Source organism: Hylobates moloch, unplaced genomic scaffold (genome assembly GCF_009828535.3).
Source record: "Hylobates moloch isolate HMO894 unplaced genomic scaffold, HMol_V3 SCAFFOLD_14, whole genome shotgun sequence".
Classification (NCBI taxonomy): domain Eukaryota; kingdom Metazoa; phylum Chordata; class Mammalia; order Primates; family Hylobatidae; genus Hylobates; species Hylobates moloch.
In genome coordinates this window covers 39,992,935-40,114,830 of record NW_026652289.1, presented here as the reverse complement: position 1 = coordinate 40,114,830, position 121,896 = coordinate 39,992,935, and the positions used below count along the sequence as shown (strand labels likewise).

Below are 121,896 nucleotides of genomic sequence, written 5' to 3'. Positions count from 1 at the left end.
CTGTTTCCAGTTGGAAATAGAATTACTTAGCAAGCAGAATTCAATGGTGTGGAGTATTGGATCAGTCTCCCTAAACACACATTCAGGTAACCGACCTTCATTCTTGGTCCCCTTCTTCTTTCCAAATACCATATTCCATTGATCCTAGAGGCACATCTCACATCTCTGAAATCAGCCTGTTCACTGTTGGCCAGCGAGAGGAAGTATAAAAAAGTTTCAAAAAAAATCACATGGAGAGACAATCACAGACAACTTCCGGTATACAATATTATATTAACAGTTTAAAAATATGCATATAAATGCATTTCTATCTATATATAACTTCTGTCTATGATTATCTATCTATATATAATTCCTTTTTTTTTGTATTTTTTTTTAGTAGAGACAGGGTTTCACCATGTTAGCCAGGGTGGTCTCGATCTCCTGACCTGGTGATTCGCCCGCCTCAGCCTCCCAAAGTGCTGGGATTACAGGCATGAGCCACCGTGCCCAGCCTATCTATATATAATTCTATGTATTCTATCTATATAGCGATATATAATTTCTATCTGTAATGCAAATCTACATGTGATTTCTATCTATATATACATGTAGATAGGAAATTTAGGGAATTCACTGCAAGTGCTGCTTGCAGTCCACTTTTTAAACCCAACATTACATAATAAAACACTATTTTAAGAAGCTGCACTAGGCCGGGCATGGTGGCTCACGCCTGTAATCCCAGCACTTTGGGAGGCCAAGTCGGGTGGATCACCAGGTCAGGAGTTTGAGACCAGCCTGGCCAACATGGTGAAACTCCGTCTTTACTAACAATACAAAAATTAGTCTGGGGTGGTGACGTGCGCCTGTAGTCCTAGCTATTCAGGAGGCTGAGGCAGGAGGATCGCTTGAACCCAGGAGGTGGAGGTTGCAGTGAGCCAAGATCGCGTCACTGCACTCCAGCCTGGGCGACAGAGCGAGACTCCGTCTCAAAAAAAAAAAAAAAAAAAAAAAAAGCTGCACGATGCTCCCCTTGGGCGTGTACCATACTTTATTTAACCATTCCCAAACTGTTTCCATTTTTTCTGATGTTAAATAAACTCTAAGATGTACAGACGTCTTTTATCTGGCTCTCCAATTACCTTCTGCAGATAAACTCCTAGAAGTTACTGGGGCAAAGGGAGTGAACCTTTAATTTTTAATAAAATTTTTTAAATTACAGAAAATTAAAGCCGTAGTCGTCAGATTCTACCTCATAGACGGTCCACAGGGATTTCAACAAGTTCGATTCAAACCATCCCAAATTCCCTCCCAGCACTAAGTTTTCCTCGGTCTTGGGAAACGTGGCCCCGCAGTCAGCGCTCACGACTGCGCACAAACGCGGACCTCCTTCCAATGGCGAAACTTCTTGACACGCCCCCGAGGCACCACCTCTTTAAAATTTAAAACGAAGGCCCAGGCCAATGAATGCTAAGCTTGTTTCGGAACACAGAGACCCGCCCACCGTCACTCCCTCCACCAACAGACTGAAGTTTTCTCCACTGCCCCTCCAATCACCGCCAAAAATAGAAGTTGCTCTCGTAACTTACGTAAGGCAAGCAGCCAATAGGAGCTAACCTTGGAAACTACCTCCCCCAATAGCAGCAGCTTCTGGAGAGCGCGGGAGCCTTTCGACCAGGGTCCCAAAGGAAAGCAGTGAATAGCGCTGGTTCCCTGAAGGAAGGGACTAAGGGACGGTGGCGCGGGCCCGGACTGGGGCCCCGGGGCGGCAGCACGGCCGATATGGCATGCTGTCACAAAGTAATGCTGCTACTGGACACCGCGGGCGGCGCCGCTCGCCACAGCCGGGTCCGGCGGGCCGCCCTGCGCCTCCTCACCTACCTGAGTTGCCGATTCGGCCTGGCCAGGGTCCACTGGGCCTTCAAGTTCTTTGACTCGCAGGGGGCGCGGAGCCGGCCGTCCCGCGTGTCTGACTTCCGCGAGCTGGGGTCCCGCTCGTGGGAGGACTTTGAGGAGGAGCTGGAGGCCAGGCTCGAGGATCGCGCCCACCTGCCCGGCCCGGCGCCCAGGGCCACCCACACGCACGGCGCCCTGATGGAGACGCTGCTAGACTACCAGTGGGACCGGCCCGAGATCACGTCGCCCGCGAAGCCGATCCTGCGGAGCAGCGGGAGGAGACTGCTGGACGTGGAGAGCGAGGCCAAGGAGGCCGAGGCCGCCCTCGGGGGCTTGGTGAACGCCGTCTTCCTCCTGGCCCCCTGTCCGCACTCGCAGAGAGAGCTGCTGCAGTTCGTGTCTGGGTGCGAGGCCCAGGCCCAGCGCCTGCCGCCCACCCCTAAGCAGGTGATGGAGAAGTTGTTGCCCAAGAGAGTCCAGGAAGTCATGGTCGCCCGAAAAATCACCTTCTACTGGGTGGATACCACCGAATGGTCTAAGGTAAGGAAGGTTTACAGTCGTCTCAGATAGCGTGCACGGTGCTTTCCTTGCTAACCAGAACTTGGCAGCGTCCTTAGAACAGCCACAGACCCCGAATGAGACTAACATGACTATGCGTCCCTTCGGAAGGAAACAAATAGGGACAGTTTTTACAACGAAATGGGTAGTTCCTCACTACCTACTGTTTAAGACCCCTCACAATTTGGGCCCTACCTGCCTTCCCAGACTTGGTTTTCCTACACACTACATCTACTCTAGCATATTGAAGTCCAGTCTAGAAAATCAACAGGTCTGGACTATTTGTTTTGTGTTATGTGTGTTGTTCAATCTGCCTGGAATGCCAGTTCTCACTCTTCCAGGCCAGTCTTAACTTCACTTACCCTTTAAGGCTTCCCCCAGTGACAACTGCTCAGTCCAGCGTCTAAATTGCCATACACATTTTGTGTGGCACTTAACCCTTTCTCCATATGCTTTGATTGTGCACATCTCTCACCCTCCATCTAGTCTAAAAATACCTCTGAGGCCGGCAGCAGGTTTTAACACAATAACCAGGGGTGTATGTGTGTGTATATGTGTGTGTGTATATATATGTGTGTATATATATATATAATTTTTTTTGAGACAGTGTATGTCGCCCAGGCTGAGTGGCACAATCTCTGCTCACTGCAACCTCCACCTCCGGGGTTCAAGCGATTCTCATGCCTCAGCCTCCCAAGTAGCTGAGACTACAGGCCCACGCCACTACGCCTGGCTAATTTTTTTGTATTTTTAGTAGAGGCCAGGTTCCATGCTGCCCAGGCTGGTCTTGAACTCCTGGCCTCAGGCAATCCACCTGCCTTGGCCTCCCGAAGTGCCAGGATTATAGGTGTGAGCCACCACGCCCAGCCACCCAGATGTGTATTAAACATTGTAGGTGTTCAGTCAGTATTTGCTGACTAAATGAGTAAATTCTTGCAAACTTAAAGTCTTAAATGGCTAATTTGGATTTTTATTGAGGAGGTGAGGCCCCCTGCTCCTGTTAAGTGCTAGGATAAGTATATATTTTTGCCTTCATCCTTCTCATTGCACTTCATTTAGTCAACAAATGTTCATTGAGAAGCCAGTTACATTGAGTGCCTACCACACTGTTTGAGCTGCTGGGGACATGGTAGCCAAAGCAGGGAACAGATTAAACAGATAAGCAAGTGACAATTTCAAATCATGCTCTGGAGAAGATAAAACGGGGTCATAGGATGGGAGTAGAAGGAGGTGGTTATTGTATATAGAGTGTTAGTCAGGGAAGGCCATTTTTTTTTTTTGAAACAGTCTCGTTTTGTCACCCAGGCTGGAGTGCAGTGGCGCGATCTCGGCTCACTGCAACCTCCACCTCCTGGGTTCAAGCAATTCTCCTGCCTCAGCCTCCCAAGTAGCTGGGATTACAAGCGGGCGCCACCAGGCCTGGCTAATTTTTTTGTATTTTTAGTAGAGATGGGGTTTCACCATGCTGCCCACCCTGGTCTCAAACTCCTGAGCTCAGGCAATCCGCCAACCTCAGCCTCCCAAAGAGCTAGGATTACAGGCGTGAGCCACCGCGCCCGGCAGGGAAGGCCTTTTTGAGCAGAGAATTGAATGGTGAAGGAGGAGGAACTCAAAGGTAGGTACAGAACATTCCAGGTGAAGAGACAAGCAGGTGTAAGGATTTCAGCTGGAAATGAACTTAGTTTGTTTCAGAAACAAAAAGGCAAGGAGTACTGAGACCTAGTAGGCAAGGGGAGCCTTGCCTAAGTTCATTTCCAGCTGAAATCCTTACACCTGCTTGTCTCTTCACCTGGAATGTTCTTTACCTACCTTTGAGTTCCTCCTCCTTCACCATTCAATTCTCTGCTCAAAAAGGCCTTCCCTGCCGGGCGCGGTGGCTCACGCCTGTAATCCTAGCTCTTTGGGAGGCTGAGGTTGGCGGATTGCCTGAGCTCAGGCAAGGGGAGCAGTGTGAGAGAAAGTCGGGGAGCAGTGTGAGAGAAAGTCAGAAAGCAGGAGAGGCCGACCTGTAGGGCCAAGGTCGAAAATGTGGATTTTGTTCTAATTAATTAATGGGAAGGCTTTGGAATGTGGTTTAACCAGGTGAAAGATGCGATTCCACTTAATGGAAATACACGTCACTAACCCAGGAGTGAGTTAAATTGCAAGATTACAGATGGAAAATGAGCAAGCATTTAAATAATGATATGGTGTGTTAAAATTTTCAAAGTGCCTTCACATACAAAGCCCAAAAAAGGCGTGGCAAATGCAAAATAAGGCAGCAGTGGTTTGCCAAGAAAAGGAAAGGACAAAAAGCGTTTAAGGGGATGGTAAACATTTGATGGGGAAAATGGAATCCTAGAAATATTAAAATTTAAGGCAGCCAGTCAAGCCTTAGACACAGTATACAACACATTTCTCAGCTTGAAACAATTGATATCACATCAAAGACTTTCTTCTGGAATTATATTATGTTAAATACTGGCTAGAAATAAGTTAGATGGGGCCTGATGGGTCTTGGAGATTCTTTGTCTCTCTTCTCTTTAATCTCTCTCTTTTTTTTTTTTTTTTTTGAGTAGCATCAAAATAAGTGGGTTGACTGAATCTTTTTAAAGAACGATTTCAGGTCTGACGTACCGTCGACTGAGGGGATGGGTCTTCTCTGAGGCTTCCCTTCTTACATCTGCTGTTTCAGATGTAAGATACTCAAGCTTTTCTGGAATTTTCTTCTGCTGAAGATCTATCATCTCCTATTCAAAAACCTGCCCAGCCATGCTGGGCAAAAGGAAGGTTTAGGCTGTGTCCTTGGGGAGTGCTCTGTCCAGGAGTGGGGAGAAGGGAAGAAGAGAAAATCCAGGTCCTGCCTTGGGGAGCGCGCAGTCTGGGAAGTAGAACTGGGAGAAACAGAACCTGCACTTACATTGGAGGCAGAGGGATCCAAGCGCGTAAAACAGGATATCATATTTGCAAAGATATAGGATAGAATGGAGGATAAGAGACCTCTGACACATTTTCAACTTTATGCCTTAGATTTATTCAATACATATTTGTTCCATACCTGCCAGGTATGCTAAGGAATCAAATAGATGTGGTCCCTGCTCTCTTGGAGCTTATAGTCTAGTGGACATTTACAGATCCCCAAATTTGAAACTACTACTAGGACATGTCTGTCACTTATCCTATAATATGCATACGAATGAAAAATGTGACCATACTCTATAGTATACTGTTTGTATTTTTGTTTTTGTTTTGTTTGAGACAGAGTCTTGCTCTGCCGCCCAGGCTGGAGTGCAATGGTGCAATCTCGGCTTACTGCAACCTCTGCCTCCCGGGTTCAAGTGATTCTCCTGCCTCAGCCTCCCGAATAGCTGGGATTACAGGCGTGTGCCACCACGTCCGGCTAATTTTTGTATTTTTAGTAGAGACGGTTTCACCATGTTTGCTAGGCTGGTCTCAAACTCCTGACCTCAGGTGATCCACCCGCCTCGGCCTCCCAAAGTGCTGGGATTACAGGCTGTTATTTTTTTTTTAATCACATGTTTTGCTATGGTTTGAATATTTGTCCCCTCTAAAACTCATGGAGTAATGGATGTCATGGGAGTGGGATTGGTGGCTTTATAAAAAGAGGAAGAAAGCGTTGAGCTCACTTGCTCAGCCCCCTCACCATGATTTGCCCTGTGCTGCCTTGGGATTCTGCAGAGTCCCCATCAGCAAGAAGGCCTTCTGGAAGTGCAGCCCCCTGGCCTTGGACTTCTCAGCATCCATAACTGTAAGAAATAAATTCCTTTTCTTTACAAATTGCCCAGTTTCAGCTATTCTGTTGTAAGCAACATTAAACAGACTAAGCCATGCACACATTACCTTTAATAGAAACTTAATGTCCTTTTCAACACTTATTAAAGTTACATCTTCCCCCCATCTCCCGAGACAGAGTTTCACTCTTGTAACTTACGCTGGAGTGCAGTGGTGCAATCTGGGCTCAAGGCAACCTCCGCCTCCCAGGTTCAAGTGATTCTCCTGCATCAGCCTCCCCGGTAGCTGAGATTACAGGCACCCACCACCACACCCAGCTAATTTTTGTATTTTTAGTAGAGATGGGTTTTCACCATGTTGGCCAAGCTGGTCTTGAACTCCTGACCTCAGGCGATCCACCTGCCTTGTGGATCAAAGTGAGGGGTGTTGGGATTATAGGCGTGGGCCACCACAACCGGCCATAAAGTTACATCTTAACCTTTCATTTTATTAACAGGGTTTTTTGTTTGTTTTCCTGGCTGGTCTTCTGGCTGAAACAATTTCAATAAAATTTTTGTGTCCATTTGGCAGAAAATCCTAATCAAGATCTATGGCCTCTGAACTAGGTTACCATTCTCTCCATAGCAGTGAACACAGATATAGATACATGGGTGGTAACAGCACATACTAATTAATTGGTTAATCTAATACAGCATTTTCCAGATCGATATGCATAACTGAAAAGTTTAGATAGATTAGAAGATAATGTGCTCCAATACATTGTTTATCTTCATTACATGGGATCTTTTGTTTTTTTGTTTTTAATGCTGATCATAAACCACTCAATTAATCCATCAGATAATCTATCAAAGTCCATCAGATGGTTATGATCCGAATTTTAAAAGCAGTCTAGGCCAGACCTAGTGGCTCATACCTGTAACCCCAGCTTTGGAAGGCTGAGACAGGAGGATCTCTTGCACCCAGGAGTTTGAGACCAACCTGGGCAACATGGTGAGACCCCATCTCTACAAAAAATACAAAAGTTAGCCAGGTGTGGTGGCACATGCCTGTACTCCCAGCTACTTACTCAGGAGGCTGGGGCGAGAGGATTGCTTGAGTCCAGAAAGTTAAGGCTGCAGTGAGCCATGTTCATACCACTACACTCCAGCCTGGGCAACAGAGCAAGACCCTGTCTCAAAAAATAAAAATAAATGAAAGCAGTCTATTCAGAACAGTCCTGGGTTCTGTTCACAGCCTTGCTGTGACCATGGATGATTCCCTGCTTGTCTTTGAACATGACTATAATTGGAAGTTTGGGAATGACCTAGTTGACTTTTAAGACCCTTCTAGTTCTAATTCCTCACATTCACATAGCAATTTATAATTGTTAACCAGCATGATGAGCATATTCTAAGGGGTGTGCTCCTCCTTCATATTCCCATAGTAGCTGAATATTGTTGTTATACTGTGATGCCATGTTAAACATTTTATGTTGGTACTGTTTTATTCACACCAGCCCCCCGCCCCCACTTCAGGATCCTAGACATGGCACGTAGAAGTTGCTCAATAAAAGTTTGTTGAAAGAAGGTTGACTGAAGAGTCAGCTGCGTGTGAAGGAGTGAAGCAGGGCTTTTACAAAGAAAGCAGGATTTGAGCCAGATACATAAGTGTAATAACCATTCAGTTGGTGAAAAAGGAAGGGGAGGCACAGGAAATAGAAATCAGCAAAAACAGGGAAGCCTTAAAATATGGCATGTTCAGGAAATAGCAAATGGTTCAATATGCCTAGAAGGAGTGGGAATGGATGAGGGGTAGAAGACAATGTGTTCCAAAAGGTGGTTTAGGGTTGGGTTGTGAAGGGCTTTGTGATTATGCTGAAGAGTTACTTTATTCTGGAGGCAGTGGCAAGCCTTTCAGAATTTCAGAGAAGTAGCATGATCAGAGAAGTGATTTGGAAGAATACTTAGAGCACCATGGAGGAACTATTAGAGGCAGAGCACAGACTTCACAGGCTATGGCAAGCGTTAGGGCAAAAGATGCGACGAGGCCTCGGTTTGTCTGGTCTCTGCACAGGCCTGTGGGTGGGCAAGTCAGAGTGATGGTCACCATCTGGGGGAGGTGCTCCTGCCTCACTCCCATGACACCTGGCCATTATTGTGTTGTGCTGTATAGGACATAATTATTTTTATTAATAGGCCGGGCACAGTGGCTCACGCCTGTAGTCCTAGGACTTTGGGAGGCTGAGGCAGGCAGATCACTTGAGGTCAGCAGTTCGAGACCAGCCTGGCCAACATGGTGAAACCCCGTCTCTACTAAAAATACAACAATTAGGTGGGCACGGTGGCGCATTTCTGTAATCCCAGCTACTTGGGAGGCTGAGGCAAGAGAATCGCTTGAACCTGAGAGGTGGAGGTTCCAGTGAGCCGAGATCATGCACTCCAGCCTGGGTGACAGATCAAGACTCTGACTCAAAAAAAAAAAAAAAGGTTATTTTTATTAATGTATAATGATTCTATGTTCCTTCTAACATTTTATGATCTATACCCAGTGATTTGTGTCACTTCTTTCTGTTCCTTGACAAAAATATAAATAAGGTACTATTTTTACTAAAGGAATGCTTTCTCAAAGACATATTAGGTAGCAATTTGTTCTGGGGCTGCACAATAGCTTGATGCTGACCATTATTTCTATTTAGTTCAGCAAATACATTGGTTGTGTAATTCGATCCTTTAATATTGGTATCAACTTTACTTTCTCCTGATTTCCTTTACTTTTATTTATGAATGCCTAATTTATAGTAACCTAAGGTTGTTTGTCATTTTATTTTAGTTGTGGGAATCCCCAGACCACCTTGGATACTGGACTGTTTGTGAACTGCTCCACCATGGAGGTGGCACTGTCTTGCCATCTTTCAGCTGGGATTTTGCTCAAGCTGGGGAAATGCTGCTCAGGAGTGAACCTCATCTCTCTCCGTGGATTTCAGTGCTGCCAACTGATGCCACTTTAAACCGTTTGCTCTATAATTCTCCTGAGTATGAGGCCTCGTTTCCACGAATGGAAGGAATGTTATTTCTCCCTGTTGAAGGTAAGCAAATAATATTTTAAGGTTTTTTTTTGTAAATCTCAGTTACATTAATTCCTTCAAAGAAGGTTTTAACTTCTTTGGCATTTCTCAGAGCCCAGGCACTCAATGAATGCTTGTTAAGAAAGAATTAAAAGACATCAAGGCAAAATCAGAGATATTGTAGGAGAGATTTGAACTCTAATTCAGTACAACTGCCAGCCTGTGTACAAAAAAAACAAGTGAATGATTGATTTTAAAGTTTACCAGCTATTCCCAAAGAAGGGTAATATTATTCAGGTGCCCAAGCACATGGGTATATGATTTCATTGCCTCATAGAGGAGATTGATAAATTGAAGACCATAGAGAAACAATGGTCGACTGAAAGAAGAAGTAAATTAGTCTACAGAAACCCAGAATGATGCTTGTTACCAGGAAAAGCAAACATGTTGGAATCTTCATTACATTAGTTTCACCATATGATTTGCTATATGGTAAATCTCATTTCTGAGTACATTGTATATTCACAGAAATAATACCGTATAGAGATACATACATAAAACTGTGTTGTACATTATGTGCAGTTTAAGGAATTTTCAAGAGTAGTTTTGTTTATTTAATTTCATTACACAGTTTTTAGAATTTAACCTCCTCGTAAGATATGATGCACTGTACTTTATGGATTTAAGAAGTGGTGTCTTCTTTCTTATAAGTAGTAAACATTGCTTGAATACTTATTTCTTTTTTTCTTTTTTTTTTTTTTTTTTTTTTTTTTTTTGAGACAAGGTCTTGCTTTGTCACCCAGGCTGGAGTGCAGTGGTACGATCATAGCTCAGATCGCAGCTCACTGCAGCCTCGACCTCCTGGGCTCAAGGGATCCTCCCACCTCAGTCTCCCAAGTAGCTGGGACTACAGGCATGGGCCACCACACCTGGCTCATTTTTGTATTTTTTGTAGAGATGGGGTTTTGCCATGATGCCCAGGCTGGTCTTCAACTCATGGACCTCAAGTGATCCTCTGGCCTTAGCCTCCCAAAGTGCTGAGATTGCAGGCATGAGCCACCATGCCTGGCCTTCAATACTTATACTTATTTCTAAGTCATAATTTCTGAGAAGTTCTGCCATCACACATTGCCTTTGTAATTCCGTTTGTTTATAGCTTTTTCTATAGAGCTAAATGAACTTGCTATGATGGCTTGGCAGTAGAATAAGAGTTGAAGTGTTCAACTAAGTGACAGTATCTCAATTGACAACTTGATTTTTTTCTTATTGTTATTAAATCTCTTTTTAGTATCTATTCCTTATATTGGAATTTTAATTTTTTTATTTTAATTTGGCATTCTGGTCTAATTAATCTTTATTTCTAGCAGGCAAAGAGATTCAAGAAACATGGACAGTCACCCTAGAGCCCTTGGCCATGCATCAGAGACATTTTCAGAAACCAGTCAGAATTTTTCTAAAAGGCTCAGTGACCCAGTGGTCTCTCCCAACGAGCAGCACTTTGGGCACTGACAGCTGGATGCTACAAAGTCCAGAGGAGAGCACAGCAACTCAAAGGCTGTTATTTCAGCAGTTGGTAAGCAGGCTGACTGCTGAAGAGTTACACCTGGTAGGTATCCTCCACACGGGAAGTTATTCTTGTCTAACAACACACTGGTAAAGTGAAATAAGTGTGTTTATAAATGCCCTACACAATATAGTCTTAGTAAAACTGATTATGCTTTTGCAAATAATATTGTCGACATTATAGTATCATGACAGCAATGCTCATTAGAGAAGAAATCACTCATTAAATTGCATGTACCAAGAATCCAATTAAGTTAAATTATATTCACATAGGGAAGAAGGCAGTTGGCCAGATGGAGTGCTTATGTTAGGACAGTAATGTGATGAGTGATTTCTCATTATTTTTTAAATATTCTGTTATATATTTACTACTTTTATATAAGTATTTAAGAAAAAGCTGCTACACAGTAAAATTAGATATAATAGTATAATAGTTGTGTAACTATATACAATGTAATATAATTGTCTGTGTAACTCAGCAGTTGGACAGTAGTTACACAAATGTAGAAATGTCTTCTGAAAAAGAACATATACATACCCAGATTTGATTTAACGGTGATAATTATTTTTAAACTACGAGCAAATTCCTTACCTTACTTTGTCTTTTGCCTTCATACTCTTAGAAGGGGTCTCTATTCTGGTTCCCATTGTAAAATATTATAGAGAAAAATAGGGTAGTCATTGGACAGATGCTGTTCTGAGAGTTGTGTGCTCTGAGGAAAAGAGCACTGGGTTTGGGAGTCAGTGATCTGGATTAGGTCTCAGCTCTGCTACCTACTGTATGTTCTGGATAAATCTCTCAAATGGTATTTCTGCCTCATGGTTAAGTACATGGGTTTCAAAGTCACATATGCTTGGCATCTTCTCTTACTAAGTAGGTGGCTTTAACAGGTTACTTCTGCCTCAGCCTCAATCCCTCATTTATAAAATGGGGATAATAATTATTTTTACCTCAGGGTGATTGTGAGGATTCAGTGAGCACATAGTAAATACCTAGTAAATATTCCTGGTAATGTCAGGTTTTACTTATTTCTAAGTAGAAATATTAGGACTCTGATTAATAAATTCCCTTCTACCTCTAATAATTATCAAATCTATCTTTTTCATAGTTTTCACGTTAATAATAATTGGGAAAATGGTTATTCTGTCTTTTAGTACACTACATTCTTCTTTAGGCATATTGACAATAATATTCTCAACTAATTAGAACTTCTCATGTAGGTTGCTGATGTGGACCCTGGTGAAGGCTGGCCCCCCGTCACTGGAGTTATTTCCCCACTCTCTGCCAATGCTACGATCCTCACTGTGTTCCGCACCAAGGAGGCTGAATTTCAACGACATGTTCTCCAAACAGTTGCGGGTGACAGCCCCCAGGACACAGCTTTCCTTTTCTCAGATGTTGTGGATAGTATATTGAATCAGACTCATGATTCACTTGCAGATACTGCTTCTGCTGGTAAGCTCCTAAACCAGTAACTAACAGAATCTAGGGTGGTTTGCAGTCTTTTCCAGCATCGGGACTTTTTCACTGTGCAGTTAGTAGAACTCCAATATGTTATAACACAGATAAAAGAAAGCTACAATACTTCAGGCAGTTTAAATCATTATTATTTATAGAATTCCTTAAGTACTTCTGAGGAGGCTGCAGGTTCCATGAAACCAGTCTGAAATCGAAGTCATGGTTTTTAATATATTTAATAAATACTGCATATAAAACTGTAGTGATTCTATCTACCCTGCATTGCATTGTTACTATTAGCATTTGCAACTAAATGCATTGTTACTACTAAATCTACCTAGCATAAATAAGGTTTGTATCACATTAGTATTACAAACCTTATTTATGCTAGGTAGATTTAAATATACATATATATATGTGTGTGTGTGTATATATATATATATATAAAATCAACTTGATATCTCTTTAATTCACTCATTTATTCAACAGATTTGAGTACCTGCTCTATGTCAGGCACTGTTCGAGGTACTGGGACTATATTAGAGAACAAAATGGACAAAGATGTCTTCCCATGGAGCTGACTATCTAGTCAGGGGAGACAAAACAATAAGTCAGGAAAATTACGGTTTAGTCTAAAGAGACAAAAGTTATAGTAGTAAAGCAGGAACAAAGATATGGGGTGTGTTAGGGTAGGGAGGGTTGCAATTTTAAGTAGGGTGGTCAGGGAAGGCCTTGCTGAAAAAATGATATTTGAGCAAAGCTATGAAGGAAGTGATGGCAGGGAGTTGCTGGTAGAGGCAACAGCGAGTGCCAAGGCTCAGAAGGGTGTTAGAGGAATGGCAGGGAAGCCTGTGGCTGCGGTGAAAGGAGCAAGGAGAGAGTAGGAGGGGATGAGGTCAGAGAGCGAGCAGCAGACCAAACTGGGCAGGGCTTTATAGGCACTGAAAAGACTTTGGCTTTTACTATGAGTGAGAGAGGAAGCCTTTGGGGGATTTTCTGCAGTGACACGATCTGACTTAGTTTTAACAGCATTACTCTGGCTTCCATATTGAGAATAGACTATAGACAGGCAAGGATAGAACCAGTCAGAAATATTGCAATAATCAGGCAAGAGATGGTGGGAAATGCAGGGAGTTGGAAGTAGTTGGAGCTCTTGGATATATTTTAAAGGTAAAGCCAACAAAATTTGCTGTTAGATTAAATGTGTAGAGTGAGCTATAGGGAAATTGAAAATGACTGCAGAGACTTTTGGCCTAAGCTACTGGTAGAAAGCAGTTTCCTTCTAAGATAGGGAAGGCTGTGGGAGAACCAGGGACTGGGGTGGTGAGGACCGGAGGGTTTGTTTTGGGCATGGTAAGTCTGAGTTGTTCATTAGACACCCACACATGGTATTGAGTAGGTATCAACTATGCATGTTTGGGTTTTGGAGATTTGTCTGGACTAGAGATGATGGGAGTCATCAGTGATGTTTAAAGCCATGAGATGGGTTAAGATCACCATGAGGGTGGGCGTAGATGGGAAAGAGAAGGGGACTAAGGACTAACCCCTGCACCCCAATGTTAAGCGGTCTGGGGGATGAGGAGAGAGAAACCAGCAAAGGAGACAAAAGGGGGACAGTCACTGAGTTAAAGAAAACCCAGATTGTGGTACCCTGGAAGCCAAGTGAAGACAGGAAGTGCTTGGCTGGGTTATTTACTACTGACAGGCCAAGGAAGATGAAGGCTGGGAGCTGACATTCAACTGAGCAATGTGGATGCTCGTGATACCATCATAACATGATGGTTGTGATACCAGTTTTGGTGGAATTGTGAGGGTAGAAATGTGAGTGGGAATAGGTTCAGGAGAGACTGTGAAAAGAGGAAAACAGCAAGTGCAGACAATTTTTTGGAGTAGTTTTGATCTAAAAGATATTAGAGTAATGAAAACAATGGCTAAAGAGGGAAGAAGGGTCAAGGTTTTTGGTTTTGATTTTTAGAAATAATAATAACCTGCTTGCATGCTGATGTGATAATATGGTAAAAATTAATGCAGGGGATGGAGAGAATTGTTGGTTAGAGAGCTTTGAGGAAGTGCAAGTGGAGGGGTTGGTCTTGGGAACAAGCACAGTTCATCTGTGACAACTGGGGGAAGGCAAAAATATAAAAGCTGGGATGCCAAGGTGAGTGATGTTGGTGTGAGTGTATGGGGTTCTCTTCCGATTGCTTCAGTTTTTTTAGTGACTTAGTAAGTGACATCATCAGCTGAAAATGAAGACTTAAGGAGATGCTGGAGGCTGAGGACAGAGGGAAGGAGGAAGTGGCTCTTGAGAGGGTAAAGATAGCATGAAGGTAGAGGAAGGTTGCCGGGATAGTCGTGAAGGTAAAGTGAGATCCCTCTGTGGGCTTGCCTGCCTCCAGCCACATTCACCAGCTGGCACAGCTGCAGAGTAGGCAGGGAGCTGGATTAACCAGGGTTGGGATTTTCCCAAATGAGGGTGGTAAAGCTAGAGAGAGGGGTCAGGGATTCAAAAGTGTGAACAGGAAGAGATTACAGGATTTGTCCATGGAATGAGGCAGAGTAAGGAGGGAAGTGAGGACAATGGAAGGACAGGCAATCAGATCAATGGGTTATAGGGGTCTCAGGATTTCTGGAGCCAATGTGCTCAAAGGAGAGAGCTAAAAAATAGGTGGAGGTGGTCAGAGTGGGGTGCTTGAGATCATAGAGGGTGGTGACCGGGGGAGAGAGTGACTGAAGGAGGGCAACGCACCAGGGCACCAGAGGTGAGGAATTCAAGGGAACAAAGGCCAGAGTGTTGGTGCATCAAATGTGTGTATGGAAATTATCCAGAGTTAAGACTGAGTAGTACTGGAGAGACTGATGGTGGTGAGTCGGGAGCTAACAGTCTTTGAGGAGTAAGGTGGAATGATCCAGGCTTGTTAGATGACTATGAGAGTGTAGGCTTTGATGTGAGACTCAAAGCTGGATTTTTGTCGTCATTTTCAGCAGGTAGAGGGAAAATGATCTGGAAGAGGCAAGGAGGATACCAGCCCACCTCAGGGCCAAGTGGAAAAAGAGCATGGCGGGGGAGCAGCCAGCTCTCTCCAGCACTGCAGGGGAAGCAGTGTGTTCAGGGCAGGAGGAGATGGAATTGAGGACATAGGGGATTTTGCTGATGAGGGTCAGTGAGTTCCAGAGGGCAGAATGGGAGGATTTTACGTGTGGAAGGGCTGGGCCGTGGTGACAGGATGGAAGATGGAAGGAGCAGTGAGGAGATTCGAGTGGGCAGACTGGAGTGACCTGGGGGTCTAGGGCTTCGCCTGACGGGAAAAAGCAGCTATCAAGGGGAGCATGAGTTGATTCCTGGTGGTTTCAGTGCAGCTAGTGGTGCTAAACCTGTGAGTCTGGGGGGTAAGAAGCGTGGGTGTTTGGCCCACCCCCACTCCTGCTCATGTAGGCGTGGAGACTAGAAGGAGGGCATCTAACTCCAAGGGTCTAGGGCTCCCTCCAAAGCCCTGCCCAGGAGGCCAGTGGAGGGTGGCCTTGTTTTTAGCATGGGGCTCCTGCTTGACATTTGCTGGAAGAGGTGCAGGTAAGTCTGTGAGGGGCACTCTCTTTCCATGCAGAGGGAGGCTTGAGGCTTGGAGGCCTGAGGCAGGTATTTCTGGCCTTTCTCCCCTAATCCAGCATACAACGACTTAAGAAGAAATCATGTCATGTTTATTCTCATAGACCTTTACTGCCCTTGTCTGAATTTTGTAATATAACAGCAAATGCAATTATAGGCATTTATGCTGTCATATGATGTGAAGTTTCTTTTGCTTGTTTAAAAAATTCTGCAAAATCTTACACTAAGAATAATAGCTTTGGGAAAACTACAGTTGGGGCAGACTTCTCAAAATCTTTGGTAGTGATAAAAACTAAGGCAATCCTGGGCGTGGGGACACATGCCTGTAATCCCAGCTCCTCAGGACTCTGAGGCAGGAAGATCGCTTGAGCCCAGGAGTCCAAGACCAACATAGCAAGACCCTGTCTCAATTAAAAACAACAAAAAAAGTGCAATCCTAATAAAAATTCTAGTTTGATTAAAAGACACATTAAACTCATAGTAAGTAAACTCCATAATAAATATACCTTATCCTTTAAAAGAAAGGTGAAGATGGCATGATGACGAAGATGGTTGAGGCTGTGGTATTATGGAGACAGGGGCCAATGACAAAGATAGGGAACTACATCATAAGCACTTTCAAGAGAGTGCACGTGGCCAAACAGCCAAGGAGAAGAAAAGGAGAAAAATACGGGTTGAAAGGGCGTAGTATACAGCACTGTGCTCCTCTGGCTTGTTGTATTTAGTTATGTTTGTGCTGCACTTTGAATTCAGCTGCTGCTACTTGGTGGTATAAAATATTAGCACATTAGGAATGATCACATAACCAAAGCAACGTAATATTTTGTACTACTGTCACTACCTTACTTACCAATTGTGGGTAGGCTATTTGTAGAAAATTTTGTATTGTAGAACAGACTGTATCTTAACTATTTATATAGTCGTGGAAGCAGCTCAGAAAACTGTATTTTGGAATCTGGTAAAGGAAGAACTGCAGTATTTTACCAGTACTCTCTGCTGTAGCATGGCCCACAGTTTCTTCCAGGTTATAAATCAGTGTGCCGGCTTATTGTCCAGTCTCCCCACCGTGCTCCATCTAGGTGAGGTCCTATTCATGCATTAGTACCTAGCCCAAATACTGCATTCTCCGTGAGACCTTCCTTACCCATCTAGACAGAGTTAGCATGTGCTAACATTTATACGTATCTCCATGACTTCGCAAGAGTGGATCTACTCTTCCTATACTGGGAGCTCGTTTAGAAGTAGGCATTGTATTTATCTCTGAATTCTCTCACTGATAGAAGGCCTAGAACTTGGTTGTCTCAGTAAGTTTGAATACATTTTAAGTATTTGGGTTTTTTTCCCCAAGACTTCATTAATTTCTAACGTTTCATTTGTCTGGGGTCTTAGATGGATCTTTCAGAATTACAGAGTTCACCGAAATTTCTGTTACTGTTCCCCCAACTGCCTCCTCCATCAGGCTTATTTTAAGAGATCCTTCTACCCTTACACTCCCCAACACAGAGCCACATCTATTTCCAATTTACCTACTCAGTGCAGCAGAATTGTGATGTTCTGTAGTTTTGTTACTGTTTATTTATTCTTGTACAAAGCTTTTTTTTTTTTTTTTTTTTGGAGACGGAATCTCACTCTTGTTGCCCAGGTTGGAGTGCAGTGGTGTGATCTCGGCTCACTGCAACCTCCACCTCCCGGGTTCAAGCTTCTCCTGTCTCAGCCTCCCAAATAGCTGGGAACACAGGCACCTGCCACCACGCCTGGCTAACTTTTGTACTTTTAGTAGAGATGGGGTTTTGCCATGTTGGCCAGGCTGGTCTCAAACTCCTGACCTCAGGTGATCCACCCACCTTGGCCTCCCAAAATGCTGGGATTACAGGCGTGAGCCACCATGCCCAACCATACAAAGCCATTTTTAAGAACAGGACCAGGCGCAGTGGCTCACGCCTGTAATTCCAGCACTTCGGGAGGCCAAGGCAGGCGGATCACCTGAAGTCAGGAGTTCGAGACAGCCTGACCAACGTGGAGAAACCCCGTCTTTACTAAAAATACAAAATTAGCTGGGCGTGGTGGCACGTGTTTGTAATCCCAGCTACTCAGGAGACTGAAGCCGGAGAATTGCTTGAACCCGGGAGGCGGAGGTTGTGGCTCATGAGCTGAGATCATGCCATTGCACCCCAGCCTGGGCAAGAAGAGCGAAACTCTGTTTCAAAAAAATAAATAAATAAAAAGAAGAACAATATATATTTTTAACCTGTTCAGGAACATTTCAGAAATGAGAGGATTTATAGCCAGTAATAAGAACAAAAGACTTTAAATTGTGCCTGTACGGTTTTCAGTAGCATTTTTTATTTACCACATAGGCCTGTAGCAGTTTGTGGTGCCGGAGAGCAAATGTTAACTATGCACTTTGTATGTCCTTTGGAGGGATGCAGTCAGTCCAGGGGAGGAGCAAGTGCTTAGAATTCTCTGCTTTGGTTCTCATGCCGTTTCCTCTCCTGCCTCTGTTCCTTTGCTCCAATAGCTTCTCCTGTTCCAGAGTGGGCCCAGCAGGAGCTTGGCCACACCACTCCCTGGAGTCCAGCTGTTGTGGAAAAGTGGTTTCCTTTCTGTAACATCAGTGGTGCCAGTTCCGATTTGATGGAGTCATTTGGGTAAAACTTTTTTATATTTCTGAGTATTGATTATTAAAATCAATGTTCAGTTATCTGCATTTTTTTCTTAATAGACCACATTCTCTGAGTATAGTCTAATAATATTAAAAATTAGTTACAAAAATAAAATACTCTCATCTTAGTATATATTGTGAGAGTATGTTAGCTAGATAATATGTTAACAATATATAAATATATACCTGCCAAAAATTCTTTAAAATTTAACAAAGTAATTCGTCAAGTTAAATACAAATAAATACTTCCTTAAAGTGAGAAAATATTTATAACTAAGTATCAATGCAAATAGAAAACAGCAAACTTGATTAATGTGGCTGAATTTATACTTAAAGAAGTATTTGCAGACTATTTTTGTAAAGAAAAAAGTTAACAACCAATTATTAAGAATCCAACATGAGAAGTAAATAAGAGTAACCTCCACCCTACAAAAGAAGGAAAGCAATAAGGATAAGAACAGAAATAAATTAAATAGAAAACAAATAAATGTAAGTGATCAAGAGAAACAAAAGATGGTTCTTTGAAAAGCCAAGTAAAATAATCTATAGCAAGATCAAGCAATTAAAAGACAATATTAGAAATGTAAACGATATGGCAGAAATTCAAACTATTATTAAGAGGTATGGTTGACGTTTATTTTCTCCACACATATATCCATTCAATTATTCCAACACCATTTGCTAAAAGACTATCTTTTCCCACTAATTACTGCGGCACCTTGTCAAAAATCAACTGGCCACCTTTGTGCAGATGATTTCTAGACAGAATACAGTCCAAAAACTATGTTAATACCACATTATCTTCAATATTGCATTATGGCAATACCATATACTGTAGCTTTATAGCACCAGTCATTAAATCAGATAGTGTAAGGGTAAGTCCTCTAAACTTTGGTTTTGTTTTTTTAGAATTTTTTTGGTTATTTTAGATACTTCATATTTTCATATAAACTTCAGAACCAGCTTGTCAGTTTCCACACACACAAACGTCTGTTGAAACTCTAGGAGTGCATTGAATCATAGATAAATTTGGGAAGAACTGACATCTTAACAATGTTGAGTCATCTGATCCATGAACATGGTGCAGCCATCCATTTATTTAGGTCTCTCTTTAATCTCTCTCAGTGTTTTGTAGTTTTGAATGTACAAATGTGGCCCATGTTATTTTTTTAAATTATCTCTAAGTATTTTTATGAGGTGTAAATATTGAAGTGTTTGAAGACAGTATGATTGTCTTTATAGAAAATCCAGGCCCGGCATGGTGGCTCACACCTGTAACCCCAGTACTTTGGGGAGCAAAGGCCAGTGGATCACTTGAGGCCTGGGGTTCAAGACCAGCCTGACCAACATGGTGAAACCCCGTCTCTACTAAAAATACAAAAAAATTAGCCCGGCGTGGTGGCACATGTCTGCGATCCCAGCTACTTGGGAGGCTGAGGCACAAGATTCACTTGAATCCAGGACACGGAGATTGCAGCGAGCCAAGATCGCACCACTGCACTTCAGGATGGGCGACAGAGCACCAGCACACTTAGGGAGGATTAATCTGCTTCATATTGGCTATATGGATGAAGCCGATAGACCCAACACATATTCCACCCTGTGATATCTGTTCAACTAATGTCACCGTAACTTTCTTCCACTTTTTAATCAGTTATATCAGATAATGGAAAATATTAAAATACAAATAACACATTTTGAATGTTGTGCCATTTTCATAATTCCCTTAATGACAGATATTTAGCTCTAGGTGGAAAAGCATTTAATAACTAATCACCCCTCTTGCCTGCCCTACTTCCTCCTCTTCTCATCAATCCCAAATTAGTTTATTACAATGTGAAAGAATTATTCAAAGTCATTGCAATACTTACTACGATGTATTAACATCATTTTGTACTTTGATATATGGAAACTGAGTAAAAAATAACTATGGAAGCCTGAAGTGAAATATCTGCCATAATTAGACTTGTACCCTAATTCATGAAGAATCCTATTAATAAAAGTCAATATTATATATAATGGTTAATGGTTTTGTGAACAAGACAGCTTTGGTTCCTGAATTCGTTCAAATCAAAAATGAGAGGAGGGACATTTTCTCTCCTAAGAAAATATATTTTTGAAGGCATCTGTGGGGACATCTTTTGGTTAGCTTTTTAGAGGATAGTGGGTATTTCGGTGTTGTTTATTTCTAAAGCATTTTGCAAAATTAGAATTTTGGTTTTATTCTAGACATCTTGACTTCACAGGTTACTACAGGCTGCCTCAGCTAATAAGGAAGAGTCTTCCAAAACTGAAGGCGAATTAATACATTGCCTTGCCGAGCTCTACCAGAGAAAATCTCGTGAAGAATCCACTATAGCTCATCAAGAAGACAGCAAAAAGAAACGTATGTACCTAGAAAGGCTGTTTCTTAAGGCATTCTTTTTTGAGACTGTACGTTTTAAAAGATGGGCATTTCCTGAAATGAGGTTGAAATGGTAACTAAATAAAGAAGGGCAAATTTTTATATTTAAATTTTAAAATAATTACATTAGTTCAATAGTGATTTTTAAAAAATCACCTAGTCTTATCTGTCTAATGAATAAGCCATTTTCATTTTTAATTATGATAGAAATTCAAATACAACTTTGTGTTCTGCTTATAAGTATTTTTTCTTTTGCTACCTTGCCTTTTTAGATATTATTCCACCTCACTGCTTAACTAAATTTACAAAATTCTCATGTTGTTGAACATTTAGATTGCTTTCAATTTTCATCATTATAAATAATACTGTAGTATACATTATGCATATAATTTGTTTTTTAAGTAATTACCTTAGCAGAAGTTTCCAGGAACCAGTTACTGTGTCAGGGTATGAAAATTGACTCTTTATGTAGATTGCTAAACTGTCATTCAGAAAAATTTCATCACCATTTTTGGTGGCCATTGGGTAACACCAAAATAAGTCTGTTTGGCATTTGCCTGATGGGAAAACCATCCATTGAGATGTTTAGTTCCAATCCAATCACATTGAGATGTTTAGTTCCTAAACTTCGGTTAAAAGAAAGGTTCTCTTTCTACCCTGTGTGTGGGCAGCAAGAGATGCAAGAACTTCCTAATTCAAATCATTCTGGAGGGATATGCTTCGTTTTGATATTCTTTCACAGTAATCTGAATTAAAGTATTTCTTGATTCCACAGAAGTGGAAGGCAATTTACTTTCCCTCCTCTGATGTTGTTTTGGTAGGAGGTGTCCCTCGTACTCCAGTGAGACAGAAGATGAATACCATGTGCCGTTCCTTAAAGATGTTGAATGTTGCAAGGCTGAATGTGAAGGCCCAGAAGTTACATCCAGATGGCAGTCCGGATGTGGCTGGGGAGAAGGGAATCCAAAAGATACCCTGTGGGAGAACAGTAGATAAATTGGAAGACAGAGGAAGAACACTAAGAAGTTCTAAACCTAAAGGTATTCCTCTTAGTCTGTAATTTACTCTTTTATACCCCTCTTTTTTAAAAATAAAATTTAATCATACCCTTACTTTATTGACTATCTGCTACATGCCCAAAAAGGTGTTATGGTGAATAAGTAAATAACAAGATAATGTCCTATTCTTAGATTTATGATCTAGCTGCAAAGATAAAACAAATGAACTAATAAATACATATATATATATATATACGTATATATATATATATATATATACATATATAAAATGAAATACTAGAACTAGTAAGAGAGCCAAAAGTCTAAAACAGAAAATGCAAGCCCATTCAGGAAGTAAAGACTAGACTAGGAGTTCAGAAAGGGAAGATAAGGGCTGGATAAGCTGTGGAAGCTTCTAGGAACCACTGGAGTCCAAGCTAGACTTCCAAGAATGGGCACAGTTAGAAGACAGAAAGATAAAAGAGCATTCCAGGTGGAGAATTAGCATAAGCAAAGTCACAAGGCCCATGGCTTGGGCGTAGAACAAATGGTTAAAGAAGTTTTACATTTGTGAATAAAGGGAGAAGAAAATGGGTTTATGAGTAATCTAGGGCTAGGTTATTGACATCTTTCAAAGGTGGGAATAATTTAATCTAGCAGCTTCTATTTTCCTATTTTTTTCTTTCCTTTTTTTAAAAAAAAAATGAATTGTGCTGTGTTTTGATGTCATCTCTGAGTTCTTCTGAAAATTCTGGAGTGGGCCGGGTGTGGTGGCTCACGCCTGTAATCCCAGCAATTTGGGAGGCCAAGGTGGGCGGATCATGAGGTCAGGAGTTTGAGACCAGCCTGGCCAATATGGTGAAACCCCGTCTCTACTGAAAATACAAAAATTAGCTTGGTATGGTGGTGTGCACCTATAGTCCCAGCTACTCGGAAGGCTGAGGCAAGCAAATCGCTTGAACCTGGGAGGCGGAGGTTGTGGTGAGCTGAGATTGTACCACTGCACTCCAGCCTGGGAGACAGAGCGAGACTCTCTCAAAAGAAAAAAAAAGAAAGAAAATTCTGAAGTGTGAATTTTATGCTCCTTTACAATTTTTTTTTTTCCTGTGGAATGTGAGAGCCATATATGATAATCAGTTTGAATGGGACAGAACACCTTTAGTGGGCTAGTAAAGGTGTGTGAAATGTGCTTGATACATGCAAGGGAAGGCCGAAACAACAGTACTGAAGACAGTGTGGCAGGAACATAATTTCTGGACTAGATTCTGTCCAGAAATAGACCTGCACAATAGTGGGCAATTGATTTTTGACAAAGATGCCCCAATAATTCCGTGAGAAAGAGATAATCTTTTCAATAAATGATGCTGGAACAACTAGATACCTTTATGGACAAACAAAATTAGACCTTACTTTTAATAGTATTTTGAATTCCTGCTATTTTTAATATTTATGCCTTCTCTCTCTCTCTTTAACTGCTCAATCTTGCTATAGAGTTTTCTGTTTTATTTCTCTTTTCTTTTGTTGTTGTTTTTTGTTTGTTTTTTGAGACTGAGTTTTGCTCTTTTTGCCCAGGCTGGAGTACAATGGCATGATCTTGGCTCACTGCAACCTCTGCCTCCCGGGTTCAAGTGATTCTTCTGTCTCAACCTCCCAAGTAGCTGGGATTACAGGCGCATGCCACCACACCTGGCTAATTTTTGTATTTTTTAGTAGAGACGGGGTTTTATCATATTGGTCAGGCTGGTTTCGAACTCCTAACCTCAGGTGATCAGCCTGCCTCGGCCTCCTAAAGTGCTGGGATTACAAGTGTGAGCCACCGCGCCCGGCCTTATTTGGCTTTTCAAAGAACTGTCTTTTGTTTCTGTTGATTGCTGTTGTTGCTTTGTTTTCTGTTCATTTCTGTTCTTTATGATTACCTTCCTACTTTTATTTTTGGGGTTTACTCTCTCATATTACTTCACATATTGGACCCTTAGCTAGTTAATTGTTTTTAATTTATCTGCTTTACAAAAATAATCACTTAAGTCTAAAGTCTGTACATTTTCTCTTTAAGTATAACTAACTGCATTATATATTTACTGTTTTCTATTTTCATTGATAGTTATTTATAAATATTTTCTGACATCCATAATATAAGGGAGTGTTTTATAATTAGCTTTTAATATTTTTGGACTGTGCTCAATGTGGTCTGTAAGATTGATTCTTTAATATTTGCTGAAACTGACCTAATGTGTGGTCAAGTTTTGTTAATATTCTATGTGCACTTGAAAATAATGTGTATTCTCTAATTGTTGAATATCTGGTTTTATACACGTCTGTACATCAAGTTTATTAATGTTTGAATATTCAACATTTTTAGTAATTTTGTTCTGCTGCTTTTATCTATTACTAAGATGATTGTATTAGTCTTCCACTATTATATCATCTTTGCTCCTTTGTCAAAGATCAGTTGAGGCCAAGTGCAGTGACTCACGCCTGTAATCCTAGCACTTTGGGAGGGTGAGGCGGGCAGATCACCTGAGGTCAGAAGTTTGAGATCAGCCTGGCCAACATGGTGAAACCCCGTCTCTACTAAAAATACAAAAATTAGCCAGGCGTGGTGGCAGGCGCCTATAGTCCCAGCTACTTGGGGTTACCGAGGCATGAGAATTGCTTGATCCCAGGAGACAGAGGTTGCAGTGAGCCGAGATCGCGCCCCTGCACTCCAGCCTGGGTGACGGAGCAAGACTCCGTCTCAAAAAAAAAAAAAAAAAAAAAATCTGTTTACTGTATTTATGTAGGTCTATTTCCAGGCTCTCCTGTTACATTGATCTCTCTATTGCTAATACCACACAAACTGTCTTGATTACTGTAGCTTTATAGTAAGTCCTAAAGTTTGGTACTATCAGTCCTCAAACTTTGTTTTTCTCCTTCAATATTCAGTTAGTTGTTCTGGGTCTTTTGCCTCTTCATATAAACTTTAGAATCAGTTTGTCAATATGCAGAAAATAGGGATCGCCTAGAATCTATAGATCAAATTGGGAATCTGAAGTCTTGACTGTATTGAGTCTTTCTTGCTGTGAACATGGAATATCTCTCCACTTACTTAGTTCTTTGATTTCGTTCACAGAATTTTGTAGCTTTCCCCATATAGATCTTATACAAATTGTGTTAGATTTAATACCTGGGTATTTCATATTTAGGGGGGTGCTAATTTAAATGATAATGTGTTTTTAATTTTAAATTTTGCTTGTACATTGCTGGTATACGGGAAAGCAGTGGACTTTTATGTATTAATCTTGTATCCTGCAAATTTGCTATAATCACTTGTTAGTTCCAGGAGTTTTTTTGTTTGTTTGTTTGTTTAGCCAAATGGTCTCGATCTCCTGACCTCATGATCCGCCCACCTCGGCCTCCCAAAGTGCTGGGATTACAGGCGTGAGCCACCACGCCCGGCCCAGTTCCAGGAGTTTTGTTGTTTGTTCTTTCAGATTTTCTAATCATGTCATATCACCAAAGACGGTTTTATTTCTTCCTACCTTTAAATTTTTTGTTTGTTTGTTTGTTTTGAGACAGAGTTTCACTCTTGTTGCCCAGACTGGAGTGCAATGGTGCGATCTCAGCTCACTGCAACCTCTGCCTCCCGGGTTCAAGCGATTCTCCTGTCTCAGCCTCCTGAGTAGCTGGGATTACAGGCGCCTACCACCACGCCCGGGTAATTTTTGTATTTTTAGTAGAGAAGGGGTTTCACCATGTTGGCCAGGCTGGTCTTGAACTCCTGACCTCAGCCACCCACCTTGGCCTCCCAAACTGCTGGGATTATAGGCATGAGCCACCACGCCTGGCCTCCTACCTTTAAATTTTTAACACTTACACTTGGTATATAGAGCCTTAAAATTAATCACTTGGCTGGGCGTGGTGGCTCATGCCAGTAATCCCAGCACTTTGGGAGGCCAAGGCAGATAGATGGCTTGAGTTCAGGAGTTCAAGACCAGCCTGGCCAACATGGTGAAACCCTGTTTCTACCAAAAATACAGAAAATTAGCTAGGTGTGGTGGCACATGCTTGTGGTCCCAGCTACTCCAGAGGCTGAGGTGGGAAGATCACTTGAGCCTGCCTGGGAGGTGGAGGCTGTGATGAGCCGAGATTGTGCCACTGCACTCCAGCCTGAATGTCAGAGTGAGACCTTGTCTCAAATAAAATAAAATTAAATTAATCACTTATCTCTGTACTTTCTCAATCTCTGGACTATTGACATTTTAGACCAGATAATTCTTTGTTGTAGGGCTGTCCTATGCATTGTAGGATGTTTAACAGCATCCCTGGCTTCTATATACTAGATGCCAGCAGCCACCCCCGCCCCCACCACCATCAGTCATGACAATCCAGACAGAGCCAAATGTTCCCTGCAAGGAAATATTTTCCGCAGTGGACAACAACTGGCCTAAATAATACAAGGACTTGAGCAAGATATGATGAATCCATTTTACTTTTTTTTCACAGATTTTAAAACTGAGGAAGAGCTGCTATCATATATACGTGAAAATTACCAAAAGACTGTGGCCACAGGAGAAATCATGTTGTATGCATGTGCTCGAAACATGATCTCAACCGTTAAAACGTTCCTAAAATCAAAAGGCACCAAGGAATTAGAAGTAAGAGGGTCCGGATATTGTTGTTTGTCATGGATGTAGTGGTTGGTTGGTTGGTGGTGGATTTGGTTAATGTCTTGGAAAATGTCTGTTATGCCATACGTGATTCAAAAATGGTAAGATGAGTAAGAGAGTAAGTACAATTCCAGATCTCAGAAGGTGGATATGGTGAACTGGTAAGGCAGAAATCAAAGAGATAGGGTGAGTGGGGATAATTATGTATAATTCTCTCCTAATGAAAAGCCTTTCCTCATGTGAGCTATATGTTAGCTGCGTGATTAAGCCAGTGGTTTTTAACCTTGGCTATACTTTAGAATCACCTACAACATTTAAAAAATATATATATGCCGACTGGCCGCGGTGGCTCACGCCTGTAATCCCAGCACTTTGGGAGGTCAGGGCAGGTGGATCACGAGGTCGAGAGTTTGAGACCAGCCTGGCCAACATGGTGAAACCCGGTCTCTACTAAAAATACAAAAATTAGCTGGATATGGTGGTAGGCGCCTGTAATCCCAGCTACTCGGGAGTCTGAGGCAGGAGAATCGTTTTAACCTGGGAGGTGGAAGTTGCAGTGAGGCAAGATGATGCCATTGCACTCCAGCCTGGGCAACAGGGCGAGACTCCATCTCAAAAGAATATATATAGATGCCTTGCTCTCTCCAGATGAACTGAAACAGATCTCTCAGGTTGGTGCTTTTAAAAAGCCCCCTGGATAATTCTTATGCCCTGGGAGTGTTGCAAACCACTGTTTTAGACCATGTTGTTGTTTTATTCATGTTCAATGGCCATCACGGAGCTCCTTCTCTAAAGCAAACAGGAGGATTTGTTTATAATACTTAGGTTTCTTAATCACTGCTTTGTGGAACATTTCTTTTAAGACACTTTATTTTGGGCAGGCTTGCTCTCAAAGTAACTTTTTTACCATGTTCTTTTTGAAGATATAAAAGAAGAATATTCACGTCACTTTTTCATTCAAATGAAAGAATAGAGAAGTTTGTAAGGGAATATATTTCCCTTCTTAGGGCTTTAGTCAACTATGAAAGAAATTAGAAATAATGGGCCGGGCGCGGTGGCTCACGCTTGTAATCCCAGCACTTTGGGAGGCCGAGGCGGGCGGATCACGAGGTCAGGAGATCGAGACCACGGTGAAACCCCGTCTCTACTAAAAACACAAAAAATTAGCCGGGCGTGGTGGCGGGCGCCTGTAGTCCCAGCTACTCGGAGAGGCTGAGGCAGGAGAATGGCGTGAACCTGGGAGGCGGAGCTTGCAGTGAGCCGAGACTGCGCCATTGCACTCCAGCCTGGGCGACAGAGCGAGACTCCGTTTCAAAAAAAAAAAAAAAAAAAAAAAAAGAAAGAATGACAACTAACACTATTCTCCTATGTAATAATTTTGTATTTTTAGGTGAACTGCCTGAATCAAGTAAAAAGTAATCTCTTAAAAACGAGTAAAAGTCTTCGACAGAATCTAGGAGAAAAACTGGATAAGGAAGACAAAGTTAGAGAGTAAGTAACTACCATTTTTTAAAAATCATCACTCCAAACCAAAGCTGTGAGATTAGCTTGTATCAGTTTAAAATAGATTGTTTGTGACATGGTGGTTCATGCCTGTAATCCTAGTACCTTGGGAAGCCAAAGCAGGAGGATTGCTTGAAGCCAGGAATTTCAGGCCGTCCTGGGCAATATAGTGAGACTGTGTCTCTACCAAAAAAATTTTTTTTAATTAGGTGAGCATGGTGGTGTACACCTGTAGCCCTAGCTACTTGGGATGCTGAAGCTGGAGGATTGTTTGAGCCCAGGAGCTCAAGACTACAGTGAGCTATGATCCCAGTACTGCACTCTAGCCTGGGCAACAGAGCAAGACCCTGTCTCAGCAAAAAAAAAAAAAAAAAAAAGATTACCAACTGCATGAAGATGCTTTTGTAGCCAATTCTTTTGAAATTGGCTTGAATCACCTATTTATCTAATAACTATATCAGTTTGTAGAAAAGGCACTGGCTCTTCTCCATTTTGGTTGTTGTTTCTTATATAAATAGATCTATGCTTATAGAAGGAGCTTTTTGTTTAGTGACATCCAAAGTAGATATGACCAAGTATTTTTTTTCTCTCAAGGTGCCAGCTTCAGGTATTTCTTCGTTTGGAGATGTGTCTGCAATGTCCTTCAATAAATGAAAGTACAGATGATATGGAACAAGTAGTGGAGGAGGCAAGTATATAGTTTTGTGCCATTGAAATAAGCCCTAGATGCTTTCAGCTTCCCTGCAGAGGGCATCTCTCTAATAATGTTCTAAAATCTCCTTCAGGTGACAGATTTGCTGCGCATGGTGTGTTTAACTGAGGATTCAGCGTACCTAGCAGAGTTTCTGGAGGAAATTTTGAGATTGTAAGTTTCATGGTTACTAACTTAACTTTAAAATTGTTTTGTCAAAACCTACATATGGGGTTGTCTCTGACTTTTGGAGTTGTAAGGACTACTTCTTAGGCTGGGTGAGGGAGGGAATAGAGAGGGTAAGATGGTAACTCTGTTCCATATTTGATCAATCTATTCCACAGGTATATTGACTCTATCCCAAAGACACTTGGAAATCTTTACAACAGCCTAGGGTTTGTGATTCCTCAGAAGCTGGCTGGTGTCCTTCCTACGGATTTTTTCAGTGATGACTCCATGACACAAGAGAACAAATCACCACTTCTTTCTGTGCCTTTTTTGTCAAGCGCTCGTAGGTCAGTGTCAGGCAGCCCTGAATCTGATGAACTGCAAGAACTTCGTACCAGATCAGCCAAGAAGAGAAGGTAAGAGCTCAAAGAATGAAAGGAATTATTTGCACTGTTATAGTTCTGATAAAAGATGTGTTTAAACCACAGTCCGGTCATCTTTGTCCATATAATTTGTTGAACTTATAGCTGCCCTTATGTCTGAATCAGAGAAGCCAACTATTAGAGCTCCTAATAGGAGCATCTGACAATCTTTATGTTATCTAGGAAATATATAGTCATGTTTTGCTTAATTAACAACAGGGATACATCCTGAGAAATGCATTGTTAGACAATTTTTGTTGTACTAACATTAGAGTGTGCCTACCAGAACCTAGATAGTATGTATTTTTTCATTTATGTATATTTTTTCATATGGAAAAGCTAATGTTCCAGCATTGTTACTGAATAGCAGTCATTTCCCCTACTTGATCTGTAATGCCAATATCAAGTGTCATTTATTAGGTTTCTATATAGGCTCCATTATAACCTATGGGACCATTGTCATATATGCAGTTTGTCATTGAAGGAAACATTGCGTGACTGTATAGTGTTTATTTCCTATTTCACAAAGCCTTCTTTACTGTCCACATGAGGTTTCCAGGAACTAGGCCTTCTATGAAATAAGCTTAGAGTTTCAGCTTTTTAAATTTCCCTTGATACTTTTCATTGTTCATAACTGGTTGAATTTGTTACTTTTGAAAATTCTGGGGTGACTTGTTTTATTATAAACCCAGAACAACCTTAAGGTAACTGGCTTTTATTTAAATCATATTTTATTTTACTTAGACTCTAGTTCCATTTGAATTTAACTATATATAACCTCTATCTAGTATGTATTAACTATTTCTATTTTTAAAAGGAAAAATGCATTAATAAGACATAAAAGCATTGCTGAAGTTTCACAGAATCTTCGACAAATTGAAATTCCTAAAGTGTCAAAGAGAGCTACGAAAAAAGTAAGTAAACCTTCCCGCTTGAGATGACACAGTAAATAAGAACAAAAAGGCAGTGTCCCTACTTTTAGGAAAATGAACTTTGGAGGATACAGAAATAATATTAAATATTTTTATGAATGTGTATAAAACTATAATCCAAGGAATAAAGAAATATAAACTTGTTAGATTAACAATTTTACTCAAGAGTGTGATAGAGGTAATGTGAAGAAAAACAGCGAGTAAAAGTTAGGAATGAATTAATTCAAAATCTTTAATGTAGATAAGAAAACTCATAAAACAATAACTAAAATAAGCAAAGCAGTCACTGGAAGAGAATATACAATTGTAATAGGACTTTGGTTGCATACCAGAAGGTGCTTTTCAATATTTTATATTTTACTTCAATAACAAATTTAGGCCAGGCACAGGGGCTCACACCTATAATCCCAGCACTTTGGGAGTCAGAGGAGGGAGGATAGTTTGACACCAACAGTTTGAGACCAGCCTGGACAACATAGTGAGACCATGTCTCTACAAAAAATAAAATTAAAAAAAAATTAGCCAGGCATAGTGGCACATGCCTGTAGGCCCAGCTATTCAGGAGTCTAAGGCAAGGAGATTGCCTGAGCCCAGTAGGTCAAAGCTGCAATGAGCTATGATCGTGCCACTGCACTCCAGCCTAGGTGACAAAGCAAGACTTCATCTCTTAAGTGAATTAATGAATGAATAAATGAATGAATAACAAGTTTTTTTGAAAAAGAAGATGATGACCATCATGGAGCCAGGAGGTAGAGTAGGCCCCCCTTATCTGCAGAAGACATGTTCCAAGAACCCCAGTGGATGCCTGAAACCACGGATAGTACTGAACCCTATATATAGTACTGTTTTTTCCTATGCATGCATAAGTTCAATTTGTAAATTAGGCACAGTAAGAGATTAACAACAACAATAGTAAAATAGAACAATTACAGCAATATAATATAATAAAAGTTATGTGAATGTGGTCTCCCTCTCAAAATATCTTATTGTACTATATTCACCCATTTTGGGGCCATGGTTGACCATGGGAAACTGAAACCGTGGAAAGTGAAATCACAGATAATGGGGTACTATTGTTTTTTCATGGCAGTTGATATAAGGACTTGGGGTTTTTATTGGTTGAAAAAAAATAAACCTAACTGGAATCTGTTTACTAAATAGAATTAATGTCTCGCTAAGGAAAAAAGGGAGACTAAAAACACAATGAAACTTTTCAACTGCATGAACTATCTGAGAAGAGTTAAAATTCAATGAGAACTATCTTTAGAAGCATTAATTATTATAATAGTAGTTTCTTCTGTTTCTAGATATTTGTAGCAATCCTTTGGAATTGGAGGTGGGATTTCTTTTAAAGGGTTAATGGTGTTCACTTTCTTATACTTTGTGAATAAAATGCAAATCTTACATATCTCACAATCCTGATTGAATATTGGAAAATCCAAAAGTGAATGGCCAAAAGTTGCCAGGCCTTTATTCTCACTAGATTTTACAATGATTTGCAGATCTTTCTAGCACACTTTGAAACTTCTGTTTTAGATTGGACAAGACAGTTTTCTTCTCTAAGATCAGAATTACGACTGGGTGCAGTGGTTCATGCCTATAATGCCAGAACTTTGGGAGGCCAAGGCAGGAGGAATCACTTGAGCCCAGGAGTTGGAGACCAGCCTAAGCAACATAGTGAGACCTTGTCTCTACAAAAAATTTAAAAATTAGGTATGGTAGTGCACTCCTGTAGTCCCAGCTACTCGGGAGGCTGAGGTAGGAGGATTGCTTGAGCCTGGGAGTTTGAGGCTGCAGTGAACTGTGATGAAGCCACTGTACTTCAGCCTGGGTTACAGAGAGAGACTCTGTCAAAAAAAAAAAAAAAAAAATTTGAGGTAAGGATTCGATTGTGGTTAGTAATGTTTTTTCATGTCAAAGTTGGTACCATAGATAAGTGACAGTTGTTTAACTGAAAGGACCAGATGTTACATTTTTAAAAGAATAAATCTCAGTTCTCTGAAGGATCAATATAGTATCAATATAGTTAACTCGGGAAGCAGTGAACTTGTAACTTAAGTGTAGACATATAGTATTAATTACATTAATGTATATTAATTTCTTTTACGTGTCTTAACTCCAGAAGAGCACAATGATTAAAAAAAAAAAAAAGGTTTGATCCTGCCTTAATACCTCCAGGACATACTCTCCTAGTTTTTCATTCAATTACATGGATTAACAAGGGTTGACAAACTTTTTCTGTAAAAGGCCAGATAGTAGATGTTTTTAGCCTTTGCAGGCCATATGTCTCTGCAACATCTATTCAGTTCTACTGCTATAGTGGGAAAGCAGCTACAGGCATTATGGAAAGAAACGAGCATGACTGTGTTTCAGTAAAAACTTTATTTTCAAAAACAAGAGGTGGCCCAGATTTGGTCTGTACGCTGTAGTTTGCTGACCCCTGGATAGGAAATTGGATGTATGACTTTTATTTTTATTTTTATTTTTTGAGATGGAGTCTCCCTCTGTCGCCCAGGCTGGAGTGCAGTGGCACGATCTCGACTCACTTCAAGCTTCACCTCCCAGGTTCACGCCATTCTCCTGCCTCAGCCTCCCGAGTAGCTGGCGTGTGCCACCACGCCTGGCTACTTTTTGTATTTTTTAGTAGAGATGGAGTTTCACCATGTTAGCCAGAACGGTCTCGATCTCCTGACCTCGTGATCCGCCCACTCGACCTTCCAAAGTGCTAGGATCACAGGCGTGAGCCACTGCGCCCGGCCAGATGTATGACATATTTTTACAATTATAGTTTATCTCTTTAAAAGTTATTAATCAATATAAATAAGAATGATCACATCTCATGTCTTATCAGCAAGACCTTGGTTATATCACTGAGACCATTTGTTAAGTTTCTGCCCATATGTGGTGGCTTCTTCAATTATTACGATGAATTGAAAAAACAAAAAATCTTTAAAAAACAATTTCCTTGTTTTGATGCATCTGGGGTTTAGACTCTTGAATCTTCTATTGTAATAGCAAGTAAATAGCAGTGTGATAAAGAAATGTTTCTGAGAGTATAGCCTCCCTCTAATTAATGTATATGGCTTTTCCCTAATTAGGTATAAAAGGTATGCATGATTATCATTAAAAAGTTAAAACATATAAAGTTAAAAGTTAGGGTGTTCCTTCTCCATCCATTCATCAGAAGTAATCACTGATGATAGTTTGTTGTGTGTATTTCCAGGCCCTTTTCTATATGCACCAATAACACCAAAGATTTGTGCAGATCCATTATATACATATATATAAATGATATAACTTAGAATACTTAATATTTTCCTTTTTCCTCCCTATCACAGATCTCTATGTTAGTACAGGTTGAGTATCTCTTACCCAAAATGCTTAGGAGCAGAAGTGTTTCCAATCTCAGATGTTTTTGGATTTTGGAACATTTGCATTACATGTACTTAATGGTTAGCATCCCACATCCAGAAGTCCAAAATGCTCCAATGAGTGTTTCCTTTGAGTGTCGTGTTGGCACTCATGAAGTTTTGGATTTTGGAGCATATTGGATTTTCAGATTACGGATGCTCAACCATCTATAGAGAGGTCTTCCTTCCTTATTCTTGTAATGTCTGCATTGGATGGGTATGTAATTTGTTTAACTGTTTCACTCTTTATGGGCATTTATAGTGTTTTTTATTTTGTATTATTACTATAGTGCAGCATTGAGTGTTTTTGGAACATTTCTGTTGTACATTTTATTATTTCTATTATGGATCCCTGTAAATGAATTGCAAGAGTCAAAGAGTTCATGTGAAATCTTTATTCTTTTGTTTCAATGAATGCCTATTTAAATTTTCTTTCTGGATTTTCTCATGTTTCAGGAGAACTCTCACCCTGCTCCTCAGCAGCCTTCCCAGCCAGTGAAAGATACAGTGCAAGGTATACTGTTTTCTCAGTGTATATATTTATTCACTAGAATGACAACTTTATTTTTATTGTATGTATTTGAGCAGCTGCTTACAGGTGTAAATTAAGGCTTTGTATGATTGTTGGCTAATAAAATAGGTCCAAATACCATGGACATAGTCCCCTAGGAATAGTCTCAAAATATTGTATTTTACAAAATAACTGGTCTGAAATCTTTAAAAACAAAAAACAAACAAACAAAAAAACATTATCATGAAAGCCGGAAGAAAGGAAAAAGAAAAGAGGCAGTGGGACTGTTTCAGATGAATGGAGTTTAAGCATGACCGCTAAATGTATTCCATGATCCCTGCTTGGATCTTAAATTTAGGGAAAAAAAATACTAGAAAGGATATTATTGAGACAACTAGAGAAATTTGAAGAAGCGGTGTATGCTAGATAATATTGTATCAATGCTAAAGATATTTTGAGTGTAATAATGGCATTGGGGTTATGGAGGAGAATGTCCTTGTTTTCAGGAGATACATGCTGGCCTTTAGGAAGTGAACAGTTGTTTGCAATTTACTCTCCAGTGTTTAGGGGAATAATGTACATACACAGAGAAGGAAGGAGAAAACAAATATCGTCAGTTGGTGAACTTTAGTGATGGGCATATGTTTAATTTTATAATTATTTGAAACTTTCTATAGATATTAAACTTTTCAAAACATTGGGAAAATAGAGAATAACAAACCAAATTTGGCTTTCAGGTCATAAATCAATTTCACCAACAGCCTAAGTTAGGTAACAGGAACTCTTATAATGGAGATAGGGAAAAAAATTTTTAAAACTTTGTTGTGTGTTATTGATGTCCTTAATAACCTTAATATGAACGTTTATGTCATTGATGGGTAAACACAAGGGTTGCTCCCAGTTTGTGGATCCTAGATTATTTGGTTTGGGTTTAAATGATTAATCTTTGAAGAATTCACCCTTGGTGAATTTTTGAATCACTTCCACCAGGCTATCTTAAGATTAAGGTATTGTCTTGCTGGCTTTGCCAAGTACTTCTTGACTTTTCAGCTATTTTTTTCTAACTTTGAGTCTAGATGATGAGAACTTTCATGCTTTGGTGTCAAGAATAAAATTTAAAATGTCCCAGCAGCTTAGTAAAGTAGTCAGAAGAAGAAGAAAGAAATCTGTAGAATTGAAAAGAACAATTCTCTGCTCAATGCTGAGCTGAATAGACAGCAGCAAAAAGGTCCAAAATGAGAAAAATAATCATAACATGGGCTATATTAAAAGGACCATGACCTATGTTAGCCATCTTCTTACTTAAGAATTACGTCCATCTTACAATGAGTAGCATCTAACTCAGTAAGTGGTGGGGGCCTTCCTCGTGTTCCTGAAAAGTTAGATTTAAATTGAATTCGTAATGGAATACTACAAACCACTGTATACCAACAAATTGGATAACCTAGATGAAATGGACAAACTCCTAGAAAGATACAAACTACTAAAAACAGACTCAAGAAGAAATAGAAAATCAGAATAGATCTATAACAAGTAAAAAGTTTAAATTAGTTATCAAAAAACTACTCACAAAGAAATGCCCAGAACTAGAAGTTTTCACTGCTGAATTCTATCTAGCCTTTAAAAAAGAAATTAACACTAGCATTTATTATGGTCAACTGATATTCAGGGCACCAAGCCAATTTGATGGAGAATGAATAGTCTTTTGCACAAATGATGCTGAGACAACTGGATGTCCACATGCAAAAGAATGGCATTGGACCCCTACCTCATGCAAAATAACATATAAAATTTTTTTTAATTTGCAAAAGTAAATATTTTTAATGCATTATGGGAATATACTATTTAAGGAGACCTTATTAGCATATGTGACAATAGCAATCTGTAGAGTAGTTTCCTCAAGGAGCTTCTCTGTTTTGGTTATCTTTTCTCAGATACGGCATTTATTGATGATAATCTTTGGCTTTTTCTTTTTCTTTCTTTTATTTTTTGATGCTTTCAGAAGTGACCAAAGTTCGAAGAAATCTTTTCAACCAGGAATTGCTTTCCCCTTCAAAGAGATCACTAAAGCGGGGGTTGCCTAGAAGCCATTCTGTGTCAGCTGTGGAAGGTCTAGAGGATAAACTTGACAACTTCAAGAAGAACAAAGGTACCACATTTCAGAATAGCTAGGAAAAAGGAAAGGGAGATTCTGTAAGATTAGTAGTAATGTACCGTCTTTCTTTCCTGATTTAGTAATTTGAGTCTTCTTCCCTCTTTTTTCTTTCAGTCTAGCTAAAGTTTTGTCAATTTTGTTAATCTTTTTTTTTTTTTGAGACAGGTTCTTGCTCTATCACCCAGGTTGGAGTGCAGTGGCGCAATCTCAGCTCACTGCAGCCTCCACCTCCCAGGCTCAAGTGATTCTCCCACCTCAGCCTCCTGAGTAGCTGGGACTAAAGGTATACACCACCACACCCAGCTAATTTTTTGTATTTTTTTGTAGACACAGGGTCTTATCATGTTGCCCAGGCTAGTCTCAAACTCCTGAGCTCAAGCGACCTGCCTTCCTCGGCCTCCCACAGTTGCTGGGATTATAGGCATGAGCCACCACACCCAGTCAACTTTGTTAATCTTTTCAAAGAACTTACTTTGGTTTATTGATTTTTCTCTATTGGTTTTCTTTGTCTTTTTTTTTTGAGACAGAGTCTTACTTACTCTGTCTCCTGCGCTGGAGTGCAGTGGCGTGATCTTGGCTCACTGCAACCTCTGCCTCCCAGGTTCAAGCGCTTCTCCTGCCTCAGCCTCCCTAGTAGCTGGGATTATAGGTGTGCACCACCACACCTGGCTAATTTTTGTGTTTTTTAGTAAAGACAGGGTTTCACCATGTTGGCCAGGCTGGTCTCCAACTCCTGGCCTCAAGTGATCTGCCCGCCTCGGCCTGCCAAAGTGCTGAGATAGGTGTGAGCTACTGCATCTGGCCTCTATTGGTTTTCTAATCTCAGTTTCATTTTTTTTTTCCCTCTATTGGCTTTGGTTTTTGTTTGCTCTTTTTCTACTTTTTTAAGGTGAAGTTTAAGCTATTGATTTGAGATCTTTTTTAATAAAGCACTGCTTTAGGCATATCCTATAAATTTTGATATGGTTTGTTTTTGTTTTCATCATCTCAAAATATTTTCTAATTTCCCTCGTGATTTCTTCTTCGATCCACTGCTTATTTCGGAGCGCATTAATTTCCACATATGTGTATTTCCTAAATTCTCTTCTCTATTTATTCTAGTTTCATTCTATTGTTGTAAAACATACGTTGTATGATTTCAGTCTTTTGAAACTTGAGACTTATTTTATGGCTTAACATTTGGTCTACCCTGGAGAATGTTTAATGTGTGCTTGAGAAGAATGTGAAGGATTCTATAGATGTGTGTTGGGTCTAGTTGATTTATGGTATTATTCAAGTCTTCTGTTTCCTTGTTGAGCTTCTGTTTTATTGTTTATTCATTATTCAAAGGGGCATATTAAAGTCTCCAGCTATTATTGTTGAATTATTTATTTCTCCCTTCAGTTCTGTCAATTTCTGCTTCATGTATTTTGAGACTCTGTACTTAAGTATATATGTCAATAATTATTATGTCTTCTTGATCAATTAAACTTCTTACCAATAGGTAATGTACTTTGTCTTTTGTAACCTTTCTTGGCTTACAGTCTGTTTTGTCTGACAATAATACAGCTCCCCACCCACCAGCTCTTTTGCATAGGATATCTTTCATTGTCCTTTTACTTTTAACCTTAGTGTCTTTGTGTCTAAATTAAATATCTTATAGACCTCATAGATTTGGATCACTTTTTTTAATTCATTCTGCTTATCTCTGCTTTTCAATTGCAGTGCTTAATCCGCTTCTATGAATGTAATTACTAATAAGGAACAGCTGTCATTTTCTATGTTTTATGCTTTTTTGTTTCTCAATTCCTCAATTCCTGTTTTTTGTATTTAGCTGATTTTTTGTAGTGTACTAGTTTAATTCCATTCTTTCTTTTTCTGTGTATTTTTAAGTTGTTTTCTCAGTGGTTACCTTGGTTAACCCAGCTACTGGTTACCTCAGTTAGCATCTTAAGCTTAAAAGAACCTGGCTTTATGAATAAAGCCAACCTGTTTTCAATAATATACACTCTGCTACTATATATTTCTGTCTCCTCTTCTCTATATTGTTGTAGACTGCATCTTTATACATTGTGTACCTGTTAATACAGACTTAAATTATATAGGATTAAAAAAACAAAATTACCATAATGCTGGCTTTTATATTTATCTATATAGTTACCTTTACCATTGTTTTTTATTTCTTCTCATGGCTTTGAGTTATTGTCTAGTACCTTTCATTTTAGCTTTTCTTATAGGGTAAGTCTACTGATTATGAACTCCCTCAGCTTTTATCTATTTGGAAATGTCTTACTTTCTACTTTATGAAGGACATAGAATTTTTTGGTTGACAGTTTTTTTTTTTTCCCCTTCAGGACTTCAAATGTGACATCCACTGCCTTCTGGTCTCCCAAATTTCTGATGAGAAATCAACTATTAATCTTATTAAGCTGCTTCTCTATTGCTGCTTTCCAGATTCTCTCTTTGTCCTTGGGTTTCAACACTTTGACTACAACGTGTCTCAGTGTGAATCTCTGAGTTTATTCAGCTTGGAGTTCGTGGAACTTCTTGGATGTATATGTTCATGTCTTTCATTAGATTTTTGGAAGGTTTTCACCATTATTTCTTCAAAAAATTTTCTGCCGCTTTTGGTCTCATTTCCTCCTTAGACTCCCATGATATTTGTGTTGGTACACTTGATGGTGTCCTACAGGTCCCTCAGACTTTGTTCATTTTTTTTTAAATTATTTTTTCTTTCTGCTCAGGCTGGATAATTTCAATTACCTTATCTTCAAGTTCACTGATTCTTCTGCCAGCTCAAATCTGTGGTTGACCCTTCTAGTTAATTTTTTCATTTCAGCTCCAGAATTTCTACTGGATTCTCTTTTATCATTTCTATTGCTTTATTGATATTCTCATTTTGTTCATACGTTATTTTCCTGATTTCCATTAGTTTCTTATATATGGTTTAAGTGAGCTCATTGTGTATATTTAGAGAAGTTGATTTAACATCTTTGACTAGTAATTCCAATGTCTTGGCTTCCTTAGTGATGGTTTTTGCCAAATTCTCTTTTCTGATAAATAGGCCATACTTTCCTGTTTCTTTGTATTTTTACAAAGAAAATTTTTTTGTTGAGTACTAGTTATTAGGGATATTATAATGTGGTAACTGCGTGGAGATCAGATTCTGTCACCCCTCAGGGATTCCTGTTCTTTGCTTATTAAGGACTTCAGCTATTCATTTGTGCCTTTTCTGAACTATTTGTGTAAAGTATGTATACCTTGTTATGTGTGGTCACTGAAGTTTCTATCTATTATCTCTATGGTCAGCCAATGACCTAAGAAGGATTTCGTTAAATGTCTGATTCAAGAAACAAGGAGGGGGAAGGTGAGTTTGTCCCTTAATCTTCTGATAACTGGGAGAAACCCACTATAGCCTAAGAGAGCTGAAACCAAGGCAGTGTCTGCACTGCTCGTACAGGAATCTGCCTGATTGACCAAAGCATGCAACCCCCAATTTTTGGAGGACAAGGTCTTCACTGTCTGCCCTAGCACCAGCCAGCTGCTCCTGGAATGTGGGCTGCTATCCCAGTAGTTACAACAGGGATGAGAAAAGGGAAATGGTAGCTAGTTCATGCACATCATTCCCTTCCTAAAGATCAGCAGCCTCTCCCATCATCAAACACCTCCCAGGTTATTACAGGTGTTCAGTCAAGTTCCCAGGTTCCAAAATAGTGAATTCTGATCTTTTTTTCTAGTTTACTAGTTATTTGGGTTGAGGGACTGACCCCTAAAGCTTTCTTCTCCATCATGTTGCATAACCTCACTCCCCCTGGAGATTATAATTAAGATATTAACTTATAACAGCCTAGTTCTCATTGATACCAATTTAACTTTGATAGTTTATAAAAACTTTGCTATTGTATAGTCCTACTGACTATCCCTTCTTAGTTCTATATTGTCGTGCAAATTACATCTATACATTGTATGCCCATCAATACGGATTTATAATCATTACTTTGTATTTTAAATAACAGGGGGGAACAGTTACAAATAAAAAACTCTTTTATAATGTTTTTCTTATACAGTTACCTTTACCAATGCTGTTTAACTCTTTATGTGGATTTGAGTTACCCTAGTGCCCTTTCCTTTCAGCCCACAGGACTCCTTTTAGTATTATTTATAGTGTAGGTCTGCTAATGACAAATTCTGTTTTATTTTGTTTCAATCTGAGAATGTGCTGATTTCTCCTCATTTTTGAAGAATACTTTTACTGGGTATAGAATTCCTGGTTGACAGTCTTTTTTCTCTCAGCACTTCGAATATGTCATCACACTGCCTTTTGTCCTTTGTTTCTGACGAGAAAGCAGCTGCTAATCTCATCAACGATCTACACACGATGAATAGCTGCTCTCTGGCTTCTTTCAAGATCTTCTTTTTTTCACTTTTGATAGTTTGAGTATGATTTGTCTGGGTTTGGATCTCTTTCACTTTATTCTACTTGTATTGAGTTTCTTAGATGTGTAGTGTCTTTCATCAAATATGGGTCATTTTTAGCCAATAGTTATTCAAATATTCTTTCTGCCTCTTCCTCTCTATCCTTTCCTTCTGGACTTCCGGTATGTGTGTGTTGTTGTGCTTGATGGTGTCACAAGTATCTGAAGCTCTGTTCATTTTTCTTCATTCTTTTGTCTTTATCTTCCTTAGAGTGGGTCGTCTCAATTAACCTGTCTTCAAATTTGTTGACTCTTCTGCCACCTCAAATTTACTTTTCCTTTTTGTTATACTTTTTAACTCTAGAATTTCTATTCGCTTTTTTTTTTTTTAATTTCCGTCTGTTGATATTCTCTGGCAAGTCATTGGACTCATGTTTTAGATCTTTAGGTGTGATTTTCTTTAGTTCTTTGAACATATTTAAAACAGCTGATTTAAAGTCTTGTTCTAGTAAGTCCAATGTCTGGACTTTCTCAGGGACAGATTCTATTGGCTGATTTTTTTTCCCCTGTGTATGGGCCATACTTTTTTGTTTTGTTTCTTTGCATGACTCATAATTTTGTTGACAACTGGATTTTTGTTTTTTTTTTTTTTTTGAGATGGAGTCTTGCTCTGTCACTCAGGCTGGAGTGCAGTGGTATGATCTTGGCTCACTGTAGCCTCAAACTCCCTGACTTCCTGGCTTAAGCAATCCTCCCACCCACCTCGGCCTCCCAAGTAGCTAGCTGGACTACAGGCATGTACCACCACTCCTGGCTAATTTTTGTATTTTTTTGTAAAGATGTGGTTTTACTACATTGGCCAGGCTTGTCTTGAACTTCTGGACTCAAGCAATCTGCCTGCGTCAGCCTCCCAAAGTGCTGGGATTACAGGCATGAGCCACTGCACCCAGCATGGATATTTTAAACAATATAATGAGGCAGCTGTAACAATCAGACCCACCCCACCCCTGCCAGGATTTGTTATTGTTTTGTTTAGTGACTTTTCTGAACTATTTGTTTAAATTTTGTATTCTTTGTCATGTGTGGCCACTAAAGCCTCTGCTCAGTGGTCTTAGTGGTCAGCTAATGATTGGACAGAGATTTCCTTAAATGCCTGGAACCCATAAGTTTCACAGCCCCTACTGAGGGGCTCTGTGTGTGTTGGGTCATACCTTCAACACTCAGCCAGGCAGTTTAGAATTCCACTTCACTTTCTGTTTTGCCAGAGCCTCAAGGTTAGCTATAGGTGGCAGCAGCTTACAGGCTTCTCAAGTCTATCCTTGGCACATGCACAGTGCTACACGTGTGTGGACTTTTGGATGCCTAAGAATGTTGTCAGAGATTTGCAAAGTCCCCTGTGATGTCTCATTCCCCAATTTTCCCAGTTAAACTTTTGGCCAGCTTGTTATTGCACCAAATGTTACCACCACCTCAGGTAGCTGTGTGACATTTAACAATTGCTGCTGATTGTTTTCAGTAAATGCTGTCAGGGAAAAAGGTGGTTTACACTGTATGAGTTCTGAGTCAGGTCAAATCAAGACAAGCCTTGATTTGAGTAGGATTCTGCAGGGAACTGCCAGACAGGTTAATGGATGACAGTTATCTGAGAATGGAGTTTTGGAGGAGCTCCAGCCCCATTCTGCCCTGTCCAGAGGCTGCTGGGCTGTTGGTTTTCACTGTGATTGTGGGAAATTGATTTTTAAAGCTACCGTAGGGCTAGGGGGAAGGGGCGGGGACTAAGGCAAGTTAAAGCTTCCTGAGATTCAACCATTTTTCTTGAACAAATACTCCCTAGATTTTTGCAAACCTTTAGTTAATGTTCAGAGTTCTGGAAAAGTTGATTTTTGACCATTTTTCCCAGTGATCTCTGTTCCTTTATGGAGGAGAGTGTTCAGAGGTCCTTACCTCACCATTCTTACTGGCATCACTCCTCTTTACTAGTCATTTTAAGCTCACTTTAAATCAGTCCTCTCATAAGTAGCTTGGCTGCCTACTCTACTGAGAAATTTTATGCCACCTAGGTTTATCTTAATAATTAACATTTATGTGGCATATCAGCATTTTCACATATTTCATTTAATCATAAATACTAGAACCACCAACTAGGTGTTAGTCTTAACAAGTGAGCAGTTTTCATTTTTTCAGGATTGCTTATTAGATAAAATTTTATATTTATATTGTCTTTCTTTTCTTTTCTTTTTTTTTTTTTTTTTTTTGAGACGGAGTCTCCCTCTGTTGCCCAGGCTGGAGTGCAGCAGCATGATCTTGGCACACTGCAACCTCTGCCTCCTGGGTTCAAGTGATTCTCCTGCCTCAGCCTCCCAAGTAGCTGGGCTTACAGGCACGCACCACCTCGCCAAGTTAATTTTTGTATGTTTAGTAGAGATAGGCTTTCACCATGTTGGCCATGCTGGTCTTGAACTCCTGACCTCAAGTGTTCCGCCCTCATTAGCCTCCCAAAGTTCTGGGATTACAGGCATGAGCCATTGTGCCCAGCCTATATTTACATTGTCTTATGTCATTTTTTAATCTCTAATAGTGCTGACAAACTTCTATCATGTTGAGTCCTGTAACCACAGAACTTAGCCCAAAGACCATTAAAATCCTCTCCAGCTAGGTAATAAGCCATACAGAAGTTCAAACTGCTCCCTTGGCCTTACTGCTGCTTCTTGATGAGGTTAAATGAAATTTATTATTTAAGCTGTGTTTACATTTTAGGTTATCACAAACTGCTGACTAAGAGTGTGGCCGAGACTCCAGTGCATAAGCAGATCTCCAAAAGGCTGCTGCACAGACAAATCAAGGGCAGGTGAGTGACATCCCCATCCAGGCTTCTTCATCCACCCACACCATCTCAAAGCGGCCTTGTGGGCCACTACTTGGCTTCTCTTGACCTTCATGACTTAAATCTTAACTATGTTGCTTAAAACCAAAGAGCATTCTATAAGCTCTCCATGGGAGGAGGAGAACCATATAAAATGTACACTTGTCTGGCCTCAATTATTTTGAGATTTATCCATGTTGTTGCATGCAATAGTTCATCCTGTTTTATTGCTGAGAAGTATTCCGTGGAAGAGATACTCCACGGTTTTTAAATCCATTCATGTGGAAGTCTGGGATCCCAACTCGGCCTTTGCTGACAGAGGTGTGGGTGGGGCTGCAGTTTTTTCTGCAGCGATTGGTTGGAGTAGAGCTGTTATTGTCTGAAAGTTTTCTGTCTTGCTTGGCTGACCCTTTCCTAGTTCTTTGGCTTGAGAGCTCTCCTTCCTTGGGGCATCTGTAGTTTGCTCCTGGTATATACCTGTGTTGTCAGCTTTTCTGGCACCCAGTCTCGGGGTGTAGTCAGCAAACAGAAAACCCAGGGAGCTAGCTCACTGCCCTCCTCAGGTCCCAAAGTCCCCAGCCAGGCTGCCTTCTCTCTGCCTTTCAGAATTGTCTCCTGCTCATTGTATAGATAATGTCGTGGGTTTTTAGCTTGATTTCAAGGGTAATAGAAGCACACCTACTTCATTTTGTCAGGAACCCATCTTGACATTATTTGTATATGGATTTTACACACTTGTGAAGTTTATAGGTTAAATTGCAAAAGGTGAAATTGGTGGGTCAGAGGCATATATATTTTTAATTAAATTTTTTATAAAGTCCTTGACACATTGGCAGAAATTAAGGCTCTTAAACAGAAACTTGAATGTCGCTGCTCATTACTGTGATAGTCTGATAGTTTGGTATAATTTTTTAATACATTAATGGGGTTTATAATTCTGATGTTGTAAAATTGCTTTCCAAAAAAAAAAAGCAAAACAAAACCACATTCTAACCATCTCACTCTTTTTTTGAGTCAGAATCTCACTCTGTCACTCAGGCTGGAGTGCAGTGGCACAATCCCAGCTCACTGCAACCTCTGCCTCCTGGGTTCAATTGATTGTCCTACCTCAGCCTCCAGAGTAGCTGGGACTACATGTGTGTGCCACTGCACCCAGCTATCTTTTTTTTTTTTTTTTTGAGACAGAGTCTAGCTCTGCCGCCAGGCTGGAGTGCAGTGGCGCGATCCTAGCTCACTGCAACCTCTGCCTCCCAGATTCAAGCGATTCTCCTGCCTCAGCCTCCCAAGTAGCTGGGACTACAGGTGCATGCCACCACGCCCAGCTAATTTTTGTATTTTTAGTAGAGACAGGGTTTCACCATGTTGGCCAGGCTGGTCTCGAACTCCTGACCTCAAGTGATCCGCCCGCCTCAGCCGCCTAAGGTGCTGGGATTACAGGCGTGAGACACTGTGGCCAGCCTAACCTCTCGACAATAATCACGTATGAGAGCCCTTTACCAGCACTGGTGTTATTAGACCCTGTGATCTTTGTGATCTTGTTAAGTGAGAAGCTGCCTGTCTCCTTAATAAGTGTTAATTACAAGTGGTATGGAATAATCCTTGTGCTGTGGTTCCTCGAGGTCCTCTGATCCTGGTCCTGATATTGGTGTTGTTGAAGAGTCCCCTGAAAAAGGAGATGGTGAGTGTTATCTCTTTTTGTTTTTAATGCAATCTACCCAGCTTCTATGAAAACCTTTCTGCATGTATTGTTACTTGGCATATCCTAAGATATTTTACAGAAATTGTGATGGCTCTGAGTCCACAATGCAGCTCAGTAAATATTTATAAGTGAATGTTCTTTTACATAGAAGGTAATGAGAGAATTCTGGAAAAGAAATATTTTTGCACAACAGATATGAAATTCAGGATGACGGCTAAACTGTGTTATACAAAGTGCTATGACTTATTTTTAAAGTATAACTTTGTTGGAGCTTTTCACTACATATTTTGCAAGAAGGTAGGGAAATTTTTTACTGGGGAGTGTCTTTTCTGAGATGTTATCTTTGCTGCTGCACCTTATGTATCTGTCTATTCCATGCCCCCAACACACAGTGCCTGGCACATAGCAGGTGATCAGTAAGCACATGTTGAATGAGGGTGAGCAGCAGGTGTGGTGGTTCACGCCTGTAATCCCAGCACTTTGGGAAGCCAAGTGGGGAGGATCACTGGCCAGGAGTTTGAGACCATCTTAGGCAACAAAGTGAGATGCTGTGTCTATAAAAAATTTTTAAAAATCAGCCGGTCATGCTGGCATACTCCTGTGATCCCAGCTACTCGGGAGGCTGAGATGAGAGGATCTCTTGAGCCCCGGAGTTCAAGGCTGCAGTGAGCTATGATCGTGCCTCTGCACTCCAGCCTAGCGACAGAGCAAGACCATGTCTCTAAAAAATAAAATAATAAAAGTATACATGATGAAGGAGGGGTTTTAAAAAACTAACTTCTAAGTTGCTCAAGTAATTCACATTTATTGTGGAAAAAACAGGAAATATAAAGAAGCCAAAAATTTTAAAGCACTCAGTAATTCCACAACTCAGAAATACTCTAACATTTTAGCATATACTCTTACTGCTATTATTTCTGTATAAATGCATGTAACATATACATACGAAACCTAACATGAATACTTGTTTTTGCCCTACACCTTTTTTTTTTTTTTTTTTTTTTTTTGGTGAGACAGACTCTTGCTCTGTCACCCAGGCTGGAGTGCAGTGGCATGATCTCCGCTCACTGCAACCTCCACCTCCCAGGTTCAAGCAATTCTCCTGCTACGGCCTCCCAAGTAGCTGGGGTTATAGGCACCCACCACCATACCTGGCTAATTTTTGTATTTTTAATAGAGACAGGGTTTCACCATGTTGGTCAGGCTGCCTACACCATTCTTAAGGTGGCAGTAAATAAGACTTCTGAAGGTAATAGTCCAGTGGGTCAGTGTTTTTTTAATACCTTGTTGGGACCATGTATCAAACCCCTCTTAATTTTTTAAGGAACACTTCAGAAGTCTCTTAAAGCTAATAGCTTGTTGAATTTCCATCTTACATGTGGTACTATGTAAATTTTGCCCATTTTTGGACAACATGAGAAAATGTCAAGCTTGTAGTTGTCTTTGGTTACTTACTGTGGTTCTGATTTTACAGAAATAAGTTTGAGACGAAGTCCTCGAATCAAGCAGTTGTCATTTAGCAGGACACATTCTGCCTCCTTCTATTCTGTGTCTCAGCCGAAGTCTCGAAGTGTGCAAAGAGTCCACTCTTTCCAGCAAGATAAGTCAGGTAACATATGGGCGCCTCTGCCTTCACAAGTCCGTGCTGACTTGGTGAGAAGTGTTTTTGGGAAAAGAAGCAAGAAATTTGACATTTTCTTTCTTGACATTGGAGAAGTAGAATAGGTATGTCTAGTTGAGGTTCAGGGTGATGGCTAGATGAACAGTCCATGACTTTGTAATCAGTCATCCCTAGGACTCCTACAGCTGGTCATCCATGCTATCATTATAGGTAGCTCATTCATTCAAGAGGAAGCTACCCATAATTTCCCATATGGACAGATCCTACACATCAGTATCTTAGGTGGAAGGTGATATCTGTGTTTACGTTCTTCATTCTTCTGTCCATGGTTAGCTTGCTAATAGATTTGTGTTTCTTATTTTATCTTTTTTTGAGACAAGGTCTCACTCTGTCACCCAGGCTGGAGTGCAGTGGCACGAACATAGCTCACTGTAGCCTCAACCTCCCAGGCTCAGGTGATCCTCCCACCTTAGCCTCCCGGGGAGCTGGGACTACAGGCATGCACCACCACGCCCAGCTAATTTTTTGTGTTTTTAGTAAAGACTGGGTTTCACCATGTTGCCCAGGCTGGTCTTGAACTGCTGGGCTCAAGTGATCCATCTGCCTCGGCCTCCCAAAGTGCTGGGATTACAGGCGTGAGCCACCGCGCCTGGCTGGCTGTTTTGATAGTATTGGAAGAACAGGAATTGAGAAAGAATTAAATGTTGTTGCTGTTTTTGACTTGCAGACCAAAGAAAAAGTTCTCCAGCCCAAAGTATTCGGTCTCCCAAGAGTCTTCTTTTTGGGGCAGTGTCTGAGATGATCAGCCCCTCAGAAAAGGGTTCAGCTCGAATGAAAAAGCGTTCAAGAAACACTTTGGATTCGGAGGTACCTGCAGCTTACCAGGTATAATGTTTTTGTAACGTTTGAAATAATATAATCTCCTGGAACACAGAGACATGGCCAAGGAACTCAGAGTCCATTAGGGAAGAGAAAGCGGGTGATCTCTAGATAATACTAGAGATTGGAGGTGATTGGGTGGAGCCACATGAATGATTATTAGACATGTGGGAACTTCAAGCAGCAGGTTTGACTGAAGCCACGGTGGGGGCGGTGGAGGAGGAGATAGAGAGGATCTCATCTGTTCTCTTGGCTTTGTCTACCGTTTATATTATATACTGCACAGATATCTTTCTGGAGTGTGTGACACTCATCTTTTCTGTTTGATTACCCACGCCATCCAGTCACCAACATTAGAAACCTGGGAGTCATCTTTTTCCCTCTCCCCAGGCATAGCCAATCAGTCGAGTCCTGCCCATTTTATTTACAAACTGACTCTTTTTTTATTTGTTTGTTTTTTTGTTTTTGTTTTTTTGAGACAGAGTCTCACTCTTTTGCACAGGCTGGAGTGCAGTGGCACGATCTCAGCTCACTGCAACCTCTGCCTCCCAGTTCAAGCGATTATCCTGCCTCAGCCTCCTAAGTAGCTGGGATTACAGGCACCCACCACAAGGCCCAACTACTTTTTGTGCTTTTAGTAGAGGTGGGGTTTCACCATGTTGGCCAGGCTGGTCTCAAACTCCTGACCTCAAGTGATCCACCTGCCTCGGCCTCCCAAAGTGCTGGGATTACAGGCATGAGCCACTGCACCCGGCCTACAAACTGACTCTTGTACCCACCCCCTCTTCTCCCCTACTGCAATTCCTACCCTAGTTGGGTTCTACCTGGAACACTTCAACAGGCTTTTCCCTCTCAAAGGGAAATCCTCCACCCAGAGGTCAGAGTGATTTCTGAAACATTCCTCTCAGTTTGCTTAAAATGTTCACTTTGCTTAAAGCTTGATAGACTCCCTGTCCGCTAAAGCAAGGTTTTAAGTTTTCCTAAGTGGAACTCTTGGGTTGAAAAATAATCACCTTTGTTTGGAAACTCAATAAATTGCTTGGAGGTTGGGAAAGACATAGAGCTCTGGAGAAGGGTTTGAAAACCATAGATCTACACAACCAAGATCAGTCTCCTCCCGCAGGCAGGCAGGGTCTTCCGTGGTCTGTTCCCTCTGGCCTCACCCCTCCCTGCTCCACCTTCCCAGCAACATCAGACTGGGTGCCATCCCGCACAGCTGCTGCTTTTCACTTCCAGGCCTTTGCTGGTATTGTTTTCTATGCCTACAGGTCTCCACCACCCCACCCACTTTTCCTGCATTTGCCTTCCCCTGCCGACACCCATGCTTGAAGACCTGATCCAGGCCGGGTTAGGCAGCCCTTCTTTGTGTTCTGTGATGCCCCTTGCATGTCCCTGTCACTGCGCCAGTCACATTGTATTTTCACCTGCGTATGCCCCACTGAACAGGAAATGCCAACTAGACTGAAAGTCCCCTGACAGGATGAAGGAAGGTTGTAGGAAAGATAAGCATTGATTTCCTGACCCGTTGGAGCTTTTCACTACATATTTTTGCAAGAAGGCACGGAAATTTTTTACTGGGGAGTGTCTTTTCTGAGACATTATCTTTGCAGCTGCACCTTATATATCTGTGTATTCCATGCCCCCAACACACAGTGCCTGGCACATAGCAGGTGATCAGTAAGCACATGTTGAATGAGGGTGAGCGGCAGATGAGGTGGCTCCTGGAGGCTGCTTTAGGCAAAGATCAGAAATAGCTGCCTCATCTGAAAAGAAGGAAGAGCTAGAGAGTAGCTGCAGTGGTAGAATGATTCCATTAGAGGCAAAAAGCATGGTTTAGCAATATGTAGATTATTAAAATTATTTGTTCTTAGGACAGACTAAACTTGGATAGTGTTTGGTCCTAGAAAAAGTGGACAAGTAAAATCTGAGTCATGTTTTGGAGAGGGAAACGGGTCACTATTTGAGATTTCCATCTTTAGATCATTCCTTTGGCTGACTATAAATCTCCCATTTGGTCTTAGAGATTATTAAAACACTTCAGAGATTATGAGTTATAATATTCAAGGACTGAAATAAGCATTTCTCTTTTCAGACTCCCAAGAAGAGTCACCAGAAATCTCTGAGCTTTTCTAAAACTACACCAAGAAGGATCTCTCATACACCACAAACTCCATTGTATACTCCAGAAAGGCTGCAGAAATCCCCTGCAAAAATGACCCCTACAAAGCAGGCAACTTTTAAGGAGTCCTTAAAAGACTCCTCCTCACCCGGCCATGACTCACCATTGGATTCAAAAATCACTCCTCAAAAACGATGTACCCAGGCAGGAGAAGGTACCTCTCTTGAAACGAAGACACCAAGAACTCCTAAGAGGCAGGGTACTCAGCCGCCTGGGTTTTTGCCAAGTTGTACTTGGCCACATTCAGTGAATTCCAGTCCAGAAAGCCCCTCCTGTCCAGCCCCTCCAACTTCATCGACTGCCCAACCCAGGAGAGAGTGTCTCACTCCCATCAGAGACCCTCTCAGAACACCTCCGAGAGCAGCAGCCTTCATGGGCACGCCTCAGAATCAAACACACCAACAGCCCCATGTCCTCAGAGCTGCTCGGGCAGAGGAACCAGCCCTGAAACTAAAGGATAAAGCTATCAAAACCCCAAAAAGACCAGGGAATTCAACTGTGACTTCTTCCCCACCTGTTACGCCAAAGAAACTATTTACCTCTCCTTTATGTGATGTCTCCAAGAAGAGTCCATTTAGGAAATCTAAAATAGAGTCTCCTTCCCCAGGAGAACTGGATTGGAAAGAGCCCCAGATGTCACCCAGTGTAGCTGCATCTCTCTCCTGCCCTGTTCCCTTAACTCCCCCTAAACTCTCACAGAGAGCTACGTTGGACACTGTCCCTCCTCTGCCCCCTTCTAAAGTTGGGAAACGGTGTAGAAAGACCTCTGATCCCAGAAGGAGCATCCTGGAGTGTCAGCCTGATGCCTCCGCTACTCCTGGGGTTGGCACAGCTGACAGCCCAGCTGCCCCCACAGACTCTAGAGATGACCAGAAGGGACTGAGCCTCTCTCCTCAGTCCCCTCCTGAAAGACGGGGCTACCCAGGCCCTGGTCTCAGGAGTGATTGGCATGCATCCTCTCCTTTGCTCATTACAAGTGACACAGAGCATCTCACTCTCCTTAGTGAAGCCGAACACCATGGCATTGGTAACTTGAAAAGTAATGTCTTCTTAGTGGAAGAGGGTGAGGGGCTAAGGACAGCAGATGCTGAGGAGAAGTCTTCTCTGTCTCACCCTGGGATTCCCCCATCTCCTTCCTGTGGGCCTGGCTCTCCTCTGATGCCTTCCTGTGACGTGCACTGTACCACAGACGGGAGACAGTGCCAGGCTTTGGCACAACTAGACAACCTGCCAGCATCAGCTTGGCATTCCACAGACTCTGCCAGCCCACAGACCTATGAGGTTGAGCTGGAGATGCAAGCTTCTGGCCTTCCCAAACTTCGAATTAAAAAGATAGACCCCAGCTCTTCGTTAGAGGCTGAGCCGCTCAGCAAGGAGGAGAGCTGTCTGGGAGAGGAGAGCTTCCTCCCTGCTGTCAGCATGCCCAGGGCCAGCAGGTCCTTAAGCAAACCTGAACCCACCTATGTGTCACCCCCCTGCCCCTGCCTCTCCCACAGCACGCCTGGCAAGAGCGGGGGGCAAACCTACATCTGCCAGGCCTGTACCCCCACCCACGGCCCTTCTAGTACCCCCTCTCCATTTCAAACAGATGGGGTTCCTTGGACACCATCCCCCAAGCACAGTGGGAAGACAACTCCAGACATAATTAAAGACTGGCCCAGGAGGAAGAGGGCGGTGGGCTGCGGCGCCGGCTCCTCTTCTGGGAGGGGCGAGGTCGGTGCAGACTTTCCTGGGAGCCTGTCACTGCTTGAGTCAGAGGGCAAGGACCATGGCCTTGAACTCAGCATCCACAAGACACCCATCTTGGAGGATTTTGAGCTCGAGGGAGTGTGCCAGCTCCCAGACCAGTCGCCTCCCAGGAATGGCATTCCTAAGGCCGAGGAAGCCTCCTCCTGGGGACAGTTTGGGTTGAGTTCCTGGAAGAGGGTCCTGTTGGCCAAGGAAGAAGCTGACTGTGGAGCCAAAAGGATCTGTGACCTGAGAGAAGATTCAGAAGTTAGTAAGAGTAAAGAGGGGTCTCCAAGTTGGAGTGCATGGCAGCTCCCCTCCACAGGAGACGATGAGGTGTTTGTTTCTGGTGAGTTTGTTTTTGAAACCCACTTGCCTCATGGTTTCTTTTGGTCAGAGTGCTTAACAAGGAGGCACTTGGGAGTTGCTTCTTGGGAGGCCTGGGCTTCCCGGTTGGGGGTCTGGGGACGCTGCTCTTACCCTGTGGGATCTCTTTAGGCTCCACCCCACCTCCCAGCTGTGCCGTGCGGAGCTGCCTCTCTGCCAGTGCCCTCCAGGCTCTGACCCAGTCTCCGCTGCTGTTCCAGGGGAAAACACCTTCCTCTCAGAGCAAAGACCCCAGAGGTAATGTTTGTTGAAGGTCGAGGACCCTTTCCTGTGGGAGACTCTCTGAATTCACCAGGGTTGCCAGGCAGCTCGATTCTAGAGGAGCCCTGGGGAGTGCCAAGTGTGGGATAGGTGACTTGGTGCCTACAGCGTCGTGTGTGCCCTTCCCAGAGAAACTCCACATTAGAACTTGTGTGCATGTGAACAGAAGCCCCCTCAAAATCCTACTAAAATTCCTCGGTCCTCCTGAAAATGTTGACAGTCGTGGGCTTGCCACAACATGCTGCTTATCTGCAGTCTAAGAATCTGAACAGGAAGGTGTTCTGAGCAGCACGAGTGATAGGCCTGTTTAGAGCTAGTTCCCCACAGCGGGTTTATCCCCATGTTCTGTACATTCAGTGGGACACAGTACTGACTCTAGTTATAATCAGCCTTCAGGCTCTAGGATTCCCCTTCCCCTTCCAAATCCTATCCCAAAAGACAAGGATTTGGCCTGTTAACTGCCCTGGTTAGCAATGTTGCTTTCTGCTGCTAGAATCAAAGGGGGAGTGTGGGAGGCAGGGGACTTTGGTGGTTCAGTTCCCTCAAGACCATGATATAAATCATGCAAAACAGCATAACCCCAGAGATCTGAGACCTAGAAAGAATACAGGATATTAACCTGAGGGAATTCAAACCACAGGTACTTTGCATTTTCAGAGCTGCTTCTTGCTGCCAGCACAATGCATAGCTGTTAAGGGCAGGGTCCTTCTAAAAAGTATAAGTACCATTTCTGCAGGATGAGCGAACCTCCAAGCAGTGCTGATTTTCTTAAAGTCTGTATAAGAAAATCGACAGTCGTGGGCTTGCCACAACATACTGCTTATCTGCAGTCTAAGTGTAACCCTCTGCAATTTAAGCCCACTTTTTTCAGTTCGGTCCTCTGTGACTCCTGCATGCTAAGCCTTTCTACCTTCTTCTAGATGAGGATGTGGATGTACTTCCCTCCACTGTAGAAGACTCTCCTTTCAGTCGCGCATTCTCCAGGAGGCGCCCCATCAGCAGAACTTATACACGGAAGAAGCTCATGGGAACCTGGCTGGAGGACTTATAGCCACAAACACTACTGAGCCCAAAAGATGATGGAGTCAGCCAGGACCCTATGGGCATAAAGAAGTCGGAGGCCTGGTCCCAAGCCTCTTTTGCCACGGTGAGCGTTCAGATTGCCATTAGAATGCCTTAGGGTTTTCTAATTCCCCTCACGGATCCAATCCATCTCCTGGCCCTGCCCCTTGTTGGGGAAGTTGCAGGAGGAGAGGTGGATGGCAATGTAGTTGGTGCTATAACTCAGGCAGCCTGGGAGTCAGGAAGCCAGACAAGCAATCCCATTCCAGCCTCACCCCAACCATGGCCTTGGCAAGTCAGGGGGCCACTCTGCCTCATTTATGCAAATGGAGAAAGGACCTCCCTGGGATCCCTTGAGCTGCTGTAAGGCCGGGCTGCTGTGACACAGGCAGCGCTTTGTAAACTGTGAAGCCATATATGTGAAACTGAAGAGTGCATTGGGCAGCGGAAGCTATTTTTTGCCTTCCCTGTGTGACAATAAAATCATCTCTAGTGACTGAGCACTCAGTACGTTTTTGTTTAACGTTGGGCCTGAGGTTAACTGTGACCATGGTCCAGCTCGAGTGGCTTCTGGAGCAGCCACATTTCAAGGACTGTCCAAGAGTCAGCCAGCTCATGGCACAGGCCTCGCCCATTGCCCACTCATGGGGAGACCATCACCTGGCTCATCGTTTCCACCAAGAGTGCCCCACAGACCCGCTGGACCAGCCTGCTGCGGGTCCTGGCCAGGGGTCTGGCTAACGGTGAGGGCTGACTCTGAACTGTCTCTCATTCTCCAGAAAGTGTTCAAGCCTGTTGTGTTCCCAAATCTGATTCTTCCTATTGTCTTGTAAATCAAACTCTAAGTGAAAACTTCCCATTTCTCCCTTCAAAGATTTTTTTTATTAAATGTTTTTTAAGATCCTAAAAATGTGCTAAGTCTCCCGTTTCCCCTATATACATAAGACCATTTAAACCACAACCTGGTTGCCACCGACCCTTTCGTGATGATTCTTGGCCAAACCCCAGAACTACAAGTACATCCATTTATGCCTGAAACCAGAATTGTCCTGAGACTCGAGCAAGACACAAGGCGGCAATTTGGGTACCACAGCTTCAAGGAAGTAAGTGGTGGGAATTTGCATATTATTTTGTTAAATGAGGGTCCAGTTCTTTTGGGCCGTGGCCCAAATTTGTTGATCCCAATGAGTGTAGAGATGAGGGCCTGGATTTAGGGTGTGCGGTAAGGACTGCCCTTCACAGAAGCAAAACAGGCAGCTGCCCCTTTCAGCAGAGTCTCCCTCCAAGGCAGAGTCTGCCCTGAGGGCTTACAGGGGGTTTTTCCGGACATCAATCATCCCGGGGCTGGCTCGTCGCAGTTCCCGCCGGGGCTTGGACAAAGGCCCACAGTTCCAGGGCAGGCTTGCCTCACCCACAGGAAGCACCCGCCCCACCAGGGGCTCAGCCGCCTCCCGCTGCCTCAGTTCCCCGGGGGACCCCTGCTCCTCGCCACACAGGCTCGAACGTTTCCAGGTCAAGGGTAAGGGAGCGTGGACCAAGTCCCGCGTCTCCTCCCGGGTGCGGGGGGCCCCCTCAGTGAGGGGGGACAGCCAGAGAAGCTCGGGCGCTGGCTGGAGCTCATCTTCATTTCCAGGAGCCTGTCTGCCCTCCGAGCACAGGCTCCTCTTCTCCCCGCCTGTCATGGAGAATAACGTGTCCTCATCAGAAACAGAGGTGGCAACACCTTCCCGAAGCCCTAGCTCCCCAGTGCCCCAGCACAATAAGCAACCTGTGAATTGAGCCAATAAAGGCTCGAGGGAGAGTGGTCTCTAAGCTGTCCCCAAAGAAAGGGAACAGGCCTGACTTTAGAGCGTGGCAGGGCTCAGTGATGGCGACGAGGAGTTACCCCTGCTGTGGCCTACAGCATTCACACCGCCGAGCTTCTGTTTCAGTTCCTGGTTTATCCACATGTAGCGGCCCAGTTCCTTCTCCAGAGCTTGAATCCGGGCCTCATACTGCCTCCTGCTGTCTGCTAACCCTTCACCGAGGTGGTCTAGAGTGGAAGGGCCGAGGAGAGGGTGATGAGGGCCTGCAGGCGGGGCAGGTAGCCAGGGCTGTGGGCTGGGTGGGGGCCGGGGTTGTGAGCGGTGGACCGGGCTGCCAGGGCTGTAGGGGCAGGGGCTGTGAGTGGCAGGGGTGGTGGGGGGAGCAGGGGGGGAAAGACGGAGGTGGGGGGGATGAAGGGGGGCGGGGGGGATGGAGGGGGGCGGGGGGGATAGAGGGGCCAGGGTTGTGAGCCATGAGCCGGGGCTGCTCACCTCGACTCTGCTGCAGGAGCAGCTGCATGTTCTGCTCGTGCTCCTTCTGCTGCAGGGTCAGCTGGCGGTCCATCTCCAGGCGCTGCCGCTCCAGGGCCACCTCCAGCCAGTACACCAGCCTCTGCTGCTCCTCCAGCTGCATCTCCAGTTCCGAGAAGGCAATCTGCTGCTGGTGCTGCTCCTCTCGGAGCGTCACCACCTGTCCCAAGACCCAGCCAGGCTCAGCCCTCATCATGACCCCTCTTCATCAGGCTAATCCTCAACCACAGACACAGTATTGGCACACTTGCCACCAAGGCACTAAGAAATCACCAGGGTCTTCCCTGCTGAGCCAAGACTTAGCCTCAGACACCTCAGCAGCGCTCTAGTTATCTTCCAACGATCAGAGCTGGCTCTCACCTTATCTGCTGTCTCTGCCACAAACCCTTTCCTAGCCACACACTATGGAGCTGGGCAGAGCCTCAAGTTGTGGGATTTCATCTAGACCAACCTCAGCACTATGGACATCTGGGACCAGATAATTCTTGGTTGTGGGGGCCTGTCCTGTGTGTTATAGGATGTTTAGTAACATCCCTGGCCTCCACCCCCACCGCTGTGACAACCAAAAGTATCTCCAGCCATGGCCAAATGTCACAAAAGGGCAAAAACTTCCCCTACTGAGAGCTACTATTGTGGCCATGGACCACCCTGAGGTTAGCCAATCAGAGCAGAAGTGGGGGGCTAGGAAACTGGGTCTTAGTTTCACAAGTAAAATAGGCTTTAAGGTCAGGCGGCCCTGGAGTTGAGTTGGTCCTGATTCTGTCCCCCAGTCTGGGAGGAAATGGGATATCCGCTGGAGCAGCTGCCATGAGACACCTCCCCACACATGCCACAGAGGAGGAGGTGGGGGGCCATGGGCTGGTGGCCCACCTTGTCAAAATACTTGCAGAGGAGGGCTCTGGTCTCTGAGGATGAGAGGTAGCTGAGCTTGGCCATGAGGTTCATCTCACACTGGGACAGCAACGAGGCTGAGGCCCGAAGCACCCGCTGTCGGCATGTGATGGCCTCATTCTTATACTCAATGGCGGCATCCAGGGCCTCAATGGCCTCATCCAACTGGAACAGCGTCCGTTCCTCCTGCAGGGACAGGGGCATATGTGGAGGAACAGCACCCACTGCTTGAACACTGAAGTCCTGGGCAGACACGCAACAGCCAACACGTGGCCACAACTGGGCATTAAGGGTCCCCTCGTCCCAAGGGCAGAGTCAGCGCATCGAGAGAGGTGCCCCCTGCTCACTGTCACAGCCCCAACCCCGGGGTGAGCTGGGGACACTGCTCAGAGGTGGCCTGCTCAACTGCAAGCCCCTGTGAATGATGTACATTCAGGAAGCTCAGAGCACCCTAACCAAACAAAAGGCATGTTTGGGGCAGCCACGGAGGCACCACCGTGTCTGCGGGGTAAGCTACAGATGGGGATACGTTCTGAGAAATGCATCATTAGGCGTTTTCGACATCGTGCAAACATCAGAATGTATTCACACAAACCTAGATGGTATAGCCCACCACACACCTAGGCCACAAGCCTGGACAGCATGTGACTACTGAATACTGTAGGCAGTTAACCATGGTGAGTGTGTATCTAAACATAGAAAATGCACAGTAAAAATGCAGTATTATAATTTTCTGGGAGCACCATTGTATGAGCTGTCATTCACTGAAATGTCACACAGCACATGACTGTAGTCACATAGGCTTTCTCTCTGCTCAGGGAACACAGATGTGTGGGCATGAGGTGCACTGAGTATGCGCCTGACACTCCATCCACACACGGAGCTGAGACGTGCGGGCAGGTACTCAAATGCAGCACAGAACAGGAGTCCAGGCTCCAGCCAGAAGGGAGCTGAGAGGTCAGCACGGCCTGGCCCCTGTGTCCCAGCCAATGAGGCCAAAGCAGGGGCAGAAGGGCCAGGCCAGCCCTCCCTAGCCTTCCCCAGCCCCCACCTCCACCTAACAGTACAAACTTGGGTCTGCTGACAGCAACGCCCAGCACCCGCAGAGAGCTGGAGCAAGGGCTGAGGAAAGCAGACAGGCAGACGATGGCAGCCAGGGGCGGACGCTGAGGGGCTGAGCCAGGGGGCCGCAGGGTACCTCGGGGGACAGCAGGCTCCCCTGCCGCAGCTTGCTGTCGATCTCCAGGCGCTGCTTGAGCAGCGAGTCCTTCTCCTGGCGCAGACTGTCGATCTCCCTGCGGATCTGCTGCTGGCTCTGGGCGCTGCCCTGCCGCAGCTGCCCGCTCTTCTCGGACAGCTCCTTCTCCAGGTGCTCCAGCCGGCTGGACACTCGCACGATGTCCTCGTTGAGGGCCTGGGGGCAGAATCGCCAGGGATTAGAGAAGGAACAGGCACTGTCCTCACAGGGGTGACAGAAAGGGCCGGATGCTAAGGAGGACTTGGGTCCTTCCCTCAAGAAACCAACACTCCAAATGTCCTGCTCAGCAGGGAGACCAGACTTAGTTCACAGAAACTCCAGGAGGCGGGGCTAACGGGACCAGAGCATTTGCAGAGGGGCACTCAGAGATGGCGAGAGAAGGATAAGGACCAGAGGGATGTGGCCCTCCTGGCAAGAACAGGCAATGGGTAGGGGTGGGAGGAATGATCTGTCACTGAGATGACCGGACTGGACAGTGATAGGAATTGGCCAAGCCCCAAAGGCCTTTCTGGGAGCCAGATGCGGGAGTAAGTGAGGGCTCTCCTGGCCGAGGGAAGTTACGGATCATCCAGTAGCACCCTGGATCCTCCTGGACATCAGAGTGATGCGTGCTGGCAGGAGCAAGGCTCCTGGCCTCTGCGGGCCTGGGACACTGGGTGTCTGGCCCAAGACCCTGTACTGGAACAGGCCCTGCATCAATGACTGCCATCCCCTTCCAGCCATCATGGTAACATTATGATCCCATCTGACAGAAGACGACGCTGTGGCTCAGAAGCTGACCTTGCTATACTAGATGGAGTAATGATGCCAGGAGAAGTCTCTTTCTATTTGTCTATACCTCCTTCCTATACCTGCGCCTCCTCATTCTTCCTGCACAGGCCCTGAGTAGGGGGTTAATGAGTGAAATGAATTGGAGGATGGACACTTAAGAGAGGCTCTTCTATGCATACATCTGTAACCGTGTCATAAATATCCTGAAGCCCTACAGCTCATGGGGATGCACAGGATAGAACCCAGAAGGACAGAGCTTCCTCTGTCTGGAACTTACCTGGCAGAGATACCACCTAGAAGACACTCTCCTGTCTAGACCTCGCCTGGCAGGGACATCACCTGGCAGGACTTCACCTGGCAGGTTTATCACTTGGAGGGACCTCACTTTGCTAGACCTCACCTGGCAGAAACTTACTTGGCAGGACCTTACCTGGCAAGATCTCTCCTGGCTGGGTCTCACCTGGCAGGGCCTCACCTGGCTGGACCTCAGGCGCTTGCTCTCCAGCCCCGTCTTCTCCTGCATCAGGGCCTCCTTCTTGGCCAGGATGGCCTCCCGCTTGTGGAGCTCCTCCCCCAGCTCCTCCAGCGCCCGCCGCTGCTGCAGCACCTTCTCCATCTCCTGGTCCAGCCACTTCTTCTGCTCCTCAATCTTCTAAGGAAAAGCAGGGGGGGAGGGAGGGAACTCAGGGCCCACCTCTGGCTGTGTCAGCCGCCACTCAAGGTTCACTGGGGAGAAAGGTGCACCCACCAGCCAGCCCCCAGGGGAGCCCTGGGTGCGGACACAGCCTGGCCCCACCTGCTGCTGTTCCAGGCTGACCACAGAGCCGTTGCTGCCACTGCGCCTCTTCCTCTGGAAGGCCGCGATCTCTTCCGTCTTAATCTTCAGGATCTTCTGCTGCTGCTCGTGCTTCAGCTCCAGCTCCTGGGTGAGGAGCTCAGTGGGCAGGGCTGTTTATGGTGCCAGCATCTTACCAGAGCCCGCCACCGATCCCAAAGCCCCCAGGAGTGCCTGCCCACTCCCAAGAGGGCCCTGCGAAGTGTCCCCCAGACCCATCCCACACAAATCTCCCTGGAGACCGGCAAATAGACGCAAACACTTAGAAATAAGCCCCACGAGATGCCAGTCACCTCATATACCTCATCTCACTGAAATCTCACCCTGGCCTTGAGTTTCCTGTAACATTCTACATTTTCAGATGAAAAAACAGACTCAGGCTAAGTGACCTGCTTTCTAAGGTCACGTGGCTGTGGGTGGCAAACCCTGCCTGGGCTCCCCTGGCTGGGCCGCCAGCTCAGCCTACTGGGCCTGGACAGAGGGTCCCTGCCCTGCCGTGAGCCTGACCTTGACACGGTGCTGCCGCTTGCTCATCTCTGCCTCCAGGCGCCGCTTCTGCTCCGTCTCCTCGCGAAGCCGCCTCTGCAGCTGTCCCTGCTGCTGCCGCATGAGCTGCACGTTCCGCTCAAGCTCCTGCAGTCGCTTCTCACTCTGGGCTGACAGTGATACCAGCCGCTCCGTGGCCTGCTTCTTCTCCTTCAGCACCTGAGACCCACACAGTCTTCACTGGGCCATGCACGGGGCTACTGCGAGCCTGCCATAGTGCTGGGCACTCAACAAGGGCAGGCAGGACCAAAGGACTCATAAATGGACAGTGACAGATAGAGGGCAAACAGGTAGATGGGTGATAGACCAATAATAATAACACAGGCCGGGTGCGGTGGCTCGTGTCTGTCATCCCAGCACTTTGGGAGGCCGAGGCGGGCGGATCACTTGTGGTCAGGAGTTTGAGACCAACCTGGCCAACATAGTGAAACCCTGTCTCTACTAAAAATACAAAAATTAGCTGGGTGTGGTGGCACGTGCCTCTAATCCCAGCTACTCAGGAGGCTGAGGCAGGAGAATCACTTGAACCTGGGAGGCAGAGGTTGCAGTGAGCTGAGATCGTGCCACTGCACTCCGGCCTGGGCAACAGAGTAAGACTCCATCTCAAAAAATAAAAAATAAAAACAATAGGATGGCGACCATTATGGGCTGAATTGTGTTTCCTCAAAATTCCTATACGAAAGCCCTAACCCCCAGCACCTCAGAATATGACTGCGTTTGGTAAGAAGGTCTTTAGAGAGGCGATTCGTTTAAATGAGGACATTAGGGTGGGCCCTAATCCAATATGACCAAGGTCCTCATGGCAAGAAGAAGAGATACCAGGGCTGCAAGCAGACAGGGGAAAGGCCGTGTAAAGACACAGCCAGGAGGTGGCCGTCTGCACGCCAAGGAGTGAGGCCTCAGGGGAAACCAGACCTGTGGACACCTTGACCTGGGACTGACAGCCTCCAGAGCTGGGAGAAACTAAACTTCTGTCGTTTAAATCCCCCTAGTCTATGGAAGTTTGCTATGGCAGCTGTAGCAAACTAAAACAGACAGAGAATGTTTGAATTAACAAAAGAGGATGGAAGGGGTGGATGCACCTGTGGATAAATGGACAGGTGGTCAATCCACTGATGAAAGGCTAAACCAGCTAGGCCTGGTGGTTCACACCTATAATCCCAGCACTTTGGGAGGCCCAGGTGGGCGGATCACCTGAGGTCAGGAGTTCAAGACCAGCATGGCTACCATGGTGAAACCCTGTCTCTACTAAAAATACAAAATCAGCTGGGCGTGGTGGCATGCCTGTAATCCCAGCTACTCAGGAGGCTGAGACAGGAGAATCACTTGAACCCAGGAGGCAGAGGTTGCAGTGAGCCAGGATGGTGGCACTGTACTCCAGCCTGGGCAACAGAGTGAGACTGTCTCAAAGACTAAACTGATGCATGGGTTTGACGGACACATGGACCAACGGGTGACAGACAAGGGAAGATGGGATGGAGGGGTAAGCGAATGGAGAGCTGAAAGGGGGACCGGGGTACAGAGGACTGCACACTGCAGGGTAGGTTTCTTTAGACACCCACCCTTCACCCTCTCGTTGCTCTCCCAGGTGGTCTTCAGGCAGGACCTGCCCCCTGCCTCTACTGTGTGTAAAGCTGGGTGGAGCCCCGGCTTCTATACAATACCAGCCTCACCCTGGGGGGCCAGGGCTGGAGCACAAGGTTCCACAGTGAACTTGGGCCTCAGAGCCCACATGTCCTGGTCCCAAAGATGGCAGCCTAGGAGGCAGGAGTCACCCCAGCACCCTACCCTGAGGCCCCGAGACTAACCTGCACCTGGCTCTGGGCCGCAGCGACCCTCCTGCGGAACTCCTGGATCCGAGACCGCTCGCCAGCATCCTGGGGCTCCTTGCCCTCGAGCTCCCGCAGCTGCCTCTGGCCTTCACTCAGCTCGGCCCGCACCCGCTCTGCCTCCTGCTCCAGCTCCCGGATACGCTGGCTGTGCTGGCGGTTTAGGGCCTGAGCTGCCTTTCCTGGAAGAAAGTGGGAATGTGTCAGCACAGGCAGCCCTGCTCCACCGAGAGGGCCGGCTGTTTGTCCCCCTGGGAGGTTTCCCAGCCCTTGGACACCTGTGTGGGTTTCACCAAGGCTTTGCACCACCAGTACCACAGTTTACTTAATATTTTTCTTCAAATCAACTCTTTATTTATTTATTGAGACGGAGTTTTGCTCTTTTTGCCCAGGCTGGAGTGCAATGGCGCAATCTTGGCTTACTGCAACCTCCGCCTCCCAGATTCAAGTGATTCTGCTGCCTCAGCCTCCCAAGTAGCTGGGATTATAGGCACCCGCTACCACACCTGGGATTACAGGCGTGCGCCACCGCACCCAGCCTAAACTCATCTTTTAAATGAGCCTCATCCACTGCGGCGACCCAAGGAAATTACAAATTAGTTTTATTGTTACCAAATGCATTCTAAAATAAATATATAACCTGAACCTGTATATAATTAAGCCTTTAGCACTAACTTTCATTTCCAGGAAATCTGGAGGACAAAAGAATGAGCTAAATGGCACCATAAAAAAGCAAACAGACAAACCCCAAACATGTGGGGTTTGGGACATTCTGCAGGATGACTGAGAGAAGGGAGACGTCAGAGACCTCAGAAACAAATACAGTCGGCCCTCTGCATCTGTGGGTTCCACACCCACGGGTTCAACCAACCATGGATGGAAATTATATTTTTCTAAATAAATGGCTGCATCTGTACTGACCATGTACAGATTTTTCTTGTCATCATTCCCTAAACAATACAGTATAACAACTATTTACCCAGCTTTTACATTGTATTAGGTATTATAAGAAATCTAGAGATGATTTAAAGTGATTTAAAGGAAGATGTGGGTCAGTTACTGCAAATACTATACCACATTATTTACTAAACCTTTTTTGAGCATCCACAGATTTTGGCATTCATGGGGTCCTGGAACCAATCCCACATAGATATCAAGTGACGACTGTATGATGTGTGTGTGGGACAAGTTTGGAGCCTGATTCAAGCAATCTAGCTATAAACAGACACTGCTGATAATGGAGAGAATGTGCTTATGCTCTGGTCATTAAGAGGACATTAAGAGGTCATTAAGAGAACTGTGCCGGGCGCGGTGGCTCACGCCTGTAATCCCAGTACTTTGGGAGGCTGAGGTGGGCGGATCACGAGGTCAAGAGATCGAGACCATCCTGGCCAACATGGTGAAACCCCGTCTCTACTAAAAATACAAAAATTAGCTGGTTGTGTTGGCATGCGCCTGTAGTCCCAGCTACTCGGGAGGCTGAAGCAGGAGAATCACTTGAACTCGGGAGGCAGAGGTTGCAGTGAGCCAAGATCGTGCCACTGCACTGCAGCTTGGTGACAGAGTGAGACTCCGTCTCAGAAAAAAAAAAAAAAAGAGGACATTAGTTTCATTAGGTGTTCTGATGATATTACAGTTAGGTTAAAAAAAAAAGTTCATATTTTTAAAGCAGCACACTGGGAGGTATAGGGAAGAAAGGACATGAAGTCTGGCATGTCCTTCAAAATATTCAGCAAAGAAAAAAGGGAGAGGTAAAACAATTGTGGAAAAATCTTGGTAACTACTAAGTCTGGAGGATGGGTATACGGGAGCCATGGTACTCGTCTCATGTCTGGTTGAAAATATTTATGATGAATTTGGTAACAAATTCATTAACTATTAAAATAAAAACGCTCCACTGGCCACCACCTAAAATTACCCCCTGTCCCCTCCTTCACTCATATCACCAGTCATAGACATAACACAATTTGGAGACACTCAGTCCTCCATGACACTCACTGTGTGCTCCCCAGGACTGAGAGATACTTTGCCCAGCACAATGGCTGAAACATTGCAGGCACTTGATAAATAAGAAGTGCTGGGGGTAGTGGCTCATGCCTGTAATCCCAGCACTTTTGGAGGCCGAGGCGGGTGGATCACCTGAGGTCAGGAGTTCAACACCAGCCTGGCCAACATGGTGAAACCCCATCTCAACTAAAAATACCAAAAAAAAAAAAAAAAAAAAATTAGCTGGGTGTGGTGGTGGGCGCCTATAATCCCAGCTACTCGGGAGGCTGAGGCAGGAGAATCGCTTGAACCCGGGAGGCAGAGGTTGCAGTGAGCCAAGATCGCACCATTGCACTCCAGCCTGGGCGACAAGAGTGAAACTCTGTCTCAAAAATAGAAAAAAAAAAGAAAAAGAAGAAAAAAGAAGTACTGCTTACTAAGAGCTATTCCAAGCACTTCACCTGAATTAACTCACTTCACCCTCACAATACCCCTATTCAGTAGGTACAATGACTATCCCCATTTTAGAGATGAGAAAACAGGCACGGAGGGGTTATGCTACTTGCTCAGGGTCACACAGCTGGAAGAGGCTGGGCTGAGTATCAAACCTAGGCCATCCGGCCCCTGCTCCTAATCACCTCATTGTTGAAATCCCTCTAGAACAGTGCAGAAGTAACGATGAGAAGTCCCCCTCGGGTGAGAGGCCCACCTGATGCCCACCCCTCACCTGTGCGGACCAGCTCGCCAATGAGCTCCTCCTTCATGCGGATGTTAATAGCCAGCTCCCGGATCTTCTGCTGGGCCTGGGCCAGCCGCCGCTCTGAGGCCGTGGCAGAGGGGACCTGGCGGGCCTGAACCCGGGCCTTGCTCCCATCAACTGCTGCAATAGGCAGCCTGTCAAGGTTGCTGCCCCAACTGACAGTGGGGGAGACAGAGGAGTGGAGGGCAGGGGCTGCCAGGGATGGTGGGTGGGACTGTCCCAAGGTGGCTGGCCCAGGACCGTGGAGGGGCAATGGGGAGGAGGCCCTCTCTGCACCCCACCCAGCTTACCTCTGGACCCTGGAACGGCTGCATCCAACTCTTCAAGGCAAAGCTCTGGGCCCTTCCTCTCTGGCAGACTCCCTGGGCAGGCCCCCACCCTCTGACTGCAGTTGCTGATCCCATTTCTGGAGGACAGAAGCAAGAGGCCGTGCTCCTCCCCAGCCCCTGCCCCAGCCTAGCCACCCCCAGGCCTGGAGGGAGGAAGAGAGGCCACCGGGTCTTCCACCTCCCAGGGTCAATATAAACCCAGGATGTGAGTCTGGCAGAATCAGGAGTCCAGGGGCAGAGTTTTAGGAGGTACAGGGCAGCTGGGGGCATAGAGGGCCACCCTGGAGGCTGAAGTCAGGAGGCCTGGGCCCATCCTGTATCACACTCGCTCCAGTGAGACCTTTCGGCTCAGAGCCCCACAGCTCTCCCCCAAGGGCTGGCCAGGGCAACATGAGGGCATTCTAGGACCCAGAGGCTTCCCCACTGCTGTCAGGAGAGGAGACGGTGGGATCCCCAGCCTGCCTAGCCCTGGGCCCTGAGCAGGCCCTTGTCAGGTGGGGGCAATGGGTCCCGCTCACCTGCGCAGGTGTAAGGTCCGCCTGGGCGGCTCCTCCTCCTCTTCCTCCTCTGAAGCAGCTGAAGAGCCACTTCCCAGCCTGTTCACCTCAGTCAGCAACTCAGCTCCAGCCTCCCTGCCATTTGTCACCTGCTAGGGGAGTGAACCATTTCCCATCCCAAGTCATCCTCCCTGCGGTATACCCCATCTTGCCTGCCCTCCTCATATCTCTGCCTCCTCAAGCCCGGCCTTACCTTCACGATCCAGCTCAAATGACCCCTCTGGCAGCCTTTTGAATCTCAAGCTGGGGTGACAGCTTCCTCCCTCCCCTCCCCTCCTGCCTGCTTTGGCTCCCATGATACCTGGTACTCCTCAGGTGACAATCTGCCCTTTCTACCTTGTGTACAGGTCATCTGCACCCAAGTCCTATCTCACCAACAATTCCCTGCCAGAGTGATGGGTGAACACGAGACTTCTGCCAACCCCTAGCTTTGAGAGCTGAGATGACCCAGGCCTAAAAGCCCCAGAGGACCCAGAACTTTCAGGCAGAGCAGGAGTAACCTTTGTCCACACAAGGTTCCCCACGTGGAAAAGTGAACTTGCAAAGAAAGCCATCCAAAGACAGAGGGGGTGGTCTGAAAGGTGATGAGCTCTCCATCTGCAGAAGTCTGCAAGGTTTCCACCTGGTGCCAGAAGCCAGAACCCCCTCTGTAACCTCCTCATTCCAAGCGATCTTTAGCTACCCCAGGGATGCCCGATGGCACTGGATGCTTCTGAGAGGCCCAGAGTCATTCAAATCTTGGCTCTTCCTCTGGGGACAGCTGAAAGCAGCCTCTCGCATCTCACAGCCAGTCCCATGAAAGGATGAGTGGGGGACACGTGCCCCAGTGCCCCCTTCCCCTGCCCCGAGCTTGACCAGTCCAGCAGGGCCCACAGACACCCAGCCTTGCCCTCTTCTCACCTCTCCCCTCTGCTCAGAGCCAACTTCATCTCCAGGGAGGCAGGCAGGGGGCACCATGCTCAGCATATGGGCGTGGGCACCCCCCAGGGGGGCTGTATGAGGTCGAGGCACAAAGGACCCGGGAGGCAGGCCATTCAGGAGCCCCGGGCCCCCCCAGCCAGGCCGCACCAGCTCTAACCGCAGCCGCAGTTCCACCATCTCCTCCTGCTGCTCACGCAGCCGGTCGCTCTGCAAGACATGGTCCAGGTGCCGAGGGGGCATGAATGCCCCAACAGGCAGGAGTGTAGGAAACTGAGGAACAGGTCTGAGGCCACTCCACCGTCTCTGGGCTGAAACTGAGGAATGCCAAATACTCCTCTCCTCCTCTCCCGACCCCAACAACTCTGCAGGAGTTCAGACTCAAACTCACCCCACAGCTCCCATCACACTCCTATCCTGCCAGACCGCCACCTCCAACCGCCGCCACCAGAGGGCGCCAGGAGCAATGCTGACCTGGTTACGCCCGGCTCCAAGGTCCCCCGCTGCTGCCCCTCCAGTCCCCTCTCCCGTCCAAGCTCACACCACCCAGCAAAGCTGCCCTGCCTGGCGGTCCTGCACACCCACCTGCGCTGTTGTGATGCTCACCTCCACACTTTCGCTCATGTGCACCTCCTGACTCTACACCCCTACCCCGCAGTACCCTACCCTAACTCCCTCCCATCCTGAGAAACTCAACTCTGGCTTCCCTCCATCCTCCTCTGGGAAGCCTTCCCCGCACTGTCAAGCGGGCGCTGCACCTGCAGTTTGTACTGCTCCATGGCGTCCTCCAGCGCAGCCAGAAAGTCTCGGTTCTCCTCCTCCAGCCGCGCCACCTGGTTCTGCAGGGTCAGCAGCTGCTGCGCCCCCTCATCCTCCTATAGGGCAGGGAGAGGGGCTTCAGGGGCGGGGGTTGACAGGGCGAGCTGGACACCCGGCCTCTTCTTGTCTAGCCCTGCTTTCTACCTACTCTTCCAAGCCCTGCCTGCAGTGGGAACTCCAGACCCACTGGTGGGAGGGCACCCCAGACCCCAGCTGGCCTGGGTGCCCTCTGCAAGCCATTTGGGTCATCTCTTGTAATTATCCATCGTATTTGTATTAATAATGTCACCACTATTATTAGGAACAATTTACTGCGTCTTCACCGGCATGCTAGGCACATGTGACACCCTCAGCCCTTACAACACCCCCACTAAGAGATGGGGTAAGTCCTACGGTTATCCCTATTTTACAGCTGGAGACCTGAGGCTCGGTGAAGTTAAGGAAGTGACCACGGTAATCAGCAGAAGTGACCGAATCCCGAATATGCCCTGCTAATGGGCAGGAGGCAGGGGCGCAGCTGCTGTCTGAAGACCCTCTTCCTTCCTCTCCACCACTCCCCACTGCCCACAACCACAACCTGTCCCTTGGCTACCTTTCGCCCGCCGGCCCCCTGCGCCGCCTGGTCCTCGACGGAGGCGCTCTCGATGCCGCTGTCGGGCCCGGAGGCGGAGCTCAGGGCGCTGCGCTCGCCCTCGACTGCGCACAGCCAGTCGCGCACCTTGCGGGCGGCGGCGCCGGGCAGCCCGGGCTCGGCCTGCAGCTCGCGCAGGAGGCTGTAGGCGGCGTCGGTGCAGGCCCGGTAGCGCGCGCACTCGGCGCCCAGGCGCATGGCGGCCGCCGCGGAGGCGGTGGCTGGGCCCGGGGCGCGCCGGCCGCGGTGGATGATGCGGGTCTCGGAGCGGTGCCGTGGCGGACCCCGCGCGCCGCTCGCCGCCTCTTCGGGTGGCCGCTCGGCCTCGGGCCGCCAGTTGACCGTGGCGCGGTTGCGGATGTTCTGGGCGCGGCTGGCGTAGTTGAGGGTGTTGAGGGTCTCGTCGAAGTCGGAGGAGGAAGGGCTGACGCAGGCGATCATCACCGTCTTGGCGTTCCCACCCAGCGAGTCTTTGAGGATCCTGAGGGCGCGAGGGGGAGGCTCTCAGGGGCCCCGAAGCTCCAGGCCCAGGGCCAGCGGGCCAGACCCGGGACCGGCTCCTGGCGCGGTTCCCCGTGGGCTGGAGACCTCGGAGTGCCCGGGCTTCCACCCCCACTGGCGTGCTGGACACTCCCCGCCTCCCCGGCCCCCAGGCCACACAGGAGCCAGTGGGCAGCTCACCGGGTGATCTTGGAGTCGCGGTAGGGGATGTGGCTGCCCCGGCGCTGAGGGTCCCCCAGGGCGCTGATGACGTTGCCCAGCGCCAGGAGGCTGCTGTTGATCTGGATGCTCTCCTTGAGCCGCTCGCCGGTGCTGCCCGTCTTGAGCACCCTCTCTGAGCCCGCCAGGTCCACGAAGTGGAACTTGGAGACGAGCAGCTGGCCCGGGGCGGGGCGGGGCAGGCGGCTGGGGGCGCGCCCCCGCTGCTCCAGGGTCACGGTGAAGACCGTGTGTGACCGGCTAGACAGGTGGTTGAGGTGCGTGGCTCCCGTGTGCCGCGCCGCGTTGCCCATCTCCAGGAGGCTCAGCACCTCATCCAGGCCCTCCACGTCCACCTCCTTCACCCCGCACAGCACTGCGGGCACAGAAGGCCGTGAGCCCCAGGGCAGGGGCCGCCAGACTGACCAGCCAGGAAGGCAGGTAGAGCAGAACTAGCCCCAAACCTGCCCTTCCTGACCCACTGCTCCCTCCCCATGCCCACGGGGTACTGCCCTTCCTAGTTCGGGCTTGAGGGGCTCCAGCTTCCCACTGGCCCACCTCAGTGCCTCTCATTCTGGGTATAGAAGCATGTACTGAACTCAGTGGAGGCAGGAAGCTAAAGCAAAACCTCCCAGGGCTTGGGTTTTCCATGAGGAGTTGCCATTCCCAGACAGGTAAGCACCCCACTCCAAGCAGGTGAAGCCTCCCTAAGCCCCTCTCCGTCAGTGGAGGACCCCAGAGTTCCTCACCAACATTCCCGCGCTCATCTTCCCGGAGCTGGATGTCACGGCTGGCAGTGCCCACCTCGAGCAGGTCTCGGAACTCCTCCTTGTACACTTCCAGGTAGGACACATGTACCAGACAGTCAAGCAGGTCGTTCTCATCGATGAGCTTGAAGGCCTCGGCCATGGCCCTCGGGACAATGCCCTGCTCATCCTCAAGGAGGGAGGCTGGGGAGACACCGCAGGGCCTCCTGCCACTTCAGCCGGACATGGCCCATGGCCCCCAGGCCCGCAAGCTCATAGGCCCCTGCCAGAGGTGGAGGATGGTGCTCTAGGATGGAGAAAGCAGTGGCCGAGGCCAGGATGGGACAGGTGGCCTGAGCTAGGCCATGATCCAGCGTGGTCAGGCAGAATTATAAAATTTAAGAGCTGGAAGCAACCTCTCCTGATTCAATAAACCCCTTTCATGATGTAAGCATCCCCTTCACTGCATCCTCAACAGATTATCAAATAACCTTGCCTTGATTACTCCTAATCCATGCTCAGTTATCTAAAGGGCCTCCTAAATTTATCCCAAGGAAATAATCAGAGGAAGTTCAGAACAGCACTCTTCCTCATGACTTCAAAAAATGCAAACATCCTAAGTGTCCATCCGAAGATCCAATAGGAGATCTGGCCAAATCAACTTTTTTTTTTTTTTGAGACAGAGTTTTGCTCTTGTTGCCCAAGCTGGAGTGCAGTGGCTTGATCTCGGCTCACTGCAACCTCCACCTTCCGGTTTCAAGTGATTCTCCTGCCTCAGCCTCCTGAGTAGCTGGGATTACAGGCATCTGCCACCATGCCCAGCTAATTTTTGTATTTTTAGTAGAGATGGTGTTTCACCATGGTGGCCAGGCTGGTCTCGAACTCCTGACCTCGTGATCTGCCAGCCTTGGCCACCCAAAGTGCTGGGATTACAGGCATGAGCCACCGCACCTGACCAACTATTTTATATTCACAATGGAATGCCAGGTAGCCATTAAAAAGTTAGATTTTTTTTTGGTAGAGACAGGGTCTTGCTGTGTTGCCCAGGCTGGTCTCCCAACTCCTGTGCCCAAGCAGTCCTCCCAGCTCAGTCTCCCGAAGTGATGGGATTACATGTGTGAGCCCCTGTGCCTGGCCTAAAAAGTTAGATTGAAGAATATTTAATGATACAGAGAAATGTTCATGATACATTGTTTTTTTCTTGTTGTGTTTTTGAAATGGAGTCTTGCTCTGTTGCCCAGGCTGGAATGCAGTGAAGCAATCTCGGCTCACTGCAACTTCTGCCTCCTGGGTTCAAGGAATCCTCCTTCCTCAGCCTCCTGAGTAGCTGGGATTACAGAACCCCACCACCATGCCTGGTCATTTTTTTTGGTTTGTTTTTTGTTTTTGAGATGGAATCTTGCTCTGTCACCAGGCTGGAGTGCCGTGGCGAGATCTCAGCTCACTGCAACCTCCGCCTCCCAGGTTCAAGCAATTCCCCTGCCTCAGCCTCCCAAGTAGCTGGGACTACAGGCATGCACCACCATGCCCAGCTAATTTTTTGTATTTTAGTAGAGACGGGGTTTCACCATATTGGCCAGGATGGTCTCGATCTCCTGACCTCATGATCCGCCCACCTTGGCCTCCCAAAGTGCTGAGATTACAGGCATGAGCCACCGTGCCCGGCTCAGTTTTTGTATTTTTAGTAGAGATGGGGTTTTGCCATGTTGGCTAGGCTGGTCTCGAACTCCTGACCTCAGGTGATCCACCCGCCTCCGCCTCCCAAAGTGCTGGGATGACAGGCGTGAGCCACTGTGCCTGGCCAATGATACATTGTTAAGAAAATCAAACAGGACACAAAAGAATGTGTATAATATAATCCCATTTTTGAAAAGTAAAATAATTTTCCCAGAGAAAGAAACTGGAAGGCTAACAGGGCAGGGGATTTCTGAAAGGCAATTATCAAGTACATTTTATTTCGTGCATGTGTTTTGCTGTATTTTCCTAATTTTTTTTTTACAACAAAGTATGTTTCTGTAGCTGCTATGGTCTGAATTTGTTTATGCTCCCCAAAATTCACATGTAGAAATCCTCACCCCCAATATGATGGAAGTGAGGGCTTTGGGAAGTGGATGGGGGGAGCCTGCATAAATGGGATTAGTTCCCTTATAAAAGAGAGCTGAGAGAGACCCCTTCTGTGTTCTACCATGTGAGTTTAGAGAGAGAAAGCGGCTGTCTGTGAGGAAGAAGACCCTTCAATCTGCTGGTGCCTTCATCTTAAACTTCCCAGCCTCCAGAACCGTGAGGAATAAATATCTGTTGAAGAGCCACCCAGTCTATGGTAGTCTGCTATAGTGAAGGGAGCAGAGCAAGGCAGTAACCCGAGAGAAAGCAGCTTGTGTTACTTAAAAGGGGACACTTCCTTCAGTTGGCCCAAAGGATCTTTCTCGAAACTGCTCCAGAGTCTGGCTGAAGCACCTTGCAGCCCTGCTGTACAGCATCCAAAGCAGCCTCTTCCAGGACACACAGTCCCCGTTCCCAACTGCTCCAGCTAGAACACAGATTCCTGACCTTCCCTAGCCAGTCTGACAACCTCTAGAGACACGCCACCTTCCCGTGCCCATCCTCTGCTGAGGTCCCCAGAGCCAGGCAGCATGGCACCATCTCTATGGAGGTGAGAAGGCCACTCACCTCCAACGACCCTTCCTTCCTGCCCTGCCTAGCCCACAGACATGGCTGGTCCCAGCCTGGGCCACAGATCTCTGTCTAGGAAATCGACTCTTCCTCCCCCAGCATCCCCACATTCCACAGGGACAAGCAGCAAGAGGACAGGGCAGAAATCCAGGAAGGAACTAAGGCTCCTTGAAGTGGGCACAGGGCCACGAGCAGGGTCACTCACCCACACTGGCCTCCCCCATGGTGTACGTCTTCCCTGAGCCCGTCTGACCATAGGCAAAGACAGTGGCATTGAAGCCCTCGAAGAAGGCCTCAAGGAGGGGCTGAACACAGGCCTGGTACACGGCCTCCTGCCCGGCATCCTCGGCCAGCACCACGTGGAAGCCAAAATGTCGGTCACGGCCCAGGGTGACGCGGCCAAGCCCTGGCTCCACCTGCAGGCAGCTCTGATGCCCGTGCAGCAGCTCCTTGGGCAGCAGTGGTCGAACTCGCAGGGCAACCCGCACTGGGGCCTCCTCAGCCCCTGGCAGCCTCTGAGCCTCCAGCCCCATGCTGAGGGAGGACTGCTCTGGGCCCTGTGGAGAGAGAAGCCCTGGCCATCAGCACTTGTACTCCAGGAGCTGTACTCACCCTGCAGGGGACTCGAGCCAGATCCTGCAGCTCCTGACCTTAGAGGGATTGGGGGAGGGTGGTCAAAGTTCAGAATATCCCCGTGTCCAACCTCGTGCTCAAAAATTGCAAGGGCCGTGACATATACAGTCCCCCACAGGAACATGTCATGGCTTTCAGCACTGGCGAAATAAGGCCCTAACTCCTGAACTCCAGTGTTTCAGCTGCACTCTTCCCTATGGCCCCTATGGCCCCATCTCCTAGAAGAACGCACACACACAGCACCACACCACACCAGGGAACTCCTGTCCCTAACACCCACTGGGTTTACCACAGTCTCTGTGTCAAGTCACTCACATCCCCTGCCCCACCTTCTTCAAAAAAGTCAACAGATCCTTCAAGACCAAGCTCTCACCACCAAATTCTGCCAATTCCTTCTCCCAAATATCTCTCAAATTCACCTGCTGCTTCCCATTCTGTTGCTAAAGCCCTGGTCCTGGCCACTGACATCGTGCCAGGATGACTTTAAGCAGCTTTCCCCCTGGTCTCAGTCTCCCTGTCCCCTCCTGCAGGGTAGCCAGGAACATCTTTCTTTTTCTTCTTGAGACAGGGTCTCTTTCACCCAGACTGGAGTACAGTGGCATGATCACTGCTTACTGTAGCCAAGACTTCCCAGGTTCAAGTGATCCTCCCACCTCAGCTTTCAGAGTAGCTGGGACCACAGACATGTACCTGGCTAATTTTATTATTATTATTATTATTTTGTAGAGACAGTCTAGCTATGTTGCCCAGGCTGGTCTTGAACTCCTGGGCTCAAGGGATCCTCCCAAAGCGCGGAGACTACAGGCATCAGCCACTGCGCCTCAGGGGCAGCTCTCAAAATGCAAATGTAATTATTTCACTCCCTGCCTTACCCCAACTCCGCCAAAAAAAGGCTCTCCACTGCCCTTGGGATTCAAAATATTTTTGCTTTTGTTTTTGTTTTGTTTTATTTTTATTTGAGACGGAGTCTTGCTCTGTCGCCCAGGCTGGAGTGCAGTGGCGCGATCTCAGCTCACTGCAAGCTCCGCCTCCCGGGTTCACGCCATTCTCCTGCCTCAACCTCCCAGGTAGCAGGGACTACAGGCGCCCGCCACGACGCCAGGCTAATTTTTGTTTTTTTTTTGTACTTTTAGTAGAGACGGGGTTTCACTGTGTTAGCCAGGATGGTCTCGATCTCCTGACCTCGTGATCTGCCCGCCTCGGCCTCCCAAAGTGCTGGGATTACAGGCGTGAGCCACCGCGACCGGCCTGGGATTCAAAATATTAAGGAAAAAAAAAAAAAGACAAGCCTTAATTCAGGCCCTGCCTCCCTGGACTACTCACTCCCCACACCCCAGGCCTTTCCTCGCCTTCTCCCTCTGCCTGCAACGGCTAGGTGTTACCCAAGCCTCCTCATCCCTCCCGGCTCAGGCTGCACCCACCTTCTTCAGGGAGCCACGGAAGCTCCCCTCCTCTGTGACCCCACCACGACACGCACACAACCCCCAGTGCTGTTCCACTCGCCCGTGACCACTCTAGTGCAACTGCAGGTTACTACCCGCTTCTCTCCCCGACCTCCCAGACCAAGAGCTGGAAGGCAGGGACCCTCTGGGTCCACTTCGCACTTTATCACCAGCGCCCATCACAAGGTCCCACGCTGCCCAACAAATAGTGATGGATAATCTTCATCCAGGGAACTTTCCCTGCCCTCCCTCCTCCTACCGCGTTCCTCACCCCCACCGCCACCCCGGCACTTCATTCTTTACCCTTTAACCTCTCTCTCAGCACAGTAACCTTTCGTTAATTCAATCACCCAGCCCCTATTGGGCTCCCGACCCTGGGCACACAGCGGTAAACTCTGCCTCGCAATACCGTGTGGGCCTTCGCGCACCCCTCCTCCGCGTGAGCGTTCCGAGCCTGGTGCAGTCCCGGCTTCCGCGCGCCCCTGCTCTCCGCACAGCGCTCCCGCTCCGAAGGCGCTCTGACAACCCCGCAGGCGCTATCCGGAGCCGGGGTAGGGCAGCCGGGGCTGGAGGCGGCGGGGACGGGACGGAGCTCCCGGAAAGTTGGAAGAAGTGATTACAAATCAGGACCCGACTCTCTCAGCCTTGGCGCTCGCCCCTCCATGCAGGCCCGGGATGCCGGCCTCATCCCCCAGATGTCGGGAAGAGGGCACCGGCCAGTCCAAGGAAGAGCTTCCAGGAGGCTGGGGAGCAAGGGTGCCGGGCTCCTCATGCCAGGTCAGGTCTCCCAGGAGTGCCCAGGGCCACCAGGCCCAGGCCTGCGCGAGGAGGGAGCGCGCCTCCCTCCACCCACCCGGTCCTCACCCCTAACCCGCTCTCGGGCCCACACTCACCTGCCTGGGTGCGAGCGCCGTCCCGGGCCAGGCAGTCAGGCTTCGATCCCCAGTGCGGCGCGCTCCGATGCCGTCATCGGGACCCCCGCCCCGCAAACCAGCCCTCCCCTCACCCGCAACTCCGCCCGCCGGGGCTCTCGGGGGCGGAGGCGCTAGCCGGTCGGCGTCGCGGAGTGGGCCCGCAGACAGGGCGGGCGGGGCCTGTGCGGAAGGGCCGGGCCTGGAGAGTGTGCAGCATCCTCATGATGGCATCGCCTTATTTTCTAGAATTTGTCGCCAAACTGGACTCCAGACCATCCTATCCTCAGCCCCGAGTCACCTTCGTCCCCGGTCTCTGTTTTCCACTCCCAGTCCCAAACCACGCCCCCTGCACGCCACTCACAAAGCCAGCAGAAACTTTCATCTCCCCACGTTTAAAAAAGTTTTCTGAGTTATAAGACTCTCATTTTCTCACATTTTAGCATTTCTAAAATTGAGTTCTATCTTACAGTCATTGTCAAGAGAAACTTGGCACCAGGAGGGGCAGGAGAGGTGATCTGGGGGTGTCCACGGCAGCCTCAAAGAGATGGTTGGTGTCTTCACCTCTGAGACCTCTGATCCATTGTTTGCACTGGAAGCACCATGAATGGGTGAATTTTAAAATCTGAAAACATATTTGTCACTTAAAACGCCATTAGAAAAAGTAAACTCCGGTGTAGTTTCTAGTGAAATTTTATTATGTATATAGAAGATTACCTGTCATAGACAGGCAACATAATTAAAGGCCATAGAAATTGCCAGGCTCATCAGATAGATCTATATTAGGAAACCCTCAGCCTCCAGTAACAGAAACCACAATTTGAAGTGGCTTGAACCATAAGGTCATGTGTTATCTCGAGGAACAGTGAAACCCAGAGGGTTCCTGGGAAGGTTGAGTCAGTGGCAACATTACCAAGGAGCTGGCCTTTTTAACTCTTTTTTTTTTTTTTTTGCCATCAACTTCAGACACAAAACGTCCAGAGGAAGAAGACAGCAGTGTGTGGTGAGGCATGCCCCTTGGATCAAGAGCCCTCCAAGCTGATTTCTTTCCCATTCCATGTACTGCACAGCTTAGGCCTGTCCACCCCCAAACTAATCACTGTCAAGGGGATGGAACTACCATGACTGGCTTGCAATACCAGTGTGAGACAGCATGGATGTAGGGAAGTCATCCACAATCTCCACAACCACATCCTCGAAGCTTCATAGAGGAGAAGCTGGCCAACTGATTCGTGTATCACAAAGGACCATGATTCAGGTACCAAGCATCTACCTGCCAGATGCCAGGAGCTGCGCCATTTCCTCCAATAGATAATTCAATTAAGGAGAAATTAAAAACTCAAGCAGTTGGAAAGAGCACGAAAGAGCACATGAAACCCCGGTGTTCTTTGACATGCTGTGGAATGACACTGTTGGTCCCAAATATTCTAAATCAGTTGGGGTCCTGAACAAGTACAACACAGAGCAGCCTGCCGCCGTGATGCCCAAAGAGAATCATTCTAGACCCTGAAAATGTGAAGAAGCTGAAAACTGAACTTGGACTTTCATGTGTGTAAAATGTAATAAAATGTGATGATGATTAATGAAATATCATGCTTTAAAAGGTACAATTCTGGGCCAGCCAAGGTGGCTCATGCCTGTAAACCCATCACTCTAGGAGGCTGAGGCAGGCAGATCCCTTCAGCCCAGGAGTTTGAGACCAACCTGGGCAATAGGGCAAAGCTGTTTCCACAAAAAATGCGAAAAATAGGCAGGCGTGGTGGCATGGGCCTATAGTCCCAGCTACTTGGGAGGTGGAGGTAGGAAGATACACTGGCTTGAGCCTGGGAGGTGGAGGTTGCAGTGAGCCGAGATGGTGCCACTGCACTCCAACCTGTGTGAGACAGCGAGACCCTGTCTCAAAAAAAAAAAAAAAAAAAAAAAAAGAGAGAGAGAGGTACAATTCTAATTACAATTACAGTAATTAAATTGTAGAGAAAATAAAAACTTTCATGTTACAATAACTTTTTAAAGAATTTCATGATGGTGGTACTATCAATGTGCATTCATGATTTTAGAAAGATATATCTTTTTTCCTGCTCTTTCTGGTGGGTGTGGAGTGTTTTTCTGTGTATCAGTAGCACTCATATGCAACAATCTGGTGTGTACCAGAGTGTCCAAATTGTGGCCTTTATCACTATTTTCCATTAAAAGTAGCTGATTCCATGGATTAGGGTAAGAACTGGAATAATTATTTTGTGGTCAAAATATTCAGATGCTTTTAAAATGTATGTTGTAGGCCTGAAATGACAAAAGCCCCAACTTAAAGGGGTTCTTACCAGCCAACTTGTGACATCATGAGCTTCAGAAGAGCAAAGAATAATTATAGTTACTTGAAACAAACTGAGTCTGTAAAAATTCCTTTTGTGGAATTTGACAAGCTGATTTTACTACTTACATGGAAAAGCAAAGTGCCGAAAGTTGCAAAAGACACTTGCAGAAGGGCAGTATGGGTGGATTTGCCCAAGAAGATGTGAAAACATATTTGAAACTATTGTAATTCAGACAATGTGTTAATGCTACAGGAATAACAAATAGAACAAATCTGGAAACCAGATCTATGACAGAGTAGAGAGTGCAGATCAGTGGGGGAAAGCTATTCAATCCATCAGGCCGAACCTGGTCCATTGTTCATCAGACATCAGTAAATCAGAAGTTTCCAGCTGACATTCCAGAGAACTCTTAAACTTCCTGCAGTATACAGTTTACTTAGAGAGAAACTCAAGGCTGAGTATGGTGGCTCACGCCTGTCATCCCAGCACTTTGGGAGGCTGAAGTGGGAGGATAGCTTGAGCCCAGGAGTTCAAGACCAGCCTGGGCAACATAGCGAGACCTCATGTCTACAAATAAAAAAAATTAGCCGGGCATGGTGGTGTGCACCTGTGGTCCCAACTACTCTGGAGGCTGAGGTGGGAGGACTGCTTAAGCCTGGGAGGTCAAAGCTACAGTAAGCTGTGATTACACCACGGCACTCCAGCCTAGATGATAGAGACCCCATCTCCAAAGAGAGAGAGAGAGAGAGAAAGCACAACTAAAAATTCAATTAGGAAATGTATAAGACGGTTATCCACGTGGAAGAAAAAAATTGGATTCCTACTTAAACCATACTTATAAAAATTAATTAAATGTAGGGCTGGGCCAGGTGCAGGGGCACATGCCTATAATCCCAGCACTTTGGGAGGCTGAGGCAGGCAGACAACTTAAGCTGAAGGGCTGGAGACCAGCCTGGGCAACACAGCGAAACCCCGTCTCTTCCAAAAAATGCAAAAATTAGGTAGGCATGGTGGTGTGCACCTGTAGTCCCAGCTACCCTGGAGGCTGAGGTGATAGGATAGCTTGAGCCCGAGAGGTCAAGGATGCAGTGAGCCATGATGGTGCCACTACACTCCAGCCTGGGTGACAGAGTGAGACCCTGTCTCAAAAAAAAAATAATTAATGAAATGTAAAATGGCTAAAGCATTAGAAGAAAATCATCATGGCAAATATTACTAGGGGAGCATCATCATAACTTCATGGTAGGGGAGAGCTTTTAAAACATAACTCTCAGCACCATAGGAAAGGTTAAAAACAAACAAAAATCACAACTCAAAACTGCAAACCACGAAAGGAAAGAGTGGTAATTGTGACTAAATCAAAATTAAGAACTTTTGTTCATTGAAAGGATGAACAAAGAAACCAGAAAGAGAATGAAAACACAAGCAACAAGCTGGAAGAAGATATTTGTGATATTTATCCTTGATAAAGAGTTAGTATTCAGGAAATATAAAGAAGTTCTGAAAATCATTGAGAAAAACTAGGCCTGGCAGGATGACTCACACCTGTAATATCAGCACTTTTGGAGGCTGAGGCAGGAGGATCGCTTGAGCCCAAGAGTTCAAGGCTGCAGTGAGCTATGATTGATTAAACCATTCATTCTAGCATGGGTGACAGAGCAAGACCCTGTCTCAAAAAGAAAAAAAAAAAAAAAAAAAAAAAAAAAAAAAAAAAAAAAAAAAAAAAAAAAAGGAAGGAAAAAGGAGGGAGAGAAAGAAGGAAGGAAGGAGAGAGAGAGAGAAAGAAAGAAAAAAAAGAAAGAAGGAAAGAAAGAAGGGAGGGAGGCGAGGGAGGGAAGAAAGAAAAGAGAAGAGAAAGGGCAAATACTTCACAAAAGAGGAAATGCAGATATTAAATAAACGCCATAAACAATGTTCAATATCATTGCTAATCAGGGAATTAAGTCCATGGCAAGATTCCGTTTTACTCTCCTCAGATTTACGAAAAGTGATTAAATTAGACAATATCAAGTGCTGATGAGGATGCTGAGTAAGAGGACCCATATACTTCTGGTGAGAATGTAAATCAGAGCAACCACTTTGAGTGGCAATTTGTCAATATCTAGTTAATGATACACACACTTTATCATTTAGGAATCCCATTCTTAGTCATATTCCCTAAGAAACTCTTATAAGAATGTTCATTATCACAAAGTATATAACAGTAAAAATACGGAAACAGGCCGGGCATGGTAGCTCATGCTTGTAATCCTAGCGCTTCGGGCGACCGAGATGGGTGGATCACTTGAGGTCAGGAGTTCGAGACCAGCCTGGCCAACATGCTGAAACCCAATCTCTACTGAAAATACAAAAATTTAGCCTGGCATGGTGGCAGGCGCCTGTAGTCCCAGCTACTTGGGAGGCTGAGGCAGGAAAATCGCTTGAACCTGGGAGGTGGGGATTGAAGTGAGCCAAGATCGTACCACTGCACTCCAGCCTGTGGGACTAGAATGAAACTTGGTCTCAAAAAAAAAAAAAAAAAAAAAAAAATATATATATATATATATATGGAAACAATACAAATGTCTATTGACAGGAGAGTGATGAGGCAGAGAATACAAGTTACCCCCATCCCTGGGATCTACTTCCCCTCCATTGAGGACTTCTGATTTTTAATTAGATGCATAGCCACTCCAAATGAAAACTCTATTTCCCATCCCCCTTTCAAACCAGGAGTGGTCATGTGACTAAGTTCTGTCCAGTGGGTTACAAGCAGAAGTAGTTGTAATTTCTGGTGTGGAGACATGCCATTCTCCTTTCTCCTTGTTCTTTTCTGCGGCTAGAATTTGGAGTTGATCGCTGGAACTGGAGCAGCTGTCTTGGCTCATGAGGTGACTTTAGGAAAAGAAATCATTCACAACAGAACAGTAAAATAGAAGGAACCTCAACCCCTGGCGCTGCTGAGTGTCATCCCAGTCTGGACTACTCATCTCTGGGCATTTACAGGAGAGAGAAATAAACTCCTATCTTGTTTAAATCACTGTGTGCTAGACTGTACTATTGTTCAGCAAATATTTGCTCCCTTTCCCCCTCCACTGGGGGAGAAGTCTACTTCCTTGTCCCACTGATGTGGACTTGGCTGTATGACTTGCTTTGGCCAATGGAATGTAAGTAGATATAATACAAGGAGAGGACTTGTGGTGATACTTGGTTCTGTGCTCCAAGTGATCTGTTGTGAGAAGAGTATGCCCCAGATAGCCACTGACCCCTTATCCTGGAGCCCTGAAATAGCACCCCTGGTGCAGAACTGAACCCATGCACAGCCTGGAGCCAAGTTCAGCTGATCTGCAGGCTGAAGCAGAGCCATTGGGAGTACCACTGTGATGAGCCAAACCATAGTTGACTTATGAACATAAAAACAAATGCATGTTGTTAGCCAGGTGCGGTGGCTCACGCTTGTAATCCCAGCACTTTGGGAGGCCGAGGCGGATGGATCACGAGGTCAGGAGATCGAGACCATGGTGAAACCCCGTCTCTACTAAAAATACAAAAAATTAGCTGGGTGCGGTGGCGGGCGCCTGTAGTCCCAGCTACTCGGGAGGCTGAGGCAGGAGAATGGCGTGAACCCGGGAGGCTTGCAATGAGCTGAGATCGCGCCACTGCACTCCAGCCTGGGCGACAGAGCGAGACTCCGTCTCAAAAAAATAAAAAATAAATAAATAAATAAATGCACGTTGTTGTAAGCCACAGTTTTAGGATAGTTTGTTATGCAACAGAATCATGGCAAAAGCTGACTAGTATACATTGTTATTGGGAGTCTTCTGTCTTTTAAAACCGAATCCATTCTAATTCAAATGACTGAGTAAATTATGGCATATTTATATATACTCATTAAATATAGAGTTTTAGAATAAAAATCTCTAATGAAAACGAATGAAGCTCAAGAACATAATTTTGAGTGAAAAGAAGCAAATCTCAAGAATACATATCATCACACTTAAATAAAGCTCAAGGCATGCAAAACTCAATCATATTGTATTGGGGTGTACATACAGGAAGTAAATCTATAAAGAAAAGCAAGGGAATGAGAAACAACAAAATTCAGGACTGTGGTTTTGGCAGGTTGGGGCTGGGGATGGGAAGGGATTGTGGAGGTCATACAGGATGTTCTAAAGGTACTGCTTGTGTTCTGGATGTAGAGCAGTGAGTAGAAGGGTCCAATAGTACATCCTAGATGGGAAGCTGACCACACAGGCTTGCTCCCCTCTCTGCGCACAGAGGAACCTCTAGATGACCACGCTAGCTCTAATGACATACTAACAAGGTATGCAGAAGTTTCCATTGACTCAGTTTACAGAAAAGCTTAGAAGAATTTGACTTTTTAGTTTGTAAACAACTTTTTTTTTTTTTTTTGAGATGGAGTTTCGCTCGTTACCCAGGCTGGAGTGCAATGGCGTGATCTTGGCTCACTGCAACCTCCACCTTCCGGTTTCAAGTGATTCTCCTGCCTCAGCCTCCTGAGTAGCTGGCAATTATTACACTTCTTACAGGTGCATGCCGCCACACCCGGCTAATTTTTCTATTTTTAATAGATTCGGGGTTTCACCATGTTGGCCAGGCTGAGCTCAAACTCCTGACCTCGTGATCCGCCGGCCTCGGCCTCCCAAAGTGTTGGGAATTACAGGTGTGAGCCACCTAATCAACATTTAAATATTTAAAATCATTTGATGTATGCATTTTATAAATTTTGATTAAGTATGAAGTATTTAAATGGTTAGGAAATTTATGCTTAAGACAATGAGCATCGGAGAACGAGTCATAGTGGTATCTCTCTCTCCATGCCCAGAAATCCCTTGGATATTAAGATCCTAGATAATTATGGGAGGAAGTCCAGGCATGGTGGTTCACACCTGTAATCCCAGCACTTTGGGAGGCCGAGGCGGGCAGATCACTTGAGGTCAGGAGTTTGAGACCAGCCTGGACAACATGGTGAAACCCCGCCTCTACTTAAAATATGAGAATTAGCTGGGCATGGTGGCGCATGCCTGTAATCTCAGCTATTCAGGAGGCTGAGGCAAGACAATTGTTTGAGCCTTGGGGCACGGAGGTTGCAGTGAGCTGAGATCCTGCCACTGCACTCCAGCCTGGGTGACAGAGCGATACAGTCTCAAAATAAAATTATGGGACGAAAAAGGGGTAAATAATTGCCTGGATAAATGTATGTTATTGTCTGTAATTGTTTGCATCTCCAAAAGCTGTGGCTGAGTTAGAAGTGGGTTTTGTAAGCTGGAATGGAAGGCATTGGGTATTTCTCTGAAGGACCCTCGGCAACCCGATGTGAAGTGGAGGTCTTTGCTAGGTCCTGAGCTACACTGAAGATACTGAGTGTGGGTGGGCCTTGAGAAGGTGATGCCCCGCAGAACACAGGAAAGTCCCCCAGTGAGCCTAGAGCCAAGGAAGCAAATGTCTGCCATTTAGAGGAGCTATTTTGCCCTTGTTACTGGCCAAAATGTGTTCAAAATACTAAGAAGCAGGTTTAGTGTACCTTGCTGCCTAATCAAGAGGTTTCTAAGAGTAAAAAGAAACTTACGACTTACACTGTTTGCTTCCTGGGCTGTCCTATTCCATATGCAGCCTCCAGCACCCGTGCTCAGTCCCAAGGCTGAGTGAAGGAACTGGGCCTGACCAGCAGGCATGTTGGCGGCCGCAGCCCTCATGGGCTGAGGAGGCAGCTTTCCTGCCTTCTGGAGTATAGCCTAGCAGGAGGAGCCACAGGACGGGGGAGGAGTAGAGAGCTAGGAATGTGGTTTCCGGAGCACCAGGAAGAAAGCAGCATGGGTGGGTGAGGCCCAGGACAGGCAGGCGTTTCTTTCTGCACATCTAGGCCTGAGGTCACTTCTCCAGCATCTGTCCATGGGAGCCCTGCCAAGGCTGTGCTGGGTTCTGTCTGCTCAGCGCTGCTCTATCAGCTTCTAAGAACCCCTCTTGCCAACTCCACCCCTCATCTTCCCTCCCCACCCCCCAGGGAACTGCTGGGTGTAGTTTATATCATGGAAGTGGGGTGGAGAGGGTCCATGGCTGGCTCAGGGGCCTGGCCACGTCTTCATGTGTATATCTACCAGCCTCTCTCATGTCACCATTCTTGGCGTCCTCAGACTCCAAAACCACAGATCAAGGCCCATGACTCATTACACCAAAGATCTGCCAGGGCCCCAGAGTCAGTTCCAGGGCCCTAGAGTCAGTTTCAGGGAGCGGGGCTTCCAGGTGTGCAATAGAGTGGGAGCTAATAGAGTGGGTGCTTACGTGTCTGAGGGGGACCTGTGGAAGATGAGTATAAATATATGGATGTCTAAAAGGACTGACTGAAGACTCATAATTTTCTGTGCATATTTCTGAAGCTGCAGGTGAAAATAACTAGAAAAATAGGTTTTGGTTTGGCAGGCTACTTGGTATTATCTAGTAATACTTAAAATGCACATATTCTTTCACCTAGTATGTCATGGTTACAAGTTATGCATCTATCATATATATATATATATATATAGCCACACATGTACACTAGACATTTTTGATAAGGACATTTATTATAGCACTGTTTGCAGTAGCAAAAAAGAAAAAAAAAGGAAACAACTTAAAAGCCCATCATTAGAGAACTAGTTAAATCAAATAAGGCGTATCCATATTATGCAGTAGTTATTATGTGGCCATTAAAAAGAGCGAGTGGGATTTATAATGTGATACAAAAATCTCTCCAAGCTGTATTATTAAGTGAAAACAGCAGGCATGTATAACACCCCACAGCTTGTGTAAACACAAGCGGGGAGTGCATACACACGTGCCTGCAGGTGCATAGCCCTGCATACACAAGAGATGGCACCATGGTGGTTTTTAATGAAGGGGAACAGGGAGCTCAGGGAGAAAGACACACACCCTTTTGCAATGTTTGAATTTTGTAATCGTATGAATGCATTTTCTAGATTTATCAAATATTAACATTTCGAAGAATAGGGTTGGGGATGAACTGTGGCTATACATAAAGTCTATATATGATCACCATTTTGGTTCCCTAGGATCAAAAGAGTGACTATGCAGGTGAAGGCAGTAATGATCCAAATGGAAATGTGGCTGTGGGCAAGAAGCTGGCTCTACAAAGCACAGGCCTGGGACTCAGCCTGTGAAGGGGCGGGTACTCACAAAGTGACACTAGTATTTTAAATAAACACCCAAGAGCTTTTGCATCTGATTGTTCTCTTCAAAGTAGTCTGCTGGGAGCCTAGATCATCAGAGGATGTCCATCAGAGGATGAACAGATCATCCTAGATCACAGAGGAGTTCAGTGCTAAGAATGCGTCAAAACCTTCTGTCTGGACCTTCAGAGTGGTGACAGGAGTTACTCATTTGTGGCAAATATTTATCCACAGAGGCAGAATCTGAATTTTGGAAACGGTCAAATGTCTTTTGGCCACAAGTTTGGTTAAAGAGATGAAAAATCAAATAAGGCAATTACTCTTTTAGTAAAAACCAAGCCATAGAATCAGAGCAGGCTGCGGCTCTGGTGTCCCTTAAAAACTGGCTCTGAGAGTGAAGCCCCAAAAGGATGCTAAAAAAAACAAAAAAAAATGTGTGCCTTGGCAGCATCATCGGGATGAGGCTGAGGTCCCCAGGGGACCACTTTGAAAGTGGCAACGCTCGCCTGGGCAGTGCGGGTTCTGTTTATTTGTTAGAGAAACCCGCCGGCCCGGGGCGCGGCGGCTGGTGCGGCAACTCAGCTCTTCTTGCGCAGCTGGCTGTACTGCGTGCGGCCCAGGATGGGCTCCATGACGCTGGGCCGAAAGAAGCTGTCGCTGACCCTGCGCTTTGGCTTCTCGCGGGGCACGGCCGGGAAGCCCGAGCGCGGCGCTGCAGGCGTGGCGACTTTGTCCTCCAGGCCCGGGCCGGGGGGCGCGCCGGGGCTCTGCGCGCTGCGCAGGCTGCGGCGGGGCTGTGCGAGACGCGGGGCGGGCTCTGGGCCGGCGGACGGCGCCCCAGACGCCCTGCGCTCCGCCTCCCGGCGCTCGACCTCGGCTGGTGGGTTGTCGATGTCCCGGAATTCGCTCTCGGGCTCCATCAGCGACAGCCTGGGGAGCTAAGGTCCCGGCAGCCGCCTTAGAGTCCTGGCTTGGCCCTGGTCCCTGCGCCTCTGACCCACCGCCCCTTCCCGGGCCCCTCGATTGTTCCCCCGGGAGCGGCCGTCAGGAGGACACAGGCTGGGGATCGGTTCGGTAGTTTGGGGGACACCGGGGAAAGCCCTGAGGTCCTGCCCACTCTGAGCTTCTCCATGGACCAGGCTGCTCAGGCAAGCCAAGCCTCTCAAAGTTTCAGGATCCCCTAGGCCTTCCTGAGGGGAACCCTCAGTGGGAGGTCATCAGCTTTCCTAACTCTTCCTTGCAGCCCACACAGTGACCTGGCCAGGGACGGGTACACCTTCCTGGGGCTGGCCCGAGCGCAGGATGAACAGGCGGTATGCTAAGATCCCTGGCATGCTGCTTGGTAGAGTGACTGAGTAACCCACCCCCTTACCAGCTCTAACGGTGCTTTCTGCCCTGACCAGCGCCCTGCCCAGCTCCCCGCCCAGCTCCCCGCCCCCCAACCCAAGGCTTGCATAACCTGTAACTTGCTTTGGATAGGGGCTCCCAAAGGGATGGCATTGGTATCCCCTGGGTTTTTCCTATTGGTGACAGGTGATAGAATTGGGTGGAGCCTGCTGTTGTCCCCTGGAACTCATGGCCCACCCCTCAGGGTGCGCTGGAAGCCTCTCCAACCCCTTCCCAGGCAGCAGCATGCAAACCTGCCGGGCACCTGCCCGGCCCTTCAGTTGAGAGCAAAGGGGTGAAGGTGAGCCACTGGGATCCCGGGACTGACGGCTGGAGACTCCTCTACCAGCAGGTGGGAGGGGCCGTGGGGAGAGGCCTCAGGCCAGAGCCATGGGCCTCTATACTCCTGGGGCTGGGAGAGGCCCAGTATGTTAAAATGTTGCCAGGGCACTGAGGACTGGAGGGGGGCGGTCTCCAGAGGAGTAGGGGAAAGGAGGGGGACTGCAGCCCCTTCAGTCAAACCTACTTTATCTGCCCTGTCCAGACCCCCTTGGGACACTAACAGTTTGCCAGGGGTGGTACTCACCGGCACATAATGCACCACTGTGTCCACCACATTGTCAGTAACACCCTTCAGGGCATCCGATAGGGACATGGCCCTCCCCTTGGTCGAGGAGACAGCAGGGGCTGGTGTGAGGTGCAGCACCCTCCCTGCCATGCCTAGCACAGCTGCGGGTGCCCATGTCACAGCCGAGATGGTGGTCTGGAGGGTCTTCTGCAGGGTATGTGCCACACCACCCAGGAGGCCTTGAGGGCCTGGCAGGGCTGCTACCTGGGGGCCAGAGCAGGGTCAGTGCCTCCTGCAGTAACTCCCCTGACCCTTCCCTCCCCACCAGCCCCACAGCTAGAGGGTAAAGCATGAGAATACCAAATTTACAAAACTTCAGGCCTATTCTGCCACTAGCAGTGTGGCCCTGGACAGGTCACATTCCCTCTCTGAACCTCTGTTTCTTCTCCTGCAAAATGGGACAACAATCTCTGCCCTGCCTATTTACAGAGTGTTGCAAGGGTCAGCTGAGAGAATGACATGGAAGTCCCTTGTCAGCTGGGCATCTAGGGGTGGGGTGAAGGGTGTTGCACACACATGCCATGCCGCTGCAACTGGGGCAGAGGCCCTGAGTTCACCCTATGCCTCTGCTTCTTACCCCTTCTGTGGGCTGGGGGACCTTGAGGCTCCCACTCTCCCCCTCACCTCACTGAACTTGTTCTCCTCGGCCTCCAATTCTTCCTTCTCCTCCATGTCCTCTCCCTCTGTGTCTGTCTGGTCCTCATGATCCTCGTCCTGGGCGGCTGCGAGGCTGTGCAGCCAGGGCACCTGCACTTCGCTCCTCCGCCGGGACACCGCCTGCATGGCCACTGAGGCACCCCACTGGGCCAGGCTGCTCTGAGGGAGGATGGCAGTAGATTGTTGGCTCAACTGCCCCTGCTGAAGGCCAGGGAGCCCCAGCAGCCCAAGCCCCTCGCCCCCAGGGTCCAGGCCAGGTGGTGAGCAGGGCTCAGCCCCAGCAGACTTTTCTTGAAACTTTTTATTGAGTGGTAATCTACATACACTAAAGTGCACACATCTTTAGTGTAAGCTCTATGAATTTTTATAAGAACACACCTGTGTAACCACCACAGATCAAGACATAGACCATTTCAACACCCAAAGACTCCCTGTGTCCCCACTCAGTCCATATTCCCCCAAGAGTGACCACAATCCTGGTCTCTGTCACCATGCCTTAGTTTTGCCTATTTTTGAACTGCATATAAGTGGAGTCACACCACGTGTATTCATTCATTAATGGCTCCTTTAGTTAAATATTATGGTGTTAAGTTTCACCCGTGTTGCTGCCAATGGAAGTAGTTCCTTCTTTTTCATTTCTGTGTAATATTCCATCATACGAATTTCCCGTAGTTTACCCATTCTACTGTTGATGGACATTATCATTGCTTCCAGTTATTAGCTAAGGATATTGCTGATCTGAACATTTTTTTACTTGTCTTGGGAGACTTAAGTGCTCATTTCTATTGGGTATACACTTAAGAGTGGAACTGCTGGGCCATAGGATATATGTGTGTTAGCTTTGGTAGATAATCCTCCCAGATCTTTTAAGAGTGAAAAATTCAATGAACCAGAGTGTCCCATGGGAAGAAACTGACTGAGCAAGTGGGCTGGTGTCTCCTGAGGCACATTCTAAACCTCTAGGGAGCCCCACAAACAGACCCTCCTTATTACACAGCTTTTGGGGATGCCACTCTATTCCATGTGAATGGTGGCATGTGAGGTTCTGCCCACTGCAGGCGGGGTCCAGGCATGTGACTCAGTCTCAGCCGTTATTGATGCAGGGGACAGAGGGGAACTACTACTCCTGTATCCCTGCAGGGGCAACACCTGCTTGAATGAATGATCCATACCTGATGATGCTTTTAAAAGTACTGCTCAAAAGATGGCTGAAAAGTAGTCATCTTGTTTGCTGGCCTTTATGCTTTAATATTGTTTTATTTTCTTTTCTGGCCTTAGTTTCTTACTAAAATTCCTATGAAAAACATCCAGCCTATTTCTGCTAAAATACAGAGAGGTAGAGGTGGGGAGTGGTGGGGAGTTAACTCTCCCTGGGCCTGGAAAGGGCAACTTTACCTTGGGTGCAGTGGTGCTGGGTATACTCTCCCTGACAAAATGGGTTGTATACTTTGTTTATTTAAGGATGACAGTCTCTTGCATAGCAGATGGAGGTCCTGCTGTCTTTTAGGTGGGAAGATCCATAGAAAGAGGCCCACTTTGGGGGATGAAGGCTGGGGCTTGTGGGAGACTCAGAGGGAAATGGGGGAGATAGAAGTGAATGGTAGGGCAGGAGCACTCTAGCAAGGCAGGCCTGCCCTTGTTTAACATCCTGTCCCTTCTCTTTCCCTGCGGTCTGGAAGGCCATCCCTCTACCCCTCTCAAGTCCTCTTAGAACTAAAGCCCCAGCCCAGGTTGGAAGAGAGAATGTTCTCAGGACAGGAAGGGGTGATGGGTGGGGGATGGGAGGGACTAGGAGGCCCACAGGGCTCCCAGGCATGGGGTCATTCAGAGCTCAGGGCAGATACTTACCAAGGGCACCACGCCTGGGATCCACATGGCCACGGTGTGGCCCTGCTCCAGGGCCCGGGCCATGGTCTGCATGGTGTATCGAGAGAGGGTGTTGGTCAGAGCCCCAACCCTGCTCATGAGGCTCGGCTTGGCCTTGGGAGACTTCTGGGCTTGATGGTGTCCAGGAGCAGGAGCTGGGTAGGGATTTGAGGGGAAAGAAGAGAAAACAGGTCAGAGAGGGGCTGGAGAGATCTGGGTCATGTCTAGGACTGGAAAGCAGGTGTTCTAGGTCCACCACAAACTCGCTGGTGAGTTCCACAACTCACTTTCCCTCTTTACAGATGGGGTGGGGGCGGGGGGGGTAAATGATTATGAATCCATCTGAAAATCCCACTGGCCTTCCTTATTCCAGAGCAGTGGCTGGATGAGCCACCTCCTGCTGATTCCCAGGCAGTGTGTGTGACAACTCACTCCCAGGCTGAGCCTCCAAATGGCAGGTACCTGACTCTTCCTTGTCTGGAGGGAGGAGGTACTCCACCACCTTCTCAATGCTGCCCAAGGCCAAGTCGGCCCCTCCAGAAGCCAGTCGGCCAGCTCGAGTGTTGGCAGCAAATTCCGCAGTGTCTCTGGCCACCCCCCAGGCGAGCTCGCACCCGGCCAAAGCAGCCCCCAGGACCTTGTCTGAAGTGCTCGCGATGGGAACGCTGATGCTGTTTCTGGCACTGCGGAGGCGGGTGGAGATGGTGTCCTTCAGCTCAGAAGCAATCTGGGGGAAGTTGGTGGGGGTGTTAGGCATGTGGTCTTGCAGGCCCTACAAGGGCTGCCCTTTCGGGGTCTGGTGGCCTGGGCCCAGCTCCCAGGAAGGCGTCATCTAAAGGCCCAGGGAACTGGTACTGATATTTAGGTACCTGGAATTAAGCTGGGCTTTAAAGGGAGAGGGCTCCAACCTTCCCTGTGCCAACTGTTTGGATCTCCTGGCTTCTTCACCCCCCATCACTGCCTGTCAAGATCCCTCCCATCCTGTGAGGATGACCCCAAAGGCTCCTCCTTGGTGCCACCTGTCCTGATACCCTCGGGCTCACAAGGAATCTCCTCCATCCTTTCCTCAGAACACAGCGATTCTATTGATTTATAGGTGTGCTTGATCTTCCTACAAGTTCTGCATTGAAATAATTTGTCTTTTTCTACATTATCCTGGGAGCACCTTTGTGACAAAAATGTTGTCTTTATCTGGAAAAATGGGGAGCAAAGAGCACAGGCCTCACAGCTGAACAGACCTGCTCTCATTATCTCCACTTAAGGCTGTGTGGCCATGGGGGAGACACTGGTTTCCTCTCTGTAAAATGGAGATAACAACCCCATCCCAGAGGGTTGACAAGTGGATTAAATGAGAGCGCTTGATAAAGCATAGGTGATGGCCCCGGGCATAATAGGGTAGGGCTCAGTACATGTTTGTAGAGAAGGGTAGATAGTTGGTCAGTGAGATAGATGAGGTCAGAGACTGAAACTTATTCCCCAGAAGCACCAAAAATGAGTCCTTATCATAGCAACTACCCAATAAATATGTAGCCAGGTAAAGTGACTTTCAATCTCATGGTCCATAAAATGTTGGATATTGAGGATACGGGATGACACTCCTGGGATCTGAATGAGTGTGACTCATGATCTTAGGCAGCTGTAGTTGCCAAGTGGTCCAGGGCTCTGGGACTCAGATCCCAGGCTGTGCTATCGGGAGGCAGTGGGACCCGCCTCGAGCTCCTGTTTGGGTTTGCCTCTGGGCCCGTGCCTGCTGGTCCCAGAAACCCCACCTCCATTCAGCTTCACAGGGAGAAGAGGAGCCTATCGTGTGGCCTTGGGAGCAGGCAGCCTCCGCCAGCCTTGGAGGATGCTCACCATGGGACACAGACTTCCAGTCACGGCATCAGCAGCCCCTGCCCTCTCCTCCCTGAGAGGTGGTGACGACAGAGTGCAGGGAGGCTTCCAGAGGTGGGAAGGGGCTCACCTTTTCAGGGGAGTACTGGAGGGCGGGGATCTTTTCCTCCAGGTGGTCCAAGCCTCGGCAGGCCAGCTCATTGGCAGCTGTGACTGGAAGGGAAGGGCCAAGTTTGCCTGAGCCCTGCCCCTCCCCATGAGAATCTAGCAGTGGCCTCTGTGCCAAGGAAGTGACTTGGAGCCCTCAAATCCCAAGGCCTGCTGCCTCCCCAGCATCTCTGGGCCCCAGGCCCTTTGCCCTCTTTAGCCCTTGTCCGCAGGGACTCCTTGAGACCCGGGCCAGTTTCTTCCGTCTGTGTGGGAACTCTGGGGTCACTCAGACCTGCACTCAAAAGGCCAAGTGACCACATCTAAGCAGCCTGTGGCCTCAGCAAGTCACAGCCCGTCTGAGCCTCTGCTTCCTACCTTGTAAAAGGTGAATTAATGGTGCCTGCCTGGCAGGATTTTTGTGAAGAAGAATGATGGGAGCTATATGAATCACCAACAGTACCGTTCTTTCCCTCCTTCTCTTCCTTCCCGACCTGCATGGGGGCTCTGAGTGAGCATGAGGAGGGAGAAGAGAGGTGTGAGAGGGAAGCAGATGGCAGTGAGGCCTTGCGGCTGGGCCTGCTTAGCTCTCAACATGACAAACTCCCAGCACAGCCAGTGCAGGCCCCAGGCTGTCCATGCTCTTCTTTTTAACCACTAGGTGTTGAGAGGGTCAACTGTCTGAAGAGGGTCACAGGGAAGGGAAAAGAGTTGCCCCCGGAGAGTGGGCATGCATCAGAGATGCACCTGCTTCAAGGGGATCCCGCCTGGGTCGGCCGGGACATCGGCTCTGCAGCCATGGCCAATGGGGGCCACAGCTTTCAAGGAGAGTTCTTTATACTCTTTCATATATTCTTTCTGCAGATACCTTATTTTTCTTCACAAAATTCTCAAGCAGCAGAGAGCCCAGATGACTTGGCTGTCTTCCAGTTGGGCAGAATGAGATTCAAGGAAACTATTTAAGGAGCTTGCAGCCAGGGACAGGGCCTGGGCCTACTTTACATCTGTCCTCTCCTGTTTGCTGTGTGGAGTCCTCAGCTACCCATAATTCTGTAATTAGGATGGTGGAAGGTGCTAGACTTTTTGGCATTACTGCAATTTCCCTCAGCCCTGTGTATGCCTTGGAGACCACAGTTTCAGATGGGGCAGAACAATTTGAGTGGTGCACACCTGGTAAGGCCCGTGGGAGAGCCGTCTTCTGCCTCCAGGGCCCTGGCTGGCGGCTCTCTGCCGCCCCCACCCGTCATGAGCCGCCACCATCAGCTGCTGGGCTCAGCCAGCTTTCTCCTCCCTCCGTGCCCTCCAGCCCTGCCAGGCCCCCTAGTGCCGGCTGCCTCTGCCTCTGCCAGACTCTGCTGGTTCTTGCTGCTGCTGCCTGTGCTGCTACAGTGAGTGTCTGGTCTGCCATGGGCCCCACCCTCACCACTGCCTGCATAGCTCTGCCTTCCCTTCCCCTGCAGATTCTCTGGCCATCATTGTTATCCTAGGAAAATGCCAGCTGGGCCATAGATAGGCATCTATAGATGAAAAGAGATCTGTGTGTATACCTTTACAGCCATAGATAAGAAGACCATGCAATGGGATGTGGTCAGTTAAGTAGACAGACAAGCAAGTTATCAGACAGTCAGACAGACTGAGAGGCAGACAGACAGACTGGAAGGTAGGCAGTGAACAAGCAGGCAGCTGCTGAGCGCCGCGAGGACTCACACTGGGTGGACAGCCTGCGGACCACCGGCTCCATGCTCCAGGCAGCCAAGCTACTGGCGCTCTGCACGCCCTTCTCATAGGCATTGCACACAGAGGCCACCAGGGGGTGGGCTTCCTTAGTGCTGGTGTATGTCTTCTGGAAGCATTCGCAGGTGCCACTCACCACCGGCAGCTGCAGGACCCGCTGCAGCACATTCTCCTGCTCCTGGTGCGGAAGGAACACATTCAAGTTGTCCCACCTCCCTCTCCAGCCTCCTGGGAAGGTGACCCCAGGGTCATGGGGACCAATGGTGCAACTAGCCTGAGTCCAAGTGAGCTGGGAGGAACCAAGGCCAAAGAGGTCTCTAGATGCCCCAATCATGGGAGCATGGGAGAGCCCATGGGGAAAACAAGAGTCAGCCGGCCATGTCCTCCTGGTCACCATCCGGGTTCTGGAGAGCTGCCAAGGCAATCTCTGTTCTCCAGAGACCAAGTCAGTTCCCACCACCCCCACCCCCACCTCAACTCACTCCCCTGATACCTACTGGTAGAGAGCAAGTGTTGTTGTCTAGAGTTTTAGTCCACCTTTGACTGGTGGCTTCTCCAAACATTTTTCTGGTCTTTCTGAGGTACTGCCTCCCCACCCATGTATCCCAGCCCCACTGCCTAGAACGCTCACCTTCCCTCCCACAGCCCTTGCTGCCTGGCAGAGTGCCATTCCCTCAAGACTCCGCTTGACCAGCACTTCCCCTCTGAAGCTTCCAGAATCTCCTCCATCACGTCGGAAACTACTCCCTCCCTGGCTGTCTCCACATTCATCACACTGTGCTGTGGTTATGTGTATTCATCTCACTCCCCGTAGACTGTCGTCTCTGCATCCCCAGAGTATAGGCTAAACATGGCACAGTAATGTTAGCTGCATACATGAACAACAGTCGGGGCTGTGCCTAGTAGAATGTGTAGGTTTAGATCTGCCCAACTGCACGGAATCACAGAATCTTAGGGGACTTTGTAGTAAGAATCCTTTCCATCGTTTCTCTGGCAGACTTGTATTTGTTTTTATTTATTTATTATTTTTTATATAGACAGGGTTTCACTCTGTTGCTCAAACTGAAGTGCATTAGTGCCATCATAGTTCACTGTACCCTCCAACTCGTGAGCTCAAACAGTCCCCACACTTGTGCCTCCTGGGTAGCTGGGACTACAGGCATGTGACACGATGCCTTGCTACTATTTTTATTTTGTAGAGGGGGGTCCTTGCCGGTCTTGAACTCCTGGCCTCAGGTGATCCTTCTGCCTCAGCCTCCCAAATCACTGAGATTATAAGCATGAGCCATTGTGCCCAGCCAAGACTTATATTTGAATGTCTCCCTGAATGAGAACTCTCCCCCTCACAAAGTGGCCTGTGCCCCTTGTTGGACAGCTTTGCTGAGCCGAAATTTGCCTCCACCCTCCTGTTCCACACTCTGCCCTCTGGAACAAAACTGAGAAAACCTATTTCGTCGTTCATGGGTTGGCCCTTCACATATTTGAAGTCAAATATGTCTCCCTTTAGAAGTGCCTCCATCATGTTAAATGGCTCCGGTTCCCAACTTCGTTTACAAATGGTTCACACTGTGGTCTGGTGACCCCCTCTCCTGGACATGCTACAGTTTTATATTATCTTTCTTAAAAATATACTACCCTCGCTTGAGCCCAGGAGTTTAAGGCCAGCCTGGGCAACATAGGGAGACCCCGTCTCTACAAAAAAAAAAAAAAATAATAATAATAATGAGCAGGGAATGGTGCTGTGTGCCTGTGGTCCCAGCTACTCGGGAACCTGAGGTGGGCAGATCGCGTGAGCCTGGGAGTTGGAGGCTGTAGTGAGCCATAATCATGCCACTGTACTACAGCCTCGATGACAGAATGACACCCTGTCTCAAAAAACAAAAAACAAACAAAAAACACTCAAAAACAGCACTCTGGGTGTGATCTGCGCGTGCTCGGTGTGGTGGAACAATCGTTTATCATTTCTGAGGCGCTGTGCTGTTAGTAATGCACCTTTGGCAGCAGTCACATAATTAAGCTTTAGGTCACCTAGGAACCTTAGTGAAAAAACACTGGTCTTTGAGTAAAAGAATGAATTCTAGGGCTAAATGTAGAAGCTCCTGCCTGTAATCTCAACACTTTGGGAGGCTGAGGCGGGAGGATCATTTGAAGCCAGGAGTTTGAGACCACTCTGAGCCACAAAAAAAAAAAAAAGAAAAAAAAAAAGCCATGCTAATATTTGATGGCATGTGGACTACAGAGTCCCAACTACTGGGGAGGCTGAGGTGAGAGGACTGTCTGAGACCAGGAGACCGAGGCTGCAGTGAACTATGACGGTACCACTGCACTCCAGCCGAGGTGACAGAGCAAGACTCCGTATCTAAAAAATAAATAAATAAAATTAAAAGAACAAATTCTAGGCATGCAGAGGGAAGGAACATTTGCCAGGTGCCATTATGCTGCAAGCACTGGTCTGGGTGCCTTGGTGACATGAGCTCACTTAATTCTAACAGCCATCCTCTGGGGTCAGCACTGTCACCAACACTGAGTCGATGAGGAGATTGACAATCAGAAACAGGAAGTGATTTACCCAAGATCCCACAGCTGATAAGTGGCAGAGCCAGGATTCCAACTCAAGTTGGAAATGGCCTACCTGGGATTATCTTCAAAATAACTCAAAGTGGGGGAATTAATGGAAGTGAGGATGAGGCAGGATTGGCCATGAATTCATGGTCTTCGGGGCTAATAAAGGGTACATGGGGCTTACTATGTTCTTTTCTGTCTATTCTTATGAATGTTGAGAATTCTCCATATCAAAAGTAAAAAGAAAAAAACTCCCCAGGTCAGATTCAGATGCTCAGGCTCTCTGTAGTTTTGAATATGACACTGTGGCATGGTTTTGCTCGCAAAGTGAACACCTGACCTGTTCTGTTTGTAGGAGGCAGAGCTCAAAGACCCCCATCAATGAGACCTACAAGTACACTAAGACAGAGCAGCCCACAATATCTTAGTTTTTTTTTTTTTTTTGAGATGGAGTCTCGCTGTCTCCCAGGCTGGAGTGCAGTGGCGCCATCTCAGCTCACTGCAAGCTCTGCCTCCTGGGTTCACGCCATTCTCCTGCCTCAGCCTCCCGAGTAGCTGGGACTACAGGTGCCCACCACCACGCCTGGCTGATTTTTTGTATTTTTAGTAGAGATGGTGTTTCACTGTGTTAGCCAGGATGGTCTCGATCTCCTGATCTTGTGAACCGCCTGCCTTGGCCTCCCAAAGTGCTGGGATTACAGGCGTGAGCCACCGCACCCGGCCAATATCTTAGTTTTTTATCCTGCAGGTGAATTTGAAATTTGAACTAGAAATAGACTATGACTATAAACAAGAAAACATTCTTTTTAACATTTTGGATGAGACTTCAGAGTTTGTTTTAGACAAAACCAAAGGAGGAAATAGATCCTGGGAAGGGAATAAACCACCATCTGTTAGAATGGCTTAACCATGTACTTGACCATTTTACGCCTCTCTCTGTTCTATGATTCAATACAAAACAAAGTGATTCCTAGTGCAAGAGTTAGTAAAAGCCTAACTTGGGCAAGAAGGATATTGTACAGGTTCATAATTTTTAAGTTACACTATCTGAACTGTGCCCAAATCTGAGATGCCTTGCCAGGAGCCATCAAGCATTCCTGGGAAGGCATCTTGCCACCATTTCAAGTCACAGTGAAAACCAGGTCAGAGATAGAACACCAGACACATGGAATATCCCACCCTTCCCCCCACACAGCAGCACAGGCTGTGCACTGTCTAACTCTGAGAGGTGACATTTGCCATATGAATGATGCTGGAGACACAGAATGCAGTGGCTCTGCACTGAATGCACATCCAGCTGGGTGGTGGGCACAGCATGGGCTTCTGCGTCAGGGTTTAAACAATAGTTCCCTTCCTCTCCACTCCCCCCTGTCCCTAAGCCAGGATTTCTGTCCCTTTTTTTCAAGGTGCTTAGTTTTCAATAGGCATCTTTTTTTCCCCTCCCAGATCCTCCAACTGCCCCCTACAAAAGGTGGTGAGGGCAAGAATAACTAAGCCACGGTAGTCAATGAACTAGGATTATAATCTGGGAATATCTTGCTCTAAGTCCCCTGCATCTCCCCTCCCTGCTTCTTCCTCCTCCCTCAGTTGTCCATCCCCTGTCACAGATGAGCCCAAGTTACTTACAGGCAGGTCTCCATCCAGCAATGTGGGGCCTTTGTTGACTGCCATCCTAGCTCCTCCAGCTGCAAAACAGAGTCCCAGGTCCCATCAGAAGCCCTCAGGCTTGAGCTCCACTGGGTCACTTCCCTACCTCTCATGGCCACCAACTAGGCCCAGGCTGCCTGGGGGCCCATTTGCCCTGAACAGAAGGCATTAGGTTGGAGGGTGAATGTCACACACAATAGCCCCACTCCTTAGGGTCCCATAGCAATGAGTTGCTCCATAGCTTGTCAAGACTGATGTTTCTTTCTTTCTTTTTTTTTTTTTGAGATGGAGTCTCACTCTGTTGCCCAGGCTGGAGTGTAGTTACACAACCTCGGCTCACTACAACCTCCGCCTCCTGGGTTCAAGGGATTCTCCTGCCTCAGCCTCCCAAGTAGGTGGGATTACAGGCACCCACCACCACGCCCGGCTAATTTTATTTTTTTTAGTAGAGATGGGGTTTCATCATGTTGGCCAGGCTGGTCTCGAACTTCTGACCTCAAGTGATCTGCCCACCTTGGCCTCCCAAAGTGCTGGGATTACAGGTGTGAGCCACCACGCCCTGCCAAGAATAATGTTTCCTATAAGAGTTCAGGTTAGGAGGCCAGGCACAGTGGCTCAGGCCTATAATCCCAGCACTTTGGGAGGCCAAGGCAGGCAGATCACCTGAGTTCAGGAGTTCGAGACCAGCCTGGGCAACATGGTGAAACTCCGCCTCTACTAAAAATACAAAAATTAGCCAGGCATGGTGGTGGGCATCTGTATCCCAGCTACTTGGGAGGCTGAGGCAGGAGAATCGCTTGAGCCCAGGAGGCGGCAGTTGCAGTGAGCTGAGATCGCTCCACTGCACTCCAGCCTGGGCGACAGAGTGAGACTCTGTCTCAAAAAAAAAAAAAAAAAGAGTTCAGGTTAGGAAATAAAAAATGTAGGTAGCCATAAGAGAAAAAGTTTTAGATAAAGTCTTAAGGCTCTTAAATGAAGGTCCTAAAGAGACTAAAACAACAAGTTTCAAGCTGGGTGCATTGGCAAGCACCTGTAATCTCAGCTACTGAGGCTGACGTGGGAGAACTGCTTGAGCCCAGGAGTTTGAGATCAGCCTGGGCAATATAGTGAGACCCCCATCTCTAAAAAAATAAACAAGTTTCAGGTTTCATCTTCGAAAAGGCTCTGGGTTAATTCCTCTATTTCTCTCTCTCTTTCTGTCTGTCTGTCCCTCTCCCCCTCTCCCTATCTTTTTTTTTTTTGAGACAGGGTCTCAATCTGTTGCCCAGGATGGAATGTGGTGGCACAATCATGGCTCACTGCAGCCTTGACCTCCTGGGATCAAGGTGCCCTCCCACCTCAGCCTCCCATGTAGCTAGGACTACAGGCATGCACCACAATGCAGGGTTAATTTTTTTTCTTTTTTTGTAGAGACAGGATCCCACTGTGTTGCCCAGGTTGTTCTTGAACTCCTGGGCTCAAGTGATCACCTGCCTTGGCCACCTGCAGTGCTGGGATTAAAGGCATGATCCACTGTGCCTATCCAATTCCTCTGTTTCTAGATTCTGGTATCTATACCAGAATCTCTCCCTCAGTAGTTTCCCTGCAGAGTTTTTCATCCCCAGTAAAATTCCCAAGAGGCCCTTACCTTCAACTTCTTCCCTTTAATGTTCATAAACAAGCCATGTAAGGCAGGTGCCCCAGGATCCCAACACTCACTCCAGCTGACCGCCACCTCAGTCTCACAGAGCCCAGGCTGCAGAGCGTCTCCTCCAGCAGAAACAATTCCTATCACTCCTGGGAGTCTTGGGCAATGCTACTTACGCCTCCCAGATAGAGGAGGGCAGAGAGGAAGAGAAAGCAGGGTCAGCCAGTTGTCATGGTTATCTGACCCAGGGTTCCCCAGGCATATCCTAACTTCTCTAAGGACATTTAGCAAAAAGGAGGTAGGTGGTAGAGCTGAAGGAGATCCAGGCTCAGAGGACTTAGTATTCCAGGGCCATGAAGCATCAGTTCTATAATGTTCCTGCCCTCAATTCACAAAAATCTGCTTTCCAGAAAGAAGGTATAGGGATATACATCGTTAAACTCAAAAGCTCTAAAGTTCTATATACCTCTGCAGTCTTTTGGCTCCTTTTCCATAGAGGGTCTTGTGGGACAGTTTTCAATCCATTTCTCTCATCTTTTCTTATTTACTAGCAAGAGTGAATGTTGAACAGTAAAATTTAAACCCACACAGAAGAGTTCATCTGAATGTATTCATCTTTGATTATGGAGATAAATTGCCCTCAGTGAAGAAGTGACAGAGCCGGGAGTGGAGTTTTTAATAGACTTTGAGGGAGGAATTTCCACTTCTTAGAATTCAAAAAAATTTATTGAACTTTACCTGGCCTAAGATGCTACCAGAATGAAGAGTAGGAGAGCCAAGTAGATTTTTGTTCTCCTAAGTCTGGATAAGCGACAGTGTTGACTAAGATTCTATCACTAATCAGTAGCACCCAGACAACCAAGAACTAGCACCACTCAACCCTTCTTTAGCCAGGACTGAAGCACAAGCCCAAGTTCTAGTTCCTGGCTTCAGATATGATGGAGGACTATGGTGTAAGCCATAGCTTTCAGATTAACTAAGAAGGGCCTCTTCATGAAAATGGACAATAGGAAAACAAAACTTATTTTCTTTGTTGCTGGTGGAATTATATGTATTGTTGACTCTGCTAAGTCACACACTGTGGGCAAGAGAAGAAAGAGGCAGGGGTGGGGAATTATGAAAGATCCTTGGTAATAAATTACGTATGTGTGATGCAATAAAGTAGGGAATGAGAAGGCAGGAAAGGGAGGAGTCAAGCAGGGAGGCATCAAAGGAGTAATATGCTATACATTTAACACTTATTGATCCAACCTGGCCTTTTCAAATGTAAAGCAGTAGAGAAGACAAAGTATTTACAGAAGTGGCCTCTGCCCTCACCTCAAGGTTCAGCACAAATTATCTGTGAGGCTGTGACTGGACAGCAACCTGAGCCAAAAGGCAGTTTTCAGCCTTCAGAGTAGTGGCTTTGGGCCAGAGGGAGTATAGGGCTTTGTGCCTGAAAGCTCTGCCAAATCAAATAGTCCTTTGGCTGCTTTAGCTGGGAGTGCAGAATGTGGGTTAGAGGTGAGAAGTGGTGAAAGGGCCTAGGAGAGTCCCATGGGAAGACAGAAGTGTTAGTTTTCTAGCAGTAGCTTGCAGGGCATAGAGTTCTATCTTCTTTCCTTCTCTGTACCTACCTGCTTTCCCTACCCCTACACCACGTGAGAGCAGGGACCTAGGTCGTCTTGCTCACAAGTGGATCCCCAAAACCATTCATGGCACTCAAACATTCATTGTTGAATAAATGAATTATCAGGCAACAATGCTCAGTTGTGAATGTGCTGGGCTGTACATCTATGAAGAACTTCTTCGATTTTTGGCATCCCTCATGAATGTGGAGGCTCTGGGGTGGAAAACATTAGTTACAAAGAAGGATTCACAGGGAGGTACCAGGACACCATTAAGGTTTACACAAACTCTAGAAGAGGTAGTATTTCTCAAACTCCCCACCACTCACCATTGCAGGGGACAAAAGCACCAAGATGGATACCACTGTAACATAACATACCACCATGAATTCAAGGCAGACTCACCTAGGCAGAAGCCAGCCAGCCATTGACAGGGCTACTGTAGAGCACCCTCTCCATGGCAGCAGTCTAGATGAGTTCATTTCAGAGGTCCCTCTCAACCCAGAGGCTCTACATCTCAATCTTTCTCCATCCTCCTCCTCAGCCTGGATCTTCTAGCCCAGAGCTCGCTGTACCAACTGTGTAGGCTGATTGAGGATTATCTGCTGGATTGCCTTACGTTTAACTCTTCTCTATTCCCAGAACACGCTCACAGACACAAGTCAATTTTGTCTAGAAATTTATTGAACATAATTAATCAATTACAGTAGAGGATCTGGACTATAAAAATAATTACTTAAGCTTTTTATTTGCCCTGACCTAGTAGCTTTCATGTCTTTTAAAATTCCCTAAATTTTATTTCTCAGATCCCATATCATGATTGGTTAAACAGACAGCCAAGAATCTGAGTCTATTTTTTGAGAATCTCAATCACATTTCTGAGAAATGTAACTTATTGAGTACATATTTATTTTCTCATTTCCATTCAGATAAATGACACAGCTTTGCTGGGAGGACTGACATCGGCCTCCTACCTGCTGGCATCCTATTTCTCTACCTCACCTCCCTCAAACTGAAGGATCTGTAACCACATATAAAGACCCACATCCAAGATGGCAGATAGGAACATGAGTCAATGTCATTGACTCAGCATTCCAGTGTCCTCTTCACTGGCTTCCTCCTGCGCTTTCCACCTCCCTCAATCACCCTACAAATAAGACGTCTGATTTATCATAGAAAATTGTGACCCTCTTACATCTGGAGTACTCATGAAATTTTTTTGACTGGATAAATTTTGATGAAAATTAATGTAGAATTGCCTAAATTGTTAGAAGGACTTAAATAAAACAATCTAACTGATAAGTCTAAATATTGTTTTAATTTTTTTTTTAAAGACACAGGGTCTTGCTCTATCACCCAGGCTGGAGTGCGGTGGAAGCTCACTGCAGCCTTGAACTCCTGGGCTCAAGTGATCCTCCTGCTTCAGCCTCCAGAGTATCTGGGACTACAGGCATATGCCACCATGCCTGGCTAATTTTTTAACACTTTGTTGTAGAGATGGGGTTCTCATTACATTGCCCAGGCTGGTCTTGAACTCCTGGCCTCAAGCAATCCTTCCGCTTCAGCCTCCCAAAGTGCTGGGATTATAGGTGTGAGCCACCACACTCCACCCAGTTTTAGTTTTTCTAGAAAAGAATATAAACCACTGGACAAGGAAGATTCCCAATTATGGGAGTGTAAGCGGCAAAAAACAGGATTCAGTAGGGGATCACATTTCTACTCAATTCTGAAGACAGTGGGAGAGCATGGAGAGAACACTGGATTTGGAGTCAGAGGAATGAGGCTCTAGCCTCAGTTTTTTGTTTGTCTCACTGTCAGCTTCTTATCTGTCACAGGCTACATATAGGTACCCATTGTGACCCTGTACCTATTTTTGTAAGTCCCTCCTGTCTGCTTCTGATTTTTGCTTATTCACTGCAACCATAGACACAATTTATACCATGAAGGTGCCTGATGCTTTTCTGATTCTACTTCTGGACAGAGCAAGGACATGAGTGCAGTGATGGTATAAGGGCCAACAAGTTGAGAGGCTGTAAGCCCAGCTCTCCTCCATCCTGCTACTGACATCAGAGCCTCTACTAGGTCTGAGAGTGCCACGCACCACACCTACTGTAATCATGTGAAACCAATGATCCATATAACCCTAAAGTTATCGTATATTAGCGTTCAATGATCAGTGCGAGTGGGTCTTTTTAAAATTTTTCCTTTCAATTTTTATTCATTCAGCAAATACTAAGCTCTCACTATGCACATAAGAGATGTTCAATGTTAGATGAAGGGAAAATATTCAGAAATTCACAAGTCACTCCAGCACTCCAAAAACATACAGCTCTTCATGCTCCTCCCTTCTCCATTCTTGGCCTCATCTCTGCCCACATCATAGGTTGTTAAATGCTCACATGAACAAGAACTTAAGCACAGTATGACATGGCCTGTGACTTATACAAATGTCTATCCCACTAAGAGGCCATCTTTTAAAGTAGGTACTAGTTCCAAGCCTTAAAACACCCTAACGGGTCTTCAGCTTCATCTGAGGATATGCCACAGTGATCATGCCTGCTATAGAGGACACAAGACCTCCAAGTCCAATGATGCCAGGATTGGACTTATAGATCCCCAGCTGGTCCAAAGGGTTCAGGATATCACAAAGGTTCTTCACTGTGTCCAGGAGCAAGGGAGGATGCTGCTTCAGAGATCGGAATAAGAGAAGTAGAAAGGATTGGAGCCATTCTGTTTCCTCATCAGCCACGCTGTACCCAGGAGGATCCTGGGATGCTGATTTCTCTTTCTTTGCCCTGTCACGTGTAACTCGTTTCATCTGCAGGGAGATTTCATACAGATCCCTGACCAGGCTCAGCAGAAGAGAATAGTAGTAGTGGTGGGCAGCCCTTGTTCGCCATTTCTCTTTGTTGATGCCAGAGGTGAGACCTACGCTTCTCACCCAGAGGATGGTGTCACAGATGAAATAAATCACACGGTTCAGGTTGGCTAATGTTAAGCATAAGCGAGGTACCAGGTCAGTGGCATGAATGCTCTGCTCAGTTGCCTGTATAGCATGTACCACATTGCCTAGTCTGAACCCTGCAAGTAGAACCCACAATAGTGAACAGTTATTTCATTAGTACACAATGGGAAGATAGAATCCCTGTATCAGGGTGAGGAGCCAGCTTTTTGTTGTTTTTTGTTGAGACAGGGTCTTGTTCTGTCACACAGGCTGGAGTGCAGTGGCACCATCACAGCTCACAGCAGCCTCAACCTCCTGGGCTCAAGCAACCCTCCCACCTCAGCCTCCCGAGTAGCTGGGATTATAGGCACGAGCCAGTGTGCCCAGCTTAGCACTGGTCTTTTTAACAACTGATGGTCATTCAAGGCTCAGCCTTTGTTCAGAAAAAGAGAAAGATTTTACAGTACATTAAGGACACCTAAAATTATCTTGGAAGGCAAAAAATGCAGTGAGTCTTTAAATTTACCTCTTCCATTGTAATTAACACCTTAATGTTGACTGATGGCATACTCCAGGCAAGGTCAATCATGAGTGTGGACTGTTACATTTGATTATTTACCAGCTACACTTCTTTAGAAGGAAGGTACTATGATAACATGGACTCCAGATGCAATACTCTCTTGGAGAGTCTGATGCCTTACATTTTATTTATTTTCCAGACAAAAGACTGTATTTTTAAAAAACACTATTATCATTTTGCCATTTCTCTGGTCCAAACCCCTTTTGGCTACCTATTGTCAAGAAAATAAGGTACAGATGGTAGAATTTAATGGATAGAACCATTAGTAATATTATCACAGAGTTCCTAGTTGAATTAAATCAACCATTGCAATGGCATGTCCTATGTGAGCATGTAATTCAATTCATCAGGGATGCATCAATCAATAGGTACTTACTGAAAACCTTCTGAGAAAGAGTTATAGTACTAAACGTCACGGAGGATACAAAAGAAGTACTTTTCCTTGAAGGACCATACCTTAGACTCAGGAGGCGCTCAGAAGTAGCTACTCTCAGAAAACTTAAAATCTCAGAAGGGGCCGGGCACGGTGGCTTACGCCTGTAATCCCAGCACTTTGGGAGGCCAAGGTGCACGGATCACCTGAGATTAGGAGTTTGAGACCAGCCTGGCCAACATGGTGAAACCCCGTCTCTACTAAAAACAAACAAACAAACAAACAAAACAAAAATTAGCCAGGCATATATGCCTGTAGTCCCAGCTACTAGGGAGACTGAAGTGGGAGAATTGCTTGAACCCAGGAAGTGGAGGTTGCAGTGCACCAAGATCACGCCACTGCACTCCAGCCTGGGCAACGGAGTGAGTCTCCATCTCAAAAAAAAAAAAAAAAAAAAAAAAAAAGAATGTTTGGTATTATGTTATCAAAAATAACATAAAATAGTATATATAATGACTGTTTTAGTATATAGATTCTGGGTTCCAGTTCTGGCTCTTGTACTAACTGGCTGAATGATCCTGGATAAGCCCCTTCTGGACTTAGAGACCAGTGACCTCTAAAGGGCCTTTCAGCTCCAACATTCTAAATAATCTAAATAGAATTTCTAATCTTGGCCTTCAGTGCCATCCAGAAAAGCTCACCCCACCCTTCCTATCCCTCTGCTTGACAATTTAAATCTTCTCTCTGTCAAACTAGTTTTGTAGTTTGACAATGATCCTCCCACACAATGGTTTGCTCAGAACAGTTCTGAGCCTTTACTAGAGAAGACTGCCCTTCGGAACTCTCTTCTTCCATCTCTCTAGCCTCACCTCAAGTTCCACCTCCTCTAAAACACCTTCTTTTCCTCTACCTCAGCCAACAAGTTTGGCACTAAATCTTATATATCATTATTTAAAGCACCTTACTTCTCCCATAAGGCTCAGGAATGTACCTATATAACATAGGTGCTCAAAACCAACTGATCAATATGTGACGCTCTACATTCCATTCTAATGCCCCTGCTAACCTACTATAGCAACATCTGGTTTTCATCAAACAACAAAGAGTCAGAAAGGCAACAGCTATGAAAAGTACTGGATTTCCCAGTATGATGTATTATTAAAGTGAATTTAATAAACACAAAATATTGATTTCACTTTTTACCTTTAGCATGAAACCTACCTCAAACATGGTCTACAAAAATGTATCCACCTATATATCCTCTAGCACTTCTCAAGAAAGGAAAAAGGCAGGTGGTCTAGGATATAACTATTCCACTCTTGTTTAGAACAAAGGGGCTCACAGGAGCAGAAGCTCATGTCAGAGACTGCTAAAACATACCGTGATTCTAAGAACTAAAGGTGAACTAACACGTTGTCTGTCTCACTGGTTATGATTAAGCAGAAAGATAAGGTGTAGCACCAGATGTGAACATAAGAGGGTGTTTATGAATGGTTTGCAGCAACACATTCAAACCTGTTGTGCCATGAGGACAGCCTTACTGGTCAATTTTACCAATAAACTTGATTGACTAGAAATCAATGACCTAGAAATTACTCCGTGAATTACAGGGTCTGAGGCTGAGGATTCTAAACCAGGAGCCACTGTCCCTCAAGAAACAGGGTACTTACATTTACGACCAGTGCTCACACTGGACTCCAGTTTCTTGAGCTTCATTACCACCTTCTCTTTGCCAGCTTTAGGCTCTAACAAATATCTAAGCAACATGCATGTGTACTGAGTGGCTCTGAAATGGAAAAAAAAAATGGAGAATGATTTACAAACCAAATAAAACTTAATTCATGAAGTAAGGGAAAGAGAAACACATGCCTAAAGACAACATTTCCAAGACCATTTCTCATGTAGCAACTCTTACAAAAGCAAAATTCTGCAACAGTCATTCCACAGGAGAGCCAAAGGGTAGAACATGTCACGGAAATTTAACACAAAGGTAATGAAAATGAACTCTGCAATAATGCAGCCAATGTGCCTCCAAAAGGCCTTTTGCTGGCACAGAGAAATGGATATAGTCAAAGTGAGAAACTGTAAAAAATCTCCCTCATGTGAAGTCTACAAAGATCCATACTCCTTCTCTTCCCCAGTGTAGATTTCTTTCTTTCTTTCTTTCTTTTTTTTAGACCGAGTCTCTCTCTGCTGCCAGGCTGGAGTGCTGTGATGTGATCTTGGCTCCACTGCAACCTCCGCCTCCCGGGTTCAAGCGATTCTCCTGTCTCAGCCTCCCGAGTAGCTGGGATTACAGGTGTGTGCCACCACGCCCAGCTAATTTTTGTATTTTTAGTAGAGATGAGGTTTCACTACATTGGCCAGGATGGTCTCGATCTCCTGACCTCATGATCTGCCCGCCTCAACCTCCCAAAGTGCTGGGATTACAGGCATAAGCTACTGTGCCTGGTCTGATTTTCAGATTTCTAAAATGAACTTTTCTACCATGTACTTAACCTACCATCTATGTGACAGGACACAAACTCAAACCAGAACCAAATGAAAAGTCCACAGTTTAAAGATTGTTTAATTTTTTATAAATGAAAGGACCAAATATACATCAGTACATAAATTAGTATAAATATGTTTTCATAGTTGTCTTTCAAAACTCATTTGTATTTTACATAAAATACAGGCAGAATCCTGCTTAATAATACTATATATTTAATAAGGTGATTATTGTCATGCTTACAAATAACAATGACTTACTAATATAAATGTAGGAGAAATTTTACGTCACATAGTCACACATCCAAATCCATTTGGCAATCTACTAATAAAGTAGGTGCCTGGTTCCTACTGTCTTGTAAGTGCATTTGAATCCCTTTATGCTATAAATATTATTCTCAATAAAAATGTGGTACACTTTCCATTTTCTAAAATAGTGAACTTATTACTAGGAATGAAATAAAAAGAAAAGACTGGAATCATAAACAATCGCTTTCTCTTTTTTAAGTGTGCTTCCTGGTTATAGGGCTGGTCATGTCAATGACTCTGCCTTTCTGAGCTTTGGTCTAATAATAAGGATCAGGCCAACAGTAAGACATTATTTTTATTTATTTATTTTTGAAGGGAACATAATCTCAAGATTTTATTGTCTTCATAATAAAACAAAAGATGACACTTAGAACTGGATCACTTGACCCTTTCTCTTCGTATCTCCTCCCAGTTCAAAATGCTGGCATCTTTTAATAGCCAGGATTCTCTTAGATCTTCACTGGGCTCAACACACTCAAGCTTTAGCACAATCTTCTTGGTAGTTTTAGCCTTTTTCTGGAAAATCGGCTTAGTCTGCCCACCACAGCCACTCTGCTTCCTGTCATAATGCTGCTTTCCCTGGGCATACAGAGAATCCTTGCCCTTCTTGTACTATGTCACTTTGTGGGGTTGGTGCTTGCCACACTTCTTACAGTCCGACAGGTTTTAGGAATGTTCACCATGTTTGCGTGAGCATTATTGGCACAGAAAGCAAGGTATTATTTTATGAATGCCACTGTGGTCATAAAGGTTATACAGATCATCAAGGAGGTTGGGAAATGAATGCTAGAGATCTCAGATCTTTTGGAATAAACATATCTTAAATTATTATTATTATTATTATTTTTCAAGACAGAGTCTCGCTCTGTTGCCCAGGCTGGAGGGTAGTGCTGCGTTCTTGGCTCACTGCAAACTCCGCCTACCGGGTTCAAGCAATTCCCTGCCTCAGCCTCTTGAGTAGCTGGGATTACAGGCACGCGCCATCACGCCCAGCTAATTTTTGTATATTTAGTAGAGATGCGGTTTCACCATGTTGGCCAGGCTGGTCCCGAACTCCTGACCTCGTGATCTGCCCGCCTTGGCCTCCCAAAGTGCTGGGATTACAGGTGTGAGTCACTGCACCTGGCCTAAATGATGATGATGGTTATTTTTTATGTTTTTATTTTTTTTTAGATGGAGTCTCGCTCTTTGGCACAGGCTGGAGTGCAGTGGCGTGATCTTGGCTCACTGCAAGCTTTGCCTCCCGGGCTCATGCCATTTTCCTGCCTCTGCCTCCCGAGTAGCTGGGACTACAGGCGCCCACGACAACGCCAGCTAATTTTCGTATTTTTAGTAGAGATGGGGTTTCATCATGTTAGCCAGGATGGTCTCGATCTCCTGACTTTGTGATCCGCCCACCTCGTGATCCGCCCACCTCAGCCTCCCAAAGTGCTGGGATTACAGGTGTGAGCCACTGCACCCGGCCTAAATGATTATTTTTTTAATCAACTTCCTTGATAAACCTTGCAGGGTACATTCTAGGTACACTGGAATTACAGGTTTCTATTTAATGAAATTTCTATTTAATGAAGCTTGTATATAAAGCAACCATTTAAAAAACCTATCAAGCTAATGAGAAAGCCAGTATAGCTTGGTAGTTAAGTGGGCACTGGAGTCATTTGCGTGGATGTGAATCTCTCAGTTCTGCGGTGTAGTACCTATTAACCTCCTTCTGCTTCAGTTTCTCAATCTGAAATGGGGAGAATATTTAGAGTATCTACCTCATAGGGTTGTGATGAGGGTTATATAAGTTCATAGTTGAAAAACACTGGGAACAATAGCTGGCATAAAGATGGCTTCCAAAAGCCTCATTATTGGGGCCATTCTAATTGATCTGTTTGTATCAGCACTTGCACACCCAGAAGAGAATGAAGAGCTGTTAAATAAAACTGCAACTGTAACTATTTTTTAATTAAGCAAGAATCAACCAAATCTGTAAAATATCATGAACTAGTACCGTATTTGTATTAAAGATACAATCTCTCAGTTCTTTTCGTTTCTTATGGAACCGAAAGAAAAAGAGACACAATCTCTGTTTAATATTTTCAGTAGCACAGCATGAACCTTAGAGGTGCAGTTAGCTCTTTCTGAGCTTCTCCCCACTGTATTTCCCCCCCAGTCCAGTTGGTGTGGTCTCATCCCCGCTATATTTTGTTTTACAATTTACAAAACTATTCCACACGCAGTATCTCAATGTACAGCCTGGGCAATAATGGAAGAGAACTTCTGTCTCTCCTTAAACATTTCAAGAGGTATTTGAGACCGGGCGCGGTGGCTCGCCCATGTAATCCCAGCACTTTGGGAAGCCGAGGTGGGCAGATCACCTGAGGTCAGGAGTTCGAGACCAGCCTGGCCAACATGGCGAAAACCCCGTCTCTACTAAAAATACAAAAAGTAGCCGGGCGTGGTAGTGCACGCCTGTAATCTCAGCTACTCAGGAGGCTGAGGCAGGAGAATCGCTTGAGCCCGGGAGGCGGAGGTTGCAATGGGCCGAGACCGCACCACTGCACTCCAGCCTGGGCGACAGAGCGAGACTCCGTCTCAAAAGAAAAAAAAAAAAAAAGAGGGAGCTATTTGAAGCCACACCAAGTGGTTTGCTTCCGTAGCCACAAATACTAACCGAAAGTTTCTCTTTAAAGGACATCCCTCGGAAGAATGTTGAGTGGGGAAAACCAATCTTTCTGTGCCCGGAGAGCAAAGTTAGGAGGGGAGGAGGATCTGTTAGCCGGTGTCACGTCGTAGGCGGTCTCGAGGCGGCTAGGGTGCCAGGCACTGGGGCTTTCGTGCATGACGCTAGGACGGGACGCGGGTGCGTTGGGCCCACTCACGTTGAATTTAGGGTGAGGAGGTGCTCGGATACTAAACTCCCCCCGTAGGAGCTGGCAACGTCCTTCCTCCTTCCATCTACTAGGCTATCACCTCTTTTTTCTCGGGTGCCAGGGAATAGGCACGGGAGCACCGAGTTAGAGCGAGGAACGGGCGGGGGCCGCTGGCACCTGACTCACCTGAAGAGTCGGTCCCGGCCCTGGGTCTGGTTGGTGAAGCGGGTGAAGGCGTCCATGGCTCCTAGCCCAAAGGCCACGAGTCGCACTGGGCTCAGGCGTGGGTCCCTGGGGCCCGCCGGATCCCCAGGGAACGGTCAGTCCCAGGTTATCGGCTGAGAGGGAGGGGCTGAGTCTCTCCGCCCCAGAGGGGGCGGGCGCACTTTCTGTAGAGCAACTCCGTGAACTTCCGGTTTAAGCCGGAAGTTGTGGTTACCAAGGCGACGCAACGACGCCGGGACAGGTGAGCAAAACTTCTGACCCTACTTTCGGGTGCCGTGGCTCCCCTCGAGTCCCAGGACTCCCCTTTACCTGTAGAGTCTCCTAGAGGAAAGTCTGAGGGGGTGCGGCTCCCCTCGAGTCCCAGGACTCCCCTTTACCTGTAGAGTCTCCTAGAGGAAAGTCTGAGGGGGTCCGTCTCCCCATACTCGAGCGTTTCCGGATGCCTCGCGCCTCCCCGCAGATCTTAGGTTCTCAGGAACCCCGGGTGAAATCCCGAATGGTCTCTCCAGCCTCAGAACTCCCCTGAGCTCTTGCTTGGGACGGTGGGGCCTAATCGTTTCCCAGCGCCGTGCCTCTTTCCCTTGAGCTACACCAGCTCCGTGTCTGGTGAAGGAAGTGATTAGGGCAGAGATAAGCCAATTCATAGTGTGAACCTAGCATGGGAGCCGGATGAAGTGAGAAAATTTTCTGCTTGGATTATTGAACACTGAAAGAAGATTGTTACCTGAGGAAATCCTAAAAGACTCATTATGAGCAAAGTGAAGCAAAAATACATTGCAATGAAATTGCACCGCTGAACATTCGTTCTGTGCGGCTTGAAGAAAAGGAGCCTTACCCACTCCGTGGCAGTAATTTTATAAAATGTACCCTCTATAACTACAAAATAAGGTCGGCCGGCGCTGTGGCTCACTCCTGTAATCCCAACACTTTGGGACCCGAGGTGGGTGGATCACCTGAGGTCAGGAGTTCGAGACCAGCCTGGCCAACAGGGTGAAACCCCGTCTCTACTAAAAATACAAAAAAAGTAGCCGGGTGTGGTGGCGGGCGCCTGTAATCCCAGCTACTCGGGAGGCTGAGGCAGGAGAATCGCTGGAACCCAGGAGGCGAAGGTGGCAGTGAGCCGAGATTGTGCCACTGCTTTCCAGCCTGGGCGACAGAGCGAGACTCTGTCCCAAAAAAATAAAATAAAATAAGGTCAACATTTTCGTAATCTTTATTGCCTTGGTCAGGCCAGCTCCTAACATTTGCAGGCCCTGGGTAAGAGTACAAATGGAGTCCCGCATACCGTTTATGTTTAAATATTTTAGTTATAAATCAAGTAAAAAATTGTTAAGTAAAATATAGTCTGTTTTCCTACATTGACAAATCCTCATAATGATGTAGAAGTCCAGGTTCATTTTCAGAATTCCTAGACTCCTTAGAATACCTGGAAACACAGCTGGAATATGGCAGTGTGGGGAGAAATGGCTCCCAGTCTTTTCCCACTTCCCTTTCTTTTCTGGTTTCTGGTGCCCACCTACATTCCCTGCCAGGAGTCTTGCACACCATCCCGATACTCCAAGCCACATCCAACGTCTGCCCATACCTCTGCAAGCAGCCATGACTTGGCCACCTTTCAGATAGAGGAGTGCTCACATTAGCAGCTGGATCTGCCCTCAGGAGAAAGCTGAGAAAGGCTCATGCAGGCCATGGTGTCATTTGGGCAGTAAATTCCAGGAGTATTGGTACCCTGAACATGGTCTAGACTCCAGAAGAGGGAAACTAGGCTTTGGGTGAGCATATCTCCTTGGCCCCATGGGTTACTCATTTTTTGCAGAGGAAAGAGCCTGGAAGAGAGCCAGAAGTTTTCTCTAAGTACATGGCCCAGGTCAGGGCAATTCTGCAAGCAATAAGAGTTTATTGAGTGCTGGCCATATACCAACCACTGTGCTAAACTCTAGTCCTAGGGTAATAGGCTAATAAGGAACACAGTAAACTGATAAGTACAACACAGAGATATGTTAGATGATAGAGGTGAGCACAGGGTGCTTCTAAACACAGATTTATATCATCTGTTTTTTGTTTTTGTTTTTGAGACAGAGTTTCGCACTTATTGCCCAGGCTGGAGTGCAATGGCGCAATCTTGGCTCCCTGCACCCTTCGTCTCCCGGGTTCAAGCGATTCTCCTGCCTCAGCCTCCTGAGCTGGGATTACAGGCATGTGCCACCACGCATGGCTGATTTTTTATATTTTTAGTAGAGACAGTGTTTCACCATGCTGGTCAGGCTGGTCTGGAACTCCTGACCTCAGGTGATCCACCTACCTCGAGCTCCCAAAGTTCTGGGATTACAGGTGTGAGCCACCGCACCTGGCCTCATCTGTTTTTTATACCTACAACTCTGCCTTTTTCACAATATCATATAAATTGAATCATATAGTATGTAGCATTTTATTTTCTTTTCTATTTTACTTAGCATAATGCATTTGAGATTATCTATGTTGTATGCATCAGTAGTTTGTAATTTTTTATTCCACAATGTGAATCTATTATAATTCATTATCCATTCACCCACTGAAGTACATTTGTGTTGTCTCTAATTTGAAGCCATTATAAATAAAGCTGCTATAAATATTTAAGTACAGATTTTGATGTGAAATATAAGTTTTAATTTTCCTAGTGTAATATGCAGGAATGTGATTGCTGAAACATATGGTATGTTTAACTTTGTAAGAAACTGCCAAACTGTTTTCCAAAGTGGCTATCCTATTTTGTATTACCACTGACAATGTGTGAGAGCTTGTCTGTTTGCCTATTGGTGGACATTGGGTTGTTTCCACTTTGGGGCTCCTACAAGTAAAGTTGCAATGACTGTTCGTGTACAAGTCTTTGTATGGACATATGTTTTCAGTTCCCTTCTACCACTCCTAAGAGTGGAATGACTGGATATGATGGTGGATGTGTGTTTAACTGTCCTGCAGTGGACGGGCCTATGCAAACCTACCCCCAAAAGTCCAAGAAGGCTGAGAGGCCAAAGCAAGAGTCTGACATACTTCTCAGAAACAAACATTTAATAAATAAATAAAATTTAAACAAACAGAAGCCATGTCAGTGTCTCAGGAAGCAAGACAAGATGGTGGATCCCTGCCATTATCCACCACGCCTAGGGTTTCTGAACTATAGAGAAAGGTGCTTCAGAGGGAATGTGTAAGATAATTGCTTAAGGACAGAATTTATGGCAAGAATGATAACATCAAGGTTGTTTTGACCTAAGGGCAATATTTACAGTAAGTGGTGCTCTTACACAAGGAATAAGTCAAACTGGAAATCTTAGAGGTTTTTCTGGAACTGGGGATAATCAGAAGTTAACATGGAGGATTAGCATCCAAGATGGAGTTGCTTTGGCCTCCACATTAGCGTTTTAAGAAATTGCCAAACTGTTTTCCAAACCAGTTGTGCTATTATGGTTTCCCAGTAGTGTGTATGAGCATTCTTATTGTACATCTTCAACAACACTTGTATGGTCTATCTTTTTAACTTTAGGCAGTTTAATATATGTGTAGTGGTATCTCATGATTTTAATTTGCATTTCACAAATGACTAATGATGCTGAACATCTTTTTTCTGAGTCTATCTGCCATCTGTTTATCTTCTTTGGTTAAGTATCTGTACAAATCTTTTGCACATATTTAACAATTGTTGGGTTATTTCTTTTTTTTGAGACGGAGTCTCGCTCTGTCACCCAGGCTGGAGTGCAGTGGCATGATCTCAGCTCACTGGGTTCACACCATTCTCCTGCCTCAGCCTCCCGAGTAGCTGGGACTACAGGCGCCCACTGCCACGCCCAGCTAAGTTTTTGTATTTTTTAGTAGAGACGGGGTTTCACCATGTCAGCCAGGATGGTCTCGCTCTCCTGACCTCATGATCTGCCTGCCTCGGCCTCCCAAAGTGCTGGGATTACAGGCGTGAGCCACTGCGCCCGGCTGGGTTCTTTTGTTACTGAGTTTTGAGAGTTTTAAAAATACTCTGGACACAAGTACTTTATCAGATAAGTGACTTGCACATATATTTTCTCCCCATCTGAGGATTACCTTTTATTCTCTTAACAGTGTGTTTTGAAGAAATACAAGTTTATTTTTGAAAAGGTTTAAATGACCAGTTTGTTCTTTTTAGGTTATACTTTAATGTCATGTCAAGGAAATCTTTGTCTAAGTGAAGATTGCCAAAGTTTTCTTACAGAAGTTTTATAGTTTTCAGTTTTACATTTAGGTGTATGATTTTACTTTGAGTTAATTTTTGCATATGGTGCAAGGTATGGATTGGCATTCATTTTTTTCCTATATAGATATCTAATTGCTCCAGCATTATTTGTTGAAAAGAATATCCTTTTTCCACTGAATTGTCTTTGTGCCCGTGTCAAAAATAAGTTCTCCATATATGTTTGCATCTAATTTAGGACTCCCTATTTGGTTTCATTGATCTATTTGTTTATTTTGATAGCAATACCACGCTGTCTTGAATATTGTAGCTTTGTGATAAGTCTTGAAATTAGGTAGTGTTAGTCCTCCAATTATGAGTTGTAAAATTAGCTTCTTAATTTCTGGAAAAAAAAGCCACCTGGGATTATCATAGGGATTGTGTTGAATTTGTACATGAATTTGAAAAGAATTGACATTTTAACAAAATTGAGTCTTCCAACTCATAAATAAGGTATCACACTCTCCATTTATTTAGGTCTTCTTTAATTTCTATCAGCAATATTTTATAGTTTTCAGTATATGGGTGGGTGTTTTTTAGAGAGGGAGTTTTGCTGTATTGCCCAAACTGGAGTGCAGCAACATGATCATAGCTCACTGCAACCTTGAACTCCTGGACTCAAAGCAATCCTCCCACCTCAGCCTGCTGAGTTGCTAGAATTACAGGTGCAAGCCACCTTGCCTAGCCCAGTATACAGGTTTTATATATCTTTTGTCAGATTTATCCCTAAGTATTTCATGTTTTTGATACTGTTGTAAATGGCATTTTTATTTCAATGTTTGGTTTATTATTGCCGGTACATAGAAATACAATCAGTTTTTGTATATTGAACTTGTATCTTACAACCTTGCTCTCCTCATTTATTAGTTCTAGAAAATGTTTTTGTGGATTTCATCAGATTTCCTATATAAGCATATCATCTGGAGATAAAGACAGCTTTACATTTTTCTTTCCACTGATGAAATAGTTCCATCACTCCAAAACACTCCCTCATGCTGTCCTTTTTGTTTTTTTTTTTTTTTTTTTTTTGAGACAGAGCCTCACTCTGTCACCCAGGCTGGAGTGCAGTGGCACAATCTCAGCTCACTGCAACCTTTGCCTCCCAGGTTCAAGCGATTATTGTGCCTCAGCCTCCTGAGTAGCTAGAATTACAGGCACACACCACCACACCCAGCTTATTTTTGTATTTTTAGTAGAGGTGGGGTTTCGCCATGTTGCCCAGGCTGGTCTTGAACTCCTGACCTCAAGTGATCCACCCGCCTTGGCCCCCCAAAGTGCTGAGATTACAGACATGAGCCACCATGCCTAGCCATGCTGTCCTTTTTGAATAACACCCTTCCCTGCTTATAACTCTTGACAAACACTGATCTGTTCCCCATTACTCAGTTTGCATTTTTGAGAATGCTGTATAAATGGAATTGCACTGCATGTAAATTTTGAGACTGGTTTCTTTCACTCGTCATAATGTCTTTGAGATTCATCCATGTTGTTGTGTGGATCAATAGTTTTTTGCTTTTTATTACTGAGTAGTATTCTATTATATGGATATACCACAGTTTGTTTATCCATTGATAAACCTGTTGAAGGACATTTGGATTGTTTCCCATTTTTGACATTTATAAGTAGAGCTGTCATAAACATTTGCATAGAAGTTTTTGTGTGAACTTACATTGGTGGTGGTGGTGGTGGTGGTTGTGTTTATTGTTGTTTTTGTTTGAGATAGGGCCTTGCTCTGTCACATAGGCTGGAGTACAGTGGTGTGATCATGGCTCACTGCAGCCTTGACCTCCCTGGCTAAAGCAATCCTCCCCGCTCAGCCTCCTGAGTAGCTAGGACTACAGGTGCACGTAACCACACCCAGCTAATTTTTGTATTTTTTGTATAGATGAGGTTTTGCCGTTTTGCCCAGGTTGGTCTTGAACTCCGGGGCTCAAGCAATCTGCCTGCCTTGGCCTCCCAAAGTGCTCTGATTATAGGTTAGTTTTAATACTCCTAGGATAGCAGGAATGGGATTGCTGGGTCATATGGTAAATATATGTTTAACTTTATAAGACACTGTCAAATCCTTTTTCAGAGTGGCTGTACTGTTCTGCATTTTCAACAGCAATGTATGGGAGTCCAGTTGCTCTGCATCTTCACCGGTGCTTAGTACTGTCAGTTTGTTTGTTTGTTTTTTTGGAGATAAAGTCTCGCTCTGTTACCCAGGCTGGAGTGCAGTGGCGTGATTACAGCTCACTACAGCCTTGACCTCCCTGGCTCAAGCAATCCTCCTACCTCAGCTGGGACTGAGGTGCACACCACTCCCACCCCAGCTGTTTTTTAAAATTTCTTGTAGTGATGGGAGTCTCACTGTGTTGCTTAGACTGGTGTCAAACTCCTGGCCTCAAGCAATCTTCCCACCTTGGCCTCCCAAAGTGCTTGGATTACAGGCATGAGCTACCACACCTGGCACTATTATTTTAGCCATTCTAATATGTATGCAAAATATATTAAACATATATTTACCATATGACCAGCAATCCCATTCCTGAGTATCTACCCTAGGAGCATTAAAACTATTAAAAGTGATCCGTGGGTTATTAAGAAGCGTGTTAGTTTCCTAATATTTTGAAGTCTTATATACATTGAACCATCGAAATTTGTTATTGATTTCTAAAATAATTCTGTTGTAGTCAGAGAACATACTTTGCATTATTTAAGTTCTTTTAAACTTAGTAAGAGTTGGTTTATGGCCTGGAATATGGTTTGTCTTGGTAAATGTTTCATGTGCACTTAAAAATAATTTGTAATCTGCTGTTTTGGGTAGAGTGTTCTGTAACTGTCAATTGGAAAAAGTTACTTAATAGCGTTATTCAAGTTTTCTGTAGCCTCACAGATTTTTCTGTTTATGTGTTCTATAATTTATTGAGAAAAGGGTATTGAAATCTCTCACTGTAATTGTAGATTTTCCTGTTTCTCATTAAAGTTCTATCCATTTTTGCTTTGTGTATTTTGAAGCTCTGTTATTAGGTCCATAAACATTTAGGACTTTTATACCCTCTTGATCAATTGACACCTTTATATATATATATATATATATATATATATATATATATTGAGATGGAGTCTCGCTCTGTTGCCCAGGCTGGAGTGCAGTGGTGCAATCTCGGCTCACTGCAAGCTCTGCCTCCTGGGTTCACGCCATTCTCCTGCCTCAGCCTCCCAAGTAGCTGGGACTACAGGCGCCCGCCACCATGCGCAGCTAATTTTTTTTGTAATTTTAGTAGAGACGGGGTTTCACTATGTTAGCCAGGATGGTCTCAATCTCCTGACCTCGTGATCTGCCCGCCTCAGCCTCCCAAAGTGCTGGGATTATAGGCATGAACCACCGCACCCAGCCACCTTTATCATTACTAAATGAACTTCTTTATCACAGGTAATATTCTTTGCTCTGAAATATACTGTGTTTGATATTAATGTAGTCACTCCAGCTTTCTTCTGATTACTGTTAGCATAGTATACCTTTGTTCACCCTTTTAGTTTTGGCCTATTTGTGTCTTAATATTTAAGTGGGGTTTTTGTACACAGCATATATTGAGTCTTATCTATACTGACAACTTCTATGGTTTGATTGGAGTGTTTACATTTGATGTGATTATTGATATGGTTAGGTTTTGCTATTTACTTTCTGTTTGTCCTGTCTGTTCCTTGTTCCCTTTTTCCTCTTTTTTGCTTTTTTAAATTAAGTATTTAAATTGGGTATTTTTATGTGTTTTATTGCTTTTGTTGGCTATAACTCTTTATTTCCTTAGTGGTTAATTTAGGGTTTAGAGTATGCATCTTTAACCTAGCATAGCCTACCTTCAAGTGACATTAGTATACTTCCATTTCTCGCCTCCTAGCCCTTGTACTATTATTGTCATACATTTTTCTTTACATATGTTATTAATCCTACACTACATTTTTATTTTTTGTTTAAGCATTTTAAATATCTTTTAAAGAGATTTAAATAATAAGAAAAATCTTTTAATTTGCCTAATATATCCAGTGTTTTTCACTTCTTTATGTAAATTTCTATTTCCACCTGATATCATTTTAGTTTATTTATTTAATTAATTAGTTTGAAACAGGATCTCTGTCACCCAGGCTGGAGTGCAGTGACACCATCATGGCTCACTGCAGCCTTGACCTCTCGGGCTCAAGTGATCCTCCAAGCACATGCCACCACGCCTGGCTAATTAAAAAAAATTTTTTTTTTTTAGAAGAAAGATCTCCTTTTGTTGCCCAGGATGGTCTTGAACTTCAGGGCTCAAGTGATCCTCCCACCTCAGCCTCCCAAAGTTCTGGGATTATAGGTGGGAGCTACTATACCCTGCTCCTTTTCCTTTAGCCTAAAAGCCTTTCTTTTACATTATTTATTTTAATGCTAGTTTGTTGATGATGAATTCTTTCAATTTTTGTATGTCTAAAAAGGCTTTATTTCACTTTAATTTCCTGAAAAATATGTTTTCTGTGTATGGAATGCCAGAGTGTCAAGTTTTTTTCTTTCAGTACTTTCAAGATGTTGCTTCACTGTTTCTCACTTGCATGGTTTCCTTCAATAAGTCTGCTGTTATTTTTTACTTTGTTCCTCTGTACATGGCATGTCTTTCTTCTTCTGGCTGCTTTCAAATGTTGTCTTTATCCATAATTTTTATATGGTTTTTCTTCTCAAATCTGTGGGTTTATAGTTTTAATCAAATTTAGAAAATTTTTGTTCATTATTTCTACAAAATTTGTTTCTGTTTCTTCCCTCTTTTGGGGATTTCAGTCACACTTATATTAGGCCCCTTCAAATTATCTCACACCTCAGTTCTTCTCTTTTTTTCAGTCTTTTTTATTCCTTTGTTTCATTTTGTTTCTATTGCTGTGTCTTCAAGTTCACTAATCTTTTCTTCTGCCCATCTAATTTTTCCTCTGAAATCATCATGTTAATCTAATCTGATATATTTTTCATCTCAGACCTTGTAGCTGTGTCTCTAAAAGCTCAGTATAGATATAGAAAGATATAGATATAACAGTTATAACCTTGTAGAAAAAGTTATAACTGTTTTGTCTGCTAATTCTAATGTCTTTATTGACTCTGGTTCAGCTTTAGTTGATCAATTTTTCTCTTTATTATGGCTTATATTTTCTTGCCTTTCTATAGCCCAAGTAATTTCTTTATTGGATCCTAGACATTATGAATTTTACTCCATTGAATGCTGGATATTTTTATATTCCTCTAAATATTCTTGAGCTTTGTTCTGGGATGCAATATGTTACTTAGAAATAGTTTGATTATCTAACTTCTAAGATTTGATGGGTGATAACAGAGGAGCATTTATTCTAGGGCTAATTTTTCCCACTACTGAGGCAAGATTTTTCGGAGTACTCTACATAATCCCTGTGAATTATGACGCTTTCCAGTCTTGCTGGTGGAAACAGGCATTATTCTTGGCCCTCTGTGAGCTCAGCTTACTCTCCCCACTAATTACTTCAGGTGGTTCTTTCCCCAGTGTCAGCTAGTGTCCTCATACTCACACATTGAAAGCATCACAAATGTACTCCAGCCGGTAAGAAAAGATGACAGTGGCAGCAGGGCTTTTACAAGACTTCATAGACCCTAGGCATTCACACAGTCCAAGACCCTACTCCACTATATATTAAGCACCTTAAAATTTATCTCATGTTCTATATTAAATGTTTTTTTAAAAACTGTAACATATGAAAGCCTTTTTATAATGTGCACAATTTTGAGGGTTTTTTTTTTTTTTTGAGGCAGGGTCTCACTCTGTCATCTAGGGTAGAATGCAGTGGCACAATCTTAGCTCACTGCAACCTCAAACTCCTGGGCTCAAGAAATTCTCCCACCCCACCCTCCCAAGTAGCTACAGATGCATACCACCATGCCCAGCTAATTTTAAAATTTTTTATATAGATGGGATCTTACTATGTTGCCCAAGCTAGTCTCGAACTCCTGGCCTCAAGCAATCCTCCCACTTTGGCCTCCTGAAGTGCTGGGATTATGGGCATGAACCACCCCACAGGCCCTACAATTTTGAATTTTCTGAAGTAAAGATTACTTGTTCTCTTCTTGTAGATGTGAACTTTATTTGTATACATATACAGACTTTATATATTTATAAGTTGATGTATACATATATATGTGTGTGTATACACACACACACATAGAGTGGAGCTAATAAATTGTAAATATTTTTGTAAATATTTAATTATCATCCACAGGAGCAATGAGTATTTCATTCCTCAAATCTGTGGCACAGATAGAAGTGGAATTTTATGGGTCTTCTTTTGGTCAGTTCTTTTTTTAATGTCTCAGACATTTCTGGAAGCTCTTGAAAAATCTCATGGGCCCTGAGCACTGTGTCTGCAGAACTCCTGGGCAGCAGCAGTGGGAAAGGAGAAAAGGGAACAAATCAGACAGTCGGGATTGGGAGTGCTTGAACTGCATCTGATTGGGGGTGAAGGAAGGAAAGGGAGGAGAGTTGTGGCTCACTGCCCACCTGGCTTGGGCACAGCCATCTGCAGAGAGAAAGAGAATGAGGAGAAGGCATAAGTTGTAGGAGAGAGGGTGAATTGTATTTGGGACAGAAAGACATCTGCCCTCCTATCAACAAGGGTATCAAATTCCTCTTTCCTTCTTAGTACACATCATCTAGGGTTGGCCTGGAAAATACCTGCCTCCTCTAATGTCCTTAATAATATGAAGAGTATATCCTAAGAATGTGGTAGTAGTCCTCTGGTAATTAAGGAAAATGCCAGTCTGTGGAATAAAGAGTCTCTATAGGCTATTGTGCTAGAAAAGGATGGTGTGCTATCTTCTCGTTGCTTCCTTTTTTCCAGAATTCCTTTGTTTACTTCTCTTACCAGCTTTTCAGAGTTTCACAGAGGTTCCCAGTGCCACCTTCTGTGATGTCATTCCCCAGAGGAAGTCAGACCCGGAAGATAAAGCACCCCATTGGTACACGAAAGGGACCATTGGAGGTGCCACCCCCAACAGAGAAGGACTGGACTAAAGACGATGAAGAGGATCATGTCCTCGTGGATCCAGGTGAGGAGCTGGATTCCTTGCCTCAGCCTTATCGAATGATCAACAAGCTGGTGAACCTTCTGTTTGACCAGTCTTGGGAAATTATTGAAGAGAGGAAAGCACTGAGGGAAGCTGAGAGCAGCCAGATCCAGCCCACCATCTACCCTCCACTTGGAGAAATCCAGGTATGGAGTAAGCAGTTGACCAGGAGCCCCTGTTTCTCAGTTGAGTGTTAATAAATGAAAGCCCCTGATCCAGAAAGGAATTCCTACTAGAAAGCTGCATTCAGTAAGTCAGTGCATTTTTGAAAGATTAGAAGCATGCTGATGTTGATTAAAATGATCTGGTAATTGCCTGGGGAAATATGGGGTATTCTGGTTAATTGAATATTATCCTTTTATATTCAGTGGTTGTTACTGAAAAATCTTCTTAATGTATTAATCTACTCTCTTGCTGGATGGCTGAGGATCTGCCAGTGCCTTGGCTACCGTTCTTTCCACAGTGCACTAGCTGAATAAAGTACAGGGCCTGTGGTCATGCCTAGTGTTGTGAATATGCATTTGTTCTCAACTTACTTGTTTTCTCTGTTCTCTTTGCCCTAACAGTGAAATACTATGAATTTCTTGATGCTTAGGCAAGAGTTTTAGATGAACACTATGTTTGGGAATGTTGTTTTTGGGT

The 121,896-nt window shown here is 45.6% G+C and overlaps 6 protein-coding genes and 1 pseudogene across 16 annotated transcripts in view; 2 read left to right on the top strand and 5 right to left on the bottom strand.

Moving 5' to 3' along the window:
• Positions 1 to 1,670: 1,670 nt before the first annotated feature.
• Positions 1,671 to 54,319, top strand: TICRR (TOPBP1 interacting checkpoint and replication regulator). Its single transcript, XM_032174729.2, has 22 exons — positions 1,671 to 2,415; positions 8,974 to 9,229; positions 10,576 to 10,814; positions 11,993 to 12,227; positions 18,353 to 18,482; positions 20,743 to 20,882; positions 21,722 to 21,940; positions 26,381 to 26,532; positions 27,935 to 28,035; positions 28,642 to 28,735; positions 28,833 to 28,912; positions 29,083 to 29,322; positions 30,146 to 30,242; positions 34,127 to 34,184; positions 36,184 to 36,330; positions 43,488 to 43,578; positions 45,213 to 45,271; positions 46,767 to 46,901; positions 47,641 to 47,798; positions 49,885 to 52,048; positions 52,198 to 52,323; positions 53,268 to 54,319. Exons 1-22 carry the CDS (start codon positions 1,762 to 1,764, stop codon positions 53,396 to 53,398), a joined length of 5,706 nt encoding a protein of 1,901 aa, XP_032030620.1. The 5' UTR covers positions 1,671 to 1,761; the 3' UTR covers positions 53,399 to 54,319.
• A 92-nt stretch (positions 54,320 to 54,411) lies between these two features.
• KIF7 (kinesin family member 7) lies at positions 54,412 to 75,117 on the bottom strand. Of its 3 annotated transcripts, none has more exons than XM_032174730.2 (19): positions 74,962 to 75,117; positions 72,199 to 72,550; positions 69,324 to 69,524; positions 68,557 to 68,950; positions 67,837 to 68,356; positions 67,184 to 67,300; positions 66,408 to 66,635; positions 65,469 to 65,599; positions 64,912 to 65,027; positions 64,589 to 64,741; positions 61,855 to 62,057; positions 60,008 to 60,205; positions 59,462 to 59,587; positions 59,141 to 59,317; positions 57,835 to 58,050; positions 56,616 to 56,822; positions 55,707 to 55,905; positions 55,295 to 55,441; positions 54,412 to 55,084 (listed from the first exon to the last, which is right to left on the bottom strand). In XM_032174730.2, the coding sequence occupies exons 2-19, from the start codon at positions 72,524 to 72,526 to the stop codon at positions 54,717 to 54,719; spliced, it is 4,029 nt and encodes a 1,342-aa protein (XP_032030621.1). In that variant the 5' UTR covers positions 72,527 to 72,550; positions 74,962 to 75,117; the 3' UTR covers positions 54,412 to 54,716. The 3 variants fall into 3 exon arrangements, with proteins under 3 accessions (XP_032030621.1, XP_058283434.1, XP_032030622.1); XM_058427451.1 differs by having other exon boundaries at positions 64,589 to 64,738; XM_032174731.2 differs by lacking the exon at positions 74,962 to 75,117 and adding an exon at positions 74,478 to 74,557.
• Positions 75,118 to 83,835: 8,718 nt separating this feature from the next.
• Positions 83,836 to 109,963, bottom strand: PLIN1 (perilipin 1). 7 transcript variants are annotated; one of them, XM_058427767.1, is made up of 13 exons: positions 109,892 to 109,963; positions 100,557 to 100,823; positions 100,161 to 100,366; positions 99,011 to 99,091; positions 98,545 to 98,666; positions 96,897 to 96,955; positions 92,682 to 92,886; positions 90,958 to 91,040; positions 89,457 to 89,721; positions 88,977 to 89,149; positions 87,096 to 87,287; positions 86,430 to 86,675; positions 83,862 to 85,395 (listed from the first exon to the last, which is right to left on the bottom strand). In XM_058427767.1, exons 6-13 carry the CDS (start codon positions 96,939 to 96,941, stop codon positions 85,036 to 85,038), a joined length of 1,569 nt encoding a protein of 522 aa, XP_058283750.1. In that variant the 5' UTR covers positions 96,942 to 96,955; positions 98,545 to 98,666; positions 99,011 to 99,091; positions 100,161 to 100,366; positions 100,557 to 100,823; positions 109,892 to 109,963; the 3' UTR covers positions 83,862 to 85,035. The 7 variants fall into 7 exon arrangements, with proteins under 7 accessions (XP_058283746.1, XP_058283750.1, XP_058283751.1 ...); XM_058427763.1 differs by lacking the exon at positions 99,011 to 99,091 and having other exon boundaries at positions 83,836 to 85,395; positions 98,545 to 98,712; XM_058427768.1 differs by lacking the exon at positions 99,011 to 99,091 and having other exon boundaries at positions 98,545 to 98,663.
• PEX11A (peroxisomal biogenesis factor 11 alpha) lies at positions 100,818 to 110,091 on the bottom strand. 2 transcript variants are annotated; one of them, XM_032175650.2, is made up of 3 exons: positions 109,892 to 110,091; positions 105,719 to 105,834; positions 100,818 to 103,232 (listed from the first exon to the last, which is right to left on the bottom strand). In XM_032175650.2, exons 1-3 carry the CDS (start codon positions 109,945 to 109,947, stop codon positions 102,661 to 102,663), a joined length of 744 nt encoding a protein of 247 aa, XP_032031541.1. In that variant the 5' UTR covers positions 109,948 to 110,091; the 3' UTR covers positions 100,818 to 102,660. The 2 variants fall into 2 exon arrangements, with proteins under 2 accessions (XP_032031541.1, XP_058283752.1); XM_058427769.1 differs by having other exon boundaries at positions 100,818 to 103,139.
• LOC116482306 (large ribosomal subunit protein eL42-like) lies at positions 106,777 to 107,530 on the bottom strand (annotated as a pseudogene).
• An 804-nt stretch (positions 110,092 to 110,895) lies between the features above and the next one.
• The window catches only part of WDR93 (WD repeat domain 93), a 47,707-nt gene continuing 36,706 nt past the window's right edge, over positions 110,896 to 121,896 (top strand). The window contains exons 1-2 of the mRNA XM_032175649.2: positions 110,896 to 110,920; positions 121,056 to 121,400. Coding sequence (XP_032031540.1) covers positions 121,098 to 121,400 — 303 coding nt within the window. The 5' untranslated portion in view covers positions 110,896 to 110,920; positions 121,056 to 121,097. The remainder of the gene's footprint in view (positions 110,921 to 121,055; positions 121,401 to 121,896) is intronic.
• The window catches only part of MESP1 (mesoderm posterior bHLH transcription factor 1), an 80,661-nt gene continuing 79,042 nt past the window's right edge, over positions 120,278 to 121,896 (bottom strand). For both annotated transcript variants that reach the window (XR_004251828.2, XR_004251827.2), the window contains one exon: positions 120,278 to 120,707. The gene's annotated coding sequence lies outside the window, so the exon portion shown is untranslated. The remainder of the gene's footprint in view (positions 120,708 to 121,896) is intronic.

Coding starts and splice junctions, on each gene's coding strand:
- TICRR (XM_032174729.2), top strand. CDS start 1,762: ATGGCATGCTGTCACAAAGTAATGCTGCTACTGGACACCGCGGGCGGC. Junction 2,416..8,973: donor ATACCACCGAATGGTCTAAG/GTAAGGAAGGTT, acceptor ATTTTATTTTAG/TTGTGGGAATCCCCAGACCA. Junction 52,049..52,197: donor CGATGAGGTGTTTGTTTCTG/GTGAGTTTGTTT, acceptor GGATCTCTTTAG/GCTCCACCCCACCTCCCAGC.
- PLIN1 (XM_058427763.1), bottom strand. CDS start 96,941: ATGGCAGTCAACAAAGGCCCCACATTGCTGGATGGAGACCTGCCT. Junction 86,676..87,095: donor AGGAGAACAAGTTCAGTGAG/GTGAGGGGGAGA, acceptor TCTGGCCCCCAG/GTAGCAGCCCTGCCAGGCCC. Junction 85,396..86,429: donor CAGTGGTGCATTATGTGCCG/GTGAGTACCACC, acceptor CCGGGACCTTAG/CTCCCCAGGCTGTCGCTGAT.
- KIF7 (XM_032174730.2), bottom strand. CDS start 72,526: ATGGGGCTGGAGGCTCAGAGGCTGCCAGGGGCTGAGGAGGCCCCAGTG. Junction 67,301..67,836: donor AGGGGGCCGGCGGGCGAAAG/GTAGCCAAGGGA, acceptor CCTGCCCTATAG/GAGGATGAGGGGGCGCAGCA. Junction 62,058..64,588: donor TGGCGAGCTGGTCCGCACAG/GTGAGGGGTGGG, acceptor ACTTTCTTCCAG/GAAAGGCAGCTCAGGCCCTA.
- PEX11A (XM_032175650.2), bottom strand. CDS start 109,947: ATGGACGCCTTCACCCGCTTCACCAACCAGACCCAGGGCCGGGACCGA. Junction 105,835..109,891: donor GGCCGGGACCGACTCTTCAG/GTGAGTCAGGTG, acceptor TTTCCATTTCAG/AGCCACTCAGTACACATGCA. Junction 103,233..105,718: donor TGTGAGCACTGGTCGTAAAT/GTAAGTACCCTG, acceptor TTCTACTTGCAG/GGTTCAGACTAGGCAATGTG.